This window comes from Lepisosteus platostomus, chromosome 26, assembly GCF_059453375.1.
Source record: "Lepisosteus platostomus isolate fLepPlt1 chromosome 26, fLepPlt1.hap1, whole genome shotgun sequence".
NCBI lineage: Eukaryota > Metazoa > Chordata > Actinopteri > Semionotiformes > Lepisosteidae > Lepisosteus > Lepisosteus platostomus.
Window position 1 is genome coordinate 10053494 of NC_142636.1, and position 118814 is coordinate 10172307.

At 54.1% G+C, this 118814-nt stretch overlaps 7 protein-coding genes and 1 long non-coding RNA gene across 21 annotated transcripts; 4 read left to right on the plus strand and 4 right to left on the minus strand.

Annotated features, from left to right (window-relative positions):
• The first annotated feature begins 972 nt into the window (after positions 1–972).
• Positions 973–16827, plus strand: znf687b (zinc finger protein 687b). 3 transcript variants are annotated; one of them, XM_088620688.1, is made up of 10 exons: positions 973–1235; positions 3780–6818; positions 7372–7634; positions 7788–7972; positions 8785–8961; positions 10033–10195; positions 10398–10745; positions 11150–11262; positions 11791–11911; positions 12334–16827. In XM_088620688.1, the coding sequence occupies exons 2-10, from the start codon at positions 3800–3802 to the stop codon at positions 13024–13026; spliced, it is 5082 nt and encodes a 1693-aa protein (XP_088476814.1). In that variant the 5' UTR covers positions 973–1235; positions 3780–3799; the 3' UTR covers positions 13027–16827. The 3 variants fall into 3 exon arrangements, with proteins under 3 accessions (XP_088476814.1, XP_088476813.1, XP_088476812.1); XM_088620687.1 differs by having other exon boundaries at positions 973–1231; positions 7321–7634; XM_088620686.1 differs by having other exon boundaries at positions 974–1235; positions 7321–7634.
• Positions 16828–17825: 998 nt separating this feature from the next.
• LOC148640034 (annexin A2-like) lies at positions 17826–24735 on the minus strand. Of its 2 annotated transcripts, XM_088620725.1 has the most exons (13): positions 24098–24735; positions 23307–23379; positions 22224–22320; positions 21908–21996; positions 21386–21499; positions 21133–21223; positions 20709–20788; positions 20331–20390; positions 20145–20232; positions 19796–19891; positions 19572–19630; positions 19340–19462; positions 17826–18195 (listed from the first exon to the last, which is right to left on the minus strand). In XM_088620725.1, the coding sequence occupies exons 2-13, from the start codon at positions 23352–23354 to the stop codon at positions 18133–18135; spliced, it is 1008 nt and encodes a 335-aa protein (XP_088476851.1). In that variant the 5' UTR covers positions 23355–23379; positions 24098–24735; the 3' UTR covers positions 17826–18132. The 2 variants fall into 2 exon arrangements, with proteins under 2 accessions (XP_088476851.1, XP_088476852.1); XM_088620726.1 differs by lacking the exon at positions 23307–23379.
• Positions 24736–25401: 666 nt separating this feature from the next.
• Positions 25402–31883, plus strand: LOC148640035 (uncharacterized). Its single transcript, XR_015930583.1, has 3 exons — positions 25402–26170; positions 26251–31811; positions 31869–31883. It is a non-coding gene; the product is annotated as an uncharacterized LOC148640035 (long non-coding RNA).
• arhgef2a (Rho/Rac guanine nucleotide exchange factor 2a) lies at positions 28605–82221 on the minus strand. Of its 3 annotated transcripts, XM_088620689.1 has the most exons (28): positions 81612–82221; positions 78561–78672; positions 78070–78374; positions 76356–76539; positions 75772–75877; positions 72852–72891; positions 72312–72423; positions 47270–47432; positions 39963–40030; positions 39786–39849; positions 38746–38878; positions 38314–38423; positions 38075–38218; positions 37703–37953; positions 37231–37356; positions 36086–36203; positions 34445–34690; positions 33801–33877; positions 33386–33558; positions 32704–32771; positions 32100–32291; positions 31580–31684; positions 31336–31403; positions 31130–31171; positions 30941–30991; positions 30428–30811; positions 30141–30339; positions 28605–29828 (listed from the first exon to the last, which is right to left on the minus strand). In XM_088620689.1, exons 3-28 carry the CDS (start codon positions 78372–78374, stop codon positions 29746–29748), a joined length of 3612 nt encoding a protein of 1203 aa, XP_088476815.1. In that variant the 5' UTR covers positions 78561–78672; positions 81612–82221; the 3' UTR covers positions 28605–29745. The 3 variants fall into 3 exon arrangements, with proteins under 3 accessions (XP_088476815.1, XP_088476816.1, XP_088476817.1); XM_088620690.1 differs by lacking the exon at positions 78561–78672; XM_088620691.1 differs by lacking the exons at positions 72312–72423; positions 72852–72891; positions 75772–75877; ... (2 more) ...; positions 78561–78672; positions 81612–82221 and adding an exon at positions 62679–63055.
• Positions 82222–83864: 1643 nt separating this feature from the next.
• Positions 83865–101904, minus strand: LOC148640037 (death-associated protein kinase 2). 7 transcript variants are annotated; one of them, XR_015930581.1, is made up of 14 exons: positions 101727–101904; positions 99467–99629; positions 97292–97348; positions 93342–93563; positions 91869–92007; positions 90421–90550; positions 88234–88282; positions 88101–88127; positions 87714–87866; positions 87322–87367; positions 86497–86586; positions 85969–86055; positions 84952–85844; positions 83865–84919 (listed from the first exon to the last, which is right to left on the minus strand). XR_015930581.1 is itself a non-coding variant. In XM_088620704.1 (13 exons), exons 1-13 carry the CDS (start codon positions 101887–101889, stop codon positions 85764–85766), a joined length of 1407 nt encoding a protein of 468 aa, XP_088476830.1. In that variant the 5' UTR covers positions 101890–101904; the 3' UTR covers positions 83865–85763. The 7 variants fall into 7 exon arrangements, 6 of the variants coding, with proteins under 6 accessions (XP_088476830.1, XP_088476834.1, XP_088476832.1 ...); XM_088620704.1 differs by having other exon boundaries at positions 83865–85844; XM_088620708.1 differs by lacking the exons at positions 97292–97348; positions 101727–101904 and adding an exon at positions 93667–93763 and having other exon boundaries at positions 83865–85844; positions 99467–99741.
• Positions 101905–102892: 988 nt separating this feature from the next.
• Positions 102893–110337, plus strand: LOC148640038 (uncharacterized). Of its 3 annotated transcripts, XM_088620693.1 has the most exons (10): positions 102900–103207; positions 103539–103697; positions 106118–106326; positions 106495–106664; positions 106923–107012; positions 107219–107384; positions 107938–108162; positions 108553–108931; positions 109362–109540; positions 110024–110337. In XM_088620693.1, exons 2-10 carry the CDS (start codon positions 103586–103588, stop codon positions 110204–110206), a joined length of 1713 nt encoding a protein of 570 aa, XP_088476819.1. In that variant the 5' UTR covers positions 102900–103207; positions 103539–103585; the 3' UTR covers positions 110207–110337. The 3 variants fall into 3 exon arrangements, with proteins under 3 accessions (XP_088476821.1, XP_088476819.1, XP_088476820.1); XM_088620695.1 differs by lacking the exon at positions 109362–109540 and having other exon boundaries at positions 102893–103207; positions 110024–110193; XM_088620694.1 differs by lacking the exon at positions 103539–103697 and having other exon boundaries at positions 102907–103207.
• Positions 110338–110656: 319 nt separating this feature from the next.
• On the minus strand, positions 110657–113999 carry ssr2 (signal sequence receptor, beta). Its single transcript, XM_088620733.1, has 6 exons — positions 113915–113999; positions 112653–112810; positions 112316–112414; positions 112034–112142; positions 111638–111715; positions 110657–111440 (listed from the first exon to the last, which is right to left on the minus strand). Exons 2-6 carry the CDS (start codon positions 112808–112810, stop codon positions 111330–111332), a joined length of 555 nt encoding a protein of 184 aa, XP_088476859.1. The 5' UTR covers positions 113915–113999; the 3' UTR covers positions 110657–111329.
• A 978-nt stretch (positions 114000–114977) lies between these two features.
• Positions 114978–116765, plus strand: LOC148640040 (uncharacterized). The gene has a single exon (XM_088620727.1). The coding sequence runs from the start codon at positions 115333–115335 to the stop codon at positions 116209–116211; it is 879 nt and encodes a 292-aa protein (XP_088476853.1). The 5' UTR covers positions 114978–115332; the 3' UTR covers positions 116212–116765.
• The last annotated feature ends 2049 nt before the right edge of the window (positions 116766–118814 follow it).

Consider the following 118814-nt stretch of genomic DNA (forward strand, 5'->3'; position numbering starts at 1 on the left):
CGGGGGCAACACCTGCTAATTGTTCAGCAGTGATGGAAGGTAAACATCTTCAAGAGAGCTCTCGAATATGGTCCCCACATTTACATCACAGATGATCTTTAAAATACTTCAACACTACCTGTTTAACTGATCGCAGCAAAATTGATTCTGTTCTTCAGTAATGGTAAATACTAAATGTATAACTGCAAAGCCTGCTGAGACACCCAGCGGAACTCTCTTGGAACTGCATCTTTACGCAAAGTGTCGTGGGAGTGTGAAACAAGCTATACAGCCATACCGTTGAAGCCAGTGCCCTGTTTCTTTCAACACGGTTCGATTAAGATCCTCAGAATGGTTACGGCTACTAACTCAAACGAGCTGAATCGGTCGGTTGGCTTCCTCTCCTTTTAAAGTTTTCTTATGGTCCTAAGGAAACGCAAGGAAAAGTGTTTTTGAAGGGCTTTTGAAAACGGAGTCGTACTCGTACAACCCCAGCGGAGCGACCGTCGCTGTCAGCCGACGGACGAGCTGGAATAGGGCACGCATTTTAAAGCGGGCAATACTAAAATTAAAATATAAGAAAACGACTCGTATATGTATGGTTACAGAGCATGTATTTTTTCCTTAGCGACTTCAGTGCAATTATACCTCAATCTCGCAAATACAGAAGGTAATTTCTTTAGAAATAAAAGCCGTCTTTCCGCCATTTTGGCTCTGGATACACGTTACTGCACGGGTCGCCAGTAGGACCAAAATGGCGTAATTTCCTCGCCCTTTAACTTTTAAACTCTTGGTAACCTCTGATGTCGTATTAGCTACCCTGACCTTACACTTTTAACAGACACACACGTTGACCAATCGCAGTTAGCATACTAACAGTAAAGGCGGGGATACTATGAGGGATCTTCTATTCCGCCAATCAACGCCCATTTTCTATCGACCCAGGGGCGGGCTCTCCTTCGGGCTTTAGTCCGCGTCAGAGTGGAGTCTCGGAAGAGCAAAAAATTAACGTCGGCCTGATGTACACATAAAAAAAACCACGAGCAGTAATAAAACACAAACAGGCGGTGTGATGTGACAGAAAGAGGTTAATACATTTTTAGTTTATTTTATTAAAAGTAAACAAAGCCTCGAAATACGGATTCTCCAGTGCCGGAGAAGAGGCAGCGTGAATCTGACAGGACCTGTCCCCATCAGGTGACGGGAAACTCAGGCGCAGCGACGGGAGGTTGGAGACACAGGAATTTCGCAGGCAGGTAAACAAACACAATATTTCACCCCGAAACCCCGGGCGGGCAGCGCTCTTCCGCACCCCAAAGTGTAGATAGCAGTTCCTAACCCCGCACTGACTGCCTCTCCCCCACCGAAGTGCAGTCGAAGCCTCATTTTCGTCTGTTAAAACGCCCGCATTCTTCCTCCAGATACTCCCTCTCAGATCCGTCCCTGATGGCTGCGGCGGCGGAGGAGGAGGAGAAAAAAAACTTTGGCCACGGCATGAATTCCACTCCCTCCCTCCCCGAAATATCGCACGAAACCGGCGGAATTAAACGGTTTCATCCGGGTGCGTTTACAAGTGCAAGCCCTAAGATTGTGTTCGCAGGAACCCGTACTCGCCCCATCCGGAAAGTACGTGCTCTCAGCGGTTCACGCTTGCCCTCGAAACACCTTTTCCGAGAGCGGCTCGGCGCGGCTGTCTGTGATGGATATTATTGATCCTTCGGAGGTGGTGGATCATGACGTCGAGTTTTAGAGTTTGCGGGGTTCAGCCGAATAATGTGATCGATCTCATGTTCCGAAATAATGTCCCCCCGCCCCCCGTCCGTTCCCTGCACAGCCCGCGGGACTGAATTTTCCACGTTTTTTTTCGTAAAAGACGTGAAACCTTTCCACGTCTTTTTCACAAGAGTGGATATATATCTATATATGCCAGTACAGGCATATTGTACCATCGACTGTGCTGATTTCTCAACAGGATGAAAAATAATTCCTTCGCTTTGGTGGGGAGCTTTATGACTGTTGTCCAGTGGACTAGTCCCGGTCCAGTTCTGCGCTCCCGACTCATCGCGGAGTCTAACTCACGATCCATGCTTAAGCCGCTAGCAGAGCGCATATGTGAAAATGTTATTTTATTCCTTTTTATTTAACGACTAAACGATTTACAGAGAAAAGATCTAAAGTAAAATAATTGACTGTTTTCTTGTAGTTTATTCTAAATTAATTACAGGGCAGTTAAAATGGGTAGTGAAATGGACATTGTACTTTCAGATCCTTTTGTCGGGATGTTCCTGCTACTCCTTGCCAGGGGCAGCTAAGAGAACCTGCAGGATTTAGAGTTCCAGCATACGGAAAGCTGGGCCTAATGTGAAATTTAAACCAAGCAGGGGGCTGGATGAAGTCCTTACAGTTGGATTGAATATCCTCAGACCCTCCGGGATCAGGATCGGAGTTTTATTTCTTTGCAATGCGTGGTGATACCGTGCAGCACGGTGGCGCAGTGATTAACATCGCTGCCCCACAGCGCAGGGGACCTCGGTTCAGATTCGGATCTGAGCTGCTGTCTGTGTGGAGTCTGCGTGTTCTCCCTGTGTTCCTGTGGGTTTCCCCCTGGGCGCTCCGGTTCCCTCTCACAGTCCAAAGACACGCTGGCGGGCTCATTGGCTTCTGGGTAAAAGCGGTCCTAGTGTGAGGGTGTCTGCCCTGTGATGGACCAGCGTCCCGTCCAGGGTGGTACCCTGCCTTGTACCCAGGAGAGGCCCCAGCTCCCCTGTGGCCCCGAGCTGGCTGCAGTGGTTTGGAAGTGGGTGGCCGTAGCGTTTCTGCTGGGCTGTGAAAGAATCTCTCCCTCTGCAAGTAATAATAATAATAATAATAATAATAATAATAATAATTGCTTACACTTATATAGCGCTTTTCTGGACACTCCACTCAAAGCACTTTACAGGTAATGGGGACTCCCCTCCACCACCACCAATGTGCAGCCCCACCTGGATGATGCGATGGCAGCCAGAACGCTCCCCACACACCAGCTCTCAGTAGGGAGGAAAGGAGAGTAATGAAGCCAATTCATAGATGGGGATTATTAGGAGGCCATGATTGGTCAGGGCCAATGGGGAATTTGGCCAGGACGCCGGGGTTACACCCCTACTCTTTTCGAGAAACGCCCTGGGATTTTTAATGACCACAGAGAGTCAGGACCTCAGATTTACGTCTCATCCGAAGGACGGCGCCTGTTTACAGTCCAGTGTCAAGTGTGCTGGGAGGTGCCAGCTCCGAAATGAGCGGTATACAAGGAGCTGGTCTTTGCCGTGATCAGGAGGGCGGCGATGTCTCTCGGTATGTGGCAGCGGCAGGCGCGTGCTGTCTGGACAGGGGGGGGTGTGGAGCCGATTCTACCCAGTGTGATGCGTCAGAAGACACAGGGTGGATTCGGCCTCACTCACATCTTCCGGGCTGCTGGTTTTAAAAGGGCCGGTGGCGTAAGTAGCTCTTTCTGAAGGTCGTTCAAGAATCTGTGTAGTCTGGGGAGAGAAGAGCAGCATGAAGTCGAAAAGGGGAAATTTGAAACTGATTTTGTGCCGTGGCCGGCCAGGTGTCCTCCGCACAGCTGACCGGTCCAGCCCCAGGTGTGCGCGTTAGCCATCGCACTCCCAGCGCACGGCGGTCTGATTCACCTGCAGCTCCCTCTTGAGAGCCTGGTGCCGGTGATCTGGACTCCCTTGCGATGACATTTGCACAGGACACGCAGGCACGTGTGAGAGGACATATCTGTGACAGGTCCTTGTCTCCTCTCCTCTCTGCAGTTTCTGTCCGCTATCCCGGAATGGGGGACATGAAGACCCCAGATTTTGACGACCTCTTGGCGGCTTTTGACATCCCCGACATCGACGCCAAAGAAGCCATCCAGTCCGCGCCGGATGAGTCCGAGGGTCACCACGGCAACCATGGGAGCATTGTCAAGCAGGGGGGCGGAGGAGGAGGAGGAGGAGGAGGGGGGGGGGCTACAGGCGTAGCAGTGGTCGGTGGAGGAGGGGTATCCCCTCTCCGGCCCGCAAGCCCCCCAGAACATCACCACCATCAGCACCACCATCAGCAGCAGCAGCAGCCACACCCCCAGAATGTCCAGCTGCCGGCGCCCCAGCCCGACCCCTCCGTGGTCAGCGTGATCGTGAAGAACCGCGTGCGGCCCGAGGCCTTCGGGGACATGGAGGCCGAGCCCGACCGAGACGGCGGGGTCGTCGTAGGGTCCCGCCTGGGCCCCCGGCTGCCGGGGCTGGCCGGCCCGGCCATGGTGGCGCCTTCGGAACCGGCGGTGCTGATCCACAATGGGTTTGGGGCGGCGGCGGCGGCGGCGGCGGCGGCCCTGGCTGTGGGGGCGGGTTCGGGGCCTTCTGACGCGGCCCTCAGGCCCCCCGGCTCCTCCCAGGTCTCCAACGGGGAGTTGTGGGCGCCCTGTTCCCCCAAGACCCCCGAGAACGCCGTCGCGAACTCCGGGGGCGTCGGCAGCAAACAGGGCGTGAACATCTTCAACCGGCTGAAGCCGCTGATGGCCCAGAGTCCCGCTGATCCCATTGGGAAAGCCCGGAAAATGCTCCTCCTGCAGCAGCAGCAGCAGTTACAGCTGCACGACAGTCTCTCGGAAGGACTGGAGGACCAGGCGAAGGCGCCTGGAGTGTCTCCCCCTTCTTCTTCATCTTCCCCTTTTCCTGCCCACCCCGGGTCTGAACTCGTCCCCGGCGCCGCGGTGGACATGTCCTCTGCTTTCTTCCCCCCTCCCAAGCCCGTCGCAGCCCCCCACTCCTCCTCGCCCCCCGCCCACCTCGCTGCGGTTAACTTGCACATACCCCCGAACCCCGCAGGCGCCGGGTCGCCCCATCTGGCCCCCTCCCTCTCGCCCCCCCCGCCTCCCTCCTCCTCCTCCTCCTCCTCGCCCTTCAACGGGACCCAGGTCCAGAGAGGTCCGGCGCAGGGAGGGGCGTCCCCGTTCCGGCACTTGGACTCCGACGATTCCGACACCGAGCCGGATCTGGGGAGCCCCCTTGTCATCCAGGAGAGCCCCGATTCCCCCGGCCTGCTCCCAGCCCGTCCTTCTCCAGCCGCCTCTCCCCGTGCCCCGCTTCCCCGCTCTCCTCCGGGATCCCCCAGAAGCAAAAGCCCCCTCCTCACGCCCCGTTCCCCCGAGCCCGGCCCTTCGGGAGGAGGGGGAGAAGGCTACCCCAAAGACGCGCCCCCCTCCCCTCCCGGCTCCTCCCCCTCCTCCCCACCCGCCGGCCACCCCTGGCTCTCCCCGCGCGCCGGCCTGGAGGAAGCCCTCGGATCCCGGGATAAAAACACCGAGCACGTGATAGAGGAACGCGACTCCCCGGAAAGCCCGGATGCAGAAATCCCGAATTCCGGCTCCGCAGGCGCGACGGACGTCGGCTTTGGCGTCACGGCTTCGGCGGCGTCTTCCGCGAACGCCGACTCCACCTCCGTCACCGGGAAGGAAAACGCCTCCTCTTCCTCTGCGGGCGGTCCGGCGGCGGGGAGGGAAGGGGACCGGACGAGGGAGGAGGAAGACGGAGAAGAGACAGAGGGGGAAGAGATGCTAACGGAGGAGACGGGAGCGCGGAAGAGCAGTCTCGGGATCAGCAAACCCCGCAAGGCGATGGGGAGTGAAGAAGAAGAGGAGGAGGAGGAGGAGGAGGAGGAAGAGGAGCAGGAGGGGATGGAAGTGGAGGATGGAGAGGCAGAAGGAGAGAGCGTGCGGGAGAAGGAGCCGCCGGGCGGGGAGGGTCTGAGCCCCACCGGCAGGTCCCTGACGCGGCCAGCCCCCTCGTCGGTCCCTCCGCCCGGCACCGCCGCCGCGGCCGCCGCCTCCCGGCCTCTAAAGGTCCGGATCAAAACCGTCAAGACCGAGACGGGGGTCATCACCCGCACCGTGACCCGGGTGGCTCCGGCGGCAGGCGGCAGGGGGGCGGACCCCGCCAAGGCGGGCGCCGCGCAGAGGAAAGCCTCCGGTCAGCAGCCGCCCGGGACCGGCCGCAGGACGGCGGCCTCCGGCAAGTCCAGGAAGACGACGGACGCTCTCTCGGCCAGGTCGGCCAACCAGCAGCAGCTGCAGCAGCGAGCGAAGGGCCCCGTGTTTCCCGTCTCGACCCTCCAGGACGCCAGCACTGCGATGCTGGTGGCGGCCAGCAAAGCTCAGACCAAGATGGCCGCGGCGGCCCAGTCTTCCTCTTCCGCGGAGAAAACCAGGACGCCGGCCAGCGTGGCGGCGGCCGCCATCACAATAACCAAAGCCACCGCGCTCCCCATCGCCTCATCCTCCCCTTCCTCCTCCTCCTCTGCCCCAGCCAAATTTGGTGTCAGCGGTGGGATTACCGTGCGTTCGGTCACCCAGAAGACCGTCAACGGGACCCAGGTGGTCATGGCCTCCAAACCCGCATCCATCGTCAACAGCAGCGGCGCGGTCATCTCCCGCAGCCAGTCCAGCTTGGTAGAGGCCTTCAACAAGATCCTCAACAGCAAGAACCTCCTGCCCAGCTACCGGCCCGACCTGTCCACCCCGCCGCCCCCGGAGTGGAGCCTGCCCCTCCCCGCCAACGGCTACCGCTGCCTGGAGTGCGGCGACGCCTTCGCCCTGGAGCGCAGCCTGGCCCGGCACTACGACCGGCGCTCCCTGCGCATCGAGGTCACCTGCAACCACTGCGCCAAGCGGCTGGCCTTCTTCAACAAGTGCAGCCTGCTGCTCCACGCCCGCGAGCACAAGGAGCGGGGCCTGGTGATGCAGTGCTCCCACCTGGTCATGCGGCCCGTCACCGTGGAGCAGATGATTGGCCAGCAGGACACTGTGCCCATAGGTGAGGGAGGAGGGTGTTCTCGCCCAGTCTGTCTGCGAGGGTCAGTCTTCACCTTCCTGTCTGTTGCCTGTCCATCTTTATCCACTTCAGACGCCTGGTTCTCTTTAGACCCCTTTTACCCTTATCTGTGTCTGTTAACGGTCTGTAAGTAATAATAATAATAATAATAATAATAATAATAATAATAATAATTGCTTACACTTATATAGCGCTTTTCTGGACACTCCACTCAAAGCGCTTTACAGGTAATGGGGATCCCCCCCACCACCACCAATGTGCAGCCTCCACCTGGTCTCTCTGTCTCTCTGTCTCTCTGTCTCTCTGTCTCTCTGTCTCTCTGTCTCTCTGTCTCTCTGTGTCTGTCTGTCCCTATCAGTGTCGGTGTCGCCCTGTATGTCAGTCTAGCTGCATGTCTGCTGTTATCTGCTGTGCCCGCCTACCCTTTTATCTAAATGGAGAAGTTTCAGCCCAGAAAGAAACTGGTATTTGTGTTTCCTCCTAGGTGTGCTGTCCCCCTCCATCTCCTCCTCTTCTCTCTCCTCCTCCTCTGCAGCTCCCGGGAGCAGGGCGGGGGGGGGCTCGGTCGCGGCCACGACCCTCGTGGCCCCCAGCCCGGCCAAGGAGGGAGCCCCCGCGCCCCAGCCAGGCCCCGGGCGCAGGGTCCCCGAGGGGCCGCAGGCTGTGCTGCCCCTGCCCTGCAAGAAGGGGGAGGTGCTGCAGTACCACAACTTCAAGTGCCCCGAGTGCAGGGCGCAGTTCGGGGGCAAGGCCGAGCTGGTGGGCCACTTCCAGGAGGTGAAGGCCGCCTCCAGCACGGTAGGTCCCGCTGGCCCCTCGTGTCCCCGTCACACACACACACACGCACACACACGCACACACACGCACACACACACACACACACACACACGCGCGCCACACGCCTCCGGAGCCCTCATGCGGCGTCTCCCCCCCCCCCTCTGTCGCCCGCAGAGCTGCATGGTGTGCTCCCCGGCGATGATGCTGCCCAACCCCTGCAGCGCGGCCGCCCACCAGCGCATCCACAAGCACCGCTCGCCCCACGTGTGCCCCGAGTGCGGCGGCATCGCCCGGCCCGCCAGCTTCCAGACCCACCTGGAGGAGGCCTGCCTCCACTTCGCCCGGCGGATCGGATACAAGTACGGATCTCCGGGCCTCGGGCCTGGAGGTTCTTTCTTTGTTGGCCCGGTGCAGATAAGACCGTCATCATCATCATCACTTTTCTTTAGGTTGACCTCTGCACGGGTTGTTGAAGACAGCGTGTCTTTTGTCCGGCTACTCAGCTTAAAAAAAGAAGTGACTCTAGAACTGGTGGTGTGGAGGGAGGAATCCGCTGTAATAAGTTATGGGGCCAGTCGGGTGACTGTAGCGAGAGTGGAAGCATCGTGGGATATAGAGGTCAGTCTAGTCAGGAGGGTCACGGGGAGGTAAAGGGAAATGTTCTCCAGCTCTGATGATGATGATGATGATGAAGGAGTGTTCATGTGAAGATACAGAGGAGCTGGACTGAGTGTCTGTACAGTGACTCTCCAGCTCTGATGATGATGAAGGAGTGTTCATGTGAAGATACAGAGGAGCTGGACTGAGTGTCTGTACAGTGACTCTCCAGCTCTGAGGATGAAGGAGGAGTGTTCATGTGAAGATTATTGGCCATGGAGACTTCACATGGTTAGCTCATGTGTCCATGGGGCCTGGTTTCCTTGATCTTAATTCCATAATTGGTATAGTCCTTTGTCTGAGAATTTTTAGGTTTTTATCAGTGCTATGGGACTAGAGCTGCCCTTCCCTGGGTTCTTTCAAAGATGTGCGGTTAGAGAAGCCAAACAAACTGGTTGACTTGTTACAAGGTCAACTGCGTGATGGTTAGTTAATTGCTTGATAGCCTTGACCTGACCTGATAGGCGTGACCTTTGACCTGTGTTTGATTGGTTTGATCGATGCCCCCCCCCAGGTGCTCCAGCTGCCAGGTGGTGTTCGGGGGTCTGAGCTCCATAAAGTCGCACATCCAGACGGCGCACTGCGAGGTCTTCCACAAGTGCCCCACCTGCCCCATGGCCTTCAAATCGGCCCCCAGTGCCCACGCCCACATCAGCACCCAGCACCCGGCTCTCGGCACCACGCAGGCCAAGTACGTCGCCGCCTCCGTCTGTACCTGTTCGTCTGTCTGTGTCTGTCCTTCGCCTGTCCCTGTCCCTGATCTGTGTCTGTCCTTCGCCTGTCCCTGTCTCTGATCTGTGTCTGTCCTTCGCCTGTCCCTGTCCCTGATCTGTGTCTGTCCTTCGCCTGTCCCTGTCTCTGATCTGTGTCTGTCCTTCGCCTGTCCCTGATCTCTGTGTCTGTCCTTCGCCTGTCCCTGATCTCTGTGTCTGTCCTTCGCCTGTCCCTGATCTCTGTGTCTGTCCTTCGCCTGTCCCTGTCCTCTGGGTCTGTCCTTTGCCTGTCCCTGTCTTTGATCACTGTGTCTGTCCTTCGCCTCTCCCTGTCTGATATCTCTGTGTCTGTCCTTTGCCTGTCCCTGTCTTTGATCACTGTGTCTGTCCTTTGCCTGTCCCTGTCTTTGATCACTGTGTCTGTCCTTCGCCTCTCCCTGTCTGATATCTCTGTGTCTGTCCTTCGCCTATCCCTGTCTCTGATCTCTGTGTCTGTCCTTTGCCTGTCCATGTCTTTGATCACTGTGTCTGTCCTTCGCCTGTCTGTGTGTCTGTCCTTCTTCTGTCCCCGTCTCTGGGTGCTGTGTACTTTCTTTGTCTGTCCCTGTCTCTGAACTCTGTCTGTACCTGGAAATGAGTTTGTGGGGTCATGTCTATGTACCTTTTTGTCTGTCCCTGTGTCTGATCTCTGTATCTGTACCTGTTTGTCTGTCCCTGTGTGTATCTCTGTTGTCTTGTACCTGTTAATGACACTCTCTGTATCTTTTAACGTGGCTGTTTGTCTATATTTTTATCTGTATCTACTACTCTACTACGATTGATCTGGTTTAATTGTCATTCTTTCTCTCTATGTGTTCAGTCACTTTCTGGCCTTCCTGCCTACTGTGCTCTAGATATTTAACTTGCCTTTCTTGACTGTTAACATGAACCAGTAACTGTTTTGAAAATTGCAATGAAGTTATTGCAGGTGCAACTTATATAAGTCATATATAAACAGTTTATAGATACTTTTATTTTCTCTAACCCCGCTCTATGCCTCTCTCCCCTAGGATGATCTTCAAGTGTGTGATGTGTGACACCGTCTTCACCCAGAAGCCCTTGCTTTACATGCATTTCGACACCCATCTGGCCAAGCAGAAGGTGCACGTCTTCAAGTGTCCTGACTGCACCAAGCTCTATGCGCAGAAAGGTTCCATGATGGAGCACATCAAGGTACAAAAAGCAACACACTCTGACAGAATTCACTGTTTCATATGGGCTATATATAACAGATCTCGGTGTGACTTGGGCTCCTTTAAAGCTCTCTGTCTGTCCCAGGATAAATGAACATGGAGCATGAGCTAGCCTGTTGCTGTGGTCACATGACTGTGAGTGAATGCTGCTACAGCTGCTTGGTCTTTCTCCCCCCTCGCAGACGGTTCACCGTGGACTGTCGGTGAAGCAGGAGCCCCCCTCTCCCTCCCCCGGCCTCGCCCCGCCCCCCGCCTCCGCCCCCAAGCCCAGCCGGTCCATGAAGTCAGAGCCGCGTCAGAGCAGCTCGGATGGCGAGGAAGGCACGGAGAGGGGGAGGGAGGAGGAGGAAGAGGAGGAGGGGGAGGGGGCGGAGGACGAGGAGGAAGAGGAGCCCCCCAGCTCCCCCGAGGCCCGGGCCAGCCGACCCCCCCGCCGGCCTCTTCCCTCAGAGTGGAGCTGCCGCCAGTGCCAGACGCGCTACACAGAGAGGGACGAGTACATCGCTCACATGAGGAAGGAGCATGGCAAGGTCAGACTCCTCATCATCAGAGCTGGAGAGTCACTGTACAGACACACAGTCCAGCTCCTCTGAATCTTCACATGAACACTCCTTCATCATCATCAGAGCTGGAGAGTCACTGTACAGACACTCAGTCCAGCTCCTCTGTATCTTCACACTAACACTCCTTCATCATCATCAGAGCTGGAGAGTCACTGTACAGACACTCAGTCCAGCTCCTCTGTATCTTCACATGAACACTCCTTCATCATCATCAGAGCTGGAGAGTCACTGTACAGACACTCAGTCCAGCTCCTCTGTATCTTCACATGAACACTCCTTCATCATCATCAGAGCTGGAGAGTAACCCTCATGCCCCCTCCTCCTGAGCTGTACTTGCTCACAGTGAGTCTCTCCTCTGTGTCTGTGCGCAGTCTGTGAAGAAGTTCCCGTGCCGCCTGTGTGAGAGATCCTTCTGCTCCGCCCCCAGCCTGCGGCGCCACGTGCGCGTCAACCACGAAGGGATCAAGCGTGTCTTCCACTGCCAGTGAGTGCACTGCCCTCGAGCCCTCTGCTGGCCGAGCTCATTCTGGTCTGGTGTGCCGAGCTCTGTGTGTGTCCGGTCTGGTCCAGTGTGCCGAGCTCTGTGTGTGTCCGGTCCGGTCCGGTGTGCTGAGCTCTGTGTGTGTCCGGTCTGGTCCAGAGTGCCGAGCTCTGTGTGTGTCCGGTCCGGTCCGGTGTGCTGAGCTCTGTGTGTGTCTGGTCTGGTCCAGCGTGCTGAGCTCTGTGTGTGTCCGGTCTGGTCCAGTGTGCCGAGCTCTGTGTGTGTGTCCGGTGTGGTTCAGAGTGCCGAGCTCTGTGTGTGTCCGGTCTGGTCCAGAGTGCCGAGCTCTGTGTGTGTGTCTGGTCTGGTCCAGTGTGTTGTCGAGCTCTGCTGTGTGTCTGGTCTGGTCTGGTCTGGTCCGGTGTGCTGAGCTCTGTGTGTCTGGTCTGGTCCAGCGTGCTGAGCTCTGTGTGTATCCGGTCTGGTCCAGTCTGCCCGGCCTGGTCTTCACTGTGCTGATGTGTCTTGCAGGTACTGTACAGAAGGCAAGAGGACATTCAGCAGTCGGCTGATCCTGGAGAAACACATCCGGGTCCGCCATGGAATCAGAACCAGGGATCAGAGTGCGGGCAGGCAGCCTGGGGACCCTGAGGTGAGCCCAGCCTTCCCCACCTCTCTGTGCACCTGTCTGCCATCAGCAGTCCTCTCTCTGTGTCAGGGCAGTGTGAGGAGGGGTTCTGGCTACGTTAGGGCTACAGGTGGGCTGCAGTGTGTTGTAAGAGACCTGTGCCCTCTCTCTTTCCGAGTGAAACTGGACCTTATTTTTGACAGGTTAACACCGTTACTGAGATAGAAAGTGGGAAGGTTTTCGACTGGAAGTGTGTTGGTTATTTATGATGAGGTTTCAAACAGGAAGTACACAGTGGGGTCGGGTGTGAGCGGTGTAGTAGTCATAATAAGGAGACGGGGTGATCACACAGTTACAGGGTTGAATACGGGCTCCGATCGAGAGAGAGGGACGAGCCTGAGGGACGCGGGCAGAGCTTCACCTCCTCTCTTCTCTCGTTCCACCAGGGGGGGGCGCCGGCCTCCCGGAAGCGGGGCGCTCCCGTGGGGTCCTCCCGGCGGGGCTCGGCCGACAGCTCCTCGGAGGCCGAGATGGGGCTCGGCTCGGGCGACGGCGGCGGCGGGGAGGAGGAGGAGGAAGGGGAGGAAGGAGGCGGGCGGGGGGCCGCGGGGGACAGGGGCGGCAGCCCGGTGAAGAAGCCGCGAGGCCCCCCGGCCTCCCCGGAGCGCGGGCCCTTCCGCTGCGTGTCGTGCGGCTTCGCCACGCCGGACCGCGAGGACTTCCTGCGCCACCTGCCCCAGCACCGCACGGACGCCTCCTCGCACCAGTGCTCCCAGTGCGGCGCCTGCTTCACCTCGCACGTCTCCCTCAACCGCCACCGCTTCATAACGCACCGGGTCCGGGACGCCGGCGACGGCTCCGGCTCCTCGGGGCCCGGCTCGGCCGCCGGCGCCTCCGCGGCCTCCGGGGCCGGGTCCGGCGACCAGCCCTCCTCCGCCTCGTCCCCGGGCTCCCCCACGCTCCTCCCCGGCGCCGCGCAGGGCGAGGACGGGGAGGAGCGGCTGGCCTGCCGCGTGTGCGGCCGGCGGTTCGAGAGGGCGGCCGACCTCAGCACGCACTTCCGGACTCACGGCATGGCCTTCATCGCCGCCAGGAAGACCGGCGCCGCCGGGCCCGGGCCCGAGAAACCGCTGTCGTAACCGCGGCGAGGGGAACCACGGCGATGATGATGATGATGATGACGATGAAGATGACGATGATGCTACGCCAGCCCAGGCTTGAAGCGGCGGACTCGCGCAGTGAAGGCGCGCCCGAGAGCCCCCGCGGTGCCGGCCCCCGTAAAGGTTTTCTCGTACCAGTAATTAGGGGCTCTAGATTTTCTTTTTCAGTTTTTAAGGATTCAGGTATTTTGAAGTCTTTCCTCTGTGCGTTGTCGTTTTCTCTCTCTCTCCGCCCTCTTCGCCACCTCCTCGGCTCTCTCTTCCTCAGCCCCTCGTCGACATCGGTATGTTTCTCCCCCCCCCCCACCCAGTTTGCGCGCACGGCCCGCGTGTGCGTGTTGGTGCGCTCGCACGCGTGTCTTCCGGCGGAGCGGGTCGGCCCCTCGGGTCCGGCGGGCTCGAAGCGGGCCCTCGAGGTGAGCCTGCAGCCCCGCTCCGGGGCGGATCAGAGCAGGTCAGGGACCCGAGGCCCTGGGTAACAGCTGCACTGGGAACCAGTGCTCCCAGCGCGGAGTTCTTCACTCACTCACAGGGTGTTGCCAGCCCTGCGGTTTCCGGAGCCCGGCTGCGCCGCACCAGCTGCCCCGCGCAACCCCCCCCCCCCGAAGAGCGCTTGGCGTTGTGGCTCGTCACCGTGCGCCTGTTGGCGGTGGTACAGCGAGACCCCAGTGCGCACCCACGGACCCCCACACACTCCCACCGGCGCCGGCTCCCACGTCTTTCTCCGATCACGTTCCCGCTCCGATTCAGTCGCTCCTTGTTGTTTATATAGCGCCTTTCGCAGTAAGTGTTGTTATGGTCAGCCATACAGCGTACAGTAGCATACAGGATTGTTCCGCAGTGTCGTGCCCGTTTTATTTTCCTGTTGAATGTGCCGATTGTCCTTGGGGGTGGGCAAGCACCCCCCCTTCCGGGAAGACTACTGTGACTTTCTCTGGGGGTGTCGCGCTACAACCCTTCCCTCCTCGGGAGGCCTTCTCTCAGCCCGAGCTCCAAGGTTCCTGTTCCGTCTGGGTTAAGCGCCGGGGCTAATTCCCAGGGCTGTAAGAAACGGGCAGAGGAACAACATTCAAAGCCACCAAGACGGGATTTGTCCCGGAAGAAGAGCCAAGACTCGCCGCAGGATTTGTGGGGTTTTTTTCCTGGACACCGCTAGCTCGCCTGTTCCTCGCACTGGGGGGGGGGGGGCAAGGCAACATCTTCCTGTTTTCCGGACTCTTCCCGAGCGCGGACAGATCCGGGAGAACCCGCTCCTCCTACCGCTCCACGCAGCCGTAGGATTCCCGGAGAGCTGGGGGGTTATCCAAGAGGATCGTGTGTTTGATCCCGAAGGTCGTCGGTGCTGAGCCGAGCCGGGCCTCCGAGGGCTTTTATAACACTGTCTCTACTTTCAGAACGGACTGTGCGATTTTTTTTTAACTGTAATTTTTATTATTATTATTATTATTACGATTGTCACTATTATTTGTCTGATGTTTTTAAAAGAAAAAAAACACATTATGGAAGTAAAGAAAAACAAGAGCATAATTTATGACCTGAGATAGTACCAGATTTTTTTTGTTTTGTTTGTTTGTTTGCTTGGGAAGAACAGAGCTCTTCAGACGCTGGTCAAACGTTTCTTTGATTTGTTTTTTTCCAAAAGCTCATTTTGCGGTGTCCACATGCGTTCCGAGTGGCCGCGCTGGGGACTGCAGGGCTGCTGTTCCCTCCTGAAGCAGATGTTTACAGGGCCAGTGTCTCCTGCGACAGAAAGGTGCCCAGCTCCCCTGGAATACTGTATTTCCGAAAACTGCATTATTGTAAGGCAGCCCTGCTGCTTTCGAACTGACAGCATTTCTCACCGTTCTTAAGGGCTGTGGACAGATTGCTGTGGTGACCCGCTTCTCCAGTCGTTGAGCTGATGAGGGCTTCCAGTTAACTCTTTGTCCTGTTAATTGCTTAATTGGAAACTTGCAGGTTCCTCGGTTAGGGTTCTCGTTAAAGAGCAACCTGCGCCTTACTTGAAATTGAATCTGAGGGGGGTGGGGTGGGGGACTGAAAGGTCATCTTTGGGGCTCCGTTAAGGAATTAGCTGGGAAGAAAACTGGAAGATGGGAGGGAATTTGAGATCCCAGGAAAAGCTGGATTGCGGTGCCCGGGAGCGACAGCAGCCCTGTGTGTCCTGTCACTTCCTGCAGTTTGTGACACGTGTGGAGAGACTTCCTGTGTCCATGCTGCGTCTGCTGCTCGTTGAGCCGTCGAGGAGGGGGGAGAGGCGCAGGGAGGGACGGGGCGCGTGCGGGCTCTTCATTTCTTCCCCTGTCCCACGAATCCCCGCCACTTGCCGGCCTTGTGTCATCGGACGGCCTGTTTTATTCAAAGCCGTGTGCGTTTGTACCCACTCGTACACTGGGCCTTTTACTGGAGCGATCCCAGTGAAGTCTCTCGCTCAGGGGCTGACACCTCGGGGACTCGAACCCTCAACCTCCCGGCTGTGACCCCCGACCCCTCCTCCACTCGGCAGTCGCCACCAGCCAGGCGGCAGTTTTTTTTTTTTAAAAAAGCATAAACGAAGCCGTGTCTCGGGTCGGTTTGTGTTCGCGATGGCAGGATCGGTTCCTGTCACATGGGTTCGAAAGGGTGGCGGAGCGTTTTAATGTCACGGGTCCCCCGAGTTTCTCCCCTTAATTTTGGGGAGATCAAGACACAAGTCCCCCAGTTATCACTGGGGTCCCTTTTGTTTTATAACTGCTCGAGAATAACCAGTTAACCGCTTTCGTGACTCTAGGTTTTCTTTTCCTAATTAAAAACAAAATAATAATTGTAGACCAGCGGCTTAGAACGTTTATTTTCTTTTGACTAGCAAAGCATCTTTTCTGCTGCCAGGGGTGCTTGCCGGCGGTATCCCAGCAGACTAGTGGGAAATCGTCTGGAATAGAAAGGTCCCGGATAGTTCAGTAGTTCCGGATCCCCAAACACAAGGCACAGAACAGGGAGGACTCTGGGCTGTAGGGTTACAGTGTGACCCAGACTGGACCAGTGATCTCTGGACTGTAGGGTTACAGTGTGACCCAGACTGGACCAGTGATCTCTGGACTGTAGGGTTACAGTGTGGCCCAGACTGGACCAGTGATCTCTGGACTGTAGGGTTACAGTGTGGCCCAGACTGGACCAGTGATCTCTGGACTGTAGGGTTACAGTGTGACCCAGACTGGACCGGTGATCTCTGGACTGTAGGGTTACAGTGTGACCTGGCCCTTTTAACATTGCTTACAGGTTGAGACCAGTGAAGTGAGAAACTTCTCTTTAGGCCTTAATTGGACCTGTTTACCCCCTTTAGTCCCTGGGTGCCAACCCTTTGTGTGCAGAACCCCCCCCAGTTCAGTGGGCCCCTTGACTCCGAGCATTAATTCCCAGCTCTCCAGACGGCTTCATCCCCACTACACTTTGAGAACGCTAATTGGCCGTCAGGATTGTGCTGCTGGAACAGGCTTCACTCTTGCGCTCATTAAAACCTTTGTCACTTAACCTTCCCTGTCAGAGCTAGTCCCGAGCTGCTGTGTGGCCAGCAGTGGTCTCACGTCTCCGGGACTGGATCTCCCATTCTGTGCCCTGTAGTGTGACGTCTGTCCTCCCCGATCTCTCTGTCCCAGCAGGTCACTTCCTGTCCCTTGTCGCTCTCTTCCACTTTTCCTCTCTTGGTATGTTTTCGTTGTTTTTTTTTTCCTGGTGTGCGCACTAACCCTGTCAGTCTTTTACACAAAGATGTAAATAATAAAAACGATAAACGTTTAAAAAAAACACACGTGGTGGTTTTTGTGCTGCAGGGGGTGGTTCTGTGTGATCGTGGCCTGCACTGTTTGTGGTGGGGGGGGGGGGGGGACAGAGGGAGGGCTCCCTGGATCCAGGGAACTCAGTGATTTGAAAGTACCAGACGTGGACAGCAGGTATGTCTGCATGTTTGCTTAACGACCTCACTCAGCTCGTTACTGGCTCAGTCGAACCCAGTTAACACCTTCTCCCCTTTCTTTAGGTGCTGCTGATTTAAAGAGATCTAGGAAAGCTGCAGGCAGACTGTCACCCCAATACCAGAGCTGGGAGCCCCTTTTGCTAGTTCTGGGGGCCAGACTTTAATGTGTTGAGACGAGGGAACTGGGGGACAGGAGAGCCTCGCTGTCCACCACCTGAATATCTGAAGAACAGTGTCGCTCTGGTCCAGTCGGCCCGGTAATTTAGTTCTGTTAGGCTGTTAAGGGCTCGGGGGGAGTGTGAGTCTGGAGCTCTGTGCCCTTGCTCTCCTGGCAGAGGTGAAGACCTGGTCAGTGTGTCATCAGGGCTGTCCAGTCCTGGTCCTGGAGGGTCTGGTCAGTGTGTCGTCAGGGCTGTCCAGTCCTGGTCCTGGAGGGTCTGGTCAGTGTGTCCTCAGGGCTGTCCAGTTCTGGTCCTGGAGGGTCTGGTCAGTGTGTCTGCAGGGCTGTCCAGTCCTAGAGGGACTTGGCAGTGTCTGTAGGGCTGTCCAGTCCAGTTCCTGGAAGGACTGGGCAGTGTGTCTGCAGGACCAGTTTAACTGCTATTCCCAACTCTTCAGGTGCTGTTTTAAAGGGAACTGGAAAATCGGTAGAGATGCACAGGGGCCCCCTGAGGAACAGGACTGGACAGCCCCGCTCTGGGGTGTTGGAGCTCTCTCTCCTAATTCACAGGAGCCGCAGTCCCCACCTTGTATTACAGCACAAGCTCCGCAGAGAATGAAATTAGCACCTTAAGTGAAACTTCTAATAACAGGAGCCCTGTCGAGAGAGTTTGTTACCTTTAAATTAATCTTGTTGCTGGTTTTAATTTTAATATCTCACAATGGACATTTTAGTTCAGATAAAGAATCAGTTCAGTAACCAAGAGCTCGGCTGAATCAGAACCCATTTCACCGTACCTGGCTCGGAGGAAATAGTGTACATTGAATTTAGAAGAGGGGTTTGTGCTGTTCAGAATTGTGCATTGTCTCTGCATTTGTCTTCGTGCCACTGGATCTGCGAGTCCTGCATGGCCGAAAAACAGCACTGTCTGGTGTCGGTGTCTCGCCCTAGTCTCTGGACCAACACCCATCTCTCCTCACAGGTCCTCCGCACTGCAAAGAGCCAGGAGCGCCTGCTGGTAGTCCCCCTTCACCTTCTCCTGAAAGGACACGGGTCAGGGAGAGGTTAGGGCAGAGGCGAGATGGACCGGCCCTGGTCTCTCAGGGTTCCCTGTCGTCTTCCATTAGCCACTGATTGGCTTAATAACCTCAGTGTGAGCTGTGCTTGGAGCAGAGACCACAGCAGCTCTCCTGGACCAAAGCTGGAGCCTCTCTGATGTTAGCAGAGCAGGAGTGACAGAAGGTAAACCAAACTTGAGTACAGAGATCGGGAAAGGGCAGGATCTGAGAGGAGGAGAGAGAGAGATCAGTGACGGGCAGGATTTGAGAGGAGGAGAGAGAGAGATCAGTGACGGGCAGGATTTGAGAGGAGGAGAGAGAGATCAGTGATGGGCAGGATCTGAGAGGAGGAGAGAGAGAGATCAGTGATGGGCAGGATCTGAGAGGAGGTGGGAGAGAGATCAGGGACGGGCAGGATCTGAGAGGAGGTGGGAGAGAGATCAGGGGCAGGATCTGAGAGGAGGAGGGAGTTATGAGGGACAAGGGCAGGATCTGAGAGGAAGAGAGAGATGAGGGACGGGCAGGATCAGGAGGAGAGAGATGAGGGACAAGGGCAGGATCTGAGAGGAGGAGAAAGTGATGAGGGACAAGGGCAGGATCTGAGAGGAGGAGAGAGAGATGGGGGACGAGGGCAGGATCTGAGAGGAGGAGAGAGTGATGAGGGACAAGGGCAGGATCTGAGAGGAGGAGAGAGTGATGAGGGACAAGATGAGGATCTGAGAGGAGGAGAGAAAGAGATGAGGGACAGGGGCAGGATCTGAGAGGAGAAGAGAGTGATGAGGGACAGGGCCAGGATCTGAGAGGAGGAGAGAGTGCTGAGGGACAAGGGGAGGATCTGAGAGGAGGAGAGAGTGATGAGGGACAGGGGCAGGATCTGAGAGGAAGAGAGAGAGATGAGGGACAAGGGCAGGATCTGAGAGGAAGAGAGAGAGATGGGGGACGAGGGCAGGATCTGAAAGGAGGAGAGAGTGATGAGGGACAGGGGCAGGATCTGAGAGGAGGAGAGAGAGATGGGGGACGAGGGCAGGATCTGAGAGGAGGAGAGAAAGAGATGAGGGACAAGGGCAGGGAGAAGGACAGGCAAGCAGGAGAGTGAGACAGGGCGGCGCAGAGCGTGCTGCTGACCTGCAGTGTGGAGTACAGCGACCGGCCCTGCTGTCTGCGGTACTGCACCCGGATGCTCAGGAGGTCCACCTCACTGCGTGACACCAGGATCCGAATCAGCACGCCGTCTTTCCGACCCAGACCCTGCGCAACCAGAACCAGCATCCGCTCAGTCACATGGACATGGAGAAGGACGTACAGAACCAGAGCCGTCCTCCCTCTCCGGGCCTGGCCGGCGCCGTTGTGCCCTTACCTTCATGGCTTTGTGCAGACTGCCTGCCAGGAGCTCGGGAGTGCTCCGAATGGATTGCACTGCGGGAAGAGAGACCAGAGGTCAGCCTGTTTGTGCCGCAGGAGGTCTGATCGTTCGGCCAGTCCGCCGGCGAGCTGGTCATGCCAGGCGCGCGCTGCTGACCGGCCGTGAAGCGCTTGGGTTCGGCCGAGCAGGACGGAGCGGAGGCGGGCGCCAGTCCTCACCCAGGGACAGGAGCCCCTGACGCAGGTCTCCGGAGAAGTCCGACTGCACGGCCTCTTCCGCTGGCCGGCCGCTGAGAGCCTGGAACCTGTCCAGCACTGGGGTGGGGACAGAGAGGAGAGGATTCCCGTCACGGCGGAAAAGACCGTCGGAATCTGGGATGGAGGAGGAAAGTGGGGGAGGCTGTGGAGGGTGAGCGAGGAGAGAGGGGGTGTAATTCGGGGTCCGGGGGTTATCCTTCTACCCTGAGGCCTTGGTTACCTCCTAGAACTCGTTATGTGCTGAACTGGACCCGGGGAAGCCCTGCCCTGTTCTTGCACCATGGAGGACCCGGACCGGACCCGGCCTTACCCCGGCCGAGGTGATCGGAGTCGCGTCTCGTCAGCACCCGGATCCACGCCGCCGTGTCCGGCTTCTTCCGCGAGCGCTCCAGGAGAGCCTGCGGGAAGGGAGAGGGAGGGCGTGGGGTCCTGTCCGCAGCTGGCGCACCTAACCCCCCCCCGGCGGAGGCGCCGCCCGCGGTGCCAGAGCTCTCACCTTGGCGTCCCGTTCGATGAGCCGGTAGTCGATGATCCCCTTCATGTTCTCCTCCTCCTTCTGGAGAGGAGGAAGAGAGAGGAGAGCGCGTCAGGTGACCGGGGCAGACGCGGCCCTGGGGTGTCAGCTGGGGGGGGGGTTACCAGTTCCAGTCTGGGTGACCTCCCGGCCCGGGGAGGCCAGCCCCGGCCCCGCGCCCCGACCCGACACGGGGGCAGGGAGAGCGTCCGGCCGCCGAGGTGGCAGCTGTCAAGATCCCACAGCTGTGTCGCGCAGGAGTAAATGCCGCTGTTTATTCCGAGCCGTCATTCCAGGGCTGGCGATCCCTACTGGGTTTTCCAGAGGTGCTCCCAGTTGGACGGGAGGGGCTGTGCCTACCTGCAGCAGGGCCAGCAGCAGCTCCCTGAAGCCCTGGCTGGTCTCGCCCCTGACGTCCTTCTCCAGGTCCCTCTGGAACTCTGCGCACAGACAAGCCGCAGCACAGTGAGGCGCAGCGGGCTCGGACCGCCACCCAGCACCCTTCCTGCTGCACACGTGCACGGTATGTGAACAATAATCCTGGGCTGCACTACTGTGTGATTTTAAAAAAGCAGGACTCCCACACTGTACGACAGTATGGATTGCAGTAGTCCAGCACAATACCCCAATATGGAGTATAGCAATAATCCTGCCCTGCATTGCAGTGTGGGTTATAAGAACCCCACACATTAATGTGTTATAACAGCAATAATCCTGCCCTTGGGATAACAACAGTGATATCGGTGCGGTGTGAGGTGTGAGGTACATCTTTAGTGAGCCCCACCATCTCTGTAGGCCGCAGCGATCTGTTGGAGCTGCGCAGCAGATCTCGTGCTCAGGACCTCGACCAGGACCTCCTCGTCCGTCCCCAGTCCCTGCGGAGAGAGAGAGAGAGAGTCACGGAGTCCGCCCAGGGCGACAGCGGAGAGGCGCAGGTGAGTCAGACCCAGCCAGACGCAAGGACTGGCGCTTCGGAGGAAGGACGAGGGGGAGGGTCAAGGGCAGGGACAGCGTCCAGCCGGCTGGCGGTCAGTCACCTCCATGGCGTTCCGGAGCTGGTGAGCGTCGAAGACCGCGGGCGTCATCATCAGCCCCAGGAGCACAGTCTCCACCTCCCCAGACAGCGCCCTCTTCAGGTTGGGTACCAGCTCCTGGAGAAATGGAGGTGACATGACACCTAGGATTGCTTAAATCTGACACCCCCCTCCCATGTTGTTCTGTAAAGGTCAAAGGTGCATGCCTATCACACAAAAACAACATTTCATTCATGACAAGGAGACTTGGTAGACATACTGACCAGACAGCACTGACAGGCCCTCCGGACCAGGACTGGACAGCCCTGGAGACACACTGACCAGCCCCTCCAGGACTGAGACTGGACAGCCCTAGAGACACACCGACCAGCCCCTCCAGGACTGAGACCGGACAGCCCTGCAGACACACTGTCTGGCCCCTCCGAGACCAGCACTGGACAGCCCTGCAGATATGCTGACCACTGAGTCCTGGTACAGTTCTATTCAGTGTAAATCGGTACCAGAGACTCCCCTGCAGATCCCTACCTGCCCGGTGACACCACGGTACATCTCAGCAATCTGCTGTCTCTGGGCATTGGTGCGGTTGGTCAGGACTCTCACCAGCGAGCTCACATCTGTGCCAATGACAACAGCTGGGTTAGCAGTAGCTGTCACAGGGAGCTCTGCGCCAGCGGCGCACCTGTCCGCTGTCCCGGCTGGAGTCGCCCCGCCGCTCGACAGCGACTCCTGGATCCAGAGGTAACCTCAGGATCAGGATCAGGATCAGGAATAGCCAAAGCCCCAGATCGGCCCCCAGCAAATCACTGGGGCCACACCGGAGCACCAGGGAAGACAGCGTTACCTTTGTTTGCCATGGCGACAGCGATCTGCCGGGCATCCCTCTCCGGTCGGAAATTTGGAAAGGGCCGGATGGTGCCCAGGGTGCCCCAGGACATTTCCTTAGGGCACACGGAGAAAGAGAGGAGGTAGTAGTGAGTGGGCTGGATAGCATGCCTTCACTAATCATCCTTCATTCATTCATGTTTTGGCTCACATTGTGTCTTTTCACTTTTTGTCGCATGCAGAAACAATCACACGCGATTAAACAATCGCCTTTACGCCTTTACAGTCCCCACCGCTCTTCCTCACTTGCAGCTGTTCCTGGAGTCCGTCCGCTCAGGCGCTGGAAAGACCAGGCGGGGGAGAGTCTGCAAGCGCTGAGGGATCTTTCATTTTGTGATCGGCCGTGTGGTTAGTTTTAGGAGGCGGGGAGCATGTTTCCAGTTGTGCCGAGTGTTCTGGACACTTGGAGAGGGTGGAATATTCGCCCCGAGGGGCGGGTTTTGTCACGGAATTTTGTGCCAGGTCAAAATTACCGACGCTGCAAGTCCAAGGCGATCAAATCGTGTGCTAGCAGACCTGTCCCGGTCGAGAGTGGCCTCAGTGGGGAAGTCCCTGTTGCGCCGTTAGGGTGTGGAAATGTTGAAGTAAGGCTTATGGGCTTGGCGTGCTGCAGCTAGCCCCAGGAAGCTTGGACCAGCATGCAGCGGGAAGCCCCAGAACCCCTTGCTGCTGGAGCTGCCGAAGGCCTGTGCGTGGTTTGATACCACGCCACGTTTTAGCGATTTAGCGGTGCCGCGTTTTATCTATTTGGTTTTTTTTTTGGTCACACAGTGCCACTTTATGCTTTGACTTTGGCCGATTCTGTTTCCCAGTTAAAAGTCCTGAAACATGTCTATGGTGTTGGGGAATGAACACCTAAACGCAGAACGCTTGATATAGCATATTCACACAACCCAGCCCATGAGGAGTACCTCAGGAGCACTCCTCCAGAAAACCCGTCTACTAGCTGGGGATTTCTGAAGGAATAACACCTAGGCCTGATCCCACAGGATATCTGCATGTTTCCTGCAGGAGAGCTGGGGTTTCCCCCACAGGTCCTTACAGTGTCCTGCAGGGGGATGGCCTCCAGAGCGTCCAGCAGGAAGTCCATTTCGCTGTGACCCTGTTGACTGACCCTGTTGTTGAGGGACACATGAAAATCAGACCCGCCAATCAGTACAGTCACCATACTGGTCTTGTGCTGGGCTACTCTGTCTCTGTACTGTATCTCACTGTCGCTGTGAGGTTTATCACAATGTCTCTATACTGTATCTCACTGTCTCTGTGCTGTATCTCACTGTCTCTGTGCTGTATCTCACTGTCTCTGTACTTAATTTCACTGTTGCCGTGCTGTATCTCACTGTCTCTGTACTGTATCTCACTGTCTCTGTACTGTATCAGTATCTCTGTGCTGTAACTCACTGTCGCTGTACTGTATCAGTGTTTCTGTACTGTATCTTACTGTTGCTGTGCTGTATCATTGTCTCTGTGTGATGTATCTCAATGTCTCTATACTGTATCAGTGTCTGTGTACTGTATCTCACAGTCTCTATGCTATATCTGTCTCTGTAACAAACTTTCTGTGTTCTGTATCACAGTGTCTCTGTGCTTTAGCACAGTGACTTTAAGTATCACAATGTGTGCTGTATCACGAAGTCTCTGTGCTGTATAACAGTGTCTGTGTGCTGTATCAAGACGTCTCTGTGCTGTATAAATATGTCTGTGCTGTATTGGTGTCTCTGTGATTAACTAACTGCTTATTAAAAGCACTATTCATTAACATCCTTTAGAGAACCTTCATATTTTAATATAAAAAGACACATTTAATTAAAAGAGAAGATGAAACAAGCTCACCTCAGCTGCAGTAATACAGACAGGATCCGCTGGTTGGAATCTGTTAACACACCAAAGTGCTGGAGCTGCCCGAGACTGTTAGCTCAGTAAGGGACAGCAGTGTCTGTATCACAGGGCAGAGTACGCTGGTTGGACAGGTTCCATATCCGCGTGTTAGGAAAACAGTGTCCAGGGTGTGTCTTCTGCAGAGTGGCCCCAGGGCCAAAAGTCTGTTACACTTCCAAAATATCTTACACCTGCAGCGGCCAGAACCCGTTTGAACAGTGTTGGATAGCCAGAAAGAAATGTGCTTTTCTGTACCTGTAGAATCTGTTGCTTAAAAATGCACTTGATGGAGAAAAACATGAAAGCTTAGTCATGCCAACAGGTACTTGATCTCTGTACCCATTATTTGCAGAAGGGTTTTTTTCCCTGAATGTGTCAGTGCAGTGTTGCTCAGTACACTATCCGCCAGTGAGTCACTCTCCCCAGCAGGCAGTTGTTCGGAGGGACTGTGCTTACTATCCAGTTGGCCTTGAGGCTCGTCTTTGCACTCTGTAGCTGTAAAAATACAGGAGGTAAGAAAACGCTGCTCTTGCTCCTGTGTGGCAGCAGGGGGAGCATGCACCCATCTGTTTGTTTTCTGTCTTCTCCCAGGACAGAGTCGACCCCGGCGCAAGGCAGGGTACAGCCTGGGGGGGACACCAGTCCATCGCAGGGCGGATTAGACACACGCTCTCTCACACCCACCACGGCCAGTTTCCACGCCACGCGCCAGGGTGCGGAGAGCCCTGTCTCTGGAGAGGCTGGGCTCTTCTCGTTCTTCTTCTAACATGAGTATTTCAGTAAACTATTAAACTCAGTATTTTTTAGACGCATTGTAACCTTGGTCACATGACCTAATGGAACCAGTAAAGGCTTATTCCACGCTGAGAAGAGAAGAAAAGAAACACAACGTTTCGGCTGTGGAGCTTTCTTCGGGTGTGCGAGAAGAAGGCGCCACAGCCGAAACGTTGTGTTTCTTCTCTTCTCATCGTGGAATAAACCTTTACTGGTTCCTTCGGAGCCCACGTGTGCAGGCGCAGCTCCCTGCTCGGGCGACTTTAAATGACGTCAGCGCGGTGAGGCGCGCGGTGCGGAGCCGGTCCGTTTAAAAGTCCACCTCCCGCCATGCCCTGCGCGAGACTGGCGCGGCGGCTGAGCCAGAATTATCCATTAAAACGGTGATAGTTCACAGGTTGGAAGCGAAAACGTCTTTTTTTTGGTCGCTTTAGTCAGACTTTTTTTTAAAGGATATCGTGCTTTTGGAAGCCTTTTAACGGATTCACTTTCCAACTTTGCTGTGGTCAACCCTTCGGTTTTTTTGGGGGGGACTAATTTCTGTTTTTCCTGTATGGACGTCGAAGGACAGTTTTTTTGGAGCACGTCGGAGGGGGTGAGGTCTCCCTAGTCCTTCCTTGTCTTCGGGCGTGTTGGAAGTGTTGGACGCTACCGGCAGTGGAAGCAGTCTTCGTGTCTGTGTGTTTCCTGGGAGTAGCCGCGGTGTAAGACTGTTCTGTGTGCTGTTATCTCAATACTGCTGTTACTGCCGTGTATTCATAGTGAAGCTCTGTGTGTATCCAGCCACAGAAGTGCGGTATCCTGTTTCTCGCGAGCCTTGTGTTATTGTCATCGCTGTCAATCGATCATTTATCCCGAATTCGGTGGGAGACCATCCCTGATCAAAGGGGGTTAAGGGACGACCGTTAGGACATTTCGGGTTGTGGTGAAGTCTGCTGCACGTGATTCCTCGACGCACTCACTTCGTGAGGGGTGAAGATGCCTCTGCAACACCTTCAAGCCCGATTAGAACTGTTATGGTTACGCAATTGGTTATTATATCGATTAGGCCAACTGTGTTGCTGAAACAGCAGGTGGAAAAAGGCCTGAGGACCCCCTGACCCCAAGAAACTGACTTTGACACCCCTGGACTGTAGTGTCACCCACAGTGAGCAGCAGTCACCGGTCTGTATAGTGATCTGATGTAGCTGAGCGGGGTCGGTGGGGTCAGTGGTCTGTGTAGTGTGATCTGTTGTAGTTTGAGCGGGATCGGCGGTCTGTATAGTGATCTATTGTAGTCCCGAGCGGGGCCGGCGGTCTGTACAGGGATCTGTTATAGCTGAGCGAGGTCAGAGGTCTGTACAGTGATCTGTTGTAGTTGGGTGGGGATTGGCGGTCTGTATAGTGATCTGTTGTAGTCTGAGCGGGGCCGGCTGTCTCTACAGTGATCTGTTGTAGCTGAGCGGGGCCGGCTGTCTGTGTATTGACAGATCATGAAATTCATTTTTGAAAACGAGGAGGAATTCCCCCCCTTTACATAAAGCTCATGGGGGATTTCAGCCTCTTGGGGCGGGGGGGATTATAGTGGACTAAATAATTAATACACGACACGAGCTTCATAAGTTCATCGTAAATACAGTCCTACCTTGTTGCCGGCCTGTCTTTCACTGCCAGCCTCCTCTGCAACGCGCGAAGCTTGTTGCTTCTTACAGCGGAGTTGCTGAAAAACCGACTCAAGTCTTTCTGAAACATGTCTGGCTGCATCGCTGGCGCCAAGGGCGAGCCAGTGAGCTGTACAGTGTGCCCTGGCTCATTCTGGATTGAACTCTTCCCCGAGTTTCCCAGCAACTCCCTGGCGGCTTCCTGTCATTAATAGCAGCTCCTTCTGTGCGTACTGCCACAAGTGTGCTCCCAGTTGTGTTTTGCTCAGTAGTGGCTTTATGTCCTGAAAAATGGTCTCTGCCCTTCTATCTGCAATTTCAGAGTTTCTGAAAAACCTTTTCACCTTGTTTTCATGTACGAACTTTACATAATGAGCTGCTTACTGTTACTTACAGTATATCAGTGGACTCATCCAATATCAAGGAAAACACAGCACAGCGGCATCTGACTCTTCTAAGAGTGTGCTTGCGATAGCTTGAGGCATTTCTGACACACCTTTGTCATTCAGAGAGTTTCCGTAGTTTGATCCATCAATCTTAAGACGCTTCAAAGGAAGACATACTGTTTCGTTCACGAATCTCGCGGCTAGCTCGTTTTCTACAACAAAGTGCACCGCTTTTAAGTAGTCCTTTAACCCCTTCTTTGACGTGATATTGGGGCTTCGATAGCACCAGCCAAAGCGCTCTTAGCTGTCTTTCGAGTGCCGTGTCCCGAGCAACCACATTCGAGTGACTGATGAATACAGGCGGTTTTGTAGCACCAGCTAGTAAACCTCACACTACTGAACATGCTGCAAACTGAGCAGCTCATTTCGAGCCAGGGATAGATTTTCAGGCAACCTGCCTGAAACTTTACTCTGTGTGCTTCATTTTCGCTTTTTCTTCTGTGAACCTCCTCATCAGCGTCATTATTTTTCAGGGGCAGGTGCTTTTTTTTCTTGTGGGGTGGGGGCTTGCCGTCTTCAGAAGTAGACTTTCTTTGCAGCCAACGTTCCATTTTAGCTTGAGTTTACTACCTCGATATTGAAGGTTTCACAGTGAACTAACGATAACCGATTCCGATCCACATTAACCTGTTTTCTATCCCTGTTCGTCCGCTTATGACAATGCGAGATGTGCAACGCAACCACACAGGGTGTAACCTCACTGAATCATGCAGTAAGGCCGTGCAACATGGGAAACTCAGGCTGACAGAGACTGCGTGTGGATTGATTTAGGCTGTTTCTGCTTGGCAGGTGGCTTGCCATTAAATGTGTGTGGCAAATTCCTGCATTCTAAATGTTGGGTTTGTGGGAATACCTAAAAGTGTGCAGCTTACCCACAATCCCACACCAACATACGAGCCCTGATTGATCTATTGTAGTTGAATCTGGTCAGCAGGAACAGTGGTCTGTATATTGATCTATTGTAGATGAGTGTGATCAATGGTGTCAGTGGTCTGTATATTGATCTATTGTAGATAAGTGTGATCAATGGTGTCAGTGGTCTGTATATTGATCTATTGTAGATGAGAGTGATCAATGGTGTCAGTGGTCTGTATATTGATCTATTGTAGATGAGTGATCAATGGTGTCAGTGGTCTGTGTAGTGATCTACTGTAGATGAGTGTGATCAATGGCATCAGGGGTCCGTATAGTGATCTATTGTAGAAGAGAGTGATCAATATCGTCAGTGGTCTGTGTAGTGATCTATTGTAGAAGAGAGTGATCAATGGCGTCAGTGGTCTGTATATTGATCTATTGTGTAGTGATCTATTGTAGAAGAGAGTGATCAATGGTGTCAGTGGTCTGTGTAGTGATCTATTGTGTAGTGATCTATTGTAGATGTGTGTGATCAATGGCGTCAGGGGTCTGTATAGTGATCTATTGTAGTTGATCCCACAGACACCCCTCACACACGCTCCTGCAAACACATCTCTCACACTCACCCCTCACACACACATTCTTCCCTTTAGCCCCCAGGGCTGCGCTGGCCTGCAGATCGCCAGCAAACCGACCAGATAAACACCCCGACTTAGACGGTGGGGGAAAAAAAGAGCAAGAAAGACGTTTCATTTTGCCGCTTTATCCACGAAGCAAGTCTTAGTAAATATGACAAATAAAATAAAACGGTAAGTTCATCCGAAAACGATCACAGGTCAACCTCTTTTCTGCTTCCCTCCATCTCAGCTTCAGGTCCTTTATACATACAAATACATACATTATACATATATATATAATAATCATAGTAAAACTACTGTAGTTTCTTCACTCTTCATTACAGCGGAGGAGGAAAGCTCCTGAATGCGGTGCAGTTTGTGGGTCTGTGCAGTTCAGCACTACGGGGGAAGAACTGCCATTTCTTTCTTTTCTACAAGCTGGGCCGGGCCAGTCCCGATCCAGAGGCTTCCTGGCAGCCCGTACTGCTGTGCTCGACCAGAGGTTCAGTTTCCGGCCAGGCCTTTAACAGGGGCAGTCATGGGGCAGAGAGGGGCAGAATCTGCCCTGCTGCCGGCCGCCGCCTCCCCTCTCCGAGAGACAGACCGCTGCCCAGTTCTGGCGCCTGTGTACTCGTGTGTTGTTTTTTGGCGTGTTGTACAAGTTTCCCCAGTAATTCTGAACATTGCACCTCCTCTTCCCCACCCAACCCTCCTCCATCAAGTAAAAGAGTTATAACTCCCCCCCACCCCAAAAAAACCCTTTTGGTACTGTAAAGAGACAGCCAGGCTTCACCTGTGCTTTTAAGGGGGCCATTGTTTGGTGTGGGAAGGGGGTGATTTCCTTAGCGCACAGCGTTCTAAATATATAATTTTACACCCCCTCCCCATCTCCTGTAGCTTTAACAGGCCCCAGTCCTGCCCCCTGGATCCCCAGTATATGCTGGTCGGCCTGCCAGATCAGCTCTCAAGAAGGTCACTGAGCTCTGAGCTGGGTGAACTTGGTGCCTGAGCAGACTGGATTCTCTGCTGCTCCTAATAACCTGTCAAGAGACGTAGAAGCAGCCTGAGGTCTCCACGAGAGCCTGTGCTGGGCTCTCCTGAGTCAGTTAAATCCAATTAAGTAATTAAGAGGTCTTCGTTACGGCGGAGGCCTGAAGACCTGGAGGGTTTCCTGTAGCGGGGCCAGAGGATGGGCCTGGCGCGGCCCGGCCCGGCGTGGTCCTTCAGTCTAGTTGTGTTCAGTCTGGTGGGGCCCAGTCCGGGCGGGTCCGTTAGCTGCTGTGTGCCTCGCTGTCCCGCTCGGGGTCACGGGGCTCTGCTCCACACTCCATCTCTTCTGGGATGTCCTGCAGATCTGGAGCGAGAGGAGAGGTTGAGGGACTCGTGCATTAGCCTGGAGGTCCCCAAAATCCCTGGGTCTCCAGGAGAACGTCTGTCCCCTTGTGTTCAGCTCCCGCAATGACTTATCTGGAAAACCTGCTGGCTCTGGGTCACGAGGGGGTTCCAGAGGGGGCAGCACCCACTTTAAACTAGTGGCAACCACACTTTACCCAGACACTGACACGGGCTGTGTGCTAGTTTGCAGGAGAGGTTAAGAGATCAAGACCGGTCTGAAAAAACCGAGGTGACACCCCAAACGCTCCCCTTCGGCGACGTGACCTCTCACCTCTGGGACTCTCCGATCTGGGGGAGACGTCTCCCTCGTCCTCATCTTCATCTTCATCGTCGGAGTTCATGTCCGGGTCGCTCAGCCTCAAACCCTCCCGCAGGTGTTCCGAGAGGTCGGTCTGGTCGGGGCCTTCGGCCAGTCCTGGTGGCGCGTCCGAGCTGGATCCCGGCCTGCTTCCCCGGCGCTGGGCAGGGCTCTGACAGGCGAGAGGTCAAAGGTCAGGCTGTGTTGCGCAGGAGTGCACTGGACTGCGCTGGCCCACACCGTGCGGCGCTGTGCTGTACCTGCTGCGTGACGTCTGTGCTGCCCTCGGCCTCAGGTGCCTCGGAGCTGTAGTGCTCCCGTGCCTCCAGCAGGGCGGCGATGCTGCTGTGTTTCAGCTCCTTCAGCTGCCTCTCCAGCTCGGCCCGGGCCTTCTCGCTCTCCCGCAGCCGGGCCTCGCTGCCCCGGAGCCGGGTCAGCTCCTCCTGCAGGAGGCTGTGCTGCCGCTGGAGCAGGGTGAGCTCGGTGCCGCTCCCCGCGCCCGTGCTCACGTCCAGGCCCGTGTCCCGGGACAGAGAGCGGCTCAGCTTCTCCCGGCCCACCGCCTTCTCGGGCTGCGCCGGCGCGGAGGCCGGGCTGCCCCGCAGGGCCAGCTCCAGCATGGAGTCCTGCCGCAGGACCACCGCCTGGAGGGGGAGAGAGAGGCGCAGCCGCTGAGACCCCCGCGCGCACTGCTGCAGCGCCTCCCACAGGGGGCTCACGAAGTCAGCGGGCCGGCTCCGACTCCGCGCGGCGCAAGAGAGACGCAGACTTGCCTGGAGCGCGTGGAGCCGCATGCTGAGGTTCAGCAGCCTCTGAGACACCTCCTGGAAAGCACACACTTCAATCAGACTTCTGTTTCCACCACTGTTAACAATGAGCTTCACATTCATCATCATTACTGCAACCACCCCACACTCAGTAATACTGGTTCTGTCCTGGCTAGTGAGAAGCAGTCCTCTTACCTCATTGAGGGACTTCTCCTGCAGCTGATTGCCATTCCTGTCCTGGAAGATTAAAGAAAAGACAACAGAATATTTTTTACACTGTTAAATTCCCTGTGCAGCCCTGCCTGGACTCTCACAAATAGTACGTCTGTGCCACAACACCCTGTATGTGTGAGGGTGACTGAGCAGACAGACGCAGAGCACAGCTGCTCTCTGTCTCTTACCCTCTGCGTCTGGTCGGGGTCGAGGCTGCTGGAATCGAGGGTCCCGTTGACTGACACTGCGTCACCATCTGTCGTAGAGAGGGAGAGAGGTGGTGGGAAGAGACAGAGGCAGAGGGGTAACGAGAGTGAGAAGAGGGACACACACTGAGGAGCAAGAGGGGGTTGAGGAGTAGGACGCGGAAAGAGAGACAGCGAGGGACACCCGCAGGGGGAGACGGACAGGCAGTGTGCCGCAGGGACTCACTGGAGGTGTTCTCTGGCGCCCCCATGTGATTCTGGTCTCCGTTGGTGCTGCAGGGGAGAGGAACTTCAAAGGTCGAGCCCAGTAGCAGCTCGCACAGCTTTTCCACTGAGAGAGTTCAGGAGAGATTGGGACATGACATTAAAAAATAAAAACTTTTACAATCAAAGTGTCTGTATTCCACTGTGTGGGCATGTGGGTCATTTGCCAATGTGTCCAGGGTGCAGGGCTGTGTGTGTGCCAGTGTGCAGGGTTGTGTCCAAAGCTGTGTCCAAGTGTGTCCACGGTGCAGGGTTGTGTCCAGGGCTGTGTGTGTGTGCCAGTGTGTCCAGGGTGCAGGGCTGTGTGTGTGTGCCAGTGTGTCCAGGGTGCAGGGCTGTGTGTGTGCCAGTGTGTCCAGGGTGCAGGGTTGTGTGCTTTTGGTCAGATGGGATAGCAGCCAGTCTTGTTTTCAAGGGGTCAATCTTGTCATCCAGAGGGTTGGTATGTGTGAATGTGGTCAGTCTGGTCTTCAGCCTCATACCCTCGGTGATGGCCTCAGAGATCAGCCTCTCTCCTTGAGGGGCCTCGAGGGTGTCTGCCCGGAAGAGGTTCCGACAGTTGTGGGGAGGCAGAACGACCCCCTGACCTGCCATGACCTCCACTACCTCCGCAAACAGGGTGACTCTCTCCTGGAGCAGCTCCAGCACCTCCCTGTCCTTCTGCTGGATGTCTCCTGGGAGGAAGAGGGACACAGGGTTTAAGAACACAAGACCGGTCACAGGCCAGAGCTGATCGGAGGATCTTGGCAAGCTATCGGCTGTAAGCCATCAATTATCATTTCTTTCTGAAAAGAAGCCAGGGTATCGGTTTCTACACCAGGGCTGGGCAGCATGTTCCCCACCCCCACCAGCCTTAGTGTAAGTTAGTGTCTCCTGTTCTCTGTTTTATGTGCTCTTCCCTGCAGTTTCTACTTGTGTCCTGTGGTTTGGCTCTGTTCACTATTAGAAGGGAGGGAGTGTGCACAAGAGAAAAGAGGAGAATATGGGGAAGAAGTGAGAGAGAGAGATGGGGGGGAGAAAAGAGTGATAAAGTCGAGAGGCGAGACAGCGCAGTGACGGAGGAGGAGGAGGGCGGCGAGTACAGACCTCTCAGCCTGCGGAGAAGAGCCTTGTCCTCCGTCTCGATCAGAGGGAAGTCGTCTCTGGACGGACAGCTGGGGAGGAAGAGAGACAGTATTGAGCCGTGCAGGAGCACACGCCCCGTGATGACCTGTACCAGGTGGGTTTACTACCAAGAACACTGTCCCAGGTTGCACGTGAGACTCGTCTGAAGTGTGGCTATATGCTCTGCCCCAGGTGTCTGTTGTTGACTCCAGTCTGCTGCTCCTGTAGTGTCCAGTCCAGTTCACTCTGCTCTGTCTAAGGTACAGCTGTACGCCCCATCCCAGGTGTCTGACTCAGCCTCTCCCACCTGTGTGACCTGTCCCAGGCGTGTCTACTGGACTCGGCCTCTCCCACCTGTGTGACCTGTCCCAGGCGTGTGCACTGGACTCGGCCTCTCCCACCTGTGCGACCTGTCCCAGGTGTGTGCACTGGACTCGGCCTCTCCCACCTGTGTGACCTGTCCCAGGCGTGTGCACTGGACTCGGCCTCTCCCACCTGTGCGACCTGTCCCAGGTGTGTGCACTGGACTCGGCCTCTCCCACCTGTGTGACCTGTCCCAGGTGTGTGCACTGGACTCGGCCTCTCCCACCTGTGTGACCTGTCCCAGGCGTGTGCACTGGACTCGGCCTCTCCCACCTGTGTGACCTGTCCCAGGTGTTTGTACCTGACTACCGTGTGCTGAATCAGCTTCATCCAGGTGTTGCGGTCCTCGCGGGAGGCGGCGTGCAGCTCGTACATCTCTGGGGGGGTGGAGTCGCTGATGAGGAACATGCCCTTCTCCTGGTTGGCGATGTCGCGCACGATCAGGTTCTGGAGTGACAGCACGGGGGGCTTGTCCTGCCGACACAGACGCACAGACCGTCAGGCTGCCGAACCGATTCCCCCGCACTGCCCTTACGGCTAACTCTCTGGGCTACAAAACAGGGAATCTGACACAGGTCATCACACAGAGGTGGCCGGGCACCACAGGACTGCGGTCACTTTCAGACAACACAGCTACTCGTGTGGGAAAGGTGTGTGGCGGTGTAGACAGGTGTTTCTAGGGTGTCAAGCATTCGAGGCCGGAGTCCCAGACTGACCAGGCAGGGGAAAGTGAACTTCTGGTCTTTCTCTTGCAGGAACACCAGGATGTCTGTCATCAGCAGGACCTGGGCATCTGAACACAAGACACACTGTCAGCACTGAGAGGCGGAGAGAGGGAGAGAGAAGCCATGACAGAGGCACAGAGGGAGACACAGACAAGACAGAAAAGAAAGAGAAGAGAAAGAAGAAATAAAAAAGGGATGAGCAACAAGGAAGGAAGTGAGAAATAAGAAACAGCCAGAGAGCCCAGCCCACCCCGTCCCAGTCCTGCCTACTCAAGTCCAGTCCACCCCGTCCCAGTCCTGCCTACTCAAGTCCAGCCCACCCCGTCCCAGTCCTGCCTACTCAAGTCCAGTCCACCCCGTCCCAGTCCTGCCTACTCAAGTCCAGCCCACCCTGTCCCAGTCCTGCCTACTCAAGTCCAGTCCACCCCGTCCCAGTCCTGCCTACTCAAGTCCAGTCCACCCCGTCCCAGTCCTGCCTACTCAAGTCCAGCCCACCCTGTCCCAGTCCTGCCTACTCAAGTCCAGTCCATCCCGCTCCAGTACTGTCCAGTCCAGTCAGTCTCCCCAGTCCAGTCCACCCTACTCCAGTACTGTCCAGTCCAGCCCACCCTACTCCAGCCCAGCCGGTCAGTCACCTTTAAACCGAGAGCCCGTCTTCAGCAGCAGGGTCCCCTCGTGCAGCAGGCGCCGGCGCTGCAGCTCGCCTCCCCTGAACATCCCGCCCCCCCGCACCGCCGTCTCCGCCCGCGGGTCCAGCTTGGCCCGGATCTCCTGCAGCCGCTGGGTCCGCTCCAGCTCCAGGACCTCCTGGTCCACCGAGCTGAGGAGCTCCCGGATCAGCAGCAGAGCCTGGCTCAGCAGCTGCACCTCCTCCTCGTTGCCTGGGATCAGCCGAGACACAGAGACGCGGACAGAGCAACATTAATCTTCCAGGCAGTCAGCTGTACTCACACATACTGCAATGCAGTATACTGTAATTGAGTGTACTGTAGTGTATTACAGTGTGCTACAGTATAGTGCAGTGTGTAGTACTGTAACGCAGTATACTGTAATTGAGTGTACTGTAGTGTATTACAGTGTGCTACAGTATAGTGCAGTGTGTAGTACTGTAATGCAGTATACTGTAATTGAGTGTACTGTAGTGTATTACAGTGTGCTACAGTATAGTGCAGTGTGTAGTACTGTAACGCAGTATACTGTAATTGAGTGTACTGTAGTGTATTACAGTGTGCTACAGTATAGTGCAGTGTGTAGTACTGTAATGCAGTATACTGTAATTGAGTGTACTGTAGTGTATTACAGTATGCTACAGTATAGTGCAGTGTGTAGTACTGTAATGCAGTATACTGTAATTGAGTGTACTGTAGTGTATTACAGTGTGCCACAGTATAGTGCAGTGTGTAGTACTGTAACGCAGTATACTGTAATTGAGTGTACTGTAGTGTATTACAGTGTGGTACAGTATAGTGCAGTGTGTAGTACTGTAACGCAGTATACTGTAATTGAGTGTACTGTAGTGTATTACAGTGTGCTACAGTATAGTGCAGTGTGTAGTACTGTAACGCAGTATACTGTAATTGAGTGTACTGTAGTGTATTACAGTGTGGTACAGTATAGTGCAGTGTGTAGTACTGTAACGCAGTATACTGTAATTGAGTGAACTGTAGTGTATTACAGTGTGCTACAGTACAGTGCAGTGTGTAGTACTGTAATGCAGTATACTGTAATTGAGTATAATAGTAGTTTATATTGTATACTTTACTGTAGTGTAGCATACTGTACTGTATATTGTACTGTAGTGCAGTGTACCTTTAGTGTAGTGTAGTGAACTATACTGTAATGTTGTGTACATTACTGTAGTGCAGTGTGCTTTACTGCTGTGTAGTTGACTGTATTGTAATGCTGTATACTTGCTGTAATGTGTTGGACTGTACTGTAACATGTTGGACTGTAGTGCAGTGGACTGTAGTGTAATGCTGTGTACTTTACTGTAGTGCAGCAGACTTATTTTAATGCTGTAGGCTGCATTGTAGTGCGATAGATTGTACTGTAGTGCCATGTACTTTAGTGCTGTGGACCAGATTGTAATGCTGTGGACTGTACAGTAGTGCAGTGGACAGTACTGTAGTGTTGTGTACTTTACTGTAGTGCAGTGGACAGTACTGTAGCATAGTCTACTGTACTGCAGTGCTGTATATTGTACCATAATGCAGTGGATTATACTTTAGCATAGTATTCTGTACTCTAGTCTTGTGGCTGGGTGCTGTATGCCTCACCCTTGGTGTTCTGGAGGATGCGGTCGATCAGGACAGGGTACTTGGTGATGCGCTGAGTGACCAAGAGGATGCACTCCGGGACGCCATGGCGACGGAGCAGTGACCCCCGGCTGACCTTCTGCAGACAGACACAGACACGAACCCGGAGAGTCAGTCAACGGGAGAGGGGCACACAGCTCAATAGCCTCATACCGGTCCCTTGTCCGTTTTAGTGAACGAGCTGCGGTTCTTTGTAGACACGGCTCTCCCCTCTCTCATGCTTACAGGCTCAAATGCAGCTTGAAACATTTTTGTTTGTAAAATAACTGCTTTACCCATCAGCTTTCATTGCCATTTGCTTTGTGCCTGTAACCCTGAGTGACTCAACTGTGTTGTTTTTACGTAACTTGAAACTAAACTTGTATTTCTCTAAAACTCGAGCCATGGCTCACTCTGTGGGTGAGTGGCTAGTCAGAAAGGACAGCAGCCCTGGTCAGATCTCAGCAAGGCTGGTCAGTCCCAGAGTGGGAGACCTCTGGGGAACAGCAGGTGGCTCCTGCACTTAGTGTTGGTGGACCTGTAGAGGGCTCTTGTCCCTCTGGATCAAAACTGCCAAGCCAATTATCCAGTATGGTGACTGTGGAAGCTGTGTGAAGGAGGTACTGTCCTGACTACTGGTCACTACAGACCCCAGGACACTGTCAGTAAGAGTGGGGTGTTGACCCTGGTGTCCTGACTACTGGTCACTACAGACCCCAGGACACTGTCAGTAAGAGTGGGGTGTGGACCCTGGCGTCCTGACTACTGGTCACTACAGACCCCAGGACACTGTCAGTAAGAGTGGGGTGTGGACCCTGGTGTCCTGACTACTGGTCACTACAGACCCCAGGACACTGTCAGTAAGAGTGGGGTGTGGACCCTGGTGTCCTGACTACTGGTCACTACAGACCCCAGGACACTGTCAGTAAGAGTGGGGTGTGGACCCTGGTGTCCTGGCAACATTCCACCCAGCTGTATAGTATGTATACTATAGTATAGTACAAACTTCCTATAGGTTTCCCTTAATTTAACCACTGAAGCAGATTCCACCCTGCATGTGCAGCCCCACTCTGGGAGTCTGGGGGTGTCTCACAGTAGATCACAGATTCACTGCCCCTCCTGCTCACCCGGATGAAGATCTGGAACCTCTTGTCTCGGCTTAGCAGCTCCTTATAGAGTTTCACTGCCTTCAGGTGCCGGCTGCAGAACTCCGAATAGGCTTTCCTCATCTCGTCCGCACAGGGGCCCGAGAACTGAGAGGAGAGACGCACAGGGAGAGAGAGAGAGAGAGAAGGAGAGATAAGAAAGAAGAGAAAAAAGTGAGGAAAAAGAAGAGGAAAGAATGGACAGATAGCAAGAAAGAGAGAGAAAGAAAGAGTATGAATTCTGGTGCGTCTGTGTGTGTTGTTAATAAATACATGATGAATAATAAGAAAGCGATACAAACAGTAAAACTGGGACATTTTGCTCTCTGGGAAGTTCTGTACTTGACGCTGTGTTGAGCTAAGACCCACAGGTCCTCAGTCCAGGGAAAAGTGGGATGGGGGTCGTTTTTAACTGCGACACCGAACTGCTCTTCTGTAGTGGGGAGGGTTTTACCTGCGACACCAGGATGTCCCCCAGCTGGTTGATAATGAAGTTGTGGTTGCTGCCATGAGCCAGGGACTCAGCGCGGCGCTGCAGGAGCTGGGTGAGGAAAGAGGAGTGCAGCGCCACCAGCTGGTCAAGGCAGGGGAAGATGGCGTGGACGACCCCGGGTTCGAGCCCCACTTCATCCAGCATCCCCCTCCGGAAAACCCCTTCCATGATCCGCAGGGTCCGGACATGGTGCAGCTCCGTCTGGATCAGCTCTGAGGGAGACGAAAGAGAGAGGGAGTCACTCTTCAGCACTCACTATACAGAGACAGCTCTGACAGGGAGGGACAGTGAGGGAGAGACAGTGAACGACACAGAGGGGAGGAAGACTCTGACCATAGATCACATCCTGCCTCTTCATCACGTCCTTGCGGAGCTGCTGCAGGAAGTTGGTGTCGACCACAGTGCTCCAGGAGTCCGCCTCGAAATCCTTCCCCTCGCGCTGCAGCTCGTCCAGCATCTGCACAAAGTACAGCTCTCCTGCGGGGGGGACGGGGGCAGAGAGAGATCAGGACACACTGCCCAGGACGCCCCCCCCCGTGGAGCTGCCGACCCCCGCCGGCCCCCCCCCTCACCCTCGTCGTTCAGCGACTCCACGGACAGCGCTCTGTTGCGGAAGTTGAGGGAGTCGGTGGACTGGGACAGGATCCTCCGCAGGCCCAGGGGGGAGTCGTCATTCAGATTCCTGCGCAGGAACATCAATGCAGTCCAGAGTAAGGCACTAGCCAACACGGCACCACCGCCGGCACGCACTGCCCGGCTCACCACAGCGCCCCCTTGTGTTACACCGGGACCAGGACAGGAGCGACGAAGGCACAACACAACACACGATGGCCCCCCCTTCCCCTCCACCGTCCGGCCGCCTGCTCCTCTCCGCTCCCTGCAGGCGGCACTGACACAGCTTTCACTGCCAGCACCCGCCCGGCCAGAGGGGCGGCGCCGTTGCGCAGCATGGCGGCCAGCCCCTCCCACCCCCGCAGGGATCCCCTCCCCACCCCGGCGCTCACCCCGCGATGTTGTTGGTGGAGACGCTCTTGGAGAGGGACAGCCCGGAGCGGCCTCTGCGCGACCCCAGCAGCGACTGGCGGAGGTTGTCGGAGGGGTAGATGGCGGAGCTGGGGCGCTCGCGGACCATGGTGGCTGGAGGAGACGGAGAGGGACACGTTAGGGCGCCATGGCCATCGCACAGCGATGCGGGACCCCTTCTGGGGTGCTGCGGGACTCACTGTGGGTAGACGCCATGAGTCGTTTCGCAGGGCTCTGAGGGGCACAAGGAGCCCATTAACTGCGTTTGGGGAAAGTGCTTTAGCCCTTCTCTTGTCACCAAACACTCACTCATACAGGAAACCTCTCCATCGCAGAGCTCTGCAGTCCAGTGTGATGCACAACGGACCAGTGTTGCACAGTACAGTGTAGGAAAGTCCAGCATTCACCAAGCCCAGTTTAATAAAGGACAGGCTATATAGAATATAGAACATGTCCAGCTCACTCATGTCTCTTGTAATACAGAATTACACAATACCAATAATAACAACACGCACTTTATCCTCAACTGCAGTGATCATTCTGCACCGGCAGCCCCCCCTGGGAGAGACACAGTGGCCGTTCTACATCAGCAGCCCCACCTGCCATTAACACTATGGACCCAGTCTGCAGTTGCAAATTCAAACAGCAGATGGCAGTAAAACACCAGTATCGAGTCTCTTAATAAAATCCATGCAAAGCCTTAATTTGAATTTCAGCATTGTTAAAGATGTTAAACTCAAAACGAAAGGCCAAGTTCATCTGTATCTTCAAAACACTCCTTCATCATCAGAGCTGTAGAGTAACTGTACAGACACTCAGTCCAGCTCCTCTGTATCTTCACATGAACACTCCTTCATCATCATCAGAGCTGGAGAGTCACTGTAAAGACCCTCAGTCCAGCTCCTCTGTATCCTCATTAACAATCTATCATCAGAGAGATTTCAGCTGTAAACCACACGGCTTGTGGGTCCTGAGGAGCGGGACTGGGGAGGAAGCCGAGAGGAAGGACGGAGAGACTCACACTTGGTTCTCAGAGAGACGTTCTGCAGAGCCGAGCTGTTCCGGACCAGCGCCAGCTTCTGTTGCTGCAACAGAACAAAACACAGGGGACGGTCATCACATCTGCCGCGCAGCACGGAATCGGGCCACGAGCTGCCCGGGCCACTCGGGCCGACTGACCGACTGACCAGCGACTCACCTTCTGCTTCATCTTGGCGCAGTTGGGCAGAGCGTCGCGGCAGCGGTTGTGAATGGTGACATTGCACGCTGCAACACAAACACACAGAAGCTCTGATCAGGCGGGGGGCGGGAACTCAAACTCACACGCGTCTGCGCTGGACACTCAACCTCAAGGCCGCACATTTGTCCAGCAGGGCTGAAGGCGGTAGGTAATTATTCGAAGCCTCAATTAAACCGATCAGATCTTAATTGCTCATTGATTTAGAGGAAGAGCAGTGCTACAGCTTTAAAGCACCTCCTGGGATCCCAGGTTTGATTCCGGCTTCAGGTCCTGTGGTGTGGAGTTTACATGTTTCCCCCCACACCCCAGAGGCCTGCAGGCTCTGGGCACTGGTTCCCAGGAGGGCCCAAGACCTCTTTCATCAGCCAAACTCTCGTATTTCAGGTGACCTGTGAGAGCTCCTTGCGATCAACACTGAGCTGAAATCAATCCATCGATCAATGAGAAGATCAGGGCAGGAGAGGGTCCCCCGGACTGTCCGATGTGCAGGGGGGCTATCCGTCCAGGAACAGCACATATTACACAGTGTCTACGTTACTAGGTGTGACCTTATTATGATCTTGCTTGCTCAGGTGGACCGATACCTTCCAGTAGTTTATCCTTATACTTTCAATCGTTATATAGCCAGGACTGTAGTTATAGAAGTCTGTGCTTTCTGTTGGTTTTACAACAATTTTTTCTGAAGGATTCAGAACCTCGTTACCATAGATATAGCTGGAAAAATGAAGCCAGTTGGTATTTTGTCGCTCCAGGCAATAATAATCGCGAGAGGGCCTATGAAGGGGAAACTGTACTTCATCGCTAAATACCAGATTCCTCATCGTTATCTTCTATCATGAAGCACTAACCAATGGCACAGTTATGAGATTTCACTTGGGTTGTTTCGACCGAAATATCGACGCTCTCCTACAGATTTTTCCCCTGGTGCCGGCGCTGCCTCGGGCCCATATCTCCAGGAACGGTGCACAGCCCTGGTGCCGACACCACTGTGCCCAACAGGGGGCCCCAGGAGCACACTGCAGCGTTCTCCAATCCTTCCAACACCTGATCATTTGCATTCCTCTCCACAACTTGACATCACACTCAAAACACCCACACACTCCCAGGCCGGATTTGGCACAGAGCATTATTCACATTCACACTCAGCATCAGCGTCAGCCCTGCAGAACACTGTGAAAGCAGCACTATAAGACATCATCATCATCAGAGCTGGAGAGTCACTGTACAGACACTCAGTCCAGCTCCTCTGTATCTTCAGATGAACACTCCTTCATCATCATCAGAGCTGGAGAGTCACTGTACAGACACTCAGTCCAGCTCCTCTGTATCTTCAGATGAACACTCCTTCATCATCATCAGAGCTGGAGAGTCACTGTAGAGACACTCAGTCCAGCTCCTCTGTATCTTCACATGAACACTCCTTCATCATCATCAGAGCTGTAGAGTCACTGTACAGACCCTCAGTCCAGCTCCTCTGTATCTTCACATGAACACTCCTTCATCATCATCAGAGCTGTAGAGTCACTGTACAGACCCTCAGTCCAGCTCCTCTGTATCTTCACATGAACACTCCTTCATCATCATCAGAGCTGGAGAGTCACTGTACAGACACTCAGTCCAGCTCCTCTGTATCTTCACATGAACACTCCTTCATCATCATCAGAGCTGGAGAGTCACTGTACAGACACTCAGTCCAGCTCCTCTGTATCTTCACATGAACACTCCTTCATCATCATCAGAGCTGGAGAGTCACTGTACAGACACTCAGTCCAGCTCCTCTGTATCGTCACATGAACACTCCTTCATCATTACACAGGTGTTGTCTGTGCCAGGATTTGTATTTGACACAAAAGCATGACAGAATATTAGCAGATGGTAGAATGTTTTGCAGTTCAATACAACATAACATACTGCAGCACAGCAGTACAGTACAGTACCTATGATATCCCTGCAGTCTCCTTCCCTCCCTCTCTCTCTTGCACTCTGTACCTCTTGAACTCAGCTGCCCTTTCACCGCCGCCTGCCCCTCCCGCCCCCCCGCTCGCTCGCTCTCATTGTTACAGAGGTTTCACTTCCTGTCCAGCTCCACAGGAGACAGGAAACACAAATGAAAGCAGATGGGGGCAGGGGGGAGGGGCCCAGAGGGGACTTGGCCAGACTCCCATGCATCTTTACCCTGGCGGGCACAAGACGGGGCGTGTCCCGTGTGCCCCGGATTGTTCTGACCCGGCAAGATCGCCATGGCAGAGCAGGGTGAAACACAGAGAGGCGCAGCGAGGGCCCGGCCAGTGAAAAACCACCGGTAAAGACCCAGAAGCCACCCAGACAAACAGAGCTCACAGCCAGGCAGGGGGTGATGCCTGGGTCTGCATTTCTCATCCCCCCCTCAGTCCTTGCCTTTCTTTCTTCCTCTGTCTCCCATATCTCCCTCCTCTCTGTCCATCTCCTGTCTCTCCAATGTCTCCTGCCTCCTCTCTCTCCCTGTCAACCTCCTCCTCTCTCTGTCTCTCCCATGTGTCCTCCCTCCTCCCTTTCTCTCCCATGTCTCCCTCCTCTCTCTGTCCATCTCCCAGGTCTCCCTCCTCTCTCTGTCCATCTCCTTCTCTCTCTCTCCAATGTCTCCTGTCTCCACTCTGTCTCTCCCAGGTGTCCTCTCTCCTCTCTCTCTCTTTCCATCTCCTCCTCCTCTCTCTCTCCCCCATGTCTCCTGTCTCCCCTCTCTCTCGCTGTGTCTCTCCCGATTCACAGTCAAATAGGCTGTATTTGCATGAACAGAAGCTTTCCCGAAGCCCGTGAGAGAAGACAAGCAGACAGCAGGTGCCAGACACGGATCCCGGGACACATTAGACTGATCCATTCCAGGTTCTGTTCTGACAACACAGCAAAACCTGAGTGTAACCAGGCACACTATAGAACCTGGAGCAGCTCAAATAGCTTTGCACAGGGTATCTGACTGATGAACCATAAAACCTGGAGTGGATCAGGCTGCTGGCAACTGGGAGATTGATTACACTGCAAAACCAGGAGCGGATCAGACTGCTGCTCTCCCCCACCTCTGTGTCTCTCCTGCTCTTTGTGTTATGAAAGCCAGACTGTCTCCTCCAGTGGGTCTGTTCACTGTAGTTTTTTTTCCTGGCAGCTGGAAGGGGCCGTTTTAAAAATAAATCGGCACAAGAAATAACACAGAAACCCAAACAAGTGAACAGCAGCAGCTGAAGTCACTTCTTTAAATAGACAGACGGAGATAAATGGACAAAGACACACAAGATAAACCTACAACAGTTCATGTGTCTCCAGGACATTATCACTATATAACAGCTGTTACTGCTGCTGCTGTTTTTACTGCTACTCCTACAGTCGTTCCTGCAGCTCCGACAGCTATTACTGTGACTGTTACTGCATCTCCCACAGCTGCTACTGCTGCTGCTGTTAGTCCGATTCCTACAGCTGTTACTGCAACTCCTACTGCTATTACTGTTTCTTATACTCATGTTACTGCAACTCCTACAGCTGCTACTGCTGCTGCTGTTAGTCCGATTCCTACAGCTGTTACTGCTGCTCTTACTGCAACTCCTACTGCTATTACTGTTTCTTATACTCATGTTACTGCAACTCCTACAGCTGTTACTGCTGCTGTTATTCCAACTCCTACTGCTATTACTGTATCTTCTACTACTGTTACTGCAACTCCTACTGCTATTACTGTATCTTCTACTGCTGTTACTGCTACTGCTGCTGTTAATGCATCACCTGCAGTTGTTACTTGAACTCCTGCAGCTGTTACTGCAATCCCTGCTGTTAATGAAAGTGACCGCACTCCTGCTGAGGGAATGTCCACAGCACTGCACTCTTGTGGGCTGTTGTGGACAGCGCCGTGCTGTTTTGGACCCTGCTATGCCAGTCTGGACTATGCTGTGCTGTTCCAGTCCACGCTGTGCTGTTCTACACTGTGCTCTGCACTGCTGACAGGCCTGGTTTTGTTTTCTGTCTCCAGCCCCCAGGGCAGGCCTTGTGAACTCACTCTCAGACTTAAAAACACACCACGACACACTGGGCTCCATTCATTCTGAATCGCAGACCTCTCCCTGTCTCTGTCTCTCACACACACACACACACTGTCCAACCTAAACCGCTTCGGAATCTCGCTCCGGCCAGGCAGCCTTCCGATCGGCAGGATCCACACAGAAGCGAGGCAGCTCTTTACCCGGCTCCAGGAGACAGACTCTCCCCCTCGCCCACTCGCCAGGCACACTGGGCTCCATTCATCCCGACGGCCCATTACACACACACAGGGCGACGCTAAACAAACATCCCTGGATTTCTGCATCTCTGAGGTCACTAAACAAACACGGCCGAGTCCGGACAGATGAGATCACATCTATATATAGAATCATATACTGTACATATTTGCAAATCTGGCCTTCTCTCCAGAGGCCACGTGCTCAGCGCTTGTCCGCTGGGGATAAGCTCCGACACAGAGCTTTTTATGAAGGTTTGATCCTCGTTACTTGGACAGACGCAGAACTGGGTGACCACACAGCCCACCTGAAAGCCATGGCATGTCCATTGTGTCAAATTCACACCTGTAAAAGGGTGGGGCTTATTCCAGCAGCTCCGCCAAAAACGTGCTTCAAGACTTGCAGAGGCGAGACTATGTCGTAAAAACCCGATTCCCTACATCATTCGCCCCGATTCTCACCCTCCACTCGTGCGATCATTGTGCGATAAACGAGAGAGAGCGAGACTGGGACTCCAGGTTCCCCTCCAGGAAGTCTCCTGCCACCTCTCTCCGACGCGGCCCGTCAGAGACTGAGGATGAAGATCAGGGATTAACTCCCTCCCTGCAATCTTGGATTTAACAACGGGAGAGCCGAGCTTTCCTGCTGTGTGACATGGCCCATTAATCTGGGAAAAGGATCCCTGCAGGGATGCCGGGATTTAAAGACAAAGACCCGGAGCTGCTGTGTGGTAGACGGTATATAGATGGGCGTGGACACAGGAGAGCCAGGGATAGCCCAGAGTTTCTCGCATACAGGGGCCTGTTCTCTCTCCCTCACACAACCACAGCCCCCACCCATGACTGATGTGACACGCTGGGCTGCAGCTCGACTGACTTTCTCCCTCCAGTAGGACTGGGAGCAGCTCTGAATCTGGCAGCTGTGGGAATTCTGGGATTAGTTTTGTTATTTTAGGGAAGAATGTTTGTCTAATCCCAGAGTTTTTCTCACAGTGCAGCAGAAAGTGCGTCTCTGTCTCCGTTTCTCCCTGCTGGCAACGGGAGCACAGCCTGTCCTCTCTAGTCAGCTCAATCTGCCCGTGTCCAGTTTCTATGGCCAGGCTGTGGTCAATGAGCCTGTCCCTCTCTGGACAGCCAGGTCTGCCTGCGTCCAGTTTCTATGTCCAGAGTGTGGTTACTGTTCTCTCTGAACAGCCAGGTCTGTCTGTGCCCAGTGTTTATAAACAGGCTGTGGTCACTGAGCCTGTCCTCTCTGGACAGCCAGGTCTGCCAGTGTCCAGTTTCTGTGGCCAGGCTTTTTGAAGCCATAGCTTCTTGAACAGCTGGGTGAGATCTCTGGATCAAACACATACCAACTACCAGATGGGCTGGTCAGGCCGACTGGATCCTCTCATTTGTAACCTTTCAAACGGGTCCTTCCAATAATACAGACAACACAGTGCTGTGATGTTACACAGGTACGCCAGTGTTACAGAACATGAGTGGTGTGCTACTGGTGCTGCAGAACAGCACACCGACAGCACCCCTAACTGTACTGACCTCCACCCCACCTTCGCCCCTACACTGCAGCCGCCACATCGCCCCCCGCTCCCCAAAACAATCAATATGTAGCTCGCAGCCCCCACCCCCCGGCAGTAATTACTATTCCACGTTCTGACAGCTCCCTCAGCAAACCCCAGAACAATCGATCAAAGTGTTAACCACCCCCGCACCCCGACACACACCCTCCCCCCCGTCTTCTCAGACTCCAGCCACTCTAATTGCCCCCCTTGCCCCGCCTCCCCAGCACTAAATCAATGCCCCCCCACTGCCCCTCTGGCAGCAGTTGCTGTTGTGTCTGTGGCCATGTTCCCCCCGTGCCCCCTCTCCCCCCCAGCTGTTGTAGAGACTGAGGGGGGGGAGCCCCTCTCTCCCTGCACACTGACTCTTTTGTCCAGACAGACTCTGCAGCTGACAGCCTTGCAGAAATAGGAAGGGGGAGAATCTTTGTTTCTTCTGTCTCCTCCATTTTTTCTTTTTTTTCCTGGGTGAAGCGGTTTGCAGATCCGAGGATTGAGCAGTGCAGTTTAGATCCACGTGTATCCTGTATCGCGCCGCTGTCCAGAGGTACTGGTCAGATCCATGTACATGCCGGCGCTCTCCAGAGGTACTGGTCAGATCCATGTGCATCCCAGCGCTGTCCAGAGGTACTGGTCAGATCCATGTGCATCCCAGCGCTGTCCAGAGATACTGGTCAGATCCATGTACATGCCGGCGCTGTCCAGAGGTACTGGTCAGATCCATGTGCATCCCAGCGCTGTCCAGAGGTACTGGTCAGATTCATGTGTATCCCGGCGCTGTCCAGAGGTACTGGTCTGATCCATGTGCACCCCGGCGCTGTCCAGAGGTACTGGTCAGATCCATGTGTATCCCAGAGCTGTCCAGTGCTGGTCAGATCCATGTGTTCACCTCATACATTTATATGATCACACTACAGTACAGTAAATTAATGTAAATTTCTGTTCACTACACAAATAGAGAGAAAAACAGAAGTGTAGCATCCTGTGTTACCACAGTGTATATCTCGGCAGACTGGTGATAGTGCACTACTGCAGTGGTACAGGACAGTGCAGGGGCTGAGAGAGCACAGCGCACTACTGCAGTGGTACAGGACAGTGCAGGGGCTGAGAGAGCACAGTGCACTACTGCAGTGGTACAGGACAGTGCAGGGGCTGAGAGAGCACAGCGCACTACTGCAGTGGTACAGGATAGTGCAGGGGCTGAGAAAGCACAGCGCACTACTGCAGTGGTATGGGACAGTGCAGGGGCTGAGAGAGCACAGTGCACTACTGCAGTGGTACAGGACAGTGCAGGGGCTGAGAGAGCACAGTGCACTACTGCAGTGGTACAGGACAGTGCAGGGGCTGAGAGAGCACAGTGCACTACTGCAGTGGTATGGGACAGTGCAGGGGCTGAGAGAGCACAGTGCACTACTGCAGTGGTACAGGACAGTAGTGCACTGTGTCACAGCTGGAGCGCGGTCACTTACTGGGGCAGCACAGGGCCTCCTTGGCGGTGATGCTCTTGTTGCAGGCAGAGCAGAGCGTGGTGCCAGAGACGGACAGCGAGGTGAAGAGGTGGCCGTTGCTGTAGCGTGCCTCCCGCTCCCTGGCCTCCTTCTCCCGCTCCTTCATCCTCTCCTTCTCCTTGTTCTGCAGCGGACACACGGAGAGAGAGGGCGATCAGCACACAGGGACAGAGGAGGAAGGAACAGTAAACAGAGACCCGCAACGTGACTGGGCATCGTCAGCCCTGTTCTGTTCTTTATTTCATTGAACAAAACAATAAAATGCATATTAAAAATGAATTGCATTTCTGCTCAAAGCCGACTTATTTCTTAGGCAAGGTGGAGACAAACATTGGCTCTTCCGGCACATTAATCGCTCAATTGATTCTTAATTGTTAAGTCATTGTAGAGTTAAACAATTATGTATTTAAGTATGACTTGGTATGACCAGCGATCTCTGGACTGTAGGGTTACAGTGTGACCCGGCCCAGACTGGAACAGTGATCTCTGGACTGTAGGGTTACAGTGTGACCCGGCCCAGACTGGACCAGTGATCTCTGGACTGTAGGGTGACAGTGTGACCCGGTTCAGACTGGACCAGCGATCTCTGGACTGTAGGGTTACAATGTGACCCAGACTGGACCAGCGATCTCTGGACTGTAGGGTTACAGTGTGACCCAGACTGGACCAGTGATCTCTGGACTGTAGGGTTACAGTGTGACCCAGACTGGACCAGCGATCTCTGGACTGTAGGGTTACAGTGTGACCCGGCCCAGACTGGACCAGTGATCTCTGGACTGTAGGGTGACAGTGTGACCCGGTTCAGACTGGACCAGCGATCTCTGGACTGTAGGGTTACAGTGTGACCCGGCCCAGACTGGAACAGTGATCTCTGGACTGTAGGGTTACAGTGTGACCCGGCCCAGACTGGAACAGTGATCTCTGGACTGTAGGGTGACAGTGTGACCCGGTTCAGACTGGACCAGCGATCTCTGGACTGTAGGGTTACAGTGTGACCCGGCCCAGACTGGACCAGCGATCTCTGGACTGTAGGGTTACAGTGTGACCCAACCCAAACTGATGGAATCCAATGATCTCTAGACGATGCTGCCCAGTCTGTGCTCTCTCTTCTGGTAGAGGTCAGGGCTGTCTTTCACAGACTGTTGGGAAGAGGTCTCCTGCAGTGCCTATGGGAGATTATCCCCAAGGATTAAGAGATTAACACACAGCCAGCTAATTGACACCCTGCGCTCTGCAAATCGCCCTGTAATCCACTACAACAGTGTCGCAGCTCCCTGAGTACAGACGGGGTACAGGAGGACAGGCGGGGTGCAGCCGCCGAAGCACAGAGCGAAGGGCAAGCAGAGGAGAAGATGAAGAAGACGAGGTTTCCTGAAACACTGCTGGGGGAAAGAGGGGGCTCACTGTGCCGGGAATGTGCCCACTCCACAGCTCAGGCGCGGCTGAGCAGACCCGTGAAGGGTTAAAAGCTGTGCTGGCCTGTCTGCTTCTGTTTTTCTGGGAAGCTGCGGTTCCTCATTTTTACACAGTCCAGAGGAAAACTGGTTTTTATCAGCAGAAAAGATTTAAAAAACATATAAGTATAGTAGATTCTGTCATAAGTATAAAAGAAAGCTTAATTTTCTTGTGGGTAAGGCATGCTGTATAGACACCAGGTACATCTGGAAAGGAACCTGAAAGAGAGGCCGAGTAAGGCACAGTTCTGTCTCACGTACATGGCAATCTGCATAAAGGTGAACTGCAAATATACTAGTCTGGAAATGTATGCTACTCCAAATATGCCATTGAGTCATTAAGGTAGATTTTTTAGAGTACTGTGCTGTATAAGGAGCTTGTGAACAAGGGTAAGCAGATCAGACAGAGAGAGAACAACACTGTTAGTCTGATCTCAGGGAGGCCTCTCAGTTACAGACTAATCCTCCTTTCAACTCTTCACTGAGCTGCGCTGTGAATCCTTGCATCTCTACACATAACAACACACACCTGTACAGCAGCATCGCCACACCGTCTCCACACACCTGTACAGCATCACCACACCTGTACAGCATCACCACACCGTCTCCACACACCTGTACAGCATCACACCTGTACAGGTGCATCACCACACCGTCTCCCCACACCTGTCTGGAACCCCAGACAGTGGCTGTGGCTCAGTGGAAAACAGTAGTTTATGAGTGTCCACTCTTATCTGACAGCACTCTCTCAATAAAATATTTCTTAAATTTGTACATATGTGTCTTTTCTTTAAGACAACGGGCCTCTCCTTCTCTGAGGCTGTGCTGACATCCCATACAGGAACACAACAAAATGACAACTTCCTCTTTTTCTGCATTCAAAGGTGGGGTCAATGGAGGGGGGGGGCAGTTACTAAGGAAACGGGGGCGGGGGGGGAAGCTGTTGCAACATGGTCTGAAATGGGAGGAGGAGGAAGCAAAGACATCGAGTACAACACCAACACAGCCTTGCAAGAGAGCCACACTGACCTACTGTGCCAGCAGCACCGCGGCTCTTACAGCACAGATAAGTAGAATAATATAGCAGTAGGGTTAGTAACAGTGGCAGTAGTACCAGCAGTAGGGTTAGTAACAGTGGCAGTAGTACAAGCAGTAGTGTTAGTAACAGTGGCAGTAGTACCAGCAGTAGTGTTAGTAACAGGGGCAGTAGTACCAGCAGTAGTGTTAGTAACAGTGGCAGTAGTACCAGCAGTAGGGTTAGTAACAGGGGCAGTAGTGTTAGTAACAGTGGCAGTAGTACCAGTAACAGGGGCAGTAGTGTTAGTAACAGTGGCAGTAGTACCAGCAGTAGTGTTAGTAACAGTGGCAGTAGTACCAGCAGTAGTGTTAGTAACAGTGGCAGCAGTGGCAGTATCATTAGTACCAGCAGTAGTGTTAGTAACAGTGGCAGTAGTACCAGCAGTAGTGTTAGTAACAGGGGCAGTAGTACTAGCAGTAGTGTTAGTAACAGGGGCAGTAGTACTAGCAGTAGTGTTAGTAACAGGGGCAGTAGTGTTAGTAACAGTGGCAGTAGTACCAGCAGTAGTGTTAGTAACAGGGGCAGTAGTGTTAGTAACAGTGGCAGTAGTACCAGCAGTAGTGTTAGTAACAGTGGCAGTAGTACCAGCAGTAGTGTTAGTAACAGTGGCAGTAGTACCAGCAGTAGTGTTAGTAACAGTGGCAGTAGTACCAGCAGTAGTGTTAGTAACAGGGGCAGTAGTACCAGCAGTAGTGTTAGTAACAGTGGCAGTAGGGTTAGTAACAGTGGCAGTAGTACCAGCAGTAGTGTTAGTAACAGTGGCAGTAGTACCAGCAGTAGGGTTAGTAACAGGGGCAGTAGTGTTAGTAACAGTGGCAGTAGTACCAGCAGTTGTGTTAGTAACAGGGGCAGTAGTACCAGCAGTAGTGTTAGTAACAGTGGCAGTAGTACCAGCAGTAGGGTTAGTAACAGGGGCAGTAGTGTTAGTAACAGGGGCAGTAGTGTTAGTAACAGTGGCAGTAGTACCAGCAGTTGTGTTAGTAACAGGGGCAGTAGTACCAGCAGTAGGAACACTTTTATTACTGTCAAAAAGAACAATGGGGCAAAAACGTGAGGCACGGGCTCCTGTTACACGAGGCCTGGGCCGACGGCCATCAGCGGCGCGGTAAGTCTGCGCGGAGACAGCGAAAGCAGCTTAGCGAGGGCTCGGCCTCATGGGGAGGGAGCGCCGCGACTAGAGGTCATGGAGAAAACAGCTCGTTAGGAAGTCAAGATTCAATTACTGGCACCCCATTCCCTGGAGTGTGGTGGAGGGGGTCGGGGGGGTCTGGCTAGACAGAAATCCAATTACTGGTGTTGGGGCTGCCGGCTCATCTGACAGGGGGCACAGCTCCAGTCCCAGCACAGCAACGGAGATACAGGGAGTTGCGGACTGTAAGATCACAGAGCACGGGAAAGGCTGAAGCCAGCAGGAGGCCTGTTAGCCCATCCAGCTGGTTTGGAAGCTTAGTAGCTAATATATCCCAAGATCACCGCCAGCCCTTTCCCAAAGGATCCCTGGGAATCTGTTTCAGCAACTTGTCCTAGACATTCGCCACCCTTCATGTAAAGAAGCGAGCGACCCCTGTGTTCAGCTCCAATGAGGAACACTGCCCCGTATCGAGTCACGTCCACACAGGCCGGAAGCAGCCAGGCCGGAAGCCGACGCCGCTGTAAAAACCCTGATCATCCGAGAGTAAATTCTCCTACGACTGCGTGAGGGAACCTGTCAGAGAGGCTGCAGAAAACCTGGTATTCCCAGGTAATCTGCGAAGGCTGAACTGAATTAAGTCAGTTCAATCATGTCCACTACGAAGAATTCAATAGCACAGTCACAAAACGTAAGTGAAACTACAGTCGGGGCATTTCCAACGCGTCAGGAATTTCCTGCGTTTAAAGATGATTTACTGAACCAACTGGGCGCATCTGAAGTCACCGAAATATTACAACCGTGCAAAGCACAACACACCACCAAAATCAAAATCAGAGGGAGAGAGAGAAAGACAGGGACAGAGACAGAAACAGAGGGAGGGAGAGAGAAAGAAAGGGACAGAGACAGAAACAGAGAGAGGGACAGAGTGAGACAAGGACAGAGGGAGAGAGAGAGACAGGGACAGAGAGAGGGAGGGATGGAAAGGAAGTAGAGGAGGTAGAGAGAAGAGAGCAGGGAGAGGGTTAAAGAGAGAGAGGCAGACAAAGGGAGGGAGAGGGACAGAGAAAAGAGGGGAATGCTAAGAGAGAGAGGAGGAAAAGAGAGAGGGACTGAGAGAGGGACTCAGGCAACCAGTGAGTGTGTATGCAGAGACAGATGCCTCGTTATCACCACACCTTTTTAAACACAAAGCACCTCACACTCTGTTTGCTAACGAACAGAGATTAATTAACATGTCAAAGAGGACAAATAGCATTCCCCCTTCCAGGAAGATGACTGGTCACTGATGTTGGAGATGCTCGGAGATATCTTGGTAATTGTTATTGCTTTGGAAACACTGTCATTTATTGGTTATGCCAATAAAGTTTGTTGAATTTAAATTTGATTAACCAGACAGGGCAAAGCAACATCTGGTCAATGCAATTCCTCACCTCAGAGGGATGAGAGATGGGGAACTGCAAACTGAAAGAGAAAAAGAAGAGGAACAAAAGAAAGAGACAAAGACAAAGAAAAAGAGACCTGTTTTTACCCAGATACCCAGATCTGGGGTGTGAATTTCATGTCACTCACCAGCACTGTCATGATGAAGCGGCCGAGTATAGCAAGGTGTGTACTACAGCACAAAGACCGGGAGAGAGGAGAGGGACAGGAGAGAAAGGAGAGAGAGGGAAGAGAGCAGAGAAGAGAGAGGAGAGGGGAGAGGAGAGGGACAGGAGAGAAAGGAGAGAGAGGAAAGAGAGGAGCAGAGAAGAGAGAGGAGAGAGAGGAGAGGGGAGAGGAGAGGGACAGGAGAGAAAGGAGAGAGAGGGAAGAGAGGAGCAGAGAAGAGAGAGGAGGAGAGAGGAGGAGAGAGATGAGAAATGAGGGGAGAGGAGAGGGACAGGAGAGAAAGGAGAGAGAGGGAAGAGAGGAGCAGAGAAGAGAGAAGAGAGAGGAGGAGAGAGGAGGGGAGAGGAGGGACGAGGAGAGGGAGGAGAAAGAGAAAGAGAGACGAGGAGAGAGAGAGAGGAGAGAGGAGGAGGTGTGGGAGAAGGAGAAGAGTGAGGAAGGGGGGGAGAAAAGACAGAGCTACACTGTGAGCGACAGAGACACTGCTCTGGCGTTTCTGATGTCAGTTTCCACAGTGCCCAGGCCTCAAGAACACCTCTGTTTTCCTGTGTTATCCCAGACACCTCTGCTCCGTCCAAACACATGCTGACTGTACAGGCGGAAGCCACGAACGACATGTTGATCATGACTAACTTCACACACTCTTCTTACAGACCGTCAGGAAGATCATTAAACAAAACGTTCAGGTTTTTATTACAGCACTTTCCCACACTGACTAACTGTCTGAAGAGTGGCTGACCATCCTCTAGCTAAACCACAGTCTGTTTCACTGGCCAGCTGTGTCACAGACTCAGGGAACGCCTGACCGAGTGACCAGAGGAAAGGTCGGCTGTCTGACAGACCTGGGAAATCTCTGAATGACCAAAAGTCTGGCCAGCTGTCTCACAGACTTGTCCAGAAGACTGACCGACCTGTTGACTATCTGACTGAACTGAACCTTTGACCCAGGATGTTGTTCAGAGCTTCAGAGAGATGGCAACACTGAGTCACTGACCCCTGTCCTTCCAGGCCAGCGGGGTGGAGCGACGGAAGAGCAAGAAGAGAAGAGAGAGAGAGACCGCATGGCAAGGGAGAGGAACGGAGAGAGAGGAGAGGACGGAGGGACGGAGAGAGAGGTATAGAGAGTTTGAGGAAGAAGGGCAGAGGGAGAGGAAGGAGGGACAGAGAGGGTGTCGGGGGCTGTGAGTGAAGAGTGGGAGGAGGCAGGGAGCGAGAGAAAGAGAGCAGACGACTCTCCTGGAATTCCTCTGCTGTGAAGTCAGCCAGAGAGGCAGAAGGAGTCAGAAAGGAAAACAGCACCAATGAAAGGAATGATAACCTCATCCTCCCCCTGCACTTTTACCCTGATCTCACTGGGCTTTCCTGCACTGTACTGTGCTTTTACCCCGATCTCACTGGGCTTTACTGCACTGTACTGTGCTTTTACCCTGATCTCACTGGGCTCTACTACACTGTACAGGAAGGAGCCTGGGAAGGAGGGTGTCGTCTGTGTGTGGCCCTGCAGGTCTGGAAACAGCCAGTTTCCACAGCCTCTCTCTCGCTCTGTTTACACACCTGTTGTATGTGGTTGTTTACAGGTTCGACAGTGAGACGCTCATAACTACAGCACGTGACTACTATAAAATCTCTTTTACAGTCCAGTGGTCAGGGCAAAGAACAGAGAGGAGAAAGGGGAGGGGGAGGAGTGAGACAGGGAGGGAGAGTGTGAGAGAGAAATAGAAGAAGTGAAGGAGAAAGATTTCCAATCTCAGCAGAAGAAAAACAACCACTCCCAAAGGGAGGACAGAGAGAAAAAGTGTGTGTGTGTGAGAAAGAGGGGATCGAGAGTCTCCCAGCGCTGGCGGTGCTGCCCGCTCTCTTCGAAACCCCTGTGTAACCCGACTCCCTCTCTCTCAGGTCGCTCTGAAAGGGCCCTTTGTGGAGTGCAGGGCCAGACACAGACAGGTGTGCCTGTGTCACACAGCGGGGGGTTGGGGGGGAGGGGTGAGACCCCTATTCGGGTCCTCACCGCAGCCCAGCTGCTCCAAACACGACACGGGCAGGCCGGCAGCACAGAGAGAGCCCCGAGGCCGAGACAGCACTTGTGCACGCCGACCGAGGGCTGCGGCCTTTCAGAAGGACGCCCTGCAGGTCAGGTGAATCGTTTCTGAAGCTGAGCGACATGTACTCTCTCCTCTGCCCTCCCTCCCCCACTCCCTCCTCTCGTTCTTTCGTTGCCCTGCTCTCCTTCGCTCACCTCACCCTACTCTCATCCCTCTCTCTGTCCCTCCCCCTCCTCGCCGCCCTCTTCCTCCCTGCCTTCCCTCTCTGATCCACGGGCCTCTCGTGACGCTCTCTCTCTCCAGTCACAAGGTCGGCACTGTGAGCTGTGCTCTCTGGCTGCGTCTACCCTGACAGTGACTCAGTGAGTCTGTGCGATCAGTGTGCTTTCCACAGCCCCTGTGCGTGTCTTCTTCTGCCACAGGAAGAAAAATATTTTTTTTTCTAACTAGATTAATTAATGTATACGGGCCTGAAAATAAAGATTGCAATGCACAGCAGCAGATTGATCCGCTCCAGGTGTTACAGTGCTGTCAGTCAGACTCCCAGTGCACAGCAGTCTGATCCACTCCAGGTGTTACAGTGCTGTCAGTCAGACTCCCAGTGCACAGCAGTCTGATCCACTCCAGGTTTTACAGTGCTGTCAGTCAGACTCCCAGTGCACAGCAGTCTGATCCACTCCAGGTTTTACAGTGCTGTCAGTCAGACTCCCAGTGCACAGCAGTCTGATCCACTCCAGGTTTTACAGTGCTGTCAGTCAGACTCCTAGTGCACAGTACAGGTTCTGATTCACAAATGTAAAACCTGGAGAGGACCAGACTGCTGTGCGAAGGGATGTCGGTGACCTAGAAGAGTCCCGACACAAGAGAGAGGGACACTGAGAGCGTCCTGGAACGGAGCCCCGCGCTCGCGGTGGTGAGGGAGCAGGAGCTGTTTCAGGCCAAACCCTTCACAAGCAGCTGGTTCCTTTCTGAGAATTCAGCCCCTCACACCTGCGTGGCGTCTCTGTGGCTCAGGCTCCCCGCCCCGGTTCAGCCACAGTCCACTGCCCACACTGTCACAGCAGCTCTCCATGCGCTGCGCGGCACCACACAGCAACTCCCGAGAGCGGACCCGCCCCCCTCACTGTCAGCGCTCGGGACCGGTGCCACCTGTGATGGACTCCTTTCCCCTGCCCGCTCGTCTGTGACCCTCCTGTAGCTCTGATGCCAACGCGTAGTGGGCCGGCAAAGAATCGTAATCGCTTTTATTCGCCAGCACGGGTCAGGTACAAGAATTTGCCTTGGTACACTTGGAACCTGCTCAACACAAAACCCACAGAGGTCTCTGCTCTCCGCTCTCCGCCAGAGCCGCTCCGAAGGCCCGGGGGTCTCGCCAAGAGAGGACTTGTAGCCCCCCCCCACCCAACATCACCGTCTGCGCCCATCTAGGCCCCCCAGGGACAGGCCAGCCACACCCTGCACACCTGTGCAGAAGGGCTAGAACTGTGAACAGCTGAGCTCCCGTCCGAACCGGGATACACTTGGGACACTCATTCCTACGCCTGCGCGGATGAAGCGTTCGGAATGCCCTGTCCAGGAAGCTCGGGAGCAGCATGCCCCCGCATCTCGGAGTCCGTTTCCCAGTGAGCACGGCTCCCCAGGTCCCCGTGTCCCTGCTTGCCTGGCTGAGCACTGGGAGAACAGCCCAGGACAGCGGCAGGAATGTCCGGAAATCCGAATTGATATTCTACCCCCCCCCCGGCCCGGTGCGTCACACAGGAGGCCCGGTATCACCCCCCGGACCCCCAGTGTGCTGTGCAGCGAGCGTGCTGTATCACAGAGCAGCGACTGTGCGCAGGAGAGAGAGACAGAGCACCGGACCCAGCTGATACACCCCGCAGAGAACGATGCAATGTAGTGGATTTCTATACACATGCAGCACAAGCATGAGCAAGAGAGCGGGAATCGAACACGGGACCCTCCGGGCGAGAGGCACGCACTTCTCCCTCTGTACCAAAGCCTATAGCATGAGCATGACCAAGAGACTGGGTTCATGTACACAGGAGTGTTTAAGGACAGATACATCCACTATATACACAAGTGTGCATGTACATACACAGACTGCATGAGACTGAGTAAATGCACACAGGAGTATTAAAGGGTAGACAAGTCCAGCATACATCTTAATATACTTCCACACACGTGTGTATGTGCACAGGCTGCATGAGACTGGGTTAATGTTTACAAGGGTATTTAAGGGCTCCTCAGCCCAATCCGCCTCCGGAAAGTCTGCTGTGGGAATTTACATGATGCAAATGATCTGCTACTTTACACAAAGGGTTGTGGGAGTCTGCATCAGGCTTCCCAGTCAGGTGGTTGGAGCCCCGACTCTGTCAGACGAGCAAGACGGACCAAACAGCCTCCGCTGAGCCTGTGTCGCGCTCTTGGCTAATCGGTTCACTGAAGCTGAGCTGAACGAATAATCTCGATTAGCTGGATCCTCTCTTGCCTTTTTGACTGCAGCCCTCCCGACGGGTACTGGGGAGGGTCAACCCCTCTGCCAAAGCCGGGCCGCCGCGTGCAACATCCGATTCCTCGCCGACGGGCCGGGCGAGAGTGACCGCCCTGGGCCGGCGCGGCGCCCCCGCGTCCTCTCTGCCCCGGCACGGGCCGACATCACGCCCGACCCTGCCAACGCGACCGCCATCCGCTCACGGTGTCGGGTGTAAAAAAACAAGATGGCGCTGGGGAGTCACTAATGTAACAGCTCCTCTTTCTGCACTGTGCGCCAGTGTATATACTGTAGAAAGACACTGTGCTGCATGAGCGTGTTTAAATATATACCTACAGAGAGAGAGAGAAGCAGGAGCACAGCTTCACAGTCAGCAGCAAGCAGTAAGAGCAGCAGACAGAATCCTGCATGCTCACTGTCCGTGTGTGACACAACAACACCCAATAATTAGGTGTACTGAAAGGCTTATTGAGTGTATTAGTCACGCTAAATTTGGCTTAACCTGCTTACAAGATGCATATTAATATAGAGGGAAAGGCACACAGGGAAGGCAGGCATTGGGCCTGAAGGATGGGCCCCAAACCACACCAGCACACCGGTCAGGAGAGAAGAGTTGGGGTGTCACTGGGGTGTGTGTGGGGGGGGGGGGAGACAGGACCCCAGCACCCTGCCCATCATGCCCCTCTCCATGGCTACTCCAGCAGGATCTTGCCCTGTCAGTGTGTGCGTGGGTGCCGGTGCGCTGTGCCCGTCCGTGCAGGCGTGTGTGTCACCGTCAGCACCTGCAGGGTACCTACGTGTGTGTGTGTGTGTGTGTGTGTGTGTGTGAGGGTGCAAGCGCATGACGCAGTGTCTGTCACCGTGCCCCCAGTTTCCTTCGTGAGCGGAATCGCATCCATGAGAGAGAGAGAGCAAGAAGAGAGAAGCACAACAAATACAAAAGAAAGGCAGACGCCGACGAAGGAAAAACTCCGCAGTTCCTCCACGGCTGACTCAGCGGCGCTCGGCGAGCCGCCGGCACACCTCCCCCACTGCAGCGCAGCGCTGTCCTCTCTGACACACGCGGCGGCGCACGCCCACGCCCCACTCCCACGCTCCGCGCCGACGCTCTGCTTCTGCCCACCTGCTCTCCCAGCACCCGAGCTCCCCGGAGCCTGCCCAGCGCCGCGTGCGTGCGTGTGTGTGTGCCCTCTCCGATCTGTTCCTGAAAACACCCCGACGCCGTCAGGGCCGGATCTGCTAAAGCTGCGAGTTCTGTTGCCATGGCTTCTGTGAAACTTCTCTTTCACAGCCTCCTCCTGTAACAGACCTGTACTTTTCCAACACGCCAGCCGCCCCCTGGTATAACAAGGCTGGGCCTGAACCACTGGACCAGCTGCCCCCCGGTATAACAAGGCTGTTCTATAATACAGCTCTGATGATGATGAAGGAGTGTTCATGTGAAGATACAGAGGAGCTGGACTGAGTGTCTGTACAGTGACTCTCCAGCTCTGATGATGATGAAGGAGTGTTCATGTGAAGATACAGAGGAGCTGGACTGAGTGTCTCTACAGTGACTCTACAGCTCTGATGATGATGAAGGAGTGTTCAGGTGAAGATACAGAGGAGCTGGACTGAGTGTCTGTACAGTGACTCTCCAGCTCTGATGATGATGAAGGAGTGTTCATGTGAAGATACAGAGGAGCTGGACTGAGTGTCTGTACAGTTACTCTACAGCTCTGATGATGATGAAGGAGTGTTCATGTGAAGATACAGAGGAGCTGGATTGAGTGTCTGTACAGTGACTCTCCAGCTCTGATGATGATGAAGGAGTGTTCATGTGAAGATACAGAGGAGCTGGACTGAGTGTCTGTACAGTGACTCTACAGCTCTGATGATGATGAAGGAGTGTTCATGTGAAGATACAGAGGAGCTGGACTGAGTGTCTGTACAGTGACTCTACAGCTCTGATGATGATGAAGGGGTGTCCATGTGAAGATACAGAGGAGCTGGACTGAGTGTCTCTACAGTGACTCTCCAGCTCTGATGATGATGAAGGAGTGTTCGTGTGAAGATACAGAGGAGCTGGACTGAGTGTCTGTACAGTGACTCTCCAGCTCTGATGATGATGAAGGAGTGTTCATGTGAAGATACAGAGGAGCTGGACTGAGTGTCTGTACAGTGACTCTCCAGCTCTGATGATGATGAAGGAGTGTTCATGTGAAGATACAGAGGAGCTGGACTGAGTGTCTGTACAGTGACTCTCCAGCTCTGATGATGATGAAGGAGTGTTCATGTGAAGATAAAGAGGAGCTGGACTGAGTGTCTCTACAGTGACTCTCCAGCTCTGATGATGATGAAGGAGTGTTCATGTGAAGATACAGAGGAGCTGGACTGAGTGTCTCTACAGTCACTCTACAGCTCTGATGATGATGAAGGAGCGTTCATGTGAAGATACAGAGGAGCTGGACTGAGTGTCTGTACAGTGACTCTCCAGCTCTGATGATGATGAAGGAGTGTTCATGTGAAGATACAGAGGAGCTGGACTGAGTGTCTGTACAGTGACTCTCCAGCTCTGATGATGATGAAGGAGCGTTCATGTGAAGACACAGAGGAGCTGGACTGAGTGTCTGTACAGTGACTCTCCAGCTCTGATGATGATGAAGGAGTGTTCATGTGAAGATACAGAGGAGCTGGACTGAGTGTCTGTACAGTGACTCTCCAGCTCTGATGATGATGAAGGAGTGTTCATGTGAAGATACAGAGGAGCTGGACTGAGTGTCTCTACAGTTACTCTCCAGCTCTGATGATGATGAAGGAGTGTTCATGTGAAGATACAGAGGAGCTGGACTGAGTGTCTGTACAGTGACTCTCCAGCTCTGATGATGATGAAGGAGTGTGAATGTGAAGATACAGAGGAGCTGGACTGAGTGTCTGTACAGTGACTCTCCAGCTCTGATGATGATGAAGGAGTGTTCATGTGAAGATACAGAGGAGCTGGACTGAGTGTCTCTACAGTGACTCTCCAGCTCTGATGATGATGAAGGAGTGTTCATGTGAAGATACAGAGGAGCTGGACTGAGTGTCTGTACAGTGACTCTCCAGCTCTGATGATGATGAAGGAGTGTTCATGTGAAGATACAGAGGAGCTGGACTGAGTGTCTCTACAGTCACTCTACAGCTCTGATGATGATGAAGGAGTGTTCATGTGAAGATACAGAGGAGCTGGACTGAGTGTCTGTACAGTGACTCTCCAGCTCTGATGATGATGAAGGAGTGTGAATGTGAAGATACAGAGGAGCTGGACTGAGTGTCTGTACAGTGACTCTCCAGCTCTGATGATGATGAAGGAGTGTTCATGTGAAGATACAGAGGAGCTGGACTGAGTGTCTCTACAGTGACTCTCCAGCTCTGATGATGATGAAGGAGTGTTCATGTGAAGATACAGAGGAGCTGGACTGAGTGTCTGTACAGTGACTCTCCAGCTCTGATGATGATGAAGGAGTGTTCATGTGAAGATACAGAGGAGCTGGACTGAGTGTCTCTACAGTCACTCTACAGCTCTGATGATGATGAAGGAGTGTTCATGTGAAGATACAGAGGAGCTGGACTGAGTGTCTCTACAGTGACTCTCCAGCTCTGATGATGATGAAGGAGTGTTCATGTGAAGATACAGAGGAGCTGGACTGAGTGTCTGTACAGTGACTCTCCAGCTCTGATGATGATGAAGGAGTGTTCATGTGAAGATACAGAGGAGCTGGACTGAGTGTCTCTACAGTCACTCTACAGCTCTGATGATGATGAAGGAGTGTTCATGTGAAGATACAGAGGAGCTGGACTGAGTGTCTCTACAGTGACTCTCCAGCTCTGATGATGATGAAGGAGTGTTCATGTGAAGATACAGAGGAGCTGGACTGAGTGTCTCTACAGTGACTCTCCAGATTATATTCCAAAAGTCTTCAGAACATTCCGAGAAGAGACTGGTATTACGGAGATTCCAACGCCTCTCTGCCCAAAGTGTTTTCAAATGGCATTCCTACAGCGGAAAAGTGGGCAGATCACTTTCTTCTGCTTCCACGCAGAGCTAACCTCACAGCCGCCGCCGCCACCCACCCCTCCCCACAGAAAAGTTCATTTTACTCAAAAGCATTCCTGAACGCAGAGAAGGCCAATTAAAAGTGAGAAAACAGGAAATACAGATGGCTGTGGCCTGATTGTGCGACTGTAACTCCCAGCTCCCAACTCCAGAACGGCACTACCATATTCATAACACAGATCCACCCGTCACAGCACGTCTGGGTCCAACCCTGACACAAACCCATGGGCGCTGCTGGTTAAGCAGTAATCAGAGAAACAGGACACAGGCGCATAAACAGCTATATGGCATATTTGTACGAGAATTATAATGACGATGATAACGATTATTAAACCCCGAGCGCTTGTCAATTTCCGGCTTCTGGTGTGGGGGGGGCTCGTCTCTTTGCCAACTCTGGGTGCGTCACTTCCGGTGTGAAGCACGTGTCTCGCAGGTGAGACACCAGGAGGTGAGGCGCCGCGACACAACTCGTCCCAGATCGGGCGGCTGGACGGCGGCGGTACCGTGGTACCGGGCCGGGCGAGAGCGGCTCCAGCGCGGGAGGCACGAGCGGATGGCGATCCCGCGGCCGGGCCGCAAAGTTTCCTGGTGCCGATCGGGGAACTGAGCGGCCCGGCGCGCCTTCCAGCCGCGGCGCAAAATTCACACCTCGATAAAAGACCCTGGGATTGTCTCTGAAAAGACCGCCCGGGGGTCGTTCACAGCTACAGGCGAGGAAGCGGAGTTTACAGCCAGCCCAGGAATCGAGCCGGCGGGGGGTGATGGGCAGGAGTTACCACCGCTGTAACCGGGCTGAAACTGAAACCTTAATAACTTGAAACATAAAAAGAGGAAAACAAAAAGGAGATCGGACTGCGCCGCGACCTCTCTCTTGCTCAATAGCCTCTGAGTAACTGGGGCTGTGCAATCGCTCCCCTGAACGTGTTATCGTTCTTGGGAAGGAGGAGGAGGAGGAGGTGGTGGTTTCGTGATGGAGCAGAACTTTTTTTTTTAACAAAAACGTGGTGTAAAAGTCGCGCCCCGGCTGTGCTCGGGCTCAGACGCGCCAGTCCGCCAGGGGCCCCATCCCCCGAAACACACACCTCCCCCTCTGCCCCCCCCCCGGGCGCTGCGTGCTCCTGTCCAGGCCCGAGCTGAGCCGAACCGAGCCCAGAACCGGCCCGGGGCCCGGAGCCCTGAGCCCGGACTCGCACACGGGGGGGCGGCTCCGGGTCCGAGAGGCAGCTCTGGGGCTCTTGCGCTCCTTCTACACGTGCAGAACCCACCGGAACCACATGAAACCCGAGCCCGAAAGGGACGCAAATAAACACTTTGGGGGGGGCGGTCGAGTGGCAATTTAAACTCTTCGAAAAAGAAAAAAAAAGCTCCTAAAACATTCTCACGATAATTCCAATCAGCCACAACAATAGTGGTCCATCAGGCCCTTGAGCGATCGCGATCGATTCCCCCGTGTTCCTTCGAAGGCGAGTGGACAGAGACGGCAGACTCACCCGCTGCGTGATCTCCCTCATGCGCTCCTGGCGGGTCTTGGACAACGGGTCTGCTACCCGAGACATCGCAGCCTGGCTACTTCAGTTCTGGACGCGCGGTACACCGGTGCATACACTGTACGTACAATGAGAACTAACTGGACGCAGGAAAACAAAAGCGTTTCGGCTTTTAGCCTAATTCTGGTCCAGTTCTGTTAATCCAGCTTCTTTCCGGGTTGCGCCAACGGGTAAGACGAAGAAGAAGAAAAAAAGGGAAGAAGAAAAAGCAAGTCCTATCAACTTTTTTTTTTCCCTTTATATAAATATGTAATCTATAAATATGAATATATCCGCCTCTCAGCCCTGCTCGGAGCGAATGACTTTCAAACAGGAAATTCGAACTCGCTGCTAATCTCTTCACATGAGAGCGCACTCCGGGGTGGGACACGCCCCCAGGGGCGGGGAGAGCACGCAGGAGCAAGACGGGCAGGCATAAGTCCCCGCCTCCAAGGCGGAGGTCTCTGATGTTCGACCAATCAAATCGGGGAGTGTATTATACGACCACGCCCCCACTCTGACAACCCCCGTCCCTCCTGAGAATCCCAACCAATAACAGCGTGAGCTCATTACATAAACCCGCCCTCTTCGGGAGCTTAAGTTTTAACCAACAGCGGCGCGCTGGACATGTTTGTCCACGCCCCCTTCTAAATAAACATTGCAACGCCCTCTCCTCGCCTCATGGTCTCACTTACTGTAGCGTGGTTTTTTACAGTTCGGCGCCCACAGTTTTTTTTAACTCAACTCCTGTATCTCTGAACAAATCGCTTTGCATTTCAAACCTACACGCTGCTGGCTGCCCATCTCCTACGTGGCAAAAGCATTATATCCTCTTCCTTCTAGACGGATTTTTCGAAGATTTTCGTCCCATCACTAACTTTAATAAAGGTACTTATGGGACCACAGAGAAATCTGCCAATACTGTTTTTTTTTTTGTAGATTTGAGTAAATCTACAAAAAAATGCGACCCGAAATACTTTTAATACAGATATGATAAACAGATCAACTGTTTCTCTTTTATCAGCACAAACACGAAAAGCCGAGTTGCGGTCACGTCGAGGGATCCCTGGATCTCCTCGATCACTACAGGACTGAAGCAGAAACGCTTTAAAAAGCATTTGCACCGTCTCGCCCAAGCTGAAATTCAGATGCCTTTTCAATGGCGAGTTTGCCGCGGCTTCTTAATTTCAATAACAGCTGATGATTTCTACCAACTCGACGGAAAAAACAGAAACCGTTCCGCTGCACCGATCTGTGTCCCGTTATTACACGGATCTGAGGATTATAAGTGACAGGAACCAGGGTATCGGCTCCAGCAACAGGGCTGGGCAGCTTGTTCCACACATCCACCACCCTTAGTGTAAAGACCTGCCTCCTGCTATCTGGTTTCAATACCCTTCCCTGTAGTTTCCAGTTGTGACCTCTCTTTGGATTGACTTTGTCGATGACCTGAATCTCGTCTCCTCATACTCGTCTCTGTTCGGGACTAAAGAGACTCAGTCCCTTCAGCCTGTCGGCGCTGGGCAGGCCTTTGAACCTGAGAAGGTGTCTGGTCATTCCCGAACAGAAATATCTTTCATTTATGTCACCATTTCGTACACAATATTCTGAATGACGTCTTATTAGCACACTGCAGCATCGTAATACAACATCTCTCGTTTTAGATTCCTCTCTTTAAACTCTATACTGTATTTCAACACATTGTCGGCCCTCCCCAGAGTGTCTAGAATCTGTGAACGATGCGTCTTTTTCAAAGCGGCCTCTTCAGGCACAGAGTGTCCCGTGTTGTATGTGCAGCTCATGTTTCTGCTACATGTATGTAACACACTGCACACGTCTGCATCAAGAGTCCTTGGCACGTTGGATAAAAATGACTCTTTAAATGGTGGAGATCTGACAGTCAGGGTTGTGCTCTGCATCGTGCTGTAGTGCTGTGGATTTCAAATAACAGGCAATTCTGAGCACAAGAGCAGAGCTGTACGACTGTGAAGGCTGCACGACAGAGCGAACCGAGCTCTGACTGAGCTGCCTTTTGTTTTTTGTCTTGCATATCGCTGTGGCTTTTCTAAGAGTTTCGCAGACTGTTTGGGGCAGAGGGCGGGGCTCAGCCGCATCAGTCACACACACAGAGAGAGGCTCCAGGACACTCCAGCCTCCCAGCACAAGTCAAACAGAACCACCGACAGCTAAATTTAGCTTTCGGCAGGAACGCCCAAAACCAGCGGCCTCACCGCCTTTCTACTGAGTGCCAAGAAAAACAGCAGTGCTCTCTCTCAGCCTCCCTCCCTTTGCTCCTGTCTCAGCCTCCTGGTTTCCCCTGTCATTCTCCCTTCCCCTCCTCCTCTCCCTCTGATTCAGCCTCCTTTCCCCTCCTCCTCTCCCTCTGATTCAGCCTCTCTGCCTCCCTGCCTCCCTTCCCCTCCTCCTCTCCCTCTATTTCAGCCTCCCGTCCCCTCCTCCTCTCCCTCTATTTCAGCCTCTCTGCCTCCTTTCCCCTCCTCCTCTCCCTCTATTTCAGCCTCCTTTCCCCTCCTCCTCCTCTCCCTCTATTTCTGCCTCCCTTCCCCTCCTCCTCCTCTCCCTCTATTTCTGCCTCCCTTCCCCTCCTCCTCCTCTCCCTCTATTTCTGCCTCCCTTCCCCTCCTCCTCCTCTCCCTCTATTTCTGCCTCCCTTCCCCTCCTCCTCCTCTATCTCTATTTTTGCCTCCCTTACCCTCCTCCTCTCCCTCTATTTCTGCCTCCCTTCCCCTCCTCCTCTCCCTCTATTTCAGCCTCCATTCCCCTCCTCCTCTCCCTCTATTTCAGCCTCCCTGCCTCCCCCGCCTCACTCTGGGCCCCCCTCCTGGTCTCTCTCTCTCTCTCTCTCCCACGCTCTCTCTCCCTCTACCTGTCTCTCAGTAACTTAGTCATTGTTAAATTTAGAGCCTAAAATGATAAAATAACGGCGCTGTTGAGGACTGGAAAGTGTCCTTCCCTGCAGTTCCTCAGTTCAACACATTCCCCTGGACGCACACGGTCTGCTCCTGGCACAGCGCGCCATCACACGCCCCCACCCCTCACACACTTGTGCCCAACAGCAAACCATCTAGGAAAACTGTCTTCCAAGCACTTTCATAATCCAGACAAGCAGAAATAAACAAGCACTGTGCCTGTATAAGAGGCATCATTATAAGATGAAGAATACTCTAGATATCATCAGAGCTGGAGAGTCACTGTACAGACACTCAGTCCAGCTACTCTGTATCTTCACATGAACACTCCTTCATCATCATCAGAGCTCTAGAGTCACTGTACAGACACTCAGTCCAGCTCCTCTGTATCTTCACATGAACACTCCTTCATCATCATCAGAGCTGGAGAGTAACTGTACAGACACTCAGTCCAGCTCCTCTGTATTCAGACACTAACTGATCAAGTCTAGCAAAGCCAGTGACTGACAATGTAGACCCGAAGTCTCCAGCCCTGATCCTGTGAGGCCCAATGCAATTTAGTCCCAGAAGTCACAAGTGTGTAAAGAACAAGACATTTTTAATCAATCTAAAAGAAGAGCACTCTAGTCCTTATGGGCTGAAGGGATCTCCTCTCAATTAATTTAATTAATTAAGCACACCTCCTGCTTAATTGGTCACAACAACATTGTTTCAAGTCTTTAGAAGTGGGGACCTACAAGTCCTGCTGGGTGGGGGCTCCCGATGCAGGAAGTGACATAAGGGATCAGGACTGGAGCTGCGCTGGTCACAGGCAGGCCAAGCGTGAAGGAGGTTACATAATCAGCACGTGGGGATTAATTAGACCAATTAGCTGACAGGGGTCAGAAAAGTGTTGCCTTCTGTCAGACAGAGGGGCTGCGCAGCAGGCAGCTGGACTGAAGCCAGCTCCTTCTCTGGCCTTGGTTCTGTTTCTCTCTCGGAACCGGTGCCAACAAGGCGTGCCAGAACACCTCGCGCTCGCCTGCACATTCTGCGTCACTCCTTTCTGAGCCCCGGGGTCTCACAGGAACAGCCCCCCCCCAGCACGAGTCAGGTCCTTGAAAGATATCGTCACCAGCAGAACCCTACAGCAAAGCCAGTCGTCTTCGAACTCTGGGGCTCGGGGGATTGAAACAAGCACAGATCTCGACAGAGCCCATCAGTCAGCCCATCTATCGGCCTGTAGGAGCATCAGTCAGCCCACCTATCGGCCTGTAGGAGCATCAGTCAGCCCATCTATCGGCCTGTAGGAGCATCAGTCAGCCCATCTATCGGCCTGTAGGAGCATCAGTCATTTAATCTTATCTAAGTATCGGTCTATCAAAGTATCATCACATTTACAGCATCTATCGGTGTCTATATTAGTATCTGCAAAGGAACAAGTAATAGGTTTATTCCATGCTGAAAAAAAGAAGAAAGAGAACACAACGTTTCGGCTGTGGAGCCTTCTTCAGGTGTGCATATATACCCACCTGATATATAAGTATCTGTCTTTCAGTATATAGAAGTATTGGCCTTTCTATCGAACAGTCTGCATGTTTATACTGAGATACTATACTATACGTCTCTCTCTTTGGTAAGGGGCACTACCTCACAGAGAACCCTTTCTGATGGGGTGTGCTCTCACAGCCATGAGTCAGCGTGTGTGACAAGAGAGAGGGTTGCAGAGTTTGGGGGTGTTGGGGGTGCTGACTCTTATCTCTCCCTCGCTCCGCTGTGTGATAATGAGGCAGTCCCAGGTGACACACTGCCTCTGTGGCAGCAGCGCTGACAGCTGCCATTGTCAGACTAGCAAAGAGCCATTGTGCAGCGCAGCCACACTGCGAAGTGAGAGGAGGGCACGATGGGTAAGACAATAAGGCAGAGGAGGGGGTGAGGGGGTTCAAATTCTCCCCACACAGGCCTTCCCCCCTCCCTCTCGCTCCCTCGCTCCTGTGCCCCCCTCCCTGTCCCCGTGCTCCTCTCCCCCCCGTCCTCTGCTCTCGCCACGCTGTGTGTTTTTAGACGGGGGGGCTGTGTATCAGGAAGGCGTGTGGGCTGATAAGTGCAGCACGCAGGCAGCAGGAGATGGAACACCAGCAGTATTAATACTAACAATGATAACGAGCTGCAGTATTAATACAACAATGATAACGAGCTGCAGTACGAATACTAGCAATGATAATGTATTGCAATATTAATACTAACATGATGACATACTGCAGTATTAATACTAACAACGACAACACACTGCAGTATTGATACTAATAATGACACAATACAGTGCAGTAAACCCCAGTGAGATCAGGGTAAAAGCACAGTACAGTGCAGTTAAGCCCAGTGAGATCAGGGTAAGTCCAGTAATCATCCTGACTGCCTAGAACTGCTATTGGAGTGACCCCTCTCTCCTCCTAATTAATCGACAGACACAGCCACAAGCAGGGATTAGCATATTAATTTTACAAATTCACAGCATTTTAAAAATGGAAGTTTTCACACTCCTACAATCTGCAAACAAGAGTGTGAGGGTTTGCAAAGGAAAGTGTGCAAAACGCACACACCAAGATACAGGCGCTCAAACACACACCCTGAGACACACACACCCACCTACCGGCACACACACACCCTTACACACACCCACCTACCGGCACACACACACCCTTACACACCCACCTACAGGTGCTCACACATACCCAAGTACACATACCCTACTACAGGCGCACACATACTCTCCAACAGGCACACAGACACCCCCTCTTCCTCCTGTGCCCCCCTCTTCCTCCCCTTCTCTCTCCCTTTTCTTCTGTCTCTCAGTCCTGCTTCCTCACTCTGCTACAAAGGTGTTGGAAAAGTTCTACAACCTCTCTGTGAAATAACACCACTAACAACCGGACTGCAGCAACTGCAGTTTTGCTGACCGCAAAGCCCTACAGCGGGTGGTGAAAACTGCCCAGTCCATCACTGGGGTTCCCCTCCCATCTATACAGGACATTTATGACAGCCGGTGCTTGAGGAAAGCTCTAAGCATCATCAAAGACCCCACACACCCCAGCTACAGACTCTATGACCCTCCACCATCTGGAAAACAGTACCGGAGCATTCGGGCCCGGACTACCCGACTCAGAGACAGTTTTTACCCCCGCACTATCAAACTATTAAACTCTCAGCCTCTCTCACCTACGATCTGAACCTCACAGTGCCTTCTCTCTTACCAAGGACTCAAACACACATTGAAATCTACCTCTACCTCACAGGTCAAGGAGCTCACTCCCATCATTTTCTATCCTTTATTTCATTCTGTGGATGTATGATTTTGCACATCTGATGTTGTTTTGCACACTGCCTGTTGTCTCTGTCTTTCTTTTTTTATACAATTGTATTGTTGTGTTCTGTACTTCTTTCCGTCTGAGAGCTAGCTTACTAGTATTTCGTTATACCATATACCTGTATATGAGTAGAATGACAATAAACTTGAACACTTGGACACTTAAGTGCTGCCTGTTTTGCCTCCGACACTCCTATTTCTCTGCTTTGCGCTGCGGACCCGTGCACTCGGAGCTGCAGGCTCTGTCCGCGAGAGGAGGGGAATGCGGGAGAGGGGCGGGCGGAACGGGCCAGGAAGCGCCCCCTCCTCCCTCCCCGACTGTACAGCCGTGACACAGATGATGCAACCCCACCGTCCGGCAGGGTAACGAGCCGAGCTGGCGGGCTGACGAGAGCAGGGAGGAACGCAGAGGGGGTGGGGGGCGGTGGGACAGGTTTCCAGGCTCGCACTGAGAGATGTGGAAACTCACTCACGCTGCAGTCGGACACGTGTTGTCCAGATGTGCTGGGGGGGGGGGGGGGGGGGTGTTTCGGCCGCTCTTTGTCTGCAAGTGGCGTGTGCCTGACCTCCTCCCATCCCGACCCCGAGCACCGCTCTTCATCATCTCTCTCTCTCACACACACTCACATAGACAAACGTGCACACACAAATACACACGTCTTTCCTGCACTGTACTGTGCTTTTACCCTGATCTCATTGGCTTTCCTGCACTGTACTGTGCTTTTACCCTGATCTCACTGGGCTTTCCTGCACTGTACTGTGCTTTAACCCTGATCTCACTGGGCTTTCCTGCACTGTACTGTGCTTTAACCCTGATCTCACTGGGCTTTCCTGCACTGTACTGTGCTTTTACCCTAATCTCACTGGGACTTACTGCACTGTACTGTGCTTTAACCCTGATTTCACTGTGTTCTTCTTGGACTGTACTGCTACTGTCGATATTTACAAGATTGCACTAACATACTGTGTTGTATGACCAGTATGTTGTAAGACATGAGGCCTGAACCCTTACAGAGACTTCTCATACAATTTCCACGAAACACAGGCTGTATCTCTCTCTAGGCGGTGGGAGAGAGGTGCTCTCTCTCTCTCTCTCTCTCTGCTGAGGCACTGGCTCTGATGGTTTACCAAACGCAGTTTCATCACAAATCCACAACTTTCCCGATCCCTCAGTTGGGCTGCCTCCCAATTCCTCCTTGCCAGCCGGCAGCCGGCAGCCGTGGGAACGCTCTGTGCCACACAGCCCTCCCCCGCGTTCCTCCGAACCCCTGCCCTTACTGAGAAGTGCATTTTTAGCGGTTGGGAGGAACCTCTGATGGCGCAGGAAGTGAGATAAGTGTTGCACTGTGCATGCACGGTCGAAGTTATCTGGAGCGCAGAGCTCGGGCAAAAATAGCCACCCCGTCAGATGAATGACATCGCCGCGGGCCACGGATGGACTGATGTCACTATTTTTTTATGGGTTTTTTCCCCAACAAATGATGTCATTTCAGAGGGGGACGGGGTGGGGGGAGGGGGGAGCCCGCGATCGTCTGCCCAGTGAACGAAGGGCCCGCGGGTGCACGGTCTGGAGGCCCAGCACCCTCTCCCTGGGTCCGACACCGAGCTCTGCAACTGGACGGTACCGCGGTGTAGGGTACCCTCAGGGCAATGCAGACTGAAGTCACAGTGCCGCTGCAGCCAGCCCTGCGCCGGGGGGGGGGGGGCGATCGGGGAGAAACACGGGGAAGAGCGACCAGGCCACACTAGGTGGAATGCCGACAACCAGAAAGCGAAATGAACAGGCTGCAATTCCCACGCCGGGCTAAACAGTCCAGAAAACATCTGCTGTGCCCCACGGTGCTGCTACGAATCCCACTGTGGAGCAGGTTGATAAGGGGACACGTAGGTGCTGGGAAACACAGTAAACAGGCTGCTAGAGGCCTCTCCTTATTTTTGAGGCTTGTGGAGGTTATCCGGATGTTCTATTGTTTTAATGCCGGCAGGAGATCATGTCAGAGGTCGTATGTGCACCTGTTACCGAATGTTTAATGCGAAAGCGATTTATTCCACAAATGAAGCCTCTGCTTCATTTCTGTGCATTTAAGAAAAGATACTGCACACTGGGATAAGAAACAAAGGACAAATCTTGCACAGTCAAGCGGATGACTTTAGTGCATTTAGTGTTTAGTGACTCTGCAGTTGTGAGATTCAAATCCAGGTGCTGACCTGCAGGCAAGGTCGCTCAGAGTTCCCCCAGGAAAGCCCCTTCAGCCCACACTGAGGAAGTGTAGTGTAATGCTGCCCTCTGCTGGACGCAGCAGGAACACAGTTCTACACAGAGTGGGAGATGTAGAGTCTACAGCTTCTGTCTTGTAGAGCCACCTCTGACCTTAATTGCTTACTTTTAGGGCTACAGTGTGACCCGGCCCAGACTGGACCAGCGATCTCTGGACTGTAGGGTTACAGTGTGACCCAGACTGGACCAGTGATCTCTGGACTGTAGGGTTACAGTGTGACCCAGACTGGACCAGCGATCTCTGGACTGTAGGGTTACAGTGTGACCCGGCCCAGACTGGACCAGCGATCTCTGGACTGTAGGGTTACAGTGTGACCCGGCGCAGACTGGACCAGCGATCTCTGGACTGTAGGGTTACAGTGTGACCCAGACTGGACCAGTGATCTCTGGGCTGTAGGGTTACAGTGTGACCCAGACTGGACCAGTGATCTCTGGACTGTAGGGTTACAGTGTGACCCAGACTGGACCAGTGATCTCTGGGCTGTAGGGTTACAGTGTGACCCAGACTGGACCAGTGATCTCTGGACTGTAGGGTTACAGTGTGACCCAGACTGGACCAGTGATCTCTGGACTGTAGGGTTACAGTGTGACCCAGACTGGACCAGTGATCTCTGGACTGTAGGGTTACAGTGTGACCCAGACTGGACCAGTGATCTCTGGACTGTAGGGTTACAGTGTGACCCGGCCCAGACTGGACCGGCGATCTCTGGCCTGAATTTTTCCTCTACATTTGCTCAAACAATGACTAAAACGGGAAGATTCCTGTTAAACTGGAGACGTCGCAGATGTTATAAACCGAAGCAACCGAAACAAACATGTTTCCCACTTTTTCGAACATAGGAATAGTCTCTGACAAGAGGAGCCATTCAGCCCGGGAGTCTCCTCCAGAGGTTCTTGACAGAAAGCAGGTTATCGGCTTCAACCACATGTTGACAGAGGGAGCAGAGGGTTGGCGCTGTTGTCATGGCGCTGTGTGGACGGCAGGGTGACCCGGTCAGGGCTGGCCAGCTGCGGGGCCACCTGGAGCACAGACACGCTGTCCTTACCTTGGATTTGCCTGCCATCTTCCTGAAGAAGCTGAAAGTGCGGCCCAGAGGACTGTCCACCTTGCCCACTCTCCCCTGGACCCCTGTCCCCCTGTCGCTGTCCGCATCCACACTGAGAGAGAGGGACAGAGTTACCACACTGCCCACTGTCACTGTCCGCATCCACCCTGACCACCGACCCGTCACTGACCGCATCCACACTGAGAGAGAGGGACAGAGTTATCACGCTGCCCACTGTCACTGTCCGCAGCCACACTGACCACAGACCCCCGTCACTGTCCGCATTAACCCTGACCACAGACCCCAGTCACTGACCACAGACCCCCGTCACTGACCCCCATCAATGTCCACATCCACCCTGATCACTGACCCCTGTCAAGTCTGCTTCCACACTGACTCCTGTCACTGTCCACACCCACACTGAGAGACACAGCAGGTGACCGTCCCCCACTCACTATGACACACGGCGTATTTTTACGTTTTGGGACCCTTGGGCAGGTTGGGATTGGAGTGAGGGACAGAGGAGGAATCAGTTCTCACCTCTGTGTGGATCCTCGGTCTTGAGGATACAGTGAGATTTCTGTGGGAAAGAGACAATAATCACAAACTGAGCAGCTGTGAACCGAAACCTAAAATCTCTATTCAATTTGCAAGGAGAAAACTCAAAAATGTGTAAGAAGACAAGACACAAAGGTTAGGACATACAGATAGTCGTTTCCTGCCAGACACACAAACCGGCAGACAGATCGACAGAAAGAGAAACCATTTCCTTCTAAAATGAAATACAGTTCACTTATTGGAGGACAAGGAGGAAGAATTCGAGAGCAAACAGACTCGAGTTCTGAACAATACAGTTTACAGCTACCTTATGCTATCATACAGTGCATATTTTCCACACATATGGGGTGAATGATGTTGGGCCCAGACAGGCACAGAGACTGGGAGATACAGAGGTTGGGAGACACACAGACAGACACACAGACTGGGAGATACAGAGGTTGGGAGACACACAGACTGGGAGATACAGAGGTTGGGAGACACACAGACTGGGAGATACAGAGGTTGGGAGACACACAGACAGACACACAGACTGGGAGATACAGAGGTTGGGAGACACACAGACTGGGAGATACAGAGGCTGGGAGACACACAGACTGGGAGATACAGAGGTTGGGAGACACACAGACTGGGAGATACAGAGGTTGGGAGACACACAGACTGGGAGATACAGAGGTTGGGAGACACACAGACTGGGAGATACAGAGGTTGGGAGACACACAGACTGGGAGATACAGAGGCTAGGAGACACACAGACTGGGAGATACAGAGGTTGGGAGACACACAGACTGGGAGATACAGAGGTTGGGAGACACACAGACTGGGAGATACAGAGGTTGGGAGACACACAGACTGGGAGATACAGAGGTTGGGAGACACACAGACAGACACAGCGACAGGGAGGCAGAAAGGATGAGAAAGTAAGAAAAGACCCCAGAGGGGGTGGGAACAGCCCGGCACCCTTTGCTGCAGAAGAGAGATGGGATTTCTTTCCCCTGCCGATTCTCAGAATACGCCTCCTTCACTTCCTCTACAGAAACAACGACACAAACCGACACCAAAAGAACAAACACAAAAAAAAAAACAGAACAGCCTCAGCCTTCTTCCCTAATCAGAGAAACAGCCACAGAAGAACAAACAGAGGAAGCCCATTTCCGGGTCTGATGCTCAGACTCACAATCTCTCACACACACACACTGGCTGCCTGGCTGCACAAACACAGCCCAGTGCATAAGGTCAGACTCCCAGTGCAAGGCAACCTACTCCAGCCCAGGTTTTACTATATTGCCCGATTCCCAGTGCACAGCAGTCTGATCCACACTAGGCTTCACAGTGCTGTCAGGCAAACCACAACTGCAGCGAGGTCTGATCCATTCCAGGTTTTACAGTGCTGTCCGATATACTCCAAGTGCACAGAAGTCTGATCCACTCCTGGTTTTAAAAATTCACATGCAACCTCTTGTCTCAAAGGAAGATAACAAGCTCTGAATTATACATCCCTGGTGTTCGGTCAATACATATTGAAGCTGGCAGTTGATCAACAGATCTGCAGAGTAACTGTAGAGACACTCAGTCCAGCTCCTCTGTATCTTCACATGAAGACTCCTTCATCATCATCAGAGCTGGAGAGTCACTGTAGAGACACTCAGTCCAGCTCCTCTGTATCTTCACATGAACACTCCTTCATCATCATCAGAGCTGGAGAGTAACTGGACAGACACTCAGTCCAGCTCCTCTGTAATTTCCTTACTTTTCTGCTTCTAAGAATCAAACTGAAACTCTTTCCTTCTCTTTCTTTTAGGGATCAGAAAATCACACTAGCTGCAGTCTGTCAAGCCCCCGGTCACAGTTAACAGCACGCGTTACCTAGTAAGAAAACGCTTGATGAAGGAAGACGCGGCGTCTCTCATGCTCTGTCACGTCTCGCAAGACAGAGGCCCCGAGAGTTGCGTAGAGCTCACATTTACCTGCGGCGTCCGTTCACGCACCCCTGCAAACCTCACTCGGGCCCCCCGTCCCGCAGCCGGAGGCTCCCCTACTGCTGCTCTCCCTGTGCCTCTCACTCGACTGCCCCCCTCTCCCCAGCCCTGACTGGACTATTGTCCCCCTGCAGCTGCAGCGAGCTCGGAGAGAGAGCGAGAGGAAGAGAGAGAGGGAGCGCTCTCAGAGATCCGCTCTAGTGCTGCTGCTGCCACCACACCTCTCGCACTGAACTTCCTGCGCGCGCACACACACACCCCGTACACACACACATACACACGGACGGGCACACTGGAAAACACAACCAGACCCCTCGCATGTCCACATTCCACATTCATTAATTCATTCATTGTCCTTAAACATGCACAAGACGTACACCGGCACCGTGAAGCCGAATGCACTCGTGTGCACATGGGAATGCAGACCCATCTCCTTGCATTCTCAGCAGATTCAGACAGGCTGTATTTCTGGGTGTGTGACTTGTTTGCCCAAGCGGCACTCACTCCTATTCTCACGCTACGGATTTCAGCGCGGGTAGATTTTATCTTGTAAAGACCCTTCGGCTTCTTAAAGGCCAGCCTTTGGGCAGATCTGCACGGGTTTGATAGGTCAACTGAGTACACACGGTCACTACTGCCATTAATGCAGCTGAGCGTTTTAATCCTGGCTTCCTTGAGGAACAGCCTCGCCTGCTGGGATTCGAACCCGCAGCCTTCCAGTGACCAGTCCAGAGCCCTGGCTGGCTGTGCCACACTGCCACCCAACACATCTATGTAGATAGACTGTACAGTACCACACAGACCCCCCCCACCGCGTATATGCACACAGCACACCCGTGTGTGACCCAGATCCTGCGGAATAGGCTGAGAACCAGAGGAGAGAAAGAGAAAGACACAGGCAGCCCGAGTCGTCACTCACTCACCGTCAGATTCGGAGTAGTCCTGGTAGATGACAGAGAGGGAGGCGGATTTGGTCAGCTTGACACAGATAGAGGGCGCCGACGAGCTGCGCTCCTGGAGCTGTTTGGCCTGCAACACACAGGGGGGTCACATTGGGGGGGTCACAGGAAGGTCACCACAGGGGAGTGTGCGTGTGTGTCAGCCGTGCGCAAGTTCATCAGCACATGCTGCACGTAAATCCAGCGGCTCTCTTATATACTGGCTTTCCAGAGCTCATGGTTATCAACGGCAGTACCCACTCTGAGTTAATTAAAAATGCACTGAAATACCTTTATGACACAACAAAATGAGTACTGGAAACTCAAACATATGTTGCATTTTTAATGCCTCATATTAAAGTTTGAAAATGACTACTGTTAAAATGCATGAGTAATGGTTCAGAGGATAACATTTAATCCATCCTCACTCGGCTGCCTGGAATCGGGCATCATCACAGGCTCTACAGCATTACGTTATTAATGATATCCCTTCTGGAAAAATTCCAAGAAACTCCTGTCCGTGTTGACGGACACGTGTCTAAACCAATCAGCATCCCCTATCAGCTCACCTTCAGCAACAGAAAGTGCCCCTTCTCTGGGCCCACCTCCTCCTCTGTGAGTGACAGCAGGGACTCCAGTTCCTGTGTGCAATGTGTGATGGGCTTCCTGCGAGGGTCACACCTGCCTTGCGGAGGGGAGACGCCCCCCAAAACCCTCTGCATCTCCTCGGGGTCCAGTCCTTCCAGACTTACACTGAGGGAGAAAGACGGGGATGATTGAGGAGAGGGGGGAAAAAAAGAGTACAGAACTGTATATTCCACTCCACTGCAGAACATACAGTACAGTACTACACAATCCACTCCACTGCAGGACCACACAGTACAGTACCACACAATCCACTCCACTGCAGGACCACACAGTACAGTACTACACAATCCACTCCACTGCAGGACCACACAGTACAGTACTACACAATCCACTCCACTGCAGTACTGCACAGTACAGTACTACACTCTCACATACTCCCTGCTTGTGCCCAGGGCTGCTGTGGCAGGTGCCCAGCTCAGTCACAGCCCCGCCCCAGGCTCCTGGGGTTCGACCTCGCAGGGCCACAGAGCGCAGGGGTGGGGGAGCTCCCCGCGCGCTCAGCCACCCACAGGTTTCAATTTCAGACACGCTGACGTCTGCCGCCCTCAGCGTGGGAGCTCCCAGTACTGGGGGGGGGCAGCCTGTCTTTTATTCCCGGAAAGGGACGAGCTGGTCCCAGGTGCGGCCCCCCCCTCCCCTTCCCCGCCCTCCAGAGGCAGACAGGCTCTCCTCCCCGGAGCATCCCTGAAGGAAGCCGGCGGGCAGGGAGAGGAGGACGCTATCCCTGGAACTGAGGATTCCCGACAAGGGGAGCCCAGCGTCGGGAATGGGCCTGGCATGAGAATGGCACCGAGGGAGGAAGAGGAGGAGGAGGAGGGGAGGCTGCTTTCGGTCTCGGGCAGAGACCCAGGGAGAGAGATGACTTGTCAGGGCTTGTGAACTCAAGGGGAACCGCGGCGCTATTTTTATATCTCGGGGTGAGAAAGGATCAGCAGGCACGAGCGCATTTCAAACCGCAAAACAAGTCAAATGTTCACAGTAACCTGTTAAACCTTCAATTTACACCACAACTGATTCAGAACAAGGTGAGGTAAAGCAGCGCTGTGACACTGTGAACAGGCAGCTTGTGAAAACATCCAACATCTCCTCATCCAGCAGGAATATTGCTCTCGACTTCGGGACGGTTGTGCAGATAAACACTTACTTGTTAACTGTGCCTGCAGATCACTTTGGAACATTTCTGCAGTGAAATGTCTGCTGCTCAACCTGTCCTTTTTCGCTCGTACATCACAGTACGTTAATCAGTACCGGGACTAGTGAGCAGGAAGGGCCGCATCACGTCGTAATTCATAGGAACTCGAATGCAAGTTTGCAACAACATGGTAGTACTTTCACAAAGTTCACGATTCTGTTCTTAATCTGTAGTTTGTAAACAAATGTCTATAACGTCAATGAAGTCATTTTGTTACCGAGATTTAATAACCGGTCCGCAAAACTGGGGCTGCAGCTCCCCTTAAACAGCTGCATGTCTCACTTGTCACTGGCAGGAGACTGAGCACAACCCCAGGAACAGCAACAGCCACTTCAGAGCCTCTCAGCCAGCTTGTTTCAATGTCTCTGCATCCTATAACTTGCCTGCGCTGCTCATAACAAGCAGGTTACAGGGTTTTAAAGTAGAGCTCTGCTGCCCCCTACCTGCGATGCTGGTACTGCGCGCTGTCCTGCAGCCCTGACCCGGGCTCCCAGCTGCGTCTGCGCAGGCAGTCAGGGTGGCTGCCGGAAGGGGGCCGCAGGGAGACAGCAGCTCGGTCGGGGCAGATTCGAGGGGGTGGCGGGGAGGGGCAGGGAGAGGGAGAGGACGGAGGGCCGGCGGGGCAGGAGAAGTAGCGCCCCCTGAAGGTGGCGGAGAGGGGGTGTTCTGGCCACCCTGGTCCCCGAGGATCCTGGGGCAGAAAGATGTCCTGCATGGGAGGCGGCGTGGTCGGAGGCGTGGAGATCATCTGTCCAAGAAAGAGAGTGACAGGCCTGTCACTGCAGGGTCAACAGGAGAGACATGGAGACAGGTGTTCACACAGGCAGTGCCAGACAGGCAGGCCGACAGACAAGGGCAGAGAGGAAGAGTCTGAGGACAGAGAGGGAGACAGGTGGACAGAAAGAGAAAGAAAAGGGAGACCGGCAGGCAGTACCGTTCCTCAGAGCTCACAGCGGGTCAAGCTCAGTGTGGCCTCTGCTCCCCCTGGTGGCGGAAGAGGGTTATGACATGCTCCCGCCTCTGGCTTCTGCAGCACAACAGCACCTCTGTGCAAAAACAGGCCGAAGTCAGCACTGCCCTGAGGTGGGAAGGTCTGCTTTCATGATGAAGGAAATCTCTCCAGAACACGATCAACAGCTTTGTTGTTGCCTTGTGTGCTCAGCCGTCTTTAATTGTTCATTCAGCTACGTGTTCCGGCTATAAATTCAAGTGGTGAATTTAGCCCACTGTATGGGTTTAGTCTGTTCTCTCTGGTGGTACATCTGGCCTGTGTGATCAGGCGCTATGTGTACAGGTGGTGTGCTCAGGCGTTTAGCCTGTGTGATCAGGTGCTGTGTGTACAGGTGTTCAGGTGGCATGTTCAGCCGCTGACAATGAGCTGCTCACTCAGCCCTCTGGATCAACACTGACTGGAAACACCGCCCAGGTCCAAAGAGCCACACCTGACTCTCCACACTCAGGCCTCTCCCTGCTCCTCACCCTCTCCCTCTCTCTGATCCTCTTTCCTTCTCTCCCTCAATCTATCTCTGTCTCCCTCAGACTTCCTAGACCTCTCTCTCCCTCTCTCCCAGACTTTCCCTGCCTCTCTCCCTCTTTATTCTGAGAGCAGAATAAACAGTGTCTATTGTCCCGGGCAGAAATCCGCCACACAGCAGTCAGTCAGGACATTCCTGAGAGGGAGGTGTGACCGGTGCAACAATGGGCCAGCGAGCGCCAGCTCACAGGCAGCGAGGCTGGGCCTCAGCTCACCCTCCCACACCCTGACCTCACTGGCTTTACTGCACTGTACTGCGCTTTTACCCTGATCTCACTGGGCTTTACTCACTGTACTGTGCCTCTACCCTGATCTCACTGGGCTGTACTGCACTGTACTGTGCTCTTACCCTGATCTCACTGGGCTTTGCTGCTCTGGACTGTGCATTTACCCTGATCTCACTGGGCTTCGCTGCACTGTACTGTGCTGTGCTTTTACCCTGATCTCACTGGGCTTCACTGCACTGTACTGTGCTTTTACCCTGATCTCACTGGGCTGTACTGCTCTGTACTGTGCTCTTACCCTGATCTCACTGGGCTGTACTGCTCTGTACTGTGCTCTTACCCTGATCTCACTGGGCTTTGCTGCTCTGTACTGTGCTCTTACCCTGACCTCACTGTGTGCAGGCTGAGGTGTGGAGACACAGAGAGCAGGTGGCCAGTTGAACCAGTCTGACAGTGATGGAGATAATGGAGTGGCTGAGGAAGCACAGCGCCTCTGAACTTGGTCTCTCGTCACTCTGACTGATCCTGTCCTGCAGGAATCGTCTCTTTCACTTTCCTTCTCTCAGAGAGCGCTCACGCTGGATCGATCGTCAACAGGGCGGCTGTATACAAGGTTGCTATATGCAGGACTGATTGTATATTGGGTTGTTGTGTAGAAAGTGTGTTGTACTGTACACAGTGTTGTTGTATACAGGGTTGCTGTATGCAGGACTGATTGTATATTGGGTTGTTGTGTAGAAAGTGTGTTGTACTGTACACAGTGTTGTTGTATACAAGGTTGCTGTATGCAGGACTGATTGTATATTGGGTTGTTGTGTAGAAAGTGTGTTGTTGTATACAGGGTTGCTGTATGCAGGACTGATTGTATATTGGGTTGTTGTGTAGAAAGTGTGTTGTTGTATACAGGGTTGCTGTATGCAGGACTGATTGTATATTGGGTTGTTGTGTAGAAAGTGTGTTGTACTGTACACAGTGTTGTTGTATACAGGGTTGCTGTATGCAGAACTGATTGTATATTGGGTTGTTGTGTAGAAAGTGTGTTGTACTGTACACAGTGTTGTTGTATACAGGGTTGTTGTATGCAGGACTGATTGTATATTGGGTTGTTGTGTAGAAAGTGTGTTGTACTGTACACAGTGTTGTTGTATACAGGGCTGGTGTATGCAGGAATTATTGTATATTGGGTTGTTGTGTAGAAACTGGTTTGTACTGTACAGTGTATAATGCTTTTGTATACAGGGCTGCTGTATATTGGGTTGTCGTGTTAAATCTATACATGCCTTAAGAGTCTATTTCCTTTGCACTTAGTTTAGCGAAGAAATTTAAAAGTCAACAAGTCTCCTCCTCCTCCTCTCCCTCTCTGCCCCTCTGGCTGCTGGCCTTGTTTGCAGCGTTTACATGTCGATTGTAAACACACACACACCCTGAAAACACACACACTCACTCCCACATTTATAAGGCACTTCCACATGCTGAGGACAGGAGAACTGAAACTGTTAAAAAAGGCAAACACTCCAGAACCTGTCAGCCACCCCAGCGGTACACTCACTGTCTCCACAGGCCACGCACACACCAGGCACACGGAACTGCTTTTCATATCTGCTGCTGACAAAGTGCAATAATACAACACTCTGTATCTTCACATGAACACTCCTTCACCATCATCAGAGCTGGAGAGTCACTGTACAGACACTCAGTCCAGCTCCTCTGTATCTTCACATGAACACTCCTTCATCATCATCAGAGCTGGAGAGTCACTGTACAGACACTCAGTCCAGCTCCTCTGTATCTTCACATGAACACTCCTTCATCATCATCAGAGCTGGAGAGTCACTGTACAGACACTCAGTCCAGCTCCTCTGTATCTTCACATGAACACTCCTTCATCATCATCAGAGCTGGAGAGTCACTGTACAGACACTCAGTCCAGCTCCTCTGTATCTTCACATGAACACTCCTTCATCATCATCAGAGCTGGAGAGTCACTGTACAGACACTCAGTCCAGCTCCTCTGTATCGTCACATTGAGACGAATCCTTTGAAAAACAACTTCCACATTCCTCCACACCCTAAAATGCTTTAGGCTTCTAATCTAGCAAAATAAGACACAGAGGTGATAAAGGTGATGAAGTGGCTATGTTTCAAAATGAATTCCAATCAGGAAATAAAAAGCTCACTCGCCTAATTGCTTATAAACCCGTCAGGGTGAGAGCGACAACAGACTTACAGCCCGAGTGAGTGACGGCTGCTCCGTCTCCGTCCAGAAGTCACGCTTTTCTCCGGGTTCTTGCTGTTTGGGCGAATATTTCTCCTTGAATGATTCAGAGGTTTAATGTCGTTTTCCGGACATTTCCCCCCCGCGAGCCTCAGTCTCGCGCCTGCGGTGCTCGCCGCTCGGGCCAGGTGAGCGCGAGCTCCTCTTCCTTCCCTTTTTTAAAAAAATAAAAATAAAATAAAAAGACAAAACTCTTTTCTTTTCCTTGGTCTCTTCTTCCTCCTTTTTCCCTTTGTCGAAGAGCAGAAGGTCGGGTCAGCCGCCAGAATCCCCAGAAACAAAGTCGGCGGAGAAATCGAGGATAGACGCGCAACAGCCGGACACAAAGGCGCGGCTACCTGCCGCCGCGGGCCGGACCTGCGGCTCTCCGCTTCTCCCGGGTTCGCTCTTCGCCGGCCGTCGCTGTCATTCCTCCACGCGAGACAGTTCCACAGACCCCCCTCCCACCTCGTCCTCACGAGCTATGATCCTCGGGCGGGTCGGGTCCGCGAGCTGCACCTGTGGCCGGAGCGTGAGAGCGTCGCGCTCCGGAGTTTCGGCTGAGCGGCGAGTGTGTGTGCGCGCGCGCCTCTGTGGGTCAGCGAGTCAGCTCATCAGGGGCAGCGCCGCGCGCGAGAGGCGACGTCACGTTTCCAGATCGGCGGCCACGTGTCCGCGACTCTCACCTGCTGTTGTACAGGAGTGGGGCGGGAGATCAGTGGGGGTGCAGGAGAGGAGAGGGGGCACAGGAGAAGTGGGGGTGCAGGAGAGGAGAGGGGGCACAGGAGAAGTGGGGGTGCAGGAGAAGTGGGGGGTGCAGGGGAGGAGAAGGGGTGCAGGGGAGGAGAGGGGGCAGAGAAGTGGGGGTGCACTCCAGGTGTGTGTGTGTGTACAGTGTGTCCAGTAAAGAGTCTGTACTCCAGGTGTGCGTGTGTGTACAGTGTGTCCAGTAAGAGTCTGTACTCCAGGTGTGTGTGTGTACAATGTGTCCAGTAAAGAGTCTGTACTCCAGGTGTGTGTGTGTACAGTGTGTCCAGTAAAGAGTCTGTACTCCAGGTGTGTGTGTGTGTGTACAGTGTCCAGTAAAGAGTCTGTACTCCAGGTGTGTGTGTGTACAATGTGTCCAGTAAAGAGTCTGTACTCCAGGTGTGTGTGTGTACAGTGTGTCCAGTAAAGAGTCTGTACTACAGGTGTGCGTGTGTACAGTGTGTCCAGTAAAGAGTCAGTACTCCAGGTGTGTGTGTGTGTGTACAGTGTGTCCAGTAAAGAGTCTGTACTCCAGGTGTGTGTGTGTACAGTGTGTCCAGTAAAGAGTCTGTACTACAGGTGTGCGTGTGTACAGTGTGTCCAGTAAAGAGTCTTTACTCCAGGTGTGTGTGTGTGTGTACAGTGTCCAGTAAAGAGTCTGTACTCCAGGTGTGTGTGTGTACAATGTGTCCAGTAAAGAGTCTGTACTCCAGGTGTGTGTGTGTACAGTGTGTCCAGTAAAGAGTCTGTACTACAGGTGTGCGTGTGTACAGTGTGTCCAGTAAAGAGTCAGTACTCCAGGTGTGTGTGTGTACAGTGTCCAGTAAAGAGTCTGTACTCCAGGTGTGTGTGTGTACAGTGTGTCCAGTAAAGAGTCTGTACTCCAGGTGTGTGTGTGTGTGTGTGTGTGTGTGTGTGTGTGTGTGTGTGCAGTGTGTCCAGTAAGAGTCAGTACTCCAGGTGTGTGTGTGTGTGTGTACAGTGTGTCCAGTAAAGAGTCTGTACTCCAGGTGTGTGTGTGTACAGTGTGTCCAGTAAAGAGTCTGTACTCCAGGTGTGTGTGTGTGTGCAGTGTGTCCAGTAAGAGTCAGTACTCCAGGTGTGTGTGTGTGTGTACAGTGTGTCCAGTAAAGAGTCTGTACTCCAGGTGTGTGTGTGTGTGTGTGTGTCCAGTAAGAGTCAGTACTCCAGGTGTGTGTGTGTACAGTGTGTCCAGTAAAGAGTCTGTACTCCAGGTGTGTGTGTGTACAGTGTGTCCAGTAAGAGTCAGTACTCCAGGTGTATAATGTTAGACAAATATGGCACTTAACATCGCGCTGGTCTGTGTGTTCTGTGCAGTTATCAAACTGCACCAGTGAGGAAACCAGAGTCTCTGTTTCTACAACTCACAGGAGGAACAGAGGTGAAGTTTAACTCCTGGACGTGGCTTTAAAGTTTTTCCATCATGAAATTCAGATATCAATATGTCTGAGACAGAGGAAAACTAGAACTGTTTATTAAAATCGGTTATGCACACAGGTCTTTAAAAAAACTAAAACATTATTTCTTCTGTATAAACATGCAAGGCAGGCCTGCTTTTGCAAGGAGGTACAAAGTCTTCTTTTTCTGAAATGAATCATTCTTGTTACAAAAGCACTGCAGTAGATCAGTACAGTGCAGGAAAGCCCAGTGAGATCAGGGTAAAACACAGTACAAAGCAGTACAGGCCAGTGAGATCAGGGTAAAAGCACAGTACAGAGCAGGAAAGCCAATGAGATCAGGGTAAAAGCACAGTGCAGTGCAGGAAAGCCCAGTGAGATCAGGGTAAAACACAGTACAGAGCAGGAAAGCCCAGTGGGATCAGGGTAAAAACACAGTACAGAGCAGGAAAGCCCAGTGAGATCAGGGTAAAACCACAGTACAGAGCAGGAAAGCCCAGTGAGATCAGGGTAAAAACACAGTACAGAGCAGGAAAGCCCAGTGAGATCAGAGTAAAATCACGAACACCAGGTGAGAACCCATGTGAACATGGGGAGAACATGCAAACTCCTTAAAGAGGGTCCCCGAGCCCTGAATGGCACCATGCTGTCCTGACTCAGAGATCCTCTGCGATAAACACCCCAGGCTCACTGCAGGAGGACAAGGGCTCCCTGAACCGCTTGACCAGTCCAGGTCTGGACAGTCTTTAAAAACAGAGGAGGTGACTCAGGGTGGTCTGCCAGACTAACTGGCCTGGGGCTCCCGGGACTGTGGCATGAGACCCCTGTTCTAGGCCCCAGGAACGTGAGGAGATCCAGTCCGCCAGTTTGACTCCGGCTCTGCCTACTGGGAAGCGTGCTGCTTTCCAACAACAGCGCCAGCTCTGTCTTCAGCTCCAGAGCCGCCTGGTGTTCTCCCCTGCACAGGGGACAGGAAGCGCCCCCTCGCAGCTCTGATAAAACACCCTTCAACTGGGAGTCGTCTTCCCCAAGAGTCCAGCTCCTTCCAGATCCGCTGGCTCGTCCTTGACCCGGTTCACGTCCAGCTGCCAGGGGAAGAGCCGGCTACAGCGCCCCCTGCAGGAGCTCTCGGGTGAGGCGGGCGAGACCGTCTTCTTGGGCCCGGAGCAGGCGCGGCGGGTCAGCGAGTCCCCCTGGCCTCTAACGAAGCTGCGGCCCTTCAGCAGTAACGAGCTGGCAGACTGCAGGGCGTCACTCGCGGGAGTCAGGCCCCTGTCGAACCCGGCTCCGGCCCCGGTCTCGTTCTGCTCGGCCGTGGATGAAAGCTCCTGATGTTGGATTTTACAGCCGGCTGGCCTGGTATTCCGCTGCAGGGAGCCATCTGGCCAGAGCCGGATCCAGAACCTCTTCCTGCCGTTTTCCCCGGAGCTCCGTCCCTGGGGCCCTGAACTCCTTCATTGGGACAACCCATATTGCACAGACATGGAAACAAAACACTAACACATGTGCTGCCTTGACAACAGTATGTTGAACCACGGATGTTATACAGGAGACCCCCTCACTGCTCCTGCAGAGCTACTGTCTCTCTGGCCTCTTCCAGCCTGGCTCTTAATTACTTAATTACACTAATTGGTCCAGATGAAGAAGGTGACTGGCTGGCCCTATAAACCCTGAGAGATCAGAGGAGCTCTGCAGGACCAAGGCTGGAGATTCCTTGCTATGGTACTGTTAAAGAAATACTACATAATAACTGGTTTTCTGGGCTTGTCCGCTCAGAAACCCCCAATCTGCCCTACGGCACCCCATATGACTCTCAGGGAGGAAGTTCGGTAGTCCCTCTGGTCCACAGATCCTCCAGGGCTGGAGCTCGGCCCAGACAGTCTCTGCCCATCCCCACCTGCCAGCCAGGACTCCAGACTGGGTTGGAGGCAGCCCAGTGGCGCCCCCTTGTGGTTGCTCCCTAGGAATTGCTGCTGAGGCGCCGGCGGATGAGGGAGGCAGGCTTGGTCTGGACGTCCTCCTGGTCACTCTCGCACTGTCTCTGAGGTGGACAGCAGAAGCAGGACAGTCAGCACCCCTCCATTACCCTACAACCACCCCTGCTGCCTTTCCTGTCCCCCCCACTCTCTCCTTTCTCTGCCCCTCCCATCCCCTCTCCCCCTTACCAGCTCCTGGTCCTCCTTCCCCGTGCTCTTGCACAGCAGCTGCAGGTGGCACAGTCGATTACAGGCCGACACCATCTTATAGGAGACCTGGCGAGAGGGAGAGAGAGGGGGTGAGTGTGAGGAACCGCAGTGTAGTTCCCCCGCTGGCCACCAGGTGGCGGCAGACGACAGCTCCTCAGTCGTTAATAATAAGTGCACTCGCTGGCCAAGCTAAACAAGGCCCTGAAGAGACGAGCTGGCGGGGATCAAGACTGGCCGCTGTCTCCTCGGGGGGGGGAGCAGCACTGGGGCTCCAGGTTCAGGTCCTGGGGTACAGGCACCCCCACATAGAGTCTGTACAGTCCCCCCGAGCCCTCCTGGGTTTCCCCTGGGTGCTCCGGTTTCCTCCCACAGATCAAAGACAGCGGCAGGTTGGCTGGCCTCCAGGAAAACCGCGTGGCCGCACGTCTGTCTGCCCGCGCAGGGTGCACCCCGCCTTGCGCCCCGCTGCTCGCTGGGACAGGCCCCGGCGGCCTTATCCGTACCCACCTTCCACTTCCTGCGCGCGTTGAACCTCCTGAAGCTCTTCATGTTGATGGAGGAGCGGCTCCGATTGTCCGCCTGCTTCCTGCTCAGCGGCTGTGCGGCGCAGGGACAGGGAGAGGGAGAGGGAGACGGGATTAGGAGAGAGGGAGACTCCCAGCAGCCACGAGCCTGCGAGCCTGGCCAGTACCTGGAGGGGTGGCTGCTGCTGGAAGAGGTGTTAGCGTGACCAGTAGGGGGCGCTCACCCTGCAGTCTGTGTGGGTCCTAATGCCCCAGTACAGTGACGGGGACACTATACTGTAAAAAAGGTGCCGTCCTTCGGATGTGAAATAAAACCGAGGTCCTGACTCTCTGTGGTCATTAAAAATCCCAGAGTGTTCCCCGAAAAGAGTGGGGGTGTTACCCCTGCAACCTGGCCAGATTCCCCCTTTCCTTTACCAGTCAGGGCCTCCTAATAACCCCCCTCTCTGAACTGGCTTCATCGCTCTGCTCTCCTCCCCACTGAGAGTTTGAGTGGAGTGTCCAGAAAAGATCTATGTAAGTGTAAGGAATTAGAATTATTATTATTATTATTATTATTATTAGAGAGCGGAGCTGTGCCCACGCCTGGCTCCAGAGTGTGCTCCCACAGGGGGCCAAAACTGGAACCAGTTCCCGAGGCCCCTCACTGCAGAGGACAGCGGGACAGCGGGACAGCAGCGACTGGCCCACAACCTCCCAGCAGCCAGGACCCCCTGTCTCTCGGGGGGGGGAGGGGCTCTGCCAGCCTGCCGCCTGAACAACAAGAACTCACCCAGGGGAAGAGGGGCAGTGACCTGCCGCTACCCACCTTGATCCAGGGGTGGACGAGGCACTCCTCCGCGGTCATCCTGTCCCTGGACACGGGGAGACACACAGATCCCGGGTCAAAACATGGACCCCACCCTTGTGAGAGTTTGTGGTCAACATAGTAAAAACACAGTACAGCCCAGTGAGATCAGGGTAAAAGCACAGTACAGTGCAGTACAGCCCAGTGAGATCAGGGTAAGAGCACAGTACAGTGCAATAAAGCAGAGTGAATTCAGGGTAAAAGCACAGTACAGTGCAGTAAAGCCCAGTGAGAACAGGGTAAGAGCACAGTACAGTGCAATAAAGCAGAGTGAATTCAGGGTAAAAGCACAGTACAGTGCAGTACAGCCCAGTGAGACTGCAGTCATCTGGCAGGTCTGGTCAGGCTCTTACTTGGGCTCCTTGATGAGCAGGTTCTGGATGAAGTCTTTGGCCAACGCGCTGGTCATGCTGAAGTAGTGATCGTCAAGCTCGTAGTTCAATGCCACGATGTTCGTCAGCGTCTCCTCGTCTGTCTCTCCTTGGAACGGAGACATGCCACTCAGCCTGCAGGGGAGATGGACAGGGGTCCCGGAGATTTTTAACAAGAGACGCGGAGGTGATCTACAGTAACTGCAGCACTGCAGAGCCACATCAGAGCTGGAGAGTCACTGTAAAGACACTCAGTCCAGCTCCTCTGTATCTTCACATGAACACTCCTTCATCATCATCAGAGCTGGAGAGTCACTGTACAGACACTCAGTCCAGCTCCTCTGTATCTTCACAGTAGAATTGACTCACAGTATGTAGGTAATGACTCCGATGCTCCTAGGAAACAGAAACAAAGAGAAAACATGGTGATCCTATGTGAAAAAACCTTGGAAATATCAAACAGTGAAACCAGAGAAAGCAAGAGGACAGGAGAGACTCTTACCACATGTCTGCCGCCACTGTCAGAGGTTCGAAGTTAATGACTTCAGGAGCTGAAAGGGAGAGGGGAGCAGAGAGGGACAGTGTTAATACTGACACTGACCGGACCCTGCTGGACACCAGCACTGCCCACGGCCTGGCAGAGAGAGAGAGACAGTCCACACTGACACTGACCGGACCCTGCTGGACACCAGCACTGCCCACAGCCTGGCAGAGAGAGAGAGACAGTCCACACTGACACTGACCAGACCCTGCTGGACACCAGCACTGCCCTCTGCCTGGCAGAGAGAGAGACAGTCCACACTCACACTGACCGGACCCTGCTGGACACCAGCACTGCCCTGTGCCTGGCAGAGAGAGAGAGACAGTCCACACTCACACTGACCGGACCCTGCTGAACACCTGCACTGCCCTGTGCCTGGCAGACTGGAACTGACCAGACCCTGCTGGACACCAGCACTGCCCTGTGCCTGGCAGAGAGAGAGAGACAGTCCACACTGACACTGACCGGACCCTGCTGGACACCAGCACTGCCCTCTGCCTGGCAGAGAGAGAGACAGTCCACACTGACACTGACCGGACCCTGCTGGACACCAGCACTGCCCTGTGCCTGGCAGAGAGAGAGAGACAGTCCACACTCACACTGACCGGACCCTGCTGAACACCTGCACTGCCCTGTGCCTGGCAGACTGGAACTGACCAGACCCTGCTGGACACCAGCACTGCCCTGTGCCTGGCAGAGAGAGAGAGACAGTCCACACTGACACTGACCGGACCCTGCTAGACACCAGCACTGCCCTGTGCCTGGCAGAGAGGGACAGTGTTAATACTGCTGGACACTCGCGCTGGACGCTGCTGCCCCAGGCAGAGGAGGGGCAGAGAGAGAGGTCTTGACCAGGAAACACTGCGCGGGGGCTGGGAGAGAGCAGAGGCGGCTGCGGGCGGAAAGTCTGGCCCAGGGGGCTGCAGAGAGAGAGGCGGGTGGCGGGTGGGTAGCAGGTTACTATGGAGACGGCGAGGGACAGGAAGTCGGCCTGTGACAGGATGAGGCAGCGCGGTCAGGAACGCAGACATGCTCTGTGAACCGCGGCCGCCGAGCAGAGCAGGGGAGACACGTCCAGCCCTGCTGACCCCGTGACCCCTGTGACCCTGGTGTCAGGGACAGCCTGAAGGCTGCACCACCTCTCCAGCGGGCATGCAGCCTGCCCCCTGTGCTCTATCACCGAATCACACTGCGCCACTACCTGCCGCACTGGTGACCTGGAGCCGAGTCTGCATGGTGCGCCACTGCAGTGACCTGTGACCCCGGCATGCCCCCTGACCCCCAAACAGCCCCCGTCAACCTTTTTCGTAACGGTCTCGCTGCAGGCTGGCCTGACGTACATCAGCACAGAAGAACAGTCACAGGAGAGAGGAGCCCATCGGCCTGTCCAGCCCGTCCTGGCGTTAGTAGTTAACCGATCCCAGGATTTCATCCAGCTGTGCGTTGAAAGAAGTCAGGGTATCTGCTTCAAGCACATCCCTGGACATCCTGTTCCACAGCCCCACAACTCTTTGTGTAAAGCAGCACCTCCTGTCCTCTATTCCTGTTCTTCGAACAGCACCGCTGGAGAGTTCAATACCTCCAGAGGAGCTGTCAGGTGACAGCTGTGCACAGACTTAACAAACATTGCAAACTGAGCGTCATGAATCAGTTAACTACCTGCCGACTCAGGAGCAGTGGACTGACACCTGCAAAGGTAACCACGCATGTAGCCAATCACTCTAGACCAGGGCAGCACAAGGGCACTTCTGTTTCACAGCTCTGGGGTCCTGAGCTCAATTCCAGAGGGGGGGGCCTTCTGAGTGGAGTTTGCATGTTCCCCCAGTGCCCAGGTTGGTTTTCCCTGGGGATTCCATTCTCCTCCCAGCATCCCAGAGATGCACATGCAGAACCCAGGCTTGAACCCACAATCCCTAGAATGTATTTTGCATCTCTCCATGGGAAGATCAGTTTAATAACAGGTGCAGGAGAACTCAGCTGGGAAGGCCTAGTCTAGAGAGATCAGCTCCCTTGTATTTCTATATTTGTGACACTTCACAACTGGATTCACAATCAGTGTGTATTTCTGTACCAATCCAGTTTTGCCACATAAACCCTCCCATGCAGGTGACACTGCGCTGCGGAGACACAGCGGGCTGTACCACTCACCGATGTACTGGGGGGTGCCGCACAGGCTCTTGAACTCCACCGCCTCGTCCAGGCGCTGGGCCAGCCCGAAGTCGATGAGCTTGATGTGGGGATGGGGCACCGCCTTGTCGAGCAGCATGATGTTCTCCGGCTGAACACGCCAAGGGAAAAGACCACGCGTGATTACAGCACCCGCGCGCACATGCACAGACAGGAACTACCCAATCACAGCCCTGGGTGCTTCTGTTGGTATCGGCCCAATATTACACTCTGCACTGCCAGAGCATCAGCTTTGGCCAAACCCCTGTCACGGGTCACAAGTCAAAGGTCACAGGTGTACATGGATACATGAGGCCTTATATATATATACACACAAGATGCAAACCTCCCCCATCTCTTTAACCCACCAGCCAATGCAGCCTGAGAACGCTTGCAGCTGTCTGAATTGACGCATGAGCCTGGTCTGCTGCTGCCTTCAGCGATACAACCACAGGCCTGTGCCCGTGCAAAGGCCCGAGCACCAGTGGCTATACAGAGCCAGCAAGGCAACATCAGAACAGTACTGGCGGCTTGGGAGAGTATAACGGGGTTCCAAACGCTCAATTAGTTGACGGAAACCTCGATCCCCCACAATCGAAAAGGGCCGGACATCTAGCGCCAGACACCCCGCGATTCTGTCTGTGGCTGCTGCAGCCCTCGCCCTGTCCTTGGCAGCGCTGAACTTGCTACTGCTTCTGTCCTCTTGCGAACGCTCGCTGCCTCATGTTCTTTAAATAACATCACTGGAGTGACGAGTTTCCAAATGACCTATTAGATCAGTGGTATTGAAACTCTTTGCTCCGTTTCCTCCTCGCTGTGCTTCGGCCGAACATTCGCTGCAGACTGCGATTCTGTCGCGCTCTGCCGAAATGGTGAAAACGTTCCACGCCGCCGACACTTTCACTCTGTGAAAGTGAGTGAAAATCTGTGAAAATGAGGTGGCTCTGTGGCTCAGGATCTGCGCCTGTGGCTGGGAGGTTGCTGGTTCAAACCCTGCGACCGGCAGAGGAATCCTAAGTGTTGGGCCCCTGAGGAAGGCCCTTAACCCCAGCTGCTCCTGGGGTGCTGTACAATGGCTGACCCTGCACTCTGACCCCAGACTTCTCTCTCCCTGTGTGCCTGTGTCTCCCCTGAGAGCAAGCTGGGGTCTGTGAAAAAAGACAAATTCCTGATGCAACAAATTGCACAGGGCCAAGAGAGTGATCTCTGCGGCAGCTGTACTGGACCCAGTCGAGTGCGTCGGTGCGTCGGTGCGTCGGTGCGTCGGTGCGTCGGTGCGTCCACATAAAAAAACGAGTTATGCAAACACAATAGGGCCCCGCATTATCGATTGTAATTCCAATATCGGAGCGATAATAATAATTCCATTTTCCTATTTCTGGGAGAATAACAGACTGGCCCCCGATGCATGGCGCACCCCGAGGTCCTACCTTGAGGTCGAAGTGGGCGAAGTGCTTGGAGTGCATGAAGCCCACGGCCTTCAGGATCTGCACCATGAACTCGATGGCGTCGGTCTCGGACAGGTTCTCCTTCTCCGCAATGAAGTCGAACAGCTCCCCTCCGCTGATCCTGAAACACAGACTGCTCCATCACTCCAGCTCACACAGACGACACGAGCCACCACCACTGAGCCACCAACAGACGGACACACACAGACACCGTCAGACAGATGGACACACTGCTGGACAGATGGACACACACAGACACCGTCAGACAGATGGACACACACTGTCAGACAGATGGACACACACAGACACTGTCAGACAGATGGACACACACTGCTGGACAGATGGACACACACAGACACTGTCAGATAGATGGACACACACTGCTGGACAGATGGACACACACAGACACTGTCAGACAGATGGACACAAACTGCTGGACAGATGGACACACACAGACACTGTCAGACAGATGGACACACACAGAGAATGTCAGACAGATGGACACACACTGCTGGACAGATGGACACACACACACAGACACTGTCAGACAGACGGACACACACAGACACTGTCAGACAGATGGACACACACTGCTGGAAAGATGGACAGACAGACTGCTGGACAGAGACACACAGACATTTGGACAGATGGACACACAGACTGCCGGACAGAGACACACACACAGTTGGACAGATGGACACACAGACTGCCGGACAGAGACGCACACCCACAGTTGGACAGATGGACGGGCACTGAGCCTCAGACAAAGGCTGACAGGCTGCCAAGCTCTCTGACTCCTGCATTCTGCTAATAACTGTGCAGCTCCCTGGCTCTGTCTGTCCCACTGCCTGGTGACCCCGCGCTCTGCGCCGGCCAGCTGGCTCCCCTAGTAAATGTCACGGCCGGCGGCGTCGGCGGTCAGAGCCTTCCTGCCGCATTCCGAGAGCAACCAGAGCCGCTGCCCTGATCCTCTGCCCACACGATCCACTGTCCTGATGCCATTCCCACCAGCACTCGGGATACAGGATCCCTCCCAGGAGAGGCACTGCCAGCGTCCTTCTGTCCTCCCTCATCCCTCTCTCCCCCTGCTCCTCTCTCTCTCTCCCTGCACCTCTCTCTCCTCCCTCATCCCTCTCTCTCCCTGCACCTCTCTCTCCTCCCTCATCCCTCTCTCTCCCTGCACCTCTCTCTCCTCCCTCATCCCTCCCTCCCCCTGCACCTCTCTCCTCCCTCATCCCTCCCTCCCCCTGCACCTCTCTCCTCCCTCATCCCTCCCCCTGCACCTCTCTCCTCCCTCATCCCTCTCTCCCCCTGCACCTCTCTCCTCCCTCATCCCTCTCTCCCCCTGCACCTCTCCTCCCTCATCCCTCACTCTGTTCCTTTTCTTCCACCCTCTCCTCCCTCATCCCTCTGTCCTCCCTCCCCGCTCCCTGCCTCCCCCTGCTGGACACTCACAGCTCCACGATCAGCACGACCTCCGCCCTGCTCTCGAACACGTCCTTCAGGGCCATGATGTTGGTGTGCTGCAGAGACTGCAGGACTTCCACCTCCCTCTCCACCGCCTTCCTCTCCAGCCCCAGCCGGCTCGTCGCATTCTTCCGGATCTTCAGGAACTTCCCAGCCCACGGCGTTCCCGTCGCCTTCTCCCGCACATGGCGCACCTGTCCAAAGTGACCGCTGGGAAGAGCCGAGAGGAAGAGGCGTTAAGAGAGCACAACATCTGTAAAGCAGACAATCTGATGCTGAGATATTCTCTCATGGTCGTCTGCGGAGATCTCACCTGCCCAGGACATCCCCAATCTCATACAGGTCCTCCACGTTCTCCACCTTAAACACTGCCATCCCAACTCACAAGGGCACTGTTACTGCATCCTGTACTGCACTGGAGCAGAGAGAGAGGACCACTGTTAGTGCACTGGAGCAGAGAGAGAGGACCACTGTTAGTGCACTGGAGCACAGAGAGAGAGGACCACTGTTAGTGCACTGGAGCAGAAAGAGAGAGGAGCACTGTTAGTGCACTGGAGCACAGAGAGAGAGGAGCACTGTCAGTGCACTGGAGCACAGAGAGAGAGGAGCACTGTCAGTGCACTGGAGCACAGAGAGAGAGAGAGGAGCACTGTCAGTGCACTGGAGCACAGAGAGAGAGAGAGGAGCACTGTTAGTGCACTGGAGCACAGAGAGAGAGAGAGGAGCACTGTTAGTGCACTGGAGCACAGAGAGAGAGAGAGGAGCACTGTTAGTGCACTGGAGCACAGAGAGAGAGGACCACTGTTAGTGCACTGGAGCACAGTTAGTGCACTGGAGCACAGAGAGAGGAAACACTGTTAGTGCACTGGAGCACAGAGAGAGGAAACACTGTTAATGAACTGGAACAAAGAGGGCAGATACTGCTCTGCGTTATTACTGAAATACTATTACTTCAGAGGAAATCTCTCTTATTGAAAAACTGTTACAGGGGATGTAGGGAGAGACCCAGTGAGTGGGCTGGGAATACCAACTTTTTCCTCAGTACCTGGACAGAAAAACATTCTTATCTACTGCATTTCTTTTAAATTTTTTGGAGGGCTGAGATCTTATTAGACAAGAAGCCTCTGGGTCTCAGAGCCGGACTAACTCGAGCACGCGCCCCGTCGGGTTTTTAAAAACAAAGCCAGCTGTCTTCATCAGAGCAGGACGGGACTTGTCTGTCTGCTGCTCTAAAACCCTGCCAGAGCCCTTCCCTCAGTTATAATTAGAGTCTTGAGATACACACACACTGACACAGAAGAGCGCTACCACACACACTCACACTGATGCGCATTCACACACATACACACACGTACTCACACTCACAATGCTGCACCTTCATTGCACACACTCACTCACACCGACACACACACACTGACGCACACACACTCACACCAACACACACCACAATAATGCCAACACACACACGCACATATACAATTATAGCAACATGCACACATACACACAGACACATTCACTCTGAATGGCCTGCGCGCGCGCACGCACGCACGCACAGTCCTCTGTCCCGGGCCCCTGGCCCATCCCATCCTGAGACAGGACTCCAGCTGGACTCAGGAGTCAGGAAGACATCTGGGCGGACCCCCAAACCACATCCCTCCCCCCCAGCCAGGCGTGACTCCTACAGGCCGCTGGTCAGGACTGGAGCAGGACGAGAGGACACTGTCTAACAGCCCACAGCAGTGTAGTGTCACAGTGCTTTCCATACCAGAGCTCCACTCATCACACAGGTCACAGGCAAGAGGCCGTCCAGCCCGTCTGCTAGTTAGTAGCTAATTTCCCACTGTTTCTGGAAAGAGATCAGGGTATCGGCTTCAACAGCATCGGGTTCCACACCCACACCCCCCTGTGTTTGAAGAAGTACTTCCTGTTCTTGGTCTTAAATAAACTTCTCCTTAGCCATAAAGCACAGAGATCACTGGTCCAGTTTGGGCCGGGTCACACTGTAACCCTACAGTCCAGAGATCGCTGGTCTTGTCTGGGTCACACTGTAACCCTACAGTCCAGAGATCACTGGTCCAGTCTGGGTCACACTGTAACCCTACAGTCCAGAGATCACTGGTCCAGTCTGGGCCGGGTCACACTGTAACCCTACAGTCCAGAGATCACTGGTCCAGTCTGGGTCACACTGTCACCCTACAGTCCAGAGATCACTGGTCCAGTTTGGGTCACACTGTAACCCTACAGTCCAGAGATCACTGGTCCAGTCTGGGCCGGGTCACACTGTAACCCTACAGTCCAGAGATCACCGGTCCAGTCTGGGTCACACTGTAACCCTACAGTCCAGAGATCACTGGTCCAGTCTGGGTCACACTGTAACCCTACAGTCCAGAGATCACTGGTCCAGTCTGGGTCACACTGTAACCCTACAGTCCAGAGATCACTGGTCCAGTCTGGGCCGGGTCACACTGTAGCCCTACAGTTCAGAGATCACTGGTCCAGTCTGGGCCGGGTCACACTGTAACCCTACAGTCCAGAGATCACTGGTCCAGTCTGGGTCACACTGTAACCCTACAGTTAATATTATTACAGCTGAAGAATCAGGATGCTGCACGATCAACCAGCAGGTGTCTCTCATGCCTCCATCCTCTACCCTTCTGCCTCCCAGTTTCACTCTCCGTCTGCCCCCCCCCGTTCCTCCCCCCTTTCCACTTCTCCCATTCCTCTCCGCACTCCTCCCCTACTTCCACATAAATGACACTGGAGAGCACCACCTACAGGTCGACCTGCACCGCTGCAAGCCAGACCTCCAGTGTGCTGATGGGAGTGGGAGGAGAGGGAAGGGATGAGAAACGTCTGTCCACCTGTGTGTATCTGGCTTCCCTCGAGTCAGCTGTGCTGCAAAATCCTTCACTGCACTGTGCTGCGCTTTTACCCTGATCTCACTGGACTTTACTGCACTGTACTGCACTTTTACCCTGATCTCACTGGGCTGTACTGCGCTTTAACTCTGATCTCTCTGGGCTGTACTGCACTGTACTGTGCTTTTACCCTGATCTCACTGGGCTGTACTGCACTGTACTGTGCTTTTACCCTGATCTCACTGGGCTGTACTGCCCTGGACTGTGCTTTTACCCTGATCTCACTAGGCTGTACTGCACTGTACTGTGCTCTTACCCTGATCTCACTGGGCTGTACTGCACTGTACTGTGCTGTTAAGTCTGTAAGCGGGCTCGACGGGCGCGGTCTTCCACACGGGACAGCCTCAGCCAGCCTAGCGCCGCCCCTGGAATGCCTTTGAATTCCAGCTGTGATCCCTGGTGGCCGGGCGCGGGCGCGGCCGGGCCCCCGAGGGGCTGTTTCTCAGCGCGTGCGCCCTGTGTGGGAACAGGGTTCCACGGCGCCCCACAACGGCCGAACGACCCGCGTCGCGCCGCGGAGAGCGGCGAAGGCACGTGGGAGCCGCCGGGAGCGCCGAGGGGCCGGAGGTGGATTTCCCACGCGGGACGCGTCGCGACGGCTCAAACCTGAGCGAGTGAACGGAGACAAGGCGCAGCGGCCAGATGTTTACACGGCCGAGGGCCGGGCTGCTTTCGGAAAGGGGCGCTGTGCTCTCTCTTCCAGAGAGCTTGTTTCCCATCGTCGTGACCGATCAAGTACAGCGCTGCCGGAGCTCAAACAATTGCTCAACATCCACGGGCTCACAGACTTTCGAGAAGGACTCGTTATCTCTCGCGTTTCCTCCGTCTCTCTTTCACACGCACCAGTTATTTTTAAAGCGACGCTCCGGGTCCGCCGCATCGCCCCGGCGGCGCAGCGGAGGGACGCAGAAAACTCCAGTAAACGCGGGGACTGCCCCCCCCCAGCTACGATAAACACCCAGGGCGGGGAGGGAGCGCGGCAGGAGGCGGGAGTTCACAGGGAAACCGAGCCCTACTCACCGTGACCACCGGGAACTCGGGCTGTCCGTGGCGCCGACTTCCTTCACCTCGCTGCTCCTGAGACACGAACACCAACGCTACAGAAGTGCGCCTCTGGTTTTAAGACGGGGGGGGGGGCGCTCTCTTTTTCCGGACAGCTGACTCGAGCAGTGTAGCTGCTCTCTGGTCACAGGCGGGTCCGCCTTGTCCGGCGCCCCGGGCGCTCCTCTCTCTCCCCCCAGACTCTCTCAGCGCCCCTGCTCTCGCTGTCCCCCTCTCCTATCAATTTCAATTCAATCTCCTATCTGTCTCTCCTACCCCTCTCTCCCCCTCCTGTCAATTCAATTCAAGGTGCTTTATTAGCATGGCTGATGGGGACAATCGGTGTTGCCAAAGCAAATAGAAATAATAAAATTAACACAAAACAAGAAACATTTCCCCTATCTCTCTCACCTACCCCTCTCTCTGTCCCCTTCTCTCCCTCTCCTATTTCACAATCCTCTCCCCTCCCCCCCTCCTCTCTCCCCTCTCCTGTCTCTCCTCTCAGCTCCCCCTCTCCTGTCTCCCCTCTCAGCTCCCCCTCTCCTGTCTCCCCTCTCTCAGCTCCCCCTCTCTTGTCTCTCCTCTCAGCTTCCCCTCTCCTGTCTCCCCTCTCTCAGCTCCCCCTCTCCTGTCTCTCCTCTCAGCTCCCCCTCTCCTGTCTCTCCTCTCAGCTCCCCCTCTCCTGTCTCTCCTCTCAGCTCCCCCTCTCCTGTCTCCCCTCTCTCAGCTCCCCCTCTCCTGTCTCTCCTCTCAGCTCTGTCTCTCCTGTCTCCCCTCTCAGCTCCCCCTCTCCTGTCTCCCCTCTCTCAGCTCCCCCTCTCCTGTCTCTCCTCTCAGCTCTGTCTCTCCTGTCTCCCCCTCTCCTGTCTCCCCTCTCAGCTCCCCCCCTCCTCTCTCCCCTCTCCTGTCTCCCCTCTCTCAGCTCCCCCTCTCCTGTCTCCCCCTCTCAGCTCCCCCTCTCCTGTCTCCCCCTCTCAGCTCCCCTCTCTCCTGTCTCCCCCTCTCAGCTCCCATCTCTCCTGTCTCCCCTCTCCTGTCTCCCCCTTTCAGCTCCCCCTCTCCTGTCTCTCCTCTCAGCTCTGTCTCTCCTGTCTCCCCCTCTCCTGTCTCCTCTCTCCTCCTCTCAGCTCCCTCTCTCCTGTCTCTCCTCCCTCCTCTCCCCTCTCCTGTCTCTCCTCCCTCCTCTCTTCTCCCCTCTCCCCTGTCTCCTGTCTCCTGTCTCCTGTCTCCTGTCTCCTGTCTCCTGTCTCCTGTCTCTCTCAGTGTGAGTACACAATCCCAAAGCTGCCCTTCTGGTCTGTCTGCTGTGCTCCAGAGTCCCTCCCTCTCTCTCGCTCCGACACGCCTCTCCTGCCCGCAGGCAAGCAGCAGCACACAGGACATACCAGAGCTCCCGCAGCGCTGCGCCGCCCCAGACCCCGTACCCCGCGACGCCCGGCTTCAGGGTGCCCTGCGACCTCTGACCTGCGACAGCTGCAGGGACACTGAAGTCCACAGACCGCTGGTGCAGGTGCAGCACAGCTGGATGAGCTCGTCAAAATTAATTAGCCGCCGGCGACCGAACGAGCTAGATGGCATAAACGTGAAGACTATAACGACCTGGCGTCTCAGGGACACGAGCAGGACAGACGCAGAGCAGAGCACCCTCCCCGAGCAGCTCGTCTGGAGACGTCTCGGCAGGAGCTCCCCCAGGCGCGTCCCGGGAGACACCAGGGTATCGCCTCCGACAACAGAGCTGGGCCGCTCGTTCCACACCCCCACCAGCCTGAGTGTAAAGACTCCCACACCACTGTCCTACACTGCGACACACTGTGGTAAACTGTGGTTTATACCGTAGTACACTATAACACACTATGGTATTGTAACGAATTTGGGCTCTAGGGCAGAATATAGCGCAGCAAACCATGACGTACTGTGGTAAATATACTGTAGTACACTACCACAGTGGTAAATATACTGAGGTACACTATCAGACGCCAGTAACACCAGTAACAGATACTGCAGTACAGTACCAGAGACTGTGGTAAATACACTGTAGTGCACCATCAGACGCTGGGGTCAATATACTGCAGTATCCCAGAGGAGAAGTCAGGGAAGAGTCGGGACACGAGAGGGGCGGAGACGCGGAGCGGCGGGAGAGGCGCTCGCGGGTACCGTGTTTCCCAGCGCGCCGTGCCGCAGGTGCACCCCGGGGAGGAGCTCTGGGGCTCCGGTCTCGGCCAGCGGCGCCCCGGAGGCGGCGGTGGGGGGTCGCGGGCCCGCAGACGGCGGAGGGGGGAGTGGGGGGCGCTGGGTCCGCCCTCGGAGCGGAGTCGCGCTGCGGAGAGACAGAAAGGCAAAGCGAAGTTGCACCTCACCGTTTTTTTTTTCCTGTTGTTGTTGCTGCTGCTGTTACAGGAAACAGCCCTGTTGCTCAAAAAGAAGAAAAAAAACCTCCACGCCGCCCCCGAGGGCGGAGTTTGTCTTTTAAGGTGGACCGGCTTAAGGCTCGCCGCCCAGGTGTCTCACCGACGACTGGCTTTGACCAAATAAGGCAGCGCGGGCTGTTTCAGGCTGACCCCCAGCGTCCCCGGGACGTAAAGAGCCTTTCTTCCGCACTGCTCCGGGGTCCCGGGTCTGGCTCCAGGCTCCGGAAGGAAACCTTCTGTGGGGAGTCTGCATGCACCCCGCCCCGCCCCCCGAGCTCCTAAGCGAGCGGCTGACCTCTCCCCTGTCGCTGCTCTCGTTATTACTCTCCTCAGGCTGCTGACTTCTGTTCCTGCAGCTCGTTCCTGTTTTACGGGCGGCACGTTCTTCTGAGCTCGCACACAGCAGACCAAGCGCCGCGCGGAGGGAAACGTCTTCATGGGACACTGCAGTGCGACTGGAAGAAATTACTACACAGCACAGCAGTCTGATCCTTTCTGATCCGCTCCTGGTTTTACAGTGCTGTCAGACCCCCAGTCCACTGCAGTCTGATCCACTCCAGGTTTTACAGTGCTGTCAGTCAGACTCCCAGTGTACAGCAGTCTGATCCGCTCCAGGTTTTACAGAGCTGTCAGTCAGACTCCCAGTGCACAGCAGTCTGATCCACTCCAGGTTGTGCTACCAGCTGCAGCACAACAGGCTGCAGAAAAGACAACATGTTGTAGATGTGTTTTAAGTCTGTATCTCACAATGGAAAATCATTCAAAACAATGCAGCCATGCTGAACGGGCCAGTAACCAGTTTACCTCTTGCATAAGAGCGCTGGAGGTTTTAGTAAAACCTGGGATGGATCGTCTCCCCACCAGCCGTAATGGATCAAACGACCAGCTCTGCAGCTGGCCAGTTCCAGAAGCAGCCAGCTGGTGGCGTCAGCAGGCCTGCGGTCGAGGCGTTTGGAGTGAGGTGCTGCGAAGGGGAACTGCAGTCCCAGTTCATTGACAGGACAGACGAACTGGACAAATTTCGAAATGAGCTCGAAACCGTGAACTTTGTGAGAGTGGTTGACGGTCGTCATGTTGCACAAACTGTGACATGACACGGCCTTTCCTGCTCCTTAAGTCACTGTACCATGATGTACAAGCGAATAAGGACAGGCTGTGCTTCAGACGTTTCACTGCAGAAACGTTCCAACGTGCTCTGCAAGCAGAGTTCACAAGTAAGAAGTGTTTATCTGCACAACTGTCCCGAAGTCGAGAGCAGTATTTCTATTGGACTGAAAGAGAGGTTCTCACAAGCCTGCCTGTTCACAGTGTCACAGGGCCTCAACACATCCCAGGACGATTTGTTGCCTCGTTCTGAACTGCAGACAGTAACAGCAATATGGAGCTGCACCCACCTGGACATTTAATCTAGTTTGTGATGTAAATTGGAGGTTTTACAAGTTACTGTACTCTGGGAGAGGAAGACCTGTCTGTGAAGATTCCTGACGGATCAGACTGGGAGAGAGACAGGAGGGATTCCCGATGGATCAGACTGGGAGAGAGACAGGAGGGATTCCCGACGGATCAGACTGGGAGAGAGACAGGAGGGATTCCTGAGTGATCAGACTGGGAGAGAGACAGGAGGGATTCTCACTGATCAGACTGGGAGAGAGACAGGACAGACTGACCGTAGAGTCCAGACAGACTGTAGTTTGCTCAGTAGAAGAGAGAGCTTTTAGTGTGACCCCTGTGTCGCTGCAGGACTCTGCTGAATTGATCAAATTATCAAAATCTGTTGCCAAATGATCAGAAACAGAAAAGCTGCAGGTCTGTGGATCTTCCGGGTCAAGACCAGACCGCCCGTGCCGATGACGTCACCGCGAGCGCAGGCGGCCCTGGAGACCCACGAGCTGCGGTGACAATTAGGGAAGGACCGTTAAGACACGCAGAAGTGACTACGTCATTCAGGGACAACAATAGTAATAAAGATTAACGCTCAGTTCCCGCTCCAGGGGAACCGCTCTTACCTGCCGAGGAACCGAAACTCCTCTCGGCCAACCTCCACGCGACGCGGAAGCCCGAGGGCTGCTGGTCCCAGCGGCCTCTGTCTCCCCCTGCTGGGCACGGCGCGGAAGTGCGCCCGAGGTTCGAGGTGGCTCTGAGGCGTAGCGCTATCGAGTTCTTGTACATCCGCTCTCACGCTGACGTCCCTTGTGGTTGTTTAATGAGCGCCACGTCCTGACGAAACTCACAGAGGGATCTTTGAGGCTACAGGGTTTCCTGGAATTTGTGTTCACTGCACTGGCAGTGCGTTTGATATGGAAGAGGTGCAGGTTAATTCCAGCTGTTGAGCCTGAGGAAGGAGTGTGTGTGTGTCTGCATGTGTGTGTCAGTGTGAATGTGTGTCAGTTTATGTGTATCAGTGTGAATGTGTGAGTGTGTGTGCTAGTGTGTGTGTCACTGCGTGTGAATGAATGTGTATCCTAGAGTGTTTCCGGTGTTTAGCAGCACTGGAGGCTCTAGAGGCACCAGGGGGAGCTGGAGGCTCTAGAGGCACCAGGAGGCTCTAGAGGCACCAGGAGGCTCTAGAGGCTCTAGAGGCACCAGGGGGAGCTGGAGGCTCTAGAGGCACCAGGGGGCAGCCTGCCAGCTGTGAGAGTGCGGCACTCAGCTGAGAGCTGCTGACTGGGAGGCTGTGCAGAGACGAGGCTGAGCTCCTCCGCGCTCCTCCGACCTCATTCTTCTCTCGCCTCTTGTCTGTCTTCCTGTGCGGTTACTCACTCGCTCTCCTTTGTTCTGTCTCCTGCCCAGCTTCCTGTAAGTGAGGAGAGGTGTGCCTGACAAACACAAGAACAGGCAACCTGTCCTCCTCCTGGTAATGACTTTACCCTGATCTCACTGAGCTGTTACCCTGATATCACTGGGCTTTTACCCTAATATCACTGAGCTTTTACCCTATTACTGGGCTTCACTGCACTGTACTGTGGTTTTACCCTGATCTCACTGGGCTTTACTGCACTGTACTGTGCTTTTACCCTGATCTCACTGGGCTGTACTGCACTGTACTGTGCTTTTACCCTGATCTCACTGGGCTGTACTGCCCTGGACTGTGCTTTTACCCTGATCTCACTGGGCTGCACTGCACTGTACTGTGCTTTTACCCTGATCTCACTGGGCTGCACTGCACTGTACTGTGCTCTTACCCTGATCTCACTGGCCTGTACTGTACTGTACTGTGCTGTTACCCTGATCTCACTGGGCTGTACTGCCCTGGACTGTGCTTTTACTACAACAATAACATCAAGCCTGACAAAGGGAGGCGGTGCTCACAGAGAGACTCTGAGACGCACTCAGCCCCCGCGCTCTCTGACGCTCTGTGTGACAGAGAGGACGGAAAGAAACTGTGGGACCGCAAGTAACTGTCACGCTGCCCCCGCCAGGCAGCCAGGACAGACCCTCCGGCTCAGACCGCGCACCAGCATGGAGTTCGACTACCAGCAGATCAAAGGTAGGTGCTTCCCATCGGAATGGGACGATTCCCAGCCCGTGCGTTCCAGGGGAGAGCAGGAATCCTGCTACGCCAGCGATGGCTGAGCCGCGTCCTCTCGCTCGTCAGAGGGTACTGTTGAGCGTTCAGAGGAATTGAAAGCTTGGTTTGCCGATAAAGACCCAGCAGGATCTGGGGGCGGATTGAGCTCCTGAATTAAAAAAAAAAAACAGATCCAAGATCCAAACTCGAGCTTAAGCAGTTCAATGTTTTAGCTCTCTGGAAAGGAGATAGGTGTGTGTGTGTTTTTTTTCTTACGATTGTAAATACAACTCTTTTCTTGAAAATGCAGCAGAGTTTTGAAGGGGGAGCAAGAGGGTTGAACAGAATAGCCTGTGGATGAGGGGCACGTCTGTGTGTGAACTGGGAGCAGGAGGAAGGAGTCAGCTGCCCCACTGCTTTGCTGTTCAAAGACAAGAAAAGCCACCCGGCCTGTCTAGCTCACTGGGGGGTTAGTAAGTAATCTTATCCAGCGATTTCCTGAAACAAACCAGGGTATCGGCTCCAGCAACAGGGCTGGGCAGCTTGTTCCACACATCCACCACCCTTACTGTAAAGACGTGCCTCCTGCTATCTGGTTTCAATACCCTTCCCTGTAGTTTCCGCTTGTGACCTCTGGTTGGTGACTCACTGTTGGTTCTGAAGCAGCTCTTTGGTTTGAGTTTGTCGATGACCTGAATCTCGTCTCCTCGTACTCTTCTCTGTTCGGGACTAAAGAGACTCAGTCCCTTCAGCCTGTCGGCGCTGGGCAGGCCTTTGAACCTGAGAAGGTGCCTGGTCATTCCAGAACAGAAATATCTTTCATTTATGTCACCGTTTCGTACACAATATTCTGAATGACGTCTTATTAGCACACTGCAGCATCGTAATACAACATCTCTTGTTTTAAATCCCTCTCTTTAAACTCTATACTGTATTTCAACACATTGTCGGCCCTCCCCAGAGTGTCTAGAAGATGTGAATGATATGCCTGTTTCACAGCAGCCTCTTCAAGCTCAGAGTTTCCTGTGTTGTATGTGCAGCTCATGTTTCTGCTACATGTAACACTCTGCACACGTCTGCATCAGATGTCATCTGCCAGGTGTTCACCGAGGGTGGTTTAGATAAAAGCGTTCGTCCAATAACAACTTATGTTTTGTTAATTAATTGTTTGCATTAAAAATATAACCCTGCACCCACTTTTGTGAATCAGAGTCTGTAAGTGGCTCTATGTTTGGGGTAGGAAACGTGTTAAAATGGAAAAAGAGTGTGTGAAAAATGGATATTGTTACAAACAGTGTGTAACAAAGAATGTGTGAGATTCACTGTGTTAAAACAGAGATGAAGTGCGTTAAAATGAAGATGTTGTGTTAAAACAGATACAGTGTGTTAAAATGGAGATATTGTGTTAAAACAGATACAGTGTGTTAAAATGGAGATATTGTGTTAAAACAGATACAGTGTGTTAAAATGGAGATATTGTGTTAAAACAGATACAGTGTGTTAAAATGGAGATATTGCGCTCAAACAGAGATAGGGAGTTAAAAATAGAGATAGAGGTGTTAAAAATGGCAGTTAGTGTTAAAACGGAGGTGCTTCTCCAGTTTTCATCTCCGAACAGGCCCCAGAGCAAGGGGCTCGGCTCGGACCGCCCTGCTTGGCCCGGGCGCCTGGTCGAAGGCGTCTCTGAACAGCAGCGGGCCTCTCTGTCCGGGCCCGGGGCCGAGCGCCGCCCGTCTCGCGGTTGTTCCTGCTCGTGACCTTTGCTGGGCGAGCGAGCGGTGAGTCAGAGAGGAAGCACAGAGACACGACGCTGACAGACGCTTGGCGAGCCGCGGTCCTGCGCGCGGCCTGACCACCCTCGTTAGCCTAGCTCTCGCACATCCGCACCCAACACGGTTGCAGTGTTCATTAACTGAGCCCTGCATGAACAGCTAGCTTCTGCTCGGCATTTATTTACGTTTACACTTTTCGTCCTGTCCGTAGTAAGTGTCCTAAAGCATTCTGGGATACCGTGCTGTACGAACATGTGTCAGGACAATCCAGCAGTGTATTTGAGGATCGTTGCTATACTGTATGAGATTATTAAACTGGTCTTCTGCGGTGTCACACGAGAAAACCCCACTCTGTCCAGCTCATTGGGTTGCTCAGGAGCTAATTGATCCCAGCGTCACATCCAGAAACATCACTGGGCAACTTGTTCCACACTACCACCACCCTCTGTGTAAAGAAATGCCTCCTGCTCTCTCAGTTCTATATGCATTTCTCTGCAGTTTCCACTTGGGTTTCCCCTGGTTCGGAAATCCTGGTTCACTTCAGATCGTGGGCATTCTTGAATCTGATCCGACCCTGAATTTCTCTTTTCAAGGCAAAACTAGGAATGTACCTGGCTACTCGATTTGAGGCCAGGGAGGTACCCAGTCTATCTCTGGGCAGCACGGTGTCTGAGTGGTCAGCAGTGCTGGGGCCTGGGTTCAGATCTGAACCTGGGCAGCTGTCTGTGTGGAGTTTGTATGTTCTCCCTGTGTTCACGCTAGTCTCCTCTGGGTGCTCCAGTTTCCTTCCACAGCCCAGAGACATACTGGCAGGTTAATTGGCTTCTGGGAACACTGGCCCTGGTGTGTGCATGTCTGCGTGTGCCCTGTCTTGCATCCATTGCATGCTGGGATAGACTCTGGCCACCCCCGACCCTGTACTGGATAAAGAGGTTGGAAAATGGGTGGAGGAATGGAACAAATACAGACTCACACCACACAGATGTGAAATTCTCATTTAGAAAGTGGCGTCACAAGCCCAGGTTAATCTTGAACGACCTCATATTATACGCGAGTCTGCGAAGCCAGGCAGAAGGGTGGTGATGACGATAATGACGATGTTGATGATGACATTCAGATGCTGAAGCCAGACATCGTGAGGAGTTATTGGGCTCTCTGCCCATCCCCCGCGAGAGGCTGATGCCACGCCCACAGCTCTCCGAGTCCCCGCCCACTCGAGGGCCTCCTCCAATCAAGCCCCGGCGAAGCATCAAGGTCCACCCACACAGGGAAGGGGTGGGGCCTCCACACCCACCAAGGAAACAGCTGGACAACAGCAGAGATGAGGTGAGAAGCCTTCTAGGAAAAACAGCAGCAGAAAACCTCAACGCCGCAGAGACAGGTCAGCTCACCCTGCCTGTTCATCATGGGGGGGGGGGGGGATAGCGCCCCCTGTCTGCTGTCTCCCTGCCTGCTGGGCCTGATTGAAGCCAGCTCCCTTTCTCCCTCTCCCAGTGTGCCCAGAAAGATGCCCCCGCGCCCCCCTGCTGCCCGCTGTCGCTGGCGCCCCTCTCCCCCTCCCTGCGGGCTCACACCCTGCTGTGGTTCCAGCAGACACAGCTGTCCCGGCTGCAGCGCTCTGACGGCACACTCCCTGACTGGCTCCATGGCTTCGCCACGCGCAGGTGAGCGAGCCCTGTCTGTCTCCCTGTCCCCTGTCTGTCTGTCTGTCTCCCTGTCCCCTGTCTGTTTCCCAGTCCCCTGTCTGTCCCCCATTCTCCTGTCTGTCTGTCTCCCCGTCCCCTGTCTATCTCCCAGCCCCTGCAGTAACAGTGTGTCTCTGCCTGCAGTAACAGTGTGTCAGTGTGCAGTAACAGTGTGTCTCTGCCTGCAGTGACAGTGTGTCAGTGTGCAGTAACAGTGTGTGTCTGTGTGATTCTCAGGGAGGCAGAGGAGCTGCTGAAAGACCAGGAGTTGGGTTCCTTCCTCCTGAGGCTCAGCGAGTCCAAGGTCGGCTTCGTCCTCTCCTACAGGTCAGTACGTTGCTTCACTGCCCAGTCCACAGTAACCCCAGTCCGGTCCACAGTAACCCCAGTCCAAAGTAACCCCAGCCCGGTCCACAGTAACCCCAGTCCACAGTACCCCCAGCCCAGTCCACAGTAACCCCAGTCTGGTCCACAGTAACCCCAATCCACAGTAACCCCAGAGAGATGTGCCCCTGCCCCCTCTCTCCCTCCAGGGGCACTGACCGCTGTCGGCACTTCATCATCGACGAGGTGGGGTGCGGCCAGTACGTCATCGCTGGGGAGGAGAGCTGCCACAGCAGCCTGCAGGACCTGGTCAGCTACTACAGCCGCCACCCCGTGGGGCCCTTCTCCGAGACCCTGACCGCCCCCTGCAGGAAGGTCAGCGCCCTGCAGTCCCTCGGCCGGCTCACTCCGGCTCACTTCCTTACTCGCACACCTGTAGGACTGCACTGCAGTGACCAGGACATCACCTCTCCGCCTGGCTGGCAGTGTTACAGTCACAGAGCCAATTAAACTATTACTCTGTACTGAGAACACGGGGAAGACACAAGGCGCCCCAGGAATCACGTCTGAGACCCCGGCTTTCAGCTGTTAATCGTTCCGGTCTGGATGGTTTAAACTGATCCAATTAAGCTTTAATTGCACTGATTGATCACTTCCGTGCAGCCTCATGGCTGTGGAGGATTTGAACTGGCAGGACACCCTCTTCTAGACCAGTCCTGCCTCTTCCATTCAATTCCATCGAAGTCAAATTCTCCTACGACTTCATTTCTCCATTAAGAGCTTAATTGGAACTAATGGGTTAATTGCTCAGTTCTGAGACTTGCTGTGAAAACGGCAGCACCAGGCGCCCCAGGACTGGAGCCTGAGTGGGCCGTCTGCCGGACCCGTGTGCCCCCCCATCTCTCAGTCCCTCTGTGTCCTCCCTCAGGCAGGGGGGGGCTGCAGGGAGGCTCTGGACGAGCTGCCCATCCGGGAGAAGCCCAGCGCCCCAGAGGGGCAGGCGGCCGGGGGGGGGCAGCTGCCGCCGCAGGAGACCCCCCCAGAGACCGAGCAGTACGCCGTGGTTAAAAAGCCGCTGAGGAAGAGCAAGTCCCTCAACCTGCCTGACAGCCACGAGCCCCCTCCTCCTGACACAGTGCCCCCTGGTGAGGAGGTGAGAACTGCAAGCAGCACACTGTACTGTGATAGAGAGAGACTGCAGAATTAGGAGACTGTACTGTACTGTGATAGAGAGAGACTGCAGAATTAGGAGACTGTACTGTACTGTGATAGAGAGAGACAGGAGAATTAGGAGACTGTACTGTACTGTGATAGAAAGAGACAGGAGAATTAGGAGACTGTACTGTACTGTACTGTGATAGAGAGAGACAGGAGAATTAGAAGACTGTACTGTACTGTGATAGAAAGAGACAGGAGAATTAGGAGACTGTACTGTACTGTACTGTGATAGAGAGAGACTGCAGAATTAGGGAGACTGTACAGTACTGTGATGGAGAGAGACTCAGACAGAAAAGGACATCAGTGTTTCTTTGTCAATCTGCAGGTCCCAGATTTCATTCCTCCTCCTCCCAAAGACCCCTTGGCGCCCCCTGCAGGAGAAGCCCAGGAGAAGCATGAGGATGCCCCCTACGCCCGCGTCAACAAGCCCAGAGCCAGCCCGCAAGCCCCCGCCCCCTCCTCCCCCCCCGCGGCCCAGGCCCCAGCTCAGCCCGTGGCCCCCAGCGCCCCCGTCTCGCTCGGGGGCTCGGAGGGGGGGGAGCAGAAGTACTGGGAACTGGTGCCCATGCACACCTATGAGGAGACGGGCCACCTGACCGAGCCGCGGGACGAGACCAGGCGGGTCTACTCCGAGCCGGACGACCCGATTGCTTTCTACGCCATGGGGAGGAGCGGCCGGGGGGGCACTCAGGCCCAGGGGGCAGGTGAGCGGCAGGGCTGGGGTCAGGGGTCAAGGGTCAAGGGTCAGGAAGGTTTGGGGACAGCTGGGAGATCACGTCTTCCGCAGGAATGAGCAGATGTTGGAACTGAGCAAGGTGCCTCTGCCCTTTGTAAAGCTTTCACCCTTTGACACAGAAGGGTGAAAGGAGAGTTCAGCTTATTTGTCAGATGCACAAATGCAATGAAATGCTTGAAGTCGAGCCCAGTGAAATTAGGGTAAAAACCAGAGTCGCGAAACAAACTATGCAAAAATGACAAAATCACAAATAAAATGACACGATCACATCGTAATTTAACTGCAGCAATGGTGCGTGTGATGCAGCACAGTGTCAGAGGGTGGAGGGCAGAGGGCAAGGGTATTCTGGGAAGGCAGGTCTTCAAAGCCCAGTCATTCTGCTCTGTGTCTCCTGCCAGCGGACCCTCTGCGCCACCTGTACTCTGAAGTGAACCTGAGAGGCAACGACCGGCCGGGTGCAGATCACCCGGGATCCACACTGCCGCCCCCGTCCGCCCCACTGATCTCACCCCAGCCCGCGCACAGCCCCCCGGAGCTCCCCCTGCGGCCGCCCCCCCGGCTGGACTGCATGGCACAGGTGCTCCTACATGCACACGCGCTCCTACATGCACACGCAGACCCGCACACATGAACTTGATGCTCTCGCCCACACAGACAAGAACACACTGTGGTCTCACACACGCAGACAAGCGCACACTGTTCTCTCACACGCAGACTAACCTGATGCTCTCTCACACACACAGTACTCTCACACACACAGACTAACCTGATGCTCTCGCACACATGCAGTACTCACACACCCAGACTAACCTGATGCTCTCACACACGCAGACATTAACCTGATGCTCTCGCACACGCAGACAAACTCAATGCTGTCGCACACACATACACTGTTCTCGCCCACGCAGACCCACACACACACACACAGACATGAACTCTATGCTCTCGCACACATTGTAGCCACACACTTCTCTGATTCTGCCTCTCAATGGTGAATTAAGGCTCTGAATTAAAACGATTAACACGATGAACCCCCTTTTCCATCTCTTCTCTCCTGTAGCGGCGGAGCGGACCACCTGAGGTGACCTTTAACCCTCGCTCTGGGGTGCCCCTGCCCCTCCGCGGCGACAGGGCACCCCCCCTCGACAGCTCAGCCTCCATCTACGAGCAGATCAGGGACCGGGACGCCCCCCCCAGCAACAGCAGCCGCCCCGCAGCGACAGACAACAGGCGGGGGTCCTGAACTCCGACCCCCAGGGCCACACCCTCCTCAATCAGCCTCATCATCTTCATTAATGTACATGCCTTCAAAGTCTTACACAGCAGTGCGCTCACAAAACTCCATTAAAGGTAGCCAGTTTCACTCTAACTAAAGTACTGGGAGCCTCATTGGAGCTACTGCAGTCATGCACACAGGGAGCTGCGTCAGCATGCCTGGGCTGCAAAGGAACCAGTAAAGGTTTATTCCAGGCTGAGACTGTGGAGCCTTCTTCAGGTGTCTTCGGGCTGGAATAAACCTTGTTCCTTGGGATTGTTCCTAGCACAGTCATGCTGTTAATGAACTAGACCAGTCACGAACCGAGGGGCTCAGGGTGAGCAGGCTGCCCCCTCCTGCGAGCCCTGCGAACCAGTGAAATAATCTCCCCCAAATCACCCCGCTTGGGGGGGAAAAAAAAAGAGGTGACACCCAGTCTTCTGGAAAACTGTGTTTTATTACAAAACCCTCCGGAAGGCTTTCACTGGTGCGGTCAGTGTGATGGGAGAGGGAGACGGCAGCACAGCGCCCCAGACTTGGGTCTGCACGGCCAGCCGCCGCCCTCTGTTCACTTCCACCCCCACTCTTAACGACAGGTCACCCCATACTTAACGAGTCCGTGACAGCTGTGGAACACACGAAGGTGGAGGAGAGCCCAGCGCTGCCGGCCAGCTGATCTTCGGAAGACGGCGCCGGAGAGAGTCCCAGCGCTGTCCGCCGAGACGAGAGGGATTCCTGGTTTGATCCGAGCAGGACTGGGGTGCCCACCCCAGTTAAACCATCTTTTAACAACCCCACAGACCCCCCCCCGCTCTGGACAGGTTGAGTGATTGACCCCCCCAAACCCCAGTCTGCAGTGCTCCCCTGTCCCGGTGCTGCACGGACCCCCTCACCCCACCCTGAGGGCAAGGTGACTTCGTGGAGCCAATTAGCATAATTGAATCCAATCCTGGGATTAATTAGTGCAATGAAGCGGGAGCTGTGGCTCCGCCAGCACCAGGAGAGAGGAGCGACACCCATTGTTAAACCCCCCCACCCCAGCCCACCCCCCCCAGTCCCCTGCTGCGCCCTCGGGCAGTACAGTCCTCCAGCCCGCAGGGGGCGGTGGCGCTCAGTTCTTCTTGGTCTTGGGCGTGTCGTACTTCCTCTTGCTGGAGTACCACAGCAGCAGCGGGATGCCGATGGAGGGCAGGGTCATGACCCCGAAGGCGGCCCAGTCCAGCTGCGAGGAGGCAGAGGGACGAGAGAGGGGGGGAGGGGCGCTCTGTCAGCGGATGAGCTTCACTGAGACCCGTGTGACGAACCCCCTCCACCCCACCAGGTGAGTCTGTCTCCGTCAGTCTGGGGCTCGGGTCTCGGGGTGCCCTCAGTCTGCCCCAGACGGGCCCCCCACCCTCTCCCCGCGGTCCAGACACTTACGTAGTGAGGGGAGAAACGTCGGTCGAACTCTCTCTGGGCCAGAATCCCCCCCTGTCCCGGGGCGCTGGTGTACCCCACCTGTGGACAGACACAGACGAGTCCTCATTAGCACTGGCCAGGTCCGCTCGTTAACTGCGAAAACATTCCGGATTCCACAGCCCGCACTCTTCCTGGAAGGAAGTGGCCCCCAGCGGGGCGTGTTGAGAAGCTGGGGGGGTCACTCCTACATTCTTAAGGTGCCAGTCAGAGCGGGGACCCCGTTACAGAAAGGTCAAAGGTTAAAGGGGCAGGTCATGGCAGGATGGAGCCTCGCTGTTGCAAAGGGCTTACAGGTTAGAGGTCAAATGAGCATCACCAGAAAGGGTGATCTGGGGTCAAAGGTTAAGGTTCCCTTACCACAACTTGGCCGCCCTCCTGCGCCAGGTAGCTCACGGTGGCAGAGGTGAAGTTGAAGTAGCCGGCCTTCAGGGGGCGCAACACCACAGTGTGAGACACATTGCTGGCGCTGAGAGACAGCTGGTCAAGGGCCAAACCGACGGACCAGGGAGCAGAGCGACCCAGCACTAGCCAGGGACAAAACCCGCAGAGACAGGAGACCCCCCGCTGTGACATCGATCCCACAGGAACCCACACCCCCCCTTCCCCAGGAACCCCAAGACAACCCTGCGTCAAGGATACGGCGCGATCCGGTCCCATTTCACATTCAGCATTCCGGACACGATCCCAAAATCCTCCGGGGGAAAGGAGTCGTCCGACAGCTCCACCTCCAGGGCAGCGCTGAGGTGGGAGGAGGGGCAGAGAGAGAGGGTGTTGAGAGCTCAGAGTCAGATCCCCTGGCGCTGCAGACACTCGACTCGTACCACAGGTACCAGCTGCTTCTGGTTCTAAAAGACCGGAGCATCTTCCTAGTGACCAGTCCGCAGTGCAGTACACCACACTGAACTCTAGATGGCGACACCGTGCAGCACAGAGCACCAGCCCACACCACACAGCGCCGTCCCCACACCCACAGTACCTGGTGCCCACGTTGTAGATGTTGTACTGCAGGGTCAGGTCTCTGCCCTCCACCGCATAGCGATTCAGCAGAGACTTGGACGCCAGCAGACGGGCCCCCTCCTCCCCCCGGACCAACACCACCACAGCCAGCACAGCACACAGCCACAGCACCCTCATCTGGAGAAAGGAGAGAATTGCATATTGAACAGGACGTAAGACATGTTGCAGTAGGACCTACAGTCCCAGTCCAGTAGAACAGCCCTGTTACAATAGGGGCTACAGTCCCAGTCCAGTTACAATAGGAGCTACAGTCCCAGTGCAGTAGAACAGCCCAGTTACAATAGGAGCTACAGTCCCAGTGCAGTAGGACAGTCCAGTTACAATAGGAGCTACAGTCCCAGTGCAGTAGGACAGTCCAGTTACAATAGGGGCTACAGTCCCAGTCCAGTAGAACAGTCCTGTTACAATAGGAGCTACAGTCCCAGTGCAGTAGAATAGTCTGTTACAGTAGGAGCTACAGTCCCAGTGCAGTAGAACAGTCTGTTACAATAGGAGCTACAGTCCCAGTGCAGTAGAACAGTCTGTAACAATAGGAGCTACACTTTTAACTATATATATAGTTAATAAGACGTTATTGAGCGACTCCAGCAGAATGAACCCTTAACATACAGGCTTAAATTAATAAAAGCACGGAAAAAACAAACGTGAGAAAAGACCCCTTTGGAAAACTAAAGAGTGAATATATAAAGGCTTACTTAAGACATACGTGGAAAATGAAACAGCACTCAGACGCCAAGTGTGCCGTTTTACCTATATAAGACTTAAGTCAACACAACCACTGAGCAGTGGACGGAGCAGGGGCCAGCTGAGCTCCGGCTCGGCCCGGGAGACGGTCGCTCTCGCTCCGCAGGGTCAGCGCTGACGTGTACAAGCGGCTCGGCGCCTCTGCTCGGCTGACGCGCGACCCGCAGCGCCAGCTGGAAGGTTACCTCGCTCACCCCCGCAGAAGTGCGCGACATGGCGTGTGTTCACAAACCCCCTCCAGCCCGGAGCGGGGACACGGACGCTTGAGGAAAAGGACCCTGCTAGCTCATAACGCTTACGTGGACTAAAAGCGAGGTTTGAGTCGCCCGCACCTAAAAGCACTTTCGCGCCCGCTGTTAGCTCAGCTAAGCATCCTAGTTTAATTACACCACACCCGCTCGAAAGCACAGTTGCTCTGATTTTAATAAAACGTTTAACTCAAAATTAAAACAGTCCTAAGACCGGCTACTAACTTACCTTGATCACAGTGCTTCGCGACAGGAAATGCTAAGACTAATCACGCGCAGGCGCAAGAGGTAAAACCCTCCCTCACGACTGCCGTCGGAGTGCGCAGGCGTCGACTCGAGAGGAGAGGGGGTGGGGGTGTGGGGGCGGAGACTTCGTTGCACCTACGCGTTGATTGGGTAATACTAAAATATTCTGGTCCAATCAGAGACTGGAACTCTTTCAGGAGGCGGGTGACGTCCGGAGTCCAAGCCACGAGAAATTACACTGTTTTTTGAATAGGTTTTATTTACTACTTTAGAAGACCTGAAAGATGAAATCCAAGTACATTTCAATACAGACAGTAGACAGATTAATTTAATAATGATCTTAAATGATCTAATCAGAGACATCAAGCTGTTTAGGGCTTTTTATCTATTATTGAGTTTAGAAAAAAAGATGTTTTGATGAAAACATGAGATAACCGTGTCTGTGGGAGATATTTAAGAACAGTACTAGAACAGGGCAGACTTAAGGGGTTTAAAGAACTTGTTACATTGCATAATACATGCTAGCAGAGATGTTTATTTTCATACTTCTAAAGCTATTTTCCCATTTAACATTTTGAGAGAGTTTGTCTAAGACCCTAATTCATCGAGAAACACTGCGATGAACCCCTCCCGTTTGTATTCGTGGATATAGAGCTTCACTAAACAATCCACTAACACGTTTCCATGAGTAAAACACCATCGTTAAAACATCGCTTTAAAGTCGCGTCCCGGTGAAAGACTCTTTCAGCTGCAGAGCCACGTGATTCACAGGGGCTGCTGCATTGTGATCAGTCGGGCGGTTTGTGTGTGTGTGTGGGGAAGCACACGGTACAGAGCATGCGAACTCCACACAGAATGTGCCCGCTGTGCACCGGGGCGCCCCCGCTTTCAGGACCGGCGGAGCACACGAGTGGAAGAGAACGGCGAGGGTCTCCAGCCCTCAGTAACAGGCGAAGTTAGGGCGACCTGTAGGTCTACCGGCGCCCCGGTCCCCAGAGCCAGGCGAGACAGCGGCGCCAAGCCCAGGAGGCGGAGCTGCCCGGTTTCCCCGGAGAGAAACGTCACCCAGGGGCTATATATACCGGTCCGCCTGGTCCCGAGCAGCGGCGCTGCGGTGGCACAGAGCCGAGGCGGAGACGGCTGTGTTAGAAAACTCGCTCCGGTCAAACTCATCTACACCTGACCAAGAAGAAGCAGCTCTTCTGTCTCAAGAAACTTAAACCTTCTCACGAGCAGATGGGTTCTGCGGTTTGGCGACGTTTACAGTGTTGTGATTTGATGTCTGTTTTGGAGTTACGGTCATGATCAGAGACGGCAGGAGACCGGGCGCCCTCTCCTCCTCTGAGTTCTTCCGAGCAAACCGTTTTTTTCTGTCCTTGAAGACCCAGTCCTCCCTGTGAAATGATGCCGGTCCTGACGCCCTTGAAAATCCGCCAAACGTCTTTGGTCGTCTTGCACTTCAATGTCCTCGCGTCGCGGCCGCCGGCCGGTCGGGACTCCCCGACCCGGGAGAGGAAGAGACGCGTCTCGCTGCGGGACATCGTGGTGACCCCGGACCGCATCCCCCAGTTCACCATTCCGCCTCTGGGGGTATCCAGCTCCCGGGCGGCACGGAAGCTGTCCGCCTGCTCCGTCACGGGTGGCGGGGCCTGGCGGGACATCGGCAGCCCCCGCCGACACAGCCTGAGCGGGGTCCCTTCCGAGCCCGGCTCGCAGCCCCACCGCCGCCGGCCGGCGCCGCCGTCTCCCCTCGGCCCCGGAGGCGAGCCCGACCTGTCCGCGGACCCGGTGACCCGCGCAGCCATGTCGCTCCCCCACCTCCCCAAAATCACCACCCCCTACGGGTTCCTCGCCCTGGGCGAGAGCCCGTGTATCCACCGGAACGAGTCGCTCTTCTTCGACGACGCGTCGCTCGGTCTCCGGCGGGGGAGCGCCTCTCCGTCCCCCCTCCCCCGACGCCTGTCCTCGCCCCTCGCCGAGAGCCGCCGGCGGCCTCCCTGCCGCGACACCTGGGCTCGGACCGGCCCCGGGCGCCCTGCGCCTCCGCCCTCGGCGTGCCCGGTCTCCGCCGAGCCCCGGGACAGCGCCCGCGAGGAGCAGGGCGCGGAGACGGGGGAGAAGACGAGGCTCCAGCGCCTGCTGAAGAAGCGCCTGGCCGACCTGCGCCGGCTCCGGCCGGGCTCCTGCTTCCTGAAGGCGCGCCGGGAGCGTCTGTCTCCCCATCCCGCAGGGAGCGGCGCTCCGGGCGGACTGAGGTCCCAGCGGACTCGCAAGACCTGACGCCTGAACTGACCGAGCCACTCGCTGCATGGCGTTGTCTCGAATTGGCGGTCCGGGCGTGTGAGAATATTCACGCTGCCATAGGGAATGTATAAAAAATATATATAATAAAGGATGTGATTTGCGTAACACGCCCTTTTCACACCGATCCGTGAGAGGCAGCCGTGGTCGGTCTCAATGGGTCTGTCTGTGGTCCTATACAGCCCAGGCTTCCTAAGGTTGGGTTAAAATGTGCCAGTTCCTGGGGTGTCTTTTGTTTAACGTTTTATAAATGCTTTCAGCTCTTGGGGAGGATATTTCTATTCTGGATCAGAATAAGTATTTTATTACCTCATTAAGAGACGACCATGCGCCTCTCACCCTGGGCCTCGGAGAGCGGAAGAAAAACTCCATTACCCAGAAGCCCGTGCAGCGTCGCCGCGTTCCCACCGCAAGTGGGGGCAGCTCCTGTAGGGCTCCTAGCACCTGGGTCCGAATCCCTTTGTGTGAGGAATTGCTGTGTTTGCATCATTTCACTACAGCACGCAATAAATGAATACCATTATTTTTCCTTATGCATTGTCTGTTTTTGACCTGTTTTGGTGTTGAGCTGGGGAGCGGGTGTTGGAATGAGAAGGAGGTGTTCAGTGTGCTCAGTAAGTGTGAATGGTAGTGCTAGGAGATGTTTCCATGTGTTCAGTGTGCTCAGTGAGTGTGGATGGTAGTGCTAGGAGATGTTTCCATGTGTTCAGTGTGCTCAGTGAGTGTGAATGGCAGTGCTAGGAGATGTATCCATGTCTAAATCCACAAAGCAAATATATATTCATCCAGAGCTACAGCTACAGAGCTACAGAGCTTTTTACCCCCAGAGAAACCCAAAGAGCTTAAACAACAGAGGAAACCCACATCACCTTTGCTACAGCACAGCCCCACTGCACACAGAGCAGGGCTAGGAGAGAGAAACTGCTCTTACTGACAGTGTCCTGGGGTCTGTAGTGACCAGTAGTCAGGACACCAGGGTCCACACCCCACTCTTACTGACAGTGTCCTGGGGTCTGTAGTGACCAGTAGTCAGGACACCAGGGTCCACACCCCACTCTTACTGACAGTGTCCTGGGGTCTGTAGTGACCAGTAGTCAGGACACCAGGGTCCACACCCCACTCTTACTGACAGTGTCCTGGGGTCTGTAGTGACCAGTAGTCAGGACACCAGGGTCAACACCCCACTCTTACTGACAGTGTCCTGGGGTCTGTAGTGACCAGTAGTCAGGACACCAGGGTCCACACCCCACTCTTACTGACAGTGTCCTGGGGTCTGTAGTGACCAGTAGTCAGGACACCAGGGTCCACACCCCACTCTTACTGACAGTGTCCTGGGGTCTGTAGTGACCAGTAGTCAGGACACCAGGGTCCACACCCCACTCCTACTGACAGTGTCCTGGGGTCTGTAGTGACCAGTAGTCAGGACACCACATTTAAGCAGGTAAATGTATTTTATTACTTTATTACTAAGGATGCACCAAGTAACCTACTGTCACTAATAGTGTGCTGGCATCACTCTTTAACTCCAAACAGCCAGGATCAAAGTTCTCTCATCCAAAGGCTGGAACCTCCTACACAGTTTCAGTGGACACTCTATGGGACATTATATTGTAGGATGACCAGATGTCTTCTTTTTCCTGGACATGTCCTCTTTTTGAGACCTAAAATATTGGTCCGACTGGGATTGATAAAATTCAAAAAATTGTCCAGTACTTTGTAGGCCTACAGTACAGATTTTTGCTTGTTCCACGCATTACCGGTAAATGTTTTGAATTTACACGCAGTGTAGCGTGAAAAGGGTTTTGTGTGTGTGTGTGAGGGGGGGGTTGTTTTTATGGCCATGAGAAACAACAACGTTTCACTTGTTTCATTATATTTCAAAATGTTTAGTTAAAATCGATAATTTTTGAGGACTCCTAAGTTGTGATGTCTTCATTTTTTCCTCAGATTTTAAGACTTCCGTTGTGTTAAAAGGAGGAAAAAAAAACGTTAAATTTAAAAGAGGACTATATTTTTGTTTTTTCCTTGTTTGCTGTTATGGAAGAGAAATAACAACCCTGCAACTGTTTAAAAGTTTACTAAGAAGTTTATTAATAAAAACTAGAGAGTTTAAACTGATTTTTTTATTAGAAAAAGTAATAAGGATTCGTTACTCTGGAGGCATGTGTCGAGTGTCGATTATCCCCCTGTTCTCTTTCATAAAAACCAAGATATGGTCACCCTATTATATCGAGAACTGAATATCAGGCGGAACAGCTCACCCTACTGGTCCATACACACCACTTACCTAATTAACCTCATTTTCCTCAGTGGTCTTCCAGCCCAGTCCTGATAAGACCCAACCTGCTAAGCCTCCGAGACCTGTGGAGGTGTTTATCTCAAGGCTGTATTGCTGCCATCAAAGAAGCAGGGCTCTATATGGTCCATTGTACTCAATTTCTTGATTTGCAAACCTTTTGCAATATTTCCTGTTTCCAGTTTATGTATGTAGGTATACTCAGCTTGCATGGGTCAGTTCAATACGGAATACGGAGGCAGAAGCAAATGATAAATTCTCGGGGGGTTCAGTCTTCTGAATGTAA

What these genes read in the sequence shown, in the direction of transcription:
- LOC148640034 (XM_088620725.1), bottom strand. Translation starts at nt 23,354, where the DNA reads ATGGACTTCCTGCTGGACGCTCTGGAGGCCATCCCCCTGCAGGACACT. An exon ending in TGTCGCCATGGCAAACAAAG is followed by an intron (nt 21,997 to 22,223) that starts GTAACGCTGTCT and finishes TCATTGGCACAG; the next exon opens with ATGTGAGCTCGCTGGTGAGA. An exon ending in TGCTGCTGGCCCTGCTGCAG is followed by an intron (nt 20,391 to 20,708) that starts GTAGGCACAGCC and finishes CCTCCTCTCCAG; the next exon opens with AAGGAGGAGGAGAACATGAA.
- ssr2 (XM_088620733.1), bottom strand. Translation starts at nt 112,810, where the DNA reads ATGAGGGTGCTGTGGCTGTGTGCTGTGCTGGCTGTGGTGGTGTTGGTC. An exon ending in ATCTACAACGTGGGCACCAG is followed by an intron (nt 112,415 to 112,652) that starts GTACTGTGGGTG and finishes CTCCCACCTCAG; the next exon opens with CGCTGCCCTGGAGGTGGAGC. An exon ending in AAATGGGACCGGATCGCGCC is followed by an intron (nt 112,143 to 112,315) that starts GTATCCTTGACG and finishes GCTGTCTCTCAG; the next exon opens with CGCCAGCAATGTGTCTCACA.
- LOC148640037 (XM_088620704.1), bottom strand. Translation starts at nt 101,889, where the DNA reads ATGTACAAGAACTCGATAGCGCTACGCCTCAGAGCCACCTCGAACCTC. An exon ending in CGGCACCCCCCAGTACATCG is followed by an intron (nt 88,283 to 90,420) that starts GTGAGTGGTACA and finishes TCTCCCTTTCAG; the next exon opens with CTCCTGAAGTCATTAACTTC. An exon ending in CTGCTCATCAAGGAGCCCAA is followed by an intron (nt 87,368 to 87,713) that starts GTAAGAGCCTGA and finishes CCCCGTGTCCAG; the next exon opens with GGACAGGATGACCGCGGAGG.
- znf687b (XM_088620687.1), top strand. Translation starts at nt 3,800, where the DNA reads ATGGGGGACATGAAGACCCCAGATTTTGACGACCTCTTGGCGGCTTTT. An exon ending in GCCCGGCGGATCGGATACAA is followed by an intron (nt 7,973 to 8,784) that starts GTACGGATCTCC and finishes GCCCCCCCCCAG; the next exon opens with GTGCTCCAGCTGCCAGGTGG. An exon ending in CTCGGCACCACGCAGGCCAA is followed by an intron (nt 8,962 to 10,032) that starts GTACGTCGCCGC and finishes TCTCTCCCCTAG; the next exon opens with GATGATCTTCAAGTGTGTGA.
- LOC148640040 (XM_088620727.1), top strand. Translation starts at nt 115,333, where the DNA reads ATGATGCCGGTCCTGACGCCCTTGAAAATCCGCCAAACGTCTTTGGTC.
- LOC148640038 (XM_088620693.1), top strand. Translation starts at nt 103,586, where the DNA reads ATGAGGGGCACGTCTGTGTGTGAACTGGGAGCAGGAGGAAGGAGTCAG. An exon ending in TGACCGCCCCCTGCAGGAAG is followed by an intron (nt 107,385 to 107,937) that starts GTCAGCGCCCTG and finishes GTCCTCCCTCAG; the next exon opens with GCAGGGGGGGGCTGCAGGGA. An exon ending in CACTCAGGCCCAGGGGGCAG is followed by an intron (nt 108,932 to 109,361) that starts GTGAGCGGCAGG and finishes GTCTCCTGCCAG; the next exon opens with CGGACCCTCTGCGCCACCTG.
- arhgef2a (XM_088620690.1), bottom strand. Translation starts at nt 78,374, where the DNA reads ATGATCTCCACGCCTCCGACCACGCCGCCTCCCATGCAGGACATCTTT. An exon ending in CATCCTCCAGAACACCAAGG is followed by an intron (nt 34,691 to 36,085) that starts GTGAGGCATACA and finishes GGCTGATCCCAG; the next exon opens with GCAACGAGGAGGAGGTGCAG. An exon ending in TCTTCTCCGCAGGCTGAGAG is followed by an intron (nt 32,292 to 32,703) that starts GTCTGTACTCGC and finishes TCTTCCTCCCAG; the next exon opens with GAGACATCCAGCAGAAGGAC.